We start from the raw sequence: 143,849 nt of genomic DNA on the forward strand, positions 1-143,849 counted from the left end.
TAGACCACCATTTTCATCTAGAGCATTTAGGTATATGTTTATCCAAGAAATCTTGATAGCTCTAGGATTAATATTCAAACCATAGACCTACACATATCATACTAATTAAGAACTACCAATATAAGTTAACTAACAAGAAAATTAAGAAACTAAAACCTGTGATGGTAACCACTTCTTAGCAATAGCAACTAACAAGAAAATTAAGAAACTAAAACCTGTGATGGTAACCACTTCTTAGCAATAGCAATAGATATCCATCCATTACCACAACCTAATTTAGAAACAGTTTTATCTCTAAATATAGTTTCAGGATGTCTATTCAATCCCTCGTAAATATATTGGAGAGAGGTACCTTCTTCTTCCTGTAAACCCTAGTTCTAAACCCTAGTTCGGCAGGAACTTTCAGCACAGCCGATCCAGTTCTGAATTTCAAGTATAGTGGCTGAAGATGGAGTATAGAGCTATGGATGTATCAAATATATAAGTTCATCCTACAACTTTTATTCCTACAACTTTTATAGGATGTTTAAAACAACACAAAAGTTTTTATTTTGAGAAAACTTTCATCGCAAGTTCTGTCAAAACATCTATCATTAATAAACCTGAAATTTTGACATAAATTATCATCGCTTATTTCGTCAGAAAATCTATCGAAAAACATGTCATTAATAAATATTTCTGACGAAATATAAATTTGACAAAAAATATATCGAAAATACCTCAGGAATGCTCCAATGGATTTTGTGTCTTTTGTTTATTGTCCACAAAAACGATAGAAATAGTTGGGGCTAAATTTCTTTAATTATTTTCTACGTTTTTTCTTATTTTCATTAATTTTTCTAACGTTTATTATTTTTGTCACAAATGATGTGGGTAAAATCGTCGGAATATTCTAACGACCTTTAACCATCAGTAAATTTTCGTCACAAACACTTCTTTTTTGTAGTGATATGTTACCAATAGCGACGGTAAAACTATATTGTTGCTAAATTTCGTTGCTATTGATTAATTGTTTACTAGTGTGTCTTAGAACGGACATTTTTAAGATTTGTACCATTTAAAACTTTTTCTTTAATAAATTTACTAATTATTTAACTATAAGATCATAATTTAAAAAAATCTTATAAAAAGTCTATTAAAGCCTCTTAAAAGGCCTATTAAGGCTCTTAAAAAGCCTATTACTAACCCTATTTTAGGGTTAGGGTATGTTTGGTTGGTAGTAGGGTTAGGGTATGTTTGGTTGGTGGTACAAAGAGGTACTACACTATTGGTATAATAATAATATAAACTATACAAGTAATATTTTAATATAGTGTTTTTTATATTTTTACTATTGGTATAAATTTATACCCCTATATAATTTTATCATATTTGGTATAAAATAGTAACTAGTCTCCCTAGTTATAACATTATTCTTATATCATTTAATTTTTAATTTTTTATTATACTCTTTATTAATACTACATATAACTTATTATTATATAATATATTAAATATATTTTATTTAGTTTTAATAATATTATTATTATTATATATAATTATTTTTAATATTGATATTTTTTAAATAGTTAAATATTTTGATTAAAAAATATTTATTTATTTTTATAACGATAATTTTATTAATTATTATTTTTTATATATACTTATATTATAAATAATATTTTAATTTTAATTTATTTTATTTTATTACAATTATTAAAAATATTTAAATTAAATAAATATAATTTATCATTTATAATATAATTAATTTTTTATATTTTAATTAAAATTATATTAATTATTAAATAATAGTAATACAATAATTTATAATAATAATAATAGACAATATTATTTATAATATAAATAAATATAAAAAATAATAATAATAATAATAATAATAATAATAATTTTAAATTAATATTTATACAAGTTATACTACACTCTTATACAATATATCAAACACAAAATTATAAACCATATATAATTTATACCATTTCTTATAATTCATATCAAACATCAATAGATCTTATAATATATACAACTTATAATATCCTATATTATTTATACCTTATTACAATTTATACCCCTATACAATTTATACCCTATATAATTTGTACCATGTACCAAACGTTACCCTATTAAGCCTAAAAAGCCTCTTAAAATTTTTAAAGTAGATGGTATAGACCAACATTGCATAGCATTTATCTTATTAGGATCACCCTCAACTCCTTAGGTAGAAATAATATGTCCCAAATAGTCTATCTTTTACATGTACATTTAGATTTTTTAAAAATAGATTATGATGTTTTAATGTATCAAAAAATATTCTTGAGTGACTTAAATTATCATGCTATGTTATACTATAAATTAGTATATCATCAAAGAACACTAATATAAATTTTTAAAGATAAGACTTAAATATAGTGTTCATTAAACTCTGAAATGTAAAGGAAACGTTAGTAAGACCAAATGGCATAACAAGAAATTCATATAGTTTCATGTGTTTTACAAGCTGTTTTGTGAGTGTCATTAAGATTCATTCTAATTTGGTGGAATCCTACTGTAAGATAATGCTTAAAATATATTTGACTATCATGTAATTCATATAAAATCTTCTCTATAATTGGAATATAAAATTTATTCTTAATTTACAATAGTAAACACAAAAACGTCAATTGTGATCTTTTTTCTTGACCAGAATACATGGTGCCGCAAAAGCACTATGACTATGTTTAATAATTTATTGTTCTAACATTTCAGATACTAATTTTTTTATTTATATTTTTTGTATTGCACGGTATCTGTATGGACTAAGACTAATTGGTGTTGATCCCTCTTTTAGGTGGATATAGTGATCATGTGGTCAATGTGGAGGTAATCTTTTTGGCTCTTGAAATAGTATTTGGAATTTGTTCTAGCATAGAATCAAGTTTTTCCTTAGATAAATCATATTCATTGTTTGTGACTAAGAAATATAAATGAGGTTTGAAAGGATCGTTAATAAGATCTCTTATATTTTTCAAAAATACAAGCTCCTAAAATACAATAGATTTCAGTATTGAAATTTCCTTTAAGAGTGACTCTACTATTTTTATGTAAAAATGAGAGTTTTGGTGTAAAAAATCACAATGTATGTCTAAAAGTGACACCAACTATTTAGAATTTATGAAATTATGTATACTTCCTAAATTTATTAGTATTTCAACATTTACTTTTCCTATTTTTCTAGAAAGACAAGGAGTTTTATACGATAATGGACCATTGATGGCATTCAAGGATATTTCCGAAAATTCATCAACATCTCCAGCTAGTGGATCATCTAATTCAGGTTGTGATTCATCTATAAGTTTAGTGCTTTTCAACATATAAAATTCCCCTTTACATTTATGGGTAGAATTAATTTGTTAATACAGTAATAACACTCGTTTTTTTGCTCTTTTTTCTGCCATAAACTTGAGATTCAATCTTTTATAATTTTTTTTACGATTATTATTATCCATTGAAATTTTGTTGGCTTAAGAGTATGTAATAAAAGAGGTTCATTATTATGTAGATAGGCTTATAAAGAATTATATGTTTCTTTTTGAACTCTAACCATTGCCATAACATCTTCAATGAATTTGGATTTAAAAGTCAAACATAATTAATAATTTCTTTTCTTATTCCACCTAAGTAAAAGATTAACATGTAATCATTTAGCATTCGGGGGAAGGTTATATGAAATCTCAATAAATTTATCGTTATGCTAATTAATAAACCAACTAGATTGAGATTCTTTAGTTTACACACAAAATTATCAAAAATTATTTGTCCAAATTTTTTCTTGATTTCTATTTTAAAGAAATCCCATGTAATAACAAACTTGGCATCTAAATGATTTCGAAAATTTGTACACCATAATCTTGCCTTATCATTCAAATGCAGACGAGCAATTCTTGGCTGAATATCCGGAGGAGTATTTCAACTTTAAAAAACTATTCAGTTGCATAGAAAACCATAAACATCATTGCCGTCGAATTTAGGAAAGTCGATTCTGGTAAAACTTTTGTGTATATAGTAAGGTCTATTATTTCTGTCCATTGGGTCACGCTCATAATTGTTGACATCATAGAATTCGGGTTGTTCTTAAGGATTGTGATGATGTCTTACATCTCGATTTGGATTGCTTTTAGAAACTTCATTGAGTCTTAATAATATTTGTTTCACCGTTTCATCGGTTCTTGCTTGTTGTTATGTCCATTTGAAATCAAATTTGAAAATTACTTCCTTGGTATGTTCAAGCATTTTGATTTGCTTATTTACTTTTCGTTAAGCACGTTCACATGAACATATAATTTTCTGTTTCTGTTTTTTATTCTTCGAGATCTGATATTGATCTAGTTCCACTATATTATTTGTCGAGACTGTTTTTGATGAGAAGAAAACAAAAAAATTGCTCAACTTTGAATGAGGTGAGAGGGTCTTCTAGTTCTGACACCAATGTTAAATAAAAAGAATGAATTAAGAAGATATAGTTGAGAAAATGAAAAGTGTAATTATTCATAAAATTAAACAAGATCTAAAATGGTAGATCAAAATCATTTATATAATAATCTAACCCTACTTAATTAAGAATAGAGATACGTTTTATTTTAATTAAATGAATAATAATATCTTCACGTACTTCAGCATTTTAAATTTAGATCATTGATTCAGTACTGCAGTTTTCTTTCATCCATCTCTTCTATGAGCAAAATAATATAATTCAATTTCATAAATAATATTTTATAATTTTTTTTTAATAATAATAGTTAATTTATATTTTTTTAAATTAATTAATTATAAATTTAATTCATATTATACTAATTTTATAAAATTCACTTATATTATTCTACAAGAAAAATATAAAAGAAGTTTTAACCTATAAATTTCCTATTACAAAATTTACTCTATTTTAATAATTAAAATATATATAAATAATTAAATATAAAAAATATGTGGTAATCAATAATTTCTTTTTAAAATTTTATTTCAAATATATAAAGTCTCATTCTGTTTTTTTATTATAATTAATAAATTTTCAATTATTTTAAAACTTAACATATTTTGTTAATATATTTTTTTTCTAATTTTAATATTTTTTAAAATTTACATCTAGAAATATTATAATTTTTATAAATTATTTAAAAAATGTCAAAACAAATTTATTTTAAAAAAATATTAATATTAGTTTACTTAAATATTAATATTAATCATTTATTAATTTAAATATTTTTTTAAAACATTATAAATTAAAATAATAAATATTAATAAATTATTTAAAAAATATCATAATATAATTTTTATTTTTACTTGGTTTATTATTTGAATATATATTACATATTTATTATATTTTATAGATTATATATATATATAAAATTCAAAATCTTAATTGAAAAAATAAATAAATAAAAAAGTATTATTAATCTTTTACAACCGAAGAAACTTATTCAATTTTGGTCCCAAATCTTTTACACTTTTCATTTTTTCACCTTTATCTTCTTGATTTCTTTATTTTTTCTTTCAACCTGCTCTATCTTCTCATCCCTTCTTCTTCCAACCTTCTCTATCTTCTCATCCCTTCTTCCAACCTGCTCTAATATCTTCTCATCCCTTCTTCTTCCAACATATAATATATCTCCTCATCCCTTCTTTCAACATACCCGTTCTCTTCTCATCAATTCTTCATACTTCCTACAAAAGTAAAATTCACAAAATTAGTAAAACTCAAACCTGAAATTTGATGGGTAAAATTCAAACCCGAAATACTACAAAAATACGTCTAAGTTATTCACGAAATATATATATATTAATTAGTGATGGGTACCTTCTTTAGTGATCCACCCCCTTATTCTGTGAACCACCCTGGAGAATAATTTATATAAACAATCATAGATATAGATGTCAACTGTAGCACTTGTGCTTACATTAATTTTTAATCCTCCCACTACTCTTTGGATTTCCACTACTCCTTGGATTTTCTTTCCGCACAAAAACATTTCTGTTTGAGGTTTCTGTCTGAGGTTGTTTTAACATGTAGATAGGAGGAATGGTTCTTATATATATTGAGGGATGAGGTTGTTTTAACATGTAGATAGGAGGAATGGTTCTTATATATACCCTGATGAAAATATAGGGTAAAAGGCGGCGGTAGAGAAACTAATTTGAGACTAGGGTTTCTCTTAGGCTCCTGTCTCATTTTATTAAAATATCCTTACATAATTTATAATTAGTTAAAATTGATCCCAGACTTATAATATAACATATTGGTCCTAATTGTTTTGATCCGGAGCTTCTCTTGGGTTTGGACCATTTTTATTATTATTATTTAAAATTATATTTTTTTACTTTATTGTGGTGTTGATTAATATGAAATGTTTAAAATATTTTATAATTATATATATATATATATATATATATATATTAACAAATTTAATAATATTTATTGTTAAATTATATCCTTATGTTTTCATATGGTTTAATTAATTTAAATATATAATACTTAATAAAAACAAATATCATATTTTTTAAATAAAAGCGATTTAAGATTATTAAAATAAAGTGTTTATTTTTAAAAAATATTGAGGGCGGTGATTATTAGGGAAATTTGACGAAATGACACTAAAAATGCCTTTATTTGCATCTATGATCACCCCAAAATTTGTATTGCTCTGGTGATCACTTTATTTTTTTTTTACAAAAATACCTTCAACGCGTAACGCGAAAGGCCTTCGCGTTACGCGAAGTCCAGAATACCCTTACTATTTAATATAACTTAGGCATATTTTTTTCATTTCTCTCCTTCTCCTTCTCTCTCTTCCCGCTCTTCTCCTCATTCTCTCTAACCCTAAACGGCGGCGGCGATCTTCGACGACAGACACCACAATGAGCACGACGAGCACGAGCAATGTGGCAATTAATACGTTTGTTGTTTATTGTTTATTTAAATGAATGGGACATCCGGATCTAATTCTGATTCGATTCTAAATCACCACCACCATGATGCTCTAATTTGGATCTGTTTCGCGAAGGACCTTCCTGTTACACGAAGACTTCCCGTTACGGCTGATACTTAGACATCATAGTATTAGATTAACATTTCATTGTCAAAATACTTGACAATCTTCCTCTTAATGCGACTGTTCTTCTTCTCTACGCTAAAATTACAACTTATAGTCATTTAAGGTATTTTGGTTTGGATAAGCGAGGAACAAATTTAGGTGTGCTGGGTCTTGTTCGTGCGCCTGAAAAGCCTCTTGATTTATATTCGTTCTCGTTAATCATGGGTAAGTTGGTAAGATATATTTGATTATTTGGTTTGGTTATTGTTGAATTTGGATGATTGTTATGCAGGAAGGAAGATAGTTGTTGGGAGTAATATTGGGGGGGATAAAGGAGACTTAATAGATGATTGATTTTGCTGCGAAACATGGTATAACTGCATATATTGAGGTTGTTTTGATCGATGATGTGAACATTGCGATGAAGCAATTAGTGAAGGCGGATGTGAGATACCGTTTTGTAATTGATATCACTAACACTCTGAAAAACAAGTCTTAATTGTTCTTCATTGATTTAAGGATGATGGGGAATTAGTTAATAAATATGTATGTTGATGTGTTCTTATTATGTATGATGTTTATGTAAGTTCTTATTATGTGTGTTGTTGTTAGTTGGATTTGTTCAATTTTTGGGTAGGGCAAGGAAACTTACTATGTAATAATTAATTAAAACATGTATTATAATAATATCTCAACTTATAATATCCCAAAGTTGTGCATCTTTTGATAAGGTATATTATCAATACAAACATATTTTTGTCTAACAATTGAAATTAATCAAATAGAAGAACATATATTTGTATATATAAATCTGCAACTTTTATGTGTAATGGATGGATCTATTCACAAATACATAGTTATATATATATATATATACAATCAATGAATCAATCAGCATAGACACTTTGCCCAACGGAACCATGGAGCTATTCTTCCTGCCAATCCATAATAAAGTTCAAGTTCATCTCTTCTTCTTCTTGATGATGATTTTTCTTCTTGATCATGATGATGATCATCATCATATTCATAATCAGCAGCACTACTTCTCTTTCTTCCCTAGTTCCCGGGACTGGTTACATCTGTTTATAACCAACGCAACAAGTGGCTCAGTGGCTGCCAATGCATTGCTTCCATCAGTGTCGTAAATGTCACGAACACCTTTGCTATCACAAATATATACAATAACACCTTTATCCAACCTGGATAAAATTCAACTTATTCATCAGAAACAACATGTTGTAAGAGTAAAAATTAAAATAAAAACTGCCCTTGAAGCTTGCCAAATTTTTGTAATCACGATTCCTTCTGGAAAAATACCACCACGGAAGCACAACAACTAAATGGGGAATGAACAAAAAATTAAAATACATTTTTTGACAAAAAGATGTTAAAGAGAATGGTTTTCTGTACCTGAAGCATTTTTTTCAAAACCATGAGTGATATTTATACCTTCCCAAATGAAGTTATGATTAACTATAAATAATAAAAAATCTTGACCCTTAGCGAAACGTGAAGTCCTTAGAGAAACGTGAAGCGAAAAGTGAATCTTCCCTGAAACGGAACTCATATGATCATCGACAATGAAAACCAATATGAACAATAAGATGGACAAAATATGAACCAATATGAACAATAAGAACAACCTCATGGTTTAGAGTTTGAAGATAAAGATAATTGAAATAAGAACATAAATCAATCTGTATGATGAATACATGATATTAGAACGGGGGTTTTGGTATCGATCTATATGATGTGTTCGTTTAGGGTTTCGTCGTCGTCGTCGTCGTTGTCGTCATCTAAGAGAGAAAGTAAAATAACGAAATGAAAAAATTTAAGTATTTATATAAAGAACTTTTCCACTTCGCATTACGCGATGAGGGTATTTTCGTCAAAAAAAAATAAAGTAGTCACTAGAGTAATAAAAATTATGGGATGACCACGATGTAAATAAAGGTATCTTTAGGGTCATTTCGTCAAATTTCCTGATTATTAGGATTTGAAGAATGTTTTTTTGATAAAAATAAATTTAAATGGTATTAATATTTAATTATAAAATAAATTTATTTATTTATTATTAGTATTATGATCAAATGATTGAGTAAATAATAAAGGATAGTATATGAAATTAAATAATAATGTTAGAATTTTTTTTTTAAATCCAACAACAATCATTTTACTATATTTGATTAGAGACGGATCATGAATCAAAATTTTAAAAATAATTTATTATTTAAATTTATATTTTTACAAAATAAAAATTATGAGGACTAAATCTTAAACTTTAAACACTACAAAATAAACCTCATAAAAATACATACATAATAATAATAATAATAAATAAATCTTGTACACTCAAAATCTTTTATTTATAACTTATAAGTATTACTGTATTAACACAAAATAATATATTTAAAAATCATAAATTGCATAGATATAACCTAGGAAGCATGGGTGCTTCGTTTCTGTAGCGCATTGCGCATCGGGTGCGGGGTGCGGCTAGGAGTGCGTACGGGGTGCGTCACGTGGCGTATCCCAGAATCGAAGGTGAGGGGTGCGGGGTGCAGAAATGGCATATTTAATAAATATGAGTCCAAAATATTAAAAAAAAAACCCCAAATTAAAAAACTCTCAAATATTAAATATGACTATGAGCCCCCAGCCCCCAAATTAAAAAACCTAATATCTACGGTGCTTCTCTCTCGGCTGCCTGTCTTCCACTACCATTCTTCCACTATCAGGTTAGTTATTCTTCTTCTTCTGTGTGAGAGAGAGAGATTATAGCATATGAAATCAATGGCTTCCTCTAACTCAGCTTCAAGTACGACAGCCACTCAAGCCAACAAAGTTCAGTAGATAAGGACCCGTTGTAGAAACATGTGACAAAATTAGTGAAAATGAAATAGAGATGATTAAGACTGTTGGCAATATGGAAGTCAGATTGTAACTTTGTGTACTTATAATTTATATAATTATATAATTATATTTTATATGACGTATCCCCGCACCCGAATCCTTATTTTTTAAATTTTGCCGAATCGGCGTATTCCCGCACTACGCACCCACACTCACGCACCCGTATCCGTGCTTCCTAGGATATAACCTAATTATAATATCAAAATATATATATATATATATATATATATATATATAACAAAAACAAATTACTACTATTTAACCAATAAGGTAGTTTAGTAGTTTAAGTGGCAAGAATAATTTCTAAAAGAACAAATATTCTCATTTACAACATCTTAAATAAAGTATATGTCATATTGCATTACTAGGTTAAAAAAAATTATAACTTAAACATATTGAGCTAAAAAAATTCTAGTTTTTATTTTGTCTCTTAAATACTAATTTTTGCCACTTAAGCATCTATTGAGTTTAAATAATAATAATAATGTTAATTTTCTAAATTTAAAAACAAAATTATTAAAATTATTCATGTAATTTTATTATAATAAATTATTATACTTTATTTTAATTTAACATACACTCTATTAGTATGAAAGGTTGACAATTCAGTCATGGATATAACTTATTCAAAAATTAGATCTGTATGTTATAAAAAAAAATACCTAAGAAAAATTAAGTTATGCTAATTTTCTGTACAAAAATTATTTATTATTTATTATCTTAAAATCAATAAAACTATTTTAATCATTAATTTTGTTTAAGATTATATCATTACTAATAACTTACAATAATGTAATCTATAATAATCTCGTAATCTATAAAAAAAAATGAAATAAAATAGTTTCATGTTATTTGTATAATTTTAAAATCTATTGATTTCAAAATTATATTCTAATAATTAAAATTACATTAAAAAATACTTTATATATATTTTATAATAAATAAAGAATATCCTAAAATTACTCATATATATATTTTTATATATATATATATATATATATATATATATATATATATATATATATATATATATATATATATATATATATATATATATATATATATATATATATATATCAACCTTTATTATAATCTAGGAATTAACAATTAACATAATCTAAGTTAATATATATATATATATATATATTTATTTTATATATTCATATAATCCAACTTTTATATATATAAATATATAATATATATAAGAAGTGGAATTATATATATAAATATATATATATTTTGAGTAAGATTTTTACACTAGCGGTGACTTTTAAAAAAACAATTAATAATTAATACATGTATAATATATAACTATATCATTGTTTTAGTTTTTTTTAGAGTAAATACTTTTGAAAATAAAATTTTAATAATAAAATAACTATTTATATCTTATTTTCATCAACAAATAAAATGTTTATGATATATTTATATGGGTCTTTTATATTCATTAACAATTTTAATTATTTTTTACATTTTTATAAAATAATATAATATTTTTATAACATTATAATTAATAGATAAATTAATTAAATAATATAAAAATATAAAATATTTTAAAATTACAATTAATATAAATTATTTAATTTAATTGGTTAGTATTATTTTATATATATAATAAGAGTTGAAGAGTTCAAATTTTAAAAATATATTTAGAAATTATTTTTTTTTTTTAAATACTCTACACAAGTAACAATTATGCTGTCTCTTAGCAACTGGACAGCCAAAACATTTTTTAGTAAATTATTAATATATTTTTTTTTTAAGAACAACCAAATATTTTATTTATTAATATATATATATATAAATTAAAACATAAACTATTATTTATATAACTATTTAAGTCATTATATATGACGAATGCAAATATTTGTTTATATATGACAACCAAATATTTTTTTTTATTGAGATACAATATCAGTTATCGGTACAATTTAAAATATTCTTAAAATAATAAGAAATAATAGAGGGACCCACTAAGACAACAACAACAACGCATGCCACATTAGATTAAAATAATAATAAATATTAAAGGGCGGGCAAGCTCACCAACTTCATTTTCTTTATCGTAAACTTGTAAGATCTATTTTTTCCATCGCAAGTTTGCAATTTGTTTTCATCATCGCAATCTTCGTTTTCACTGTTTGAAGCAACATTTTCACCATCTTTGTTTTCATCATCGCGAGCTCCCTCCATTAACCTTGAAGAAACGTAAAAACATAGACATATATCTCGAAGTCTAGTAATTTGTTGTTTAAGAACTTTAAGAAAAATAGACATTTGATTTAAACATTCCTAGAAACATTTTAAAACTGTTTTTGTGAGTTGTAAGGTTTATTAAACTTAAAAAGTGCATGTAATGTTCAAAATGTTTCGTTATCATGTTCTCAATGAAGCGTTGTCATGTTTTAAACTGAAATTATTTCTATTAAATTGTAATTCAATTTTTTTAAACTGAATTTTAATGTTGTATTAAACTAGAATATTATGTTTACGAAAGTGAAATAACAAACCTCACATTCTAGTTTAATACACCATTAAAATTGACAATATGTATTTTTCATTTTAGTTGGATTAAACTTGAAAAGTGCATGTTATGTTCTCAACGAAGCGTTGTAATGTTCTCAACGAATCGTGGTCATGTTTACGACAAAACGTTGTCATGCAATGTTTTAAACTAAAATTATTTCTATTAAACTGCAATTCAATTTTTTTTTAAATGAATTTTACTGTTGTATTAAACTAGAATGTTATGTTTAAGAAAGTGAAATAACAAACATGATAGTTTGGTTTAATACAAAATTAAAATTAACAATCTGTATTTTTTTTGTTGGATTAAACTTGGAAAGTGCATGTCATGTTCTCAACAAAGCGTTGTCACGCTCTCAACGCTTCAATGTCATGTTTTAAAATGAAAATTTTCTATTATTCTTTAGCTAAATGGATTAACCATCATCATCCCATCCCGATGTTCAAATCCCCATTGTTAGAATAACTTTTTGTTCTGAAAATGAGCTTCGTGAGTCACTACAACAAAACATATTTACAGCGACCCTTATATACCAACGCATATTAAGGCGTTGCTAAAAATCAAAAGAAACAAAACTTTTGCCCACCCTTATACATACAACAACCTTTATTAATTTTTTATATAAATACTTGTTGATAACTTCATCCTTTAACTATTTTAAATTTTAATATTTTTATTTTTTAACTTTATAAATATTTTATTTCACTATTTTACTTTTTAATTAAATTTAACTTATAAATTTTTTAACAATAAATTTAATTATTAATTTTATTAACATTAAAATTTAATTATTAAATTTTTATAATATAATTATCAAATTTCATTATTAGTATTTTTATTAATATCTGTACTTTAATTAATTATTATTTAAATTTAATTAATTTAAAAGTAAAAAATAATATAAATTAATATTATATTAAATTTAAGACCTATATATTTTTATAATTAGAAACCCATTATCCAATTTATTTTCTCTCTCATAACCTAATCACATTGCACACTCCATTGCTAAACGCGTTCTTGTCTACAAACGCTAGCGGGTAACCTAGAAACAAAGGTCTTCACATAGAGAGAAAGAGTGGGAGAAGAAATCATAGCGGACAGAGATAGAGATGAGCTTCCTGTTGTTTTTCTCGTCGATTGCTCCACAATTTTTTTTCTGGTTCGTTACCTTTCTCAGATCCCTAATCCTGTCTTTCTACAAATCATTGGAACTCAACAACTCATGCGGAATTGAACTTGTACTCTTTCTTTTTCTTTCTTTTCCCTATAATTATAGTATTGTTATGTTCTTGGTTGATCTTCTTATCTAATTTTAGGTTTACATTGTTCAGTTTTGTTGTTCCGCTTTGATGATCTGTTTTTATAAGCTTCTTTATTGCTAATTTTGCAATTCTGTGATATGATATATATATAACCTGATCTCTACCTCCGGATTACATTACATGTGGATTGTATTTCTCTAATTGGATATATAATATGTATTCACAAAATCAAAGACTATTATGCTCTTTTTTTTTTTTTTTGTCAATTCAGTGATTCACACACTAATAACTGTTTATAAGTTTGAACTTTTTCATACCATTTTAACTCAATAATGATTTCTTGAGACTGTTGTTTATATCTTGCTGCAATTTGAATCTATCTATACATTATAAAACATTTGATCTTCAGTTGGTAAGTGTTGATGATACTCCAGTTCTATTGATTGATTTGCATGAAGTCATATGCCTTGTTTCAATATTGATGTAACAAGGTAAGGTCATTTCAATATACATGGAAATTAAATTTGAATGAATAAAGATGAGTTGCAATGTTTTTTCTTGGCTCTTAACTTAAGGTATTATAGGGTTTGAAATTTGACCAATATTCCCATTGTCCTTGTTTTGTTTATCTTTTATAGATCACTTGTTCTCTCTTTAGTCTATCTGCTAATTCCTTCAATCTTGAGGTACGCTCTTTATTGTTTCAAGATTTGGAAAGAAGGAAAACAAAGAACAGAGGGAACGTTTATGCTGGATCTTCGGTCGTTTTTCGTTTCAGCCGCTCAACGACAATCCTATGTTTGGTCCTTCTTCTTCAACGTAATCCTTCTTTTCTCTTACCAATCTGATTTACTTACTATCCCCAATTTGATTGCTTGTCTTTCTAATGGCTTTGTGAATCTCAGTTGGTTGTCTTCATTAACCTCCAACAGTGGTGGTTGGCATGGCCCTAGGTTGAAAAGTCATCTTCAGGAATTGATGGGTGAAGAACAGGTTCTTCCCTCTATCCCTATCTCAAATGGGTATCCATTTGATTGGTTAATGTAGACGGCAAAGAAATCAAAGCTTATTTGAAGTAGAAATTGAAATTTGGGTTTGAATCTGGATCTTACTTATTATATATATATAATTATATATAGTGAAATGAAAATAATTGAAGCCATCAATTTTTAATTGTTACTTACTTATGTTTGTCTTAGTTCAGATTTTAAATTGTGAAGCCTCATAAATGATCTTAATTTGTAAATCTTCAGGTTTTGATCTTAACTCTGTGAAGCCTCATGAGTACAAACTCATTATGAATTGTGGTAAGATTCATGCCTATAAACTGTTTGCAGAAATGCCTGTACATTATAAAAACTTTGGAAATTTGCAGGTTGCAGGAGGTGATAGTGCAGTAGGTTGGGTTTTGGGACTTCTCGGTACAGGCAATGACTTTTCAAGAACTTTCGGGTTGGGTAATTCACTTTTTAAATCATCTACCTGTTTTAAGTTTTTAACATCTATACTACCATTTTCTTGAACATTCTTTCAATTTGTCTTAACCAGGCTGGTTCAATCCCTATGTACTGGAAATCCGTAGTCAAGAAGACTCTCGACAATGCCTGCACAGGCAAACTCTGTCGTTTGAACAGGCAAGTCTCTCATATGAATGATCTTAATTTGTAAATCTTCAGGTTTTGATCTTAACTCTGTGAAGCCTCATGAGTTTGTACTCATTATGAATTGTGGTAAGATTCATGCCTATAAACTGCTTGCAGAAATGCCTGTACATTATAAAAACTTTGGAAATTTGCAGGTTGCAGGAGGTAATAGTGCAGTAGGTTGGGTTTTGGGACTTCTCGGTACAGGCAATGACCTTTCAAGAACTTTCGGTTGGGTAATTCACTTTTTAAATCCTCTACCTGTTTTAAGTTTTTATACATCTATACTATCATTTTCTTGAACAATCTTTCAATTTGTCTTAACTAGGGTGGTTCAATCCTTATTTATTGGAATTTCGTAGTCAAGAAGACTCTCGACAATGCCTGCACAGGCAAACTCTGTCGTTTGAACAGGCAAGTCTCTCATATAAACATAGGAAAGAACAATAGATATGAAATTAGTTATAGAAACTTCCCAGCTAACTAATATGATTGCATGTTAAAGCATAAATAAGTATTGATCAAAATGGGGTGGTAGAAGTATGCTCTTCTGCGTTTGCATTTTTTTCGTCTTATTCTTTATACATAGAAGATATTTATTGGCCAAACATTTAGTCCTTCCTCTTATGTTCTTAATAGGTTGTTGGAACTCCCAATTACATATGCCCTTAATAAGTTGTTGGAACTCCCAATTACATATGCCCTGAACTGCTTGCTAATATTTTTTACGGTTGATGTATGAATGAGAAACCTCTTTGTATATGTTTTTTCTTGATCGAAGGTAAATTTCAGTTTTTGCTATTACCCTGAGATAGTCTTTGGGTGAACTTCACTAAATCTACTTTATTTTTGTAGTTGGAAACTTTCGATGTCAATGCCTGTTGAGAAGCTTGTGGATCCACCTTATTCTCTTAAGTAAGTTGAAAAGTAAGTTGAAGAATATTCATTGGATCATGGATCAGGTTGATATAATTAGTTTTTATTAAAAGAATGTACAAGAAGTTTGGTATTATCATTAGATTAGGGTGATATAATTTTTTTATCTACATAACTTTTTTCCTTTTCTTAGATATATGACTTAAATATTTTTGTTGCAGATTAGAACAAATTCTATTGCATCAAACCCTTTGGATACTATGAATATCACAGTTGTAAGTGCAATATTTATAAATTTATTTCTAATTTGTTAATATTTGCCGGTTATTAATGATTCATCTTTGTTTATCATATCACTCCATTAATGTTTAATGATTTTGTTGGTGAGCAGCTTTCCGACATGAATAGTGATCATCACAAACATGTTCTTTACAAACATAGCCTCTGAGTTCAAACGGGAATCTAATGTTTTTTTTATTTGAACATTAGAACATTAAAAAAAAATTGTAATATATAATTAATATTTATTTATTTGACTATGATATTATTTTATGAGAAAATATTGTTTAGAAAATTTATGTTTATTTTTTATTATTTAAATTGTCAACAATGAATAGGAAATGTTTTTTTAAATATTTTTAATGATTATTTAATTTAAAACAAAAATACAAACAAATTAAAAAGTAAAATTGTTAAAAATTAATTGGGGTTTTGGCGACGCTTAAATTAATATTACCGACGCTTAAATAAGCGTTGTTATAACTTCTGCCGACCCTGCTTATGGCGACGCAAAAATAAGGGTCGGTGATATTTTTAGCGACGCTTTTAAGGGTTGACAGAAGTCTTTTTAAGGGTCGCCAGAAGTCTTTTTTGTTGTAGTGAGTATGCCCAAATAAAGGGTTTCGAAATTTGTAAGTTAGGAGAAAGAAATGGTCAAGATGGAAAACAAAAATGGTTCTCCATTGCATGTGTCAAAAATTGTGTATTTACTTCGAATGGGAAAATATTTTATAAGTTAGACATTCCACTAAGACGAATTATAAGGATAAGATAAATGGTAATGTTAAGATTGAAGGTGTAGTTAAGATTACTAGTGTCTGCGGGGTCAGTCCTGTGGAAAGCTCGGCAAGCCCTTGGGCTAGAGCAAACCACACCCTAGGAAAACCCATGATATTCCACCCAGACGAATGTAAAGCTAAGATAAATGGTGATGCTAAATCGCTTTGTCATTATTTTATAGAATGAAAAGTAGTTGTTTAAAAAATTTTATGTTTTTGATTTGGACGAGATCTCGGATAAGAAATGTGTTTTAGCTTGATGGAAGATGCAATGCTTCTTTTTTTGAGAAAATTTTGGATTGATGGAAGATGAAGGGATTTTTTTGAGAAAACGGTTTAGTGTCATTTTATTAAAAAATTCTAAAAGAGGAAAATAAATTTCAATAAACAAAGCTAGACAGCCTCTAGCTTTATTGAAAATATCAACTGAGTTTCAAACAACTGAATTACAGAACAAATAGAACAACAAACAATTGAATTACAAATAATCCAATTAACAAGAACTATTTGAACCTTCATTTTCTTGTAATGATTTTATAGGGGACTTTCCACCTTTGATTGAGCTTCCATATGTCTTCATTAATCGGAATTTCCCTCCATGTATATATGAGAGCATTGCCATCAGAAATAATATTATCCCAAACTTTTCATTCTGTTTTCTTATTCGTGCTATGAATTCTTGTATTTTTCTCTAGAAATTGTATATTAAGGATCAAAAAAACATTTGAAAGTATTCGCGTAGAAGTTATCGTCTTTAACCTTTTTCTTTACAAACTCTATGATTTCGTTTCTTGTACCTGGAAAGTTAATGATATTCATGTTTTGAGCAAAATTGATCCAAAACTTGGATACAAATGCGCACTCCCCAAACAAGTGGTCAATATTTTCCCTTTTTTACTGCGCAAATTGAGCAATTGTTGTCTGAAGTATTCATATACTTCTTAATGTCTCTTGTCGCCAATCTTTTCCTGAATGTCAGACATAAGATGAATTGATGTCAATGTATAACCTTTTAAGACCAGACTACTTTATGCCAATCGACCTTCACCTTATTTGTTCTAATGATCTCCCATGTTTTCCCGCCACGAACTTTCCATTCATAATAGTATCTCAAGTCTTTGTATCAATGTTTCCATTGAATTACATATTATTGATCAAATTTAGAATTCTGACTCCTTTTAGAATACTCCTTAGAATATAGCTGCATTTTCCTTCTTGAATATCTCTAACTAAGTACAAGAGAAAATTTCTTCTAATTTTGATTTTGATAGATTGAAATTACTCCTAAAGAATTATGGGATTATTCTCTAGCCATGGATTATGCCAGAATAATATTCTCCTTCCATTAGCGATTCTAAATTTCATCATCTGATATGTCTCTCCTCGAGTTCTTAGGATTTTCTTCAAGGACCATGCCATTTCATTTTTGATTTGGCATGTCCATATGCTGACTTCTCCTTTCATGAATCTCGTAAGAGCTCATCTGACCCATAATTAATCTTCTTTCATCTCAAGGGCTCATACATATCTGATTGTGAGCGCTCGATTCTAGATGACACAATTTTTAATGTCAAGCCCCCATTCTTCCTTTCGGCTATATACAGTTTCTCATTTGACATTTTTACATCATCTGCCTTGAGTACCCACATGAAGTTTCTCATCATCTTAACTAGTTCAGCCATGACTTTTTAGGGAATGACTATCTAATGTGCCTAGTATCCAATGATTTCCATAGTAACTCTTTTCACAAGCCCTATTTTTCCTACTATGTCACGTTTTTTTAGCCCAACCCAAGATAAAAATTTTGATCTTTTCAATAAGTGGGAAAAAATGTGAGCTTTGAAGTTGATTTGTAGATAAGAGGACTCTAACATATTTGAATGGAAGTGTTCATTCTTGTATCCCCATGATATTAAATATATTCTACTTTAAATCTTCCATCACTCCTCCATAAAAATTTAATTTTTATCTTAGTTAACAAATTTGACATCCACTAGTAAAAAAACAGTCAATAACCACCAAATTAGCCACTGTATTTTAATTATTGTCACTATTAAACAAAATAATAAATATTCACACTTTAATAGGACACTATCTATTTATTATAGTCCACAGACATTTCATCCCGTAGCCAAATGCCCATATTTTTTATTTTAAAAACCTAAATATAAAATAAAATTTATATAAAATGAAACCTTTTAATTTAAATATATATAAGACTTTTAAATTGGTATTCTAATTATTAAATGTGGGAGTTAGAGAGGGAGGCTCATCAAGCCCTAACACTCATTCATTCGCTCGACATGCCTCGTTTGTTTGATCTATTTCCATCGACGAACCCTCGACGACAAAGAAGATAGAGATAGAAGATATATAGTTAGAGCTAGTCATGTTGTTTTCTTTGATATGGTTTCGTTTGGACCAATCTCGCTAGGTCTTTGACGTATTGCAACCTACTATACGAGGAATCGCTGCGAATCTCTTCTATTTATGTATATTACTTCGATATCCTTGATCATAATCATCATCTTATTTTTTGTTTGTTTTTATTGTTGATTTATTTCTCATTCATTTCTCATATATTTATTATAATCTCTCTTGATCAGCTTATAGACTATATAATTTGTTTTCTGGATTCTACCACAAAGCAGCAACTTGTTTTTTCTACTTAATGAACATCCATTTCTTATTAAATATTTAAGTTTGTGTATCAAGTGTTTGATGAAATTTTGTCTGAATAAAGAGATTATGTTTATAATTACCATGAAATTATGTTTATCATTATATGATATCATCTATTATACTTATGAAATTCTTTAATTTTAGCTAATGTTAAGATGATGGACAATATTACTAGTAGTATAGGTGATGACATATATATATATATATATATATATATATATATATATATATATATATATATATATATATATATATATATATATATCATTGCTTTATTGTTCTTCCGAATCAATTCAAAATTATATATATTTGATTTTAATGAACAACCCTTCACATTATAGGTATTATATTTGCATCTTTTATTATTATTTCTCAATACAAATAACTACAAATGAGATCAATTCAATAATCTGAATCGGATAGAGAAATCAAATTGTTCATGAAGTTATTTAAGGATTTGTATTCTTGTTTATTAACTTTCTTAATCCCCATGAACAATTGACATGTATCAATAATAATACTTTCCCAGTCATAGTTGGGGATGTCAATGTATATTTATATGACTTGTATGATTCTCATAAGGCCGAGATAGAAATTATGATTGTTGAACCTAAAATGTGACTTTTGCTTACCTTTTTTAAGAATCTGAATGTTTAATTAACTTTCTTAAGAATATAGACTGTGCTTGGTTTTTGGTTTTTAAAAACGTTGATGTTTATATTTGATTGGCATAGAATAGGTGTGGCAAGGGACTAGGAAAGGAAGTTGTTGTCATGATGATGGAATTTGTAATTGAGAATATGGGGATACATGTCTTTACCACTAAAATTGGGGATTTAAATTAAGCTTCTCTTCATATGTTTCAAAAATTGGTATGAAATAGTTCCAAATTATATTTCATTTCATTTAATTAGGTTAAGTTATATGACTGATTAGGTTTCTTTCAATATAGGGATTCGAAAAAGTTTTCCACAGCCATGTCTTCAAAGAGGTAAGCTCCTCTTTTTCTTTTTCTTTTATCATTTTAAGGACTAATATTACTTGAATCTAGTATTCCTATATAAATATGAATTGAATGGTGAGATAGTGTGCACCATATTTCTTAGAGGTTGTATACCAATATTAAATTTAATATTTTGTACTGTCATAGCTTCACTAACTAAAAGTAAATATTAGGTTTATTTTGTTGGTAGTATATACTTTGTTAAATTTTACACATTCTTTTGTAAAACTTTTTTCTACATTGATTCAAAAAAAATATTATTATGTTTTTTCATGACTTCAAATTTTTCAGTTCAATGATTAGCATATAAATTGTACATATACTATTAAATTATGTTGTTTGTAATACATCTTTTGATTTATTTCAAACTAAAATCAAAGTGTTACATCTACAATAAATTTGGTAATTTTACTTTCTAACAATATGTGATAACATTCAGCAATGACGCTTTCAACTGAATGTGTCTAACATTCAACAAGGAAAGTGGGTTGGACCATGTCTCAAAATATACAATATCATCAAAGAAAGTAAGTTGAATCATGTCTCAAACTATTGTTAGTTCATTATTCATAATTACATGCATATTTCCTAATTTTAAACTAATAATTTTGAATGATGTATTGGAAGCTTAAGAACTGATGTATTCATGAATGTTAAAATGGAGGTTGAAGCCTCAAGCTCACTTCAATCGGACATGGCTCAGTATAGGAGGAAGATGAGAATTCCAGATTGTAAGCTTTGTCTAAATAATACAACTTATCTATTAATCTTTCTGTAATTTGTGCAGACAACAAGATCTTTTTGGTTTTACGTATATATAATAGAAAGATATCAATTCCTGTTTCAGTATCTGTTTAAATATGTTTTGTAGGAATCTCTGCTGCCATCAAATCACATTACGTCGACAAAAGAATTGTTGGATGCCTTGGTGGTGAATATGGTGAGTTTAGTTGTTTTGTTATCCAAATTAGACTGTATAAAAAATAAACTTGGTTTAGTAATGATAGCATTTTTACTGTAAACAAAGACGAGCATGAATGTTGTTTGGTTTTGGTTAGAGAAAGAAAAAGCACACAAATGTCCTGTCTTCTCACAATATTTTTAGGTGAGTCTTTTATTATTCTCCAAATCATTATTTACTGTAGAAAGTAATGACCATAATGATGAATATGATGGGGTTATCTTTTCCCAAATCTTAGGCATTTTTTCACTATTCTAATATTAAAATTAATCTATAGTTTCATCATTTCTATAAATAAATACTAATTCATTTTTAATGCAATTATTAATTATGTATTTGTTGAATGCATCATACATAATATGGAAAAACTGTAGGATGACTAACAAAAATTTAATTCTTCACAGATGATACATAGACATATTTTGAAATGTAAGTTTCTACTTCATATTGTGGGCATTTATCTCTATGATTCATTCTTCCAAAAACAAATTTATTTTGTTTTAAATGTATGTACTCTCTTTTATTTGATTTGAGGCATTTTTTGGAAGAAATTGTGAACATTTTAGGTGCAAAATTGGAAAGAACAACTAACATTTGGGTTATAGCTTTGGATTGAATAATTTTTATTTTGTAGATTTTATAACTTGTAAGTTTACTAAATTTGATTAGCCAAACTCAATGTTAATAACCTAATTAATCATTAAAAGTTTTATATTTTTGTTTTATTTAAATATCCAAGTGAATGTTATATTTTTGATGCTATTATATTGATTAACTTTCCAGGCCTTATTCTAAACGTGACAACAAATTGGAATGTAGTTATTATGATTAGAAATGATCTTGATGAGCCATTGCTTTTAACATGGTATCATTATAACAAACAATACTAGAACTAAATAAACTTTAATATAATTGTAGGAATGGGATACACTAAAGTAGGAACAAATTATCCTATATCGTCTAGTTGGAATTGGACTTATTAGTTCCAAGTTAAAGATCATATTGAGATTTTCTTTTACTTTCCTTTATATCCCCTAATGGAACTATAACAATCTTTATTAGTGATTGGTACAAAAAGAGTCGTGAGGTTTTTTTGAATTTATATTTATTTGTCCAGTTTTAAACTTTAATTCTTCAGTACAAGTTAGTAAGCCAATTTTATTTATTTGAAACTACAATAGCTTAGGAAGTATATTGACAAGATTATCAATCTTGGATCTCCTTGTCACATTCTTTTTAACGAATTAGGTTCTTATCGCTATGATCAATCATTTGTCCCTAAATGTAATGTTTATGAGAGAATATTTATTGAACCAGGAAAAAACTATCGTTTCATAGTTCATAAGCATCTCCACTAGTTTGAATTTCAGAATCCAAAATTATAACATGTTACTTGTGGAAACAGATTTACAAGCTCGATTTCTCAAACAGATTCATGGGAAGAACTCCGAAAGTTTATACATTTGTCATAAATGAAACTTACAAGGCTTTCATGGAAATTATATTTCAGAATAATGATACAAAAAATATCCAGACCTATCACATGGAGGGTTATGCATTCTTTGTTATTGGGTGAGTGTTTTTGAAGAATTTTGAAAGTTCTAATGTTTTTGAACTCTTTTGTGCAGAATGGATTATGGGGTATGGACGGAGAATAGTAGAGGAACTTACAATAAATGTGATGTAGTTGCTCATTGTACGACCCAGGTAAAATACCATTTTAGTCAGATTTGAAAACTAAGTTAAAGTTTGGAAAATTTTAATATATATAAAATGATAGGTGTACCTAGGAGCATAGACAACCATTTTAGTTTATCTTAATAACCTTAGAATGTGAAATATTCGTTCGGAGAGGCTTGATTCGTGGTATTTGGGGGCAAGAAGATTATGTGAGCATTCTTAACCCTGAGAAAGATTATAGGGAGGTTTCAATGGTTTTACTAAAATCAAAATAATGATTTATTTCCCGTTGTTCATGTCGAGACTCGAGATAGATATATCCTAAGGTGATTATTTTGAATATGCCATTTTATTATTGTCATGAAGAATTTGAGAAACTGAATCATCTTTGGCTTATTAGTTCCAGGTTATATCAATACTAATTGCAAAATTGTGTTATATCAATACTAATTGACGGAGACATTTTCTTGGCTGACTCTCTTACAGTTCTTTGGGTTCATAATTAAATTTTTTTTGTTCATTCATTATTTTAGATAGAGATCATTTAATTGAACTGAATTCTGATCTTAGAAAAATTTTGGCAGTATTTGGAAGAGAAGTATCCAAGAAATCGGTAATTCAATTAACCTTCTTTTGTCTTTCGTCCTCTAGATTGAACAATGAATGACATCTAATCATGTTTGATCTTATTATTTTTTTGATTTTTAACAAGAATTACTTTGATGACTATATGGATTACAATAGTAAAAGGAAATTTTTAAAAAACGAATTGAATGGACTTGTTAAAGAGTTCAAATTTAGATTCAAAGTATTTTATACTCACTTTATAAGATTTGTTATTTGAGGAATATAAATATTTAATTTTAATATTAGAAAAATGTATTTTAGTTTTAACATTCTTTTTTAATTAATAATAGGTACATTAGTCAACAATTTTAAATTTATGTATTCAGTCTTTTAGCAACAGTAATTTTTTCTCGTAGCCACCCTTTAGCGACAATAATTTAATCCTGCAGACATTCTTTTAGCGACAATACTTCTTCCTGTAGCCAATTTTTAGCTACGGAACCAATAGCGTCAGTTGGCGACGGGTCCATTTACTGTGGCTATTGACCTTTAACGACAGATGAATGCGCAATAGCGACAGTATTTACCGTTGCTATTGAGCTCTTTTATACTAGTGATCTACGTGACATACATCTACGTGAGCCACTAAGAACATATTCTTCTTTGTAGTAGGGGTGAGATTTGAATTTTTGGTTCCTTAGGAGTATTTTAAAGATGTAGTCTCACCCTTAAAGAAGTCACTATGTATGTCAAACCCTCATTCTTCCTTTGGGGTACATACAGTTTCCCATTTGACTTGTTTACCTCATCTGCCTTGAGTACCCACATGAAGTCTCTCATCAGCTTATCTAGTTCAACCATGACTTTTTTAAGAATGACTATCTATTGTGCCTAGTAGCCAATGATTTCTACGTATGACACGTTTTTTGTAGGTCAACTCAAGATAAAATTTCTGACATTTTCAATAAGTGGGCAAAAATATGAGCTTTGAAGTTGATTTGCAGATACTAGAAAACATTGTAAGTGTTTCTTATAATAATACTAGAAAACATTGTAAGTGTTTCTTGATTGTACTAACAAATTCGAGATCTGCGTGAGCCACTAAAAATATATTCTTTTTTGTATTAGGGGTGAAATTTGAATTTATGGTTCCTTAGGAGTATTTTAAAGATGTAGTCTATGATTTCCTTAATAAGAACGAAGATGTAAGGTGAGAGATGATCTCCTTGCCTTACTCCCCTTTCACCCTTTAAGAAATCATTTTGTATGCCAAACCTTCATTCTTCCTTTGGGGTACATACAATTTCTCATTTGACCTTTTTACCTCATCTGCCTTCAGTAAAATCTCTCATCAGCTTATCTAGTTCAACCATGACTTTTTTTGGAATGACTATCTATTGTCCTAGTAGCCAATGATTCCTATAGTAACTCTTTTCACAAGTCCTATTCTTCCTACATATGGCACATTTTTTGTAGGCCAACTTAAGATAAAAAAGTTGACATTTTCAATAAGTGGGCAAAAATGTGAGCTTTGAAATTGATTTACAGCAAAGAGGACTCTAACATATTTGACTGGAAGTGTTCATTCTTTTATCCTCATGATATTAAATATATTCTACTTCAAATCCTCATTCACTCCTCCTCTATAGAAAGTTTGGCTTTTATCTTCATTAATGAATAAACATATAATACTAGAAAATATTGTAAGTGTCTCTTGATTGTACTAACAAATTTGACATATGCGTGAGCCACTAAGAATATATTCTTCTTTCTAATAGGGAAAAATTTGAATTTATGGTTCCTTAGGTGCAGGGACGGACGTACGCTTGAGCTGAGATGGGCTTAAGCCCACCCCAGATTTTTATTTATTTTTATATATAAAGCATCAACTATGGAAAAACATATTATTAGAATATGTATTAGAATTTGAGAAAGGGAGACTTACTTTTTATATGATTTTAGTGGAAGTTTGTTTGATTTTTGTTTTAATTGAGATTTGTATAAAAAGTTTATTTGTTTTTAAATTAGTTTTTAAAATTTTATTAATTATTTTACCTTTTAAATACATAAGATAAAAAGATAAGATTATATTTTTTTTAATATATAAAATATAAAGATAAAATAAAAGATATTAAATAAAAAGTATCTTACTATTTAATGGATAAAAAAAATAATGAGATAAATAAAGTGAAATGTGAAAAATATTAAATTTTGGATAAAAAATTCAAAAAAAATAAACTCTGATATGTTTTGATTATTATTATTAATATATATATTTTAAAGTTTCTTTTAGGTAGTTTTATATCTCTCAAATTTTGTTTATTTGTTTTATGTCCAAATAATATTTATAATAAATAATTAATTTAAAAAAATAATTAACATAATGTATATGCTTAAAAGACATATACTAATATTTTAATAATAATAATAACACTATTTTACTACGCTAATACATAATCTCATCTTTTTCTTAATTTTCTTTTGGGCTAATTCAACCAAAAAAATATTATTTAATTTTATTTTAAGCCAATCCTACCTATATTATCTTGGTCCGTACCTGTCTTCACATAGCATATATTTTTGTGTGAATCCAAAATATTTTATTTGAATCTATCAACTTACTTAAATATAATATGTTATATTCATCAAGTTAATAAAAAGATAATAACTGTATTAATTTTTATCACGTGAACTTAACTCCATATATACAGGAACGAATCTATGTAGGGGTTTTATATAGTTCTTTTTAATATAGTTATTTTTTTCAAAATTTACTCGTTATTATTTTAAATCCACCGTAAATTTTTTTCAAGCCCAACCCAGTTCAAAATCCTGGGTCCGTCCCTACTTAGGTGTATTTTAAAGATGCATTCTATGATTTCCATAATAAGAACAAAGATGTAAGGTGAGAGATGATCTCATTGCCTTACTCCCTTTTCACCCTTAAAGAAGTCACTATGTATGTCATTCACGCTGACAATGAAGTGAGGGTCGAAACACACTACACTAACCACTCGATAAAAATGTTAGGAAAATCGATAACATAAAGGAATTCAATAACAGATTATCATCTTATCGAGTCAAAAGTTTCTGAATGTCCATTTGAAAGTCACTCTTAAAGATATAGTTTTCTTCCCATAAATTTTCAATAAACTATGCATAAGAAGTATGTTATGGAAAATAGAGCGATTCAAAATAAAAGTTGATTGTCTTAAAATGATTAATTTTGAAATAACAGTTTAAATCTTTGCGAAAGGATTTTAGAGATGATTTTATATATTACGTTACAACATGAAATAGGACGAAAATCCTGAATTTTTTTCAGTAGTGAGATCTTGGGAATAAGATTCAATACTGTAAAGTGTCATTGCTTCAATATTTTCCTGTTTTGAAAGAATTACATGACTCTTTCAATTACATATTTCCCAACTATCTCCCCGTTTTCCTTTAAGAAATTCGCATCTGGTCCCAAACTTTTACCTCATTTTATCGTAAGTAGAGCTTTCCTGATCTCTTTTGTTGTTGAAAGATGTATGAATGAATGAAGAATACAAAGTCATGCTTATTGTTTTGCAGACAAAAACCCCATTTTGTTGTTGGTTGTTATTTGAGAAGTAGAACAAGCTATCATTTTAAGAAAGAGAACATAATGAGTAAAGCAAACAATGATGATCAAAGGAAACGGGAACTTGATGCCATAAGTCGAAGATCACTTGCCCTTGAAGAGGCTGAGGATTGTCAGCAACAGCAAAAGAAAATAAAGAGAGCAGATGAAGGAAACAAAATACATTCTTTTGTCGATTCTTCTACAGACAAGACCAAACCCTTTCCCAACATCTCATCCAAGAAAGGTTTTTAATTTTTAATTTTTCCTTTGTATAAATTTGTATGGATTTCTTATTGATAGTTTTTATTAACTTTTCTTATCTTGTAGGAAACATTGCCTTTTCCGGTCATTATGCAATTCAAGGTATGACAAATCTTTTCTTAATAAACATTCTTGTCTACTTTATATTCATTCATACATGCCTTGAAATGTTGTTGAACACAGATGTTGAATTGGGTGGTTCAACTTATATTCAACTCTCTCATTCAGTTCATGAGAATTTGCTAAATGCAAATGTACCAAGGTGATTATTATGTCTCAATCTTGTCATTTGTGGTAATATTTATACCTCTGAGACGTTTTGGACTAGATTTCCTCCTGAGGGTTCAAAGATTACGCCGCCGCACCAGTCAATCTAGCTGATTACATGTTAGCTGTTTGTGGAAATGACGCACTGAGAGAACTTTCTGTTACGGCATCCTCCTAAAAGATCTAAACCTAAATGACTAAAGGGTTCAACAATAGAATAGACGGTCAAGATGAAGACAAGACAATCCAACGGCTCATATTATAACATACATTTATAATTAATCTGTTTATTATTAATTAATGAAATATTCGATAATTACCTAAATACTCTTATTCTTATATATAAAGGGATTAGACTTGTAAAAACAGAATGACTTTTGATTTAATGAAAAACTTATTTCTTTCTTATTTTCTTGATTCCATCTCTTTTCTCATTCAATCTTTATCTCATCTCTCCTTATTTCAAACTCGCCATCTTAATCCCCTCCCTGTTTGACATCATCCACAAGCAGTACAAGCAGCACGCTACACTGGTATCAGAGCCAACGATCTTCCGACTGTTGGAAATCCATTTTTTCCCCCGCTTTCACTGCAAGAAAAAGAAACAAGAACTGGTTATTCGCGTCATGGTTGGAAAAAGATCGAAAATGGAGAATCAAGATTCCAAGAAAAACCCGGATCACATCAACGAATGTTTGGAGGAACACAATTCTATAATCCAAAGCTTAGAAGATTCTGTTCTACAAATCAATGAGCAATTAAGTATTCAGAAAAAGAGTTTCGAGGACCTTAATGCTCAAATAGATCTAAAATTCAACAATTTACAAAAGGGATTCGAGACGGCGATCGAAACATTGATACAACAAATTAACAACAATAATACTACCAGCAATCAGGGCAATCCAAGAGAACATCGGGGGTATCATAACAATCCAGCATTAAACGTTAATCCAAATACAAGAGGCGCTCATACAAGTAACGTTCAAACTCCTAATACAAACAACGTTCAGCCGGATAATATAAATGCAAGAAGGGATCATAACCATGAAGAAGATAATTTTATATTTCAAGAATATAATAATTATCATGATCAACACAATTTCGGACAGCCAAGACCATATCACATTCATAAAAGTCTAACAAGAATAGATTTTCCTAAATTCGACGGAAAAGATGTGGATGGCTGGATATATTCAGCAGAAGAATTTTTGCGGTTGACGACACCCCTCCAAATATTAAGGCAAGAATTGCTCGATTACACTTCATCGGCAAAGCAAGAATGTGGTATACAAACTACAGATCAAGGTTAGACCCTAATATGATAGTAACATGGGATATGCTTAAAGGAGAAGTTAAAAAGAAGTTCGGTTTAACAATCTTTGATGCCCCAATGAGCGATTTAATGAACCTTAAACAATCAGGAACTGTAGAAGCACATAATGACAAATTTACAGAAATTTCCTACAAACTTTCTAGAATGCCCAATGATTACATGATGGATTGCTACTTTGGAGGACTTAGACCAGAAATTGCCAATCCTGTTAGACTACTCAATCCTACAAATATCAATGATGCTATGGCAATGGCCCGAGTTCAAGAAGCAACATATACGTCTTATGCTAAACAAGCACATTTGTACAACAACGGTCCTCCATTGCTCCCAACTCCGGCCAAAAGACCATTCAACAATAATTCTAACAGATTCAATTTCAAAAGAATAGATCCTAAAGTCGCAGCGGAAAAAAGGGCAAGAGGAGAATGCTATCATTGTCCAGAAAAATTTGACTCTACACACAAATGCAAGGCAATTGTTTATACATTGGAAGCTTCCGAAAATATTGAACTGCCTAATGACGAAGAAATAGAAGTTACGGATACAGAAATAGAAGACTTATCTGCAGTTTCATTGAATGCTTTGATAGGAACAAATTATTATAAAACAATGACTGTACCTGGGTATATCAAGGAAGTAGCAGTCAATATTCTTATCGATTCAGGCAGTACACATAATTTCATAAATGCTAACCTAATGCCTTTAATTAATCACCCTGTTTCAGTTACTAATCCTTTGCAGGTTTCAGTAGCAGATGGGTCTACATTACAGAGTACACAATTTTATTCTCAAATACCATGTTCAATACAAGACTACCATTTTAACACGAATTTGAGAATTTTAAAAATGACTAGTTATGACTTGATTCTAGGAATAGAGTGGCTTATTAAATTGTCAGATATCTCATGGAATTTCAAACAATTAACAATGTCATTTTCTTCCCATGATAAAAGGTTTACGATCAATAGTCTTACATCTACTATGCCTAATGAGGGAAAACAAATGACAAGTTTCAAAAAAGAAATTAAGTTTGACAAAGCTACATCATTGAAAAATTGCGTTTCACTGTCTCCTCAATTTTTTTTCAATCTACACTAACACCAGTTTTGAGATGCCAATAGAACAACTAAACTTACTTTTGGATGAGTTTAACTTTTTATTCAAGGATCCAACAGAGCTGTCTCCCATTAGACAACAAGATCATCAGATTGTTCTGAAGGAGGGAGCGATCTCAATTAGCCTCAACCCCTACAGGTACCCTGCATTGTATAAAACAGAAATTGAAAAACTGATTGTAAAAATGTCTAAACAAGGTATAATTAGACCTAGTAACAGTGCATTTGTAGCACCTGTCATTTTAGTTAAGAAAAAAGATATGAGTTGGAGACTTTGTATAGATTATAGGAAACTAAATAGCATGACAGTTAAAAATAAGTTTCCTATACCTATTATAGAGAAATTACTTAATGAACTTCATGCTAGCTGTATATATACCAACCTGGATTTAAAAGCTGGATTTCGTCAAATTCGTATGAACCTAAAAGATATTCATAAAACAACATTTAAAACTCATGAAGGGTTATATGAATTTCTAGTCATGCCATTCGGTCTAACTAATGCTCCTTCTACATTTCAATATATCATGAATACAATATTCAAACAATATTTGCGAAAATTTGTCTTGGTATTTTTCGATGATATACTTGTGTATAGCAAAAATTGGAAAGATCACTTAACTCATATTCGATTAGTTTTCGATATTCTGAAACAACATACATTCTTTCTGAAAAAATCTAAGTGTTCTTTTTCTTCAAAAAAAATAGAATACTTAGGTCATATTATCTCAGTTGATGGAGTAGAAGCAGATCCTGATAAATTGTTAGCAATGAAACATTGGCCTATTCCTACAACAATTAAAATGCTAAGAGGGTTTTTAGGACTAACAGGCTATTATAGAAGATTTATATGTAATTATGGTTTAATTGCTAGACGACTAATTAATTTGTTGAAAAAATATAATTTTGTATGGTCTGAAATCACACAAGAAGTTTTTGAAAAATTAAAAACAGCAATGTGTACCCCACCAGTTTTGGCATTACCTGATTTTAATGACACATTCATTGTAGAGACAGATGCAAGCAATATTGGTATGGGGGCTGTTTTAATTCAGAAACGGCAACCCATAGCATTCATAAGCAAGTCTCTTTCTCCTAATAATAAACTTCTTCCTGCATATGAGAAAGAGCTACTTGCGTTAATTATGGCTGTGAAAAAATGGAAATCATATCTACAATTTAAGCCTTTCATAGTTAAAAACTGATCATGAACCGTTAAAATATCTATTGGAGCAAAGAATACACACAGTTAGTCAGGAAAAATGGTTATATAAGCTTATAGGGTTTGATTTTTCTGTTACCTATAAAAAAGGTAAAGAAAATATTGTTGCAGATGCTCTTTCAAGAGTGGAGGGTCATTGTTGGGCTCTTTCTACTATTCATTCATCTTTTTTAGATACTATTTCATCATTGTGGAATACTGATCCAAATCTTAAAAATATTATTATGGATATTCAGAAAGATGCAGACACTCACCCCTACTATTCTTATACCAGCAATCATCTTAGAAGGAAAGGCAAACTAGTAATAGGATTTGACACAGATCTTAGAAATAAGATAATAGAAACAGTTCATACATCATCGGTGGGAGGACATTCGGGAGTAAATGTAACCACAAAGAAAATACAACTCGCATATTTTTGGAAGGGTATGACAAAAAACATTCGGGAATATGTGCGTAATTGTCAAGTTTGTCAACAAAACAAACCTGACTCACATCTCCCAAATGGATTATTACAACCCCTTCCAATTCCTAATCATGTTTGGACTGACATTTCTATGGATTTTATTGAGGGCCTTCCAAAATCACAAGGTAAAACTGCAATTTTCGTTATAGTAGACAGATTGTCTAAGATGGCTCATTTTATAGCAATTACACACCCGTATACAGCTTATTCAATTGCTATGGTTTTTATTGATAACATATTCAAATTGCATGGTATGCCAAAAAGTATTACTAGCGACAGGGATAAAATTTTCTTAAGTGCTTTTTGGAAAGAATTGCTTAAATTACAGGGCATAGAACAAAAGCTATCTACAGCTTATCACCCTCAAACAGACGGACAAACAGAGATAGTTAATAAATGTGTGGAAACTTACTTGAGATGCATGATTAGCCAAAGACCGCACTTATGGAGTAAATGGTTACCCTTAGCCGAATGGTGGTATAACACCAATTTTCACTCCGCAAGCGGCATGTCTCCATATCAGCTAGTATATAACCAGGAACCACCAGTGCATGTCCCGTATTTGGCTGGAGATGCAATTGACCCCAATCTGGATAGAACTCTACAAGAAAGGGAACACCATCTCCAATTAGCTAAACAAAATCTCCAACGAGCACAAAACAGGATGAAACAACAGTATGATAAGAAGCATAAAGAGGTATTTTTTGAAATAGGAGATATGGTGTTCTTAAAAGCTCAACCCTACAGACAAATCACGCTCACACAAAACAAACACACAAAACTCCAACCTAAGTTCTATGGGCCTTACGAAATCACAGGCAAAGTCGGACAGGTATCGTATCGTTTAAAATTACCATCTCATACTCGTATTCACAATGTTTTTCATGTGTCACAGCTCAAAAAGTTTATTGGAAATCATGCATCAAAGACTAACATAGATGATCTAGAAAGAATCGATTTTGAACCAGAGACGATTTTAGAAGAAAGGCTTACCTTGAGAGATGGAGAAACGGTGCGCCAGTTACTCGTCCAAAGTGAGGGGAAAGACAGATCCGATGCTTGCTGGGAAGACGCTTCTATAATCACTACAGATTTCCCCAATCTCAAATGGAAATCGAAGGGGATTCGTAGGAGGCGACGCGGTCGTCTTCAATCTCAGGGAGAGAGTAGTGTTACGGCATCCTCCTAAAAGATCTAAACCTAAATGACTAAAGGGTTTCAACAATAGAATAGACGGTCAAGATGAAGACAAGACAATCCAACGGCTCATATTATAACATACATTTATAATTAATCTGTTTATTATTAATTAATGAAATATTCGATAATTACCTAAATACCCTTATTCTTATATATAAAGGGATTAGACTTGTAAAAACAGAATGACTTTTGATTTAATGAAAAACTTACTTCTTTCTTATTTTCTTGATTCCATCTCTTTTCTCATTCAATCTTTATCTCATCTCTCCTTATTTCAAACTCACCATCTTAATCCCCTCCCTGTTTGACATCATCCACAGCATGCTACACTTTCTTCCCCAGGAAAGAGTGGAAGCGTTTTTTACCTCAAACAAGATGACGACAGATTCATGATTAAGACAGTAAAGAAATCCGAATTCAAAGGTTTGTTCTTATAACAACAGTTGGTCATGTTCTAATTGAACCCATTTAGCTCAAACTCAAACTCACTTGAATTCCAATCTGTGATTGATTCAGGTTCTAATCAAAATGCTCCATAGTTATTTTAAGCATGTTTGCAACTATGAATGAGAATCCACTTGTCACCAAGTTCTTCGGTCTTCATTGCGTCAAACCAGTAGGTGGAGTGAAGGTATGCAAATCAAATATCATCTCTGTATTCAATTTTTATTAGTTGGGATTATGTTTTTGATTATGCCTTGTTAATGATACAGACTCGATTCATAGTAATGGGGAACTCGCTCTGCTCTGAATATCGGATTCATAGACGATTCGGTCTTAAAGGGTCCTCCCATGGCCGGTCAACAGATAAACCAGAAGAAGAGATTGACGAAACCACCACATTTAAGAACCTTGATCTGAACTTTGCCTTCCGACTCCAGCCAAACTGGTTTCAAGAACTCATAAGTAGAGAGCCAAGATAATTATTCTCTTAACCTATATATTATTTTGTTTTATCCTCTTTTTCGTGGCTGATTTTTTTGGTTTGTTATAAATTGGATTAGGCAAATTGAGCGGGATTGTGAATTCCTGGAGGCGGAGAAGATAATGGATTATAGTATCTTAGTTGGCCTCCATTTCCGAGATGACAATACAAGCGATAAAATGGGGTTGTCCCTTTCTTCTTGAGGAATGGTAAGTTGAAAATGAAAGTCTTTTGTCATGCAAGAGCGTGATCAACTACGGAATGGTATGACCGAGATGAGGGAGCATATGGCCTTCATATTATCCATGTATCCCGGTATGCCTTCCACGTCTCCCTGCCCCTCCCACTAGAGATGATTCCACTGAAGATGCCCTATACCACTTGAGGGTAATGATATGTGGTTTTTGAATTCTGTTAAGTTTATGGTTTATTTGGATTTGATGAATTGATGATTGTGGATTTATGATTGTAGTTTTTTTTATTAATGATTGTAGTTTTTGGATCAATGATTGTGGTTTTAGATTATATTAATGGCTTTGGAAAAATTATTTTGAATTATTATTGTTTAAATAGGTACAAATATGAAATATAATATAATATAATATAATATAATATAATATAATATAATATAATATAATATAATATGAAAGGTTAAAAATCCGGATTGAAACAATTAAATCTATATGTTATAAAAAGATGTAAATAATTTAAGTATAATGTCTTACAAATATCTTAATAAAAATAAAGATAAAGATTATAAGATTATGCTAATTTTCTGTACAAAAATTATTTATTATTTTAAAATATATAAAGTCATTTTAATCATTAATTTAGTTCCAGATTATATTATTTTTATTAACTTCTAATAATGTAATTTATAAAAATGTAAAAAGAAATAGTTTCATAGTATTTATATTATTTTAAAATTAATTGATTTGAAAATTACATTATAAAAATTAAAATTACATTTAAAACACTTTAATATTTTTATAATAAATAAAGAATATCACTCTAATATATATATATATATATATATATATATATATATATATATATATATATATATATATATATATATATATATATATATATATATATATCAAAAGTAATTATCATTTTTGTAAATAAAAAGTTACACATAATTAACAATTAACATATATAATATATTATTAACAATTAACATAATGTTAATTAACATATATAATACATTAATAATGATTGACAATTAACATAATCTAAGTTGATATTATATGAATATATATAATCACAAGAATGTATGAATATATAAAAAGATAAAGAAAAAAAAGTTGGATTATGTAAATATATATAAATAAAATAAAAATGAGACTTTATTGTGGTATTATTTTTTAAATAAAAATATAAATATTAGGAAAGATTTTTATAATCGTAAATTTTTATAAAAAATTCAATTAATAATTAATACCCTAATATATAGGGAAATTTGATCAAATAACCTCAAAATATAATAAGTTGATATTATAATGAGGTTATTTGATCTGATGGTAATATTATAATTTATTTGCGCTCGTGGTTCTATATTTTTTTTATACGATTTTGCCCTTGTCGTTTCGCGAAGTGAATTAGGGTTAGTATAAATACTCAAATATTTTCATTTTCTTAGTTTTCTTTCTCTCTCTTCTCCCGTTCTTTCCTTCACGGCGGTCAGCGGCGACGACGGACGGCGACGGATGGCGGCGGTTATCTATACAGATCTACAAGATCTTCTAACATAATCCATTTATGTTTTTATCTATACAGATTTACAAGATTTATAACCCTAAATCTATTTTGCATGCAGCTTTTCGATTCTAGGGTTTAGGGTATGCAGATCTCCGATTCTAAGGATTTAAAGGTCGTCGAGGTAGATGTTCATTTCAGATCTGATAAACAGTTATGTTCATGTTTACATTTTCTTCATTTCAAAACCTTTTCATATTTCGTTCATATTTGGTTCATATTTATTCATATTTGTGGGTTCATATTTGTTATTTGGTTCATATTTGACCATTTCGTTAAGTGTGGTTCATTAATGGGTTTTGCATATAATCTTGGATCATATGAGTTCCGTTTCAGGGAAGATTCGCTAAGGACTTACCGTTTCGCTAAGTGCTTAGCATTTCGCTAAGTGCTAAGCACTTAGCGAAACGGATCTTGTCTGTCTTCATCACCGGTGAGACTGAGCTCAGGATTCCTAAAGGCTCCAGTTAGAGCCATGAATCCTTTGATGGTTGCAAAAGCCTTAGGTGGAAAGCTTACATGGTATGTATCATGTATGTATGTAATGTAAGAAAATAAGAGTATAATTGAAATTTGTTTGTTTGATTGATTGTAGTTTCGAGAGGGATTGGCTACGGAAAGATCTGAACGTGATTGGGTTTGGTTGATCGGATGGTTAGCACCTTCCAGTATTCCGGCGATCAACGGACTCTTTCTAGCATTGGGACTGAGCAATTAAAATATATTTATGTTTCTTTCTAATATTAATATACATAAATAAGTAAACAAACAGGTTAGGCTGGTTACTTGACACTTGAGATTGTTCTTGGCATTGACTTTTGGACAAATTGGATTCAAGGGCAGGACTGAAGATTACTTCAGTAAATAAATAAATTAATTCTAATTAAGAAATAATAATAATATGTAAAAAGTGAACTACTTTCTTTGGTATTTGTTAATGAATGTTTAAGCTGCTTTTGGTATTTATTAATGAATGTTTAAGCTGATTTTGTTTCATTTCTTTCTATACCATTTCATTTATGCATCAAACTAAAACATAACCATTTCTCTACAAATGAACATTTGATTTATGCAAAAGTAAAAAAAACAAACAAACATTTTCTATACTATTTCATTTATGCATCAAATTAAAACATAACCATAACAAACATTTTCTATACCATTTCATTTATGTATAAAATTAAAACATAACCATTTCTCTACAAATGAGCATTTGATTTATGCAAAAGTAAAAAAAAAAAACTATAAAAACACCATCTATGGGAATTGAACCCACAACCACATGGTTAAAAGCCACGCACTCTACCAGCTGAGCTAAGACAATTCATGTTAAAATATTTAGCGAAACGATAAGTCCTTAGCGAAACGGGAAGTCCTTAGCGAAACGGGAAATCCTTAGCGAAACGGGAAGTAAACCCTAAACAACAGTGATTCGAAGATGCATAAACCAAACATCAATAAACTTGAAATATCATAAAATAAACGTACCAAGTGGAACAGTGCTCGTGCTCGTCGTGAAACTCATTGTCATTTCGCCGCCGCCCAGTTTAGAGAGAAGGAGGAGAAGAACGGGAAGAGAGAGAAGGAGAAGAAAAGAAATGGAAAAAAATGAGAGAAGTTATATTAAATAGTAAGGGTAATTTGGACATTTCACACATTTTCACTTCGCGAAACGCTAAGTGACTTAGCGTTTCGCGACAAGAGCAAAATCGTCCAAAAAAAATAAAATCACCACGAGCGCAATTAAATTATCAAACTACCACCAGGTCAAATAACCCAGTCTTTAAGGTCATTTCGTCAAATTTCCCAATATATAATCTATAATTATATCACTTTTTTTTTAAGTAATAAAATATCTATATATATTATCACTCATATTTTTCATCAACAAATAAAATGTTTATATATAATGATTTATTTTGGTTGTTATATTCACTAAATTTAATTATTTTAACATTTATATAAACTAATATAATAGGTTAACGTTAAAATTAATAAATAAATAAAATAATATACACAACAGATGATGTAGGATGTTTTTTTATAAATAAATAAAATTTGAAATAAACTCAAAAGAATAATAAGAAAAATTTGAATAAAACGAGAATATAAACATAAGTTTTATTACTTTTTTTTTTAATAATTAAATAAAATATTATATTATTTTTTTTTTTTAAATTAGGGAATAAAATTATATTTGTCTTTAAAAAAACTCATTATTATTATTTTTTTCTTTTTTGAGTAGATTTCATCGAGAATTTATTGCCCCTAATAGATCCGTACATGTGCTTGAACCATATAAGTCATTTACTACCATTTTAAAATATTATAAAATTACTGTACTTAATCGATTATGTCATGGGATCAGTTACATGATACAATTTTAAAATATTATAAAAATAATATAGTATTAGTTAAATATATAAATATTTAAGGATGGGATAAGAGGTCATATTCATAATATCATATACAATAGACTAAAGTTTACTTTCTCTTTTAATAACATATGCTTGTAATCAAATAAAATTAACTAATTAATGTCATCAAAATCAGTAGCCAAAAAAATCATAACATAGTCCCGGTAAAAAAGGGGTCAAAAACGAGAATAAAAACTCTCAGTTTTGACCCTATAACTTTCGGTATAGACACATTACTGAAAATTTTATTACCGAAAATTTTGGTAACTCTCGTCATCCCTCGGTATTGACTCTTTCATTAAAAACAATTGGGCGTCTACCGAGAGATATCGTAGAGTTTTCGGTTTAGATACCCTAGAGTAAAACCGAAAGTTAATTGAAAAACTTTCGGTTTTTCCATAGAGAGAAAAACCGAAAGTTTTACAAATAACTTTCGGTTTTACTCCTTAGGAAAAAACCGAAGGTTTTCCAATTAACTAATCTTACCCCTTCTCTTTTTCATTCGCCTCTCTCTCCTTTCTCTCCCTCCCGCGCCGCAGCCGCCTCCTCTTCTTCGGTTTTGACTTTTCTCAAAACCGAAGGTTTATTGAAAAACCTTTGGTAATAAGAATCACGGGATTTAATTTTTTTTGTCTTTTTTTGGATGAGTCAAAACCGAAGGTTTATAGTATAAACCTTCGCAATTAACAATTTTAGGAAAAGGTAAAACCGAAAGTTCTTTAAATAACCTTCGCAATTAATCATTCTTCAACTTAGAATATTTTTTCAATTTTTGGGATGAGTCAAATACGATGGTTTAATGGAAAACCTTCATATTTAAACATTTCAGAAAAGGTAAAACCGAAAGTTTTTGGAATAACTTTCGCAATTAACCAAACTCCCAACACTTAGAGTTTTTTTGAATTTTTGGGAATGTCAAAACCGAAAGTTCTTTGTAGAACTTTCGGTACTAATTAGTAAAACCGAAAGTTTTAGACACCTCTCGGAATCTATTTTCAATAACGAAAGATTTGTTTCTATCGGGATCAATTAGGAGAGTTTTATAAAATCATCGGTAATATCTGTCGGTAAAGGTCATTTTTTTACTAGTGAGTGATGATTTAGAAAATAAAAAAGTTGATTAATAAAAATAGTTAATAATTTTATTTCAAGTTTATATATTATAAGTATTAAAATTATACGCACCTAATTTATAAATTTAAAAATAATTATTTTTGAATAAATAAATTAAAATAATTAACCCCAAATCAAAACCTAAATAAACAATTAATTATTATAATAAGAGTAATGATAGGGAACGCGAATTTGGGGCCGCGAAAGTCCGCGAAAATTGGATATTCTGTTTAATCACAGAATATTCTCTCTCCTCTTGTTAATTTATTTCTCTCACTCTCATTTATCTCTCATCTCTTTCATTAATTATTTTTCCTCTTCTCTCCCACTAATTAATTTATTTCCTCTATTAATTAATTTATCATTTTCTTTTTCCTATTTATTAATCTAAACCCTAACCTCTAACCCCTAAACCCTAAATTCTAGATTCTAGACCTAAATTCTAAATCTTAAATCCTAAACCCTAAACTCTAATTTCTTTTTTCTTTTTTTTATTATTTTTTTAGTTTTATTACTTATAAATGTTTATCTAATATTTCTATTTTTCACTTTGATAAATTCAGATAAGATATTATTAATTATGGTTTAAGATTTAGGGTTTAAAATTTAGGGTTTAAAATTTAGGGTTTAGAATTTAGGGTTTAGAGATTAGAGATTATGGTTTAAATAAATTAATCAGAGAATGAGAGAGATAAATTAATAGATTAGTGAGAGAGAAATAAAGATAAATTAATTAATTCGTAAAGAGAAAGAAATTAATTAATAAGAAGAGAGAAATTAATTATTAAGAGGAGAGAGAAATTAATTAATAAAAAAAAAGAATATTCTGTGTTTTATAAGAATATTCCATTTTCGCGGACTTTCGCGGCCCCAGATTCGCGTTCCCTATCATTACTCTTATAATAATTAAATCTTAATTAATTAAGAGTAATGGTCAAATAAATAAATAAAATAATTTGAGATAAATGTTATACCCTTTATATCTCGAATTAATTTTAAAAAAATAAAAATATTAAAATAAATAATTTAGGATAAATATTATATCATTTTTATCCCAAATAAATTATTTATTAAACTCGAAATATTAAAAAAATAACTAACAAAATAAATGTCATATTTATTTTAAATATTTTGTGTATATTAAAATTTTAAAATAAAGATAAAAGGGTGAAAAAAATCAATTTCAAATAAACCCTTAAAGTTTAAAATAAAAATTAAATCGGTAATCATGTGTGGCCGAAATTCGAAAGAATCGTTGTAGCAGGAAACGGATGAGTGCTAGATTTTCATCCAACACCCTCCAACGCTTCCTACGTCGTCCGCTGCAACGAAAGACGCGCACCTCCGCGAAGAACACGATCAGTTAACGCACGTGGCTGAAACGCAACAGAATGCCCGAAAGATGACAAAACCCAAACGAAACGCTATGCGTTTACACCCAAAACGGCGTTGTTTTACGTCTGGTTTGTCTTCTTCCTCGCAATGAAGAACAAATAAGGATAATCTCATATTTGATTTTTCAAAGATGGAACTCCTCTTATAATCCACCATATCGGTTTATTCAAAAGCTGAAATGATCACTCTACCACGGTGATCATTTCGCCTACAATCATAGGTTTCATTATTCCCTAATCAGACAAGTTGAATCAAGAAGAGCCAAAACACCATCATGAGTGTTTGACTGATTCAAGCCCACTTTGATGATCAACCGACTTCGGGAGGCTTTAAATAGCCTCCCTTGATGTTTCTGAAGGTAAGAGATCAACTCCCAAGCCCTCAATCTGAATTTTCAGAAATCTGTCATTGAAGCTCAAGCTTTCTAGATTTTTCAAAATTCCGTATAAGACCTTAAAACTTGGATCCAGACATCCCAAAAGCTTCCGTAAGGTCTAATGAGTGTTATCCAATCCTTGAAAAGCTTTCAATCACCCTCTAATTCAATCTTCTAGTTTGATATTGAAAATTTTATATTTTAATTTTCATAAGTTTGTATATTGTTTGGTTGTTTAATTTTTTGATTGGAAAACGATCCTAGGATCATTTACAAACTTTCTGTGAAAACTAGAATCGATCTAAAACAAAAGAACCCAAATTTGAATTTGAAAAAATTAAAAATTGAGTTTATATTCTTGAGCTAATCCTCAAGAACATTAGCCCAAAAAGTTTTCCATCATATTTCTAATGATGTTGGACACCTTTTTGGATCATGTCTGATTAAAATCAAAACTTTTAAAATAAATGAAAATTTTAAGTTTTTGAATTGGTCCAAATAAACAGTCAATGTTCATGTTTTGTTACCAATAAATTATATGAAATATAATGAAACTATTGGCCAACTTCTTACACTTCATTAAACTCTAAAATCCAAAAACTCAATTTTTGGTCTTTAAACTATTTTGAACAAATTGAACATCACCTAGGTCAAATAATACATTGGGAAGATGTTTCTAATGTTCCTGAGGACTTTGTAAAGGATCAAGGGTCCATCAAATTGCAAAACTCGCAATTTTGATGATCTTGAGGACCGACATGTTCGACCACGACCGAGAGGTCCGGCCAAGGCTTTTCAGCTAGGATCGAGACTTTTCAGTTAGGACTGAGAAGTCTGACTGTGGTTTTTCAACTAGGACTGAGATGTCCAACAGATGATTTTTACATCCAAACGAGAGATCAAACTTGGGGCCGAAGAGTCTCGTACCGACTAAGAAGTCCTAAACCCAAGACTAGTGATTTCTACTTTCGCACTACAACCGAGAAGTACTCTTAATCTAGGAGGACTATTGGATTCCATACCTTGAACAAGAATCGTAACCCAGGACTGAAGGAATTTTATCTCCAACCGATAAAATCGAACTCAAGACTGGGGACACTGGTCCTAAGGCCTGTTTGGTTCCAATTATTAAATTATTTTTTGTAATTTTGGAACCCTAAATCATTTTTTTAATTAAAAAAGAATAGAAAATGATTTCAAAATATTTTTTGGAATATTTCCATAAAAAATATTTTAATAAATGCTCATTTGGGGTTTATTTTTAAACTATAATGTCTTTTAAACTAATGTTCTTCATGTATACTTTTCCCTTGTCATCATCATCTGTAACAAGACACCAGCATTTTAATATTGTTGTTACAATTTTTAAATACGCAAAAATTTATGTATGTCTAAGACCAGAAGAATGATTGATTAAATAAAATGTTATTCAACCAATTTTCAAAAGCCAGAACTTTATAAAGTAGAGACTGTTTTAAAATGTGTACGTAGGAAAAAAATACATTTGTACATGTACACCTTTATTGATTTTTAAAAATCAAATGGCAACTCCCTTTTCAAATAAATAATATTTTAAATTAATTATTTTACAACGACATGCTCGTGGCGGTATCCAACAACCAGGAAATCATCTTGGAGGTATCTAACAACAAAGAAATTGTCCATGTATCTAACCACATCAACAAAATCGTCCCTATATCCAACAACAACAACGACGATAAATCAGAGAGGTGGTTATTTAGATAAATATTGTGTTTCTAGTATTTTCATTAGTGTATTTCCAGTGTATTTCATTTCATTTGTGAATTACTACTTTTTCTTCTTTTACTAAAATTTTTGTTTTGTAGGGTTTTAGTGAAACAATATGAAAGTAAGAGGAAAATGAAGTCATTAAAAAATATTGAATCATTGTCTCTTCTCGCTTTTATAGCTACAACTACACTTGTCAATGAAGAAATATCAAATCCTCCCGAAAGAAGGAAAGTAATTTTTAAAACATGAACCTCCCCGAATAGACATGACCCCTATTATAAGTTGGTATAAAGGAAAACTCAACATATGCAGACTAGAGATCCCAAGAACTAGGTTCAATGGGACAACCTAATTGTATTGACTTAGAAAATTATTGTTAAGGATTAATCCTATAATGAAACAATATATATTTTGACGAGGATAAACAAATCGTTTTTAATAATTCTTTGTGAGCAAAGAGATCACATATGTGAGGGAGAAGTGGGGTCGCTTCGAAAGAATTGTACGCCTCAATTCTAGACCCTCTCACAAAACGAGATGTGTGTTCCATGGTCAAAACGAACACAACCATGAGAGTTTGGCATGTATCAAAAAGAATTATATGTGAAAGTTTGTAATCGTTTACACAAATGACAGAATAGTTCAAGAACATCGAGTCTATTAATCGTCTATTAAAACTATATACTTTCATAAGGGAAATTTCAAAAGGTCACACATACATATCTTATGTAGTATTAGTATTCAACTGGTAAACCTTTCATTGGGCTAATCTTTTAATTTTCATTAATGTGGGGATTGTTTAAGCTGAGTTCATTAATGAATGAAAATAAGGTTGTGAATAATAGAATCAAATAAAATTCACACTAAATCAAACATGAATTAAAAGTGAATTTAATCTAAATTGTAATTAATTATTAATTATTTAATGCATAATTTGAAAATTAAAGTATAATGTTACGATAACATTCAACTTTAATTGGCCTATCGATTGGCTAACGTATAGACTTTTCAATTAGCTAGCATTGAATATCGATTGGCTAACGTTTGAATGATTTTATTTTAAGGTTTAATTCTCCACAATATATACACATTTTCTAGAATCCAAAAGTCCTCTCCTTATTTTGTGAGTAATTTTTGAGTTTTCGTTCAACATTTTTCGTTGAAACCCGGTGATAGTTTAGATTCGTTGGTCAAGTTCGATGCATTGTGATTCTAGTGCAGAATCAGTCATCTGCAACAAATTTCAGCACAAATAGGAGACGATAAAATTGTTTTAAGAGAAATGTGTTAAGCACATGTCTCGAATCAACAAATTATTCGGTGATATCGTTCTTCTGTGTACATTACATTTATTTATAACATTATATTGTTTATATATTTATGTAATTTAAAGACAAAATATCTAACAAATTATTAGCTTGTAATTTTCGCAATTTAATAAATATATTTAAATTTAACCCCCAAAAAATATAACTTTATCTTGTAACCCAGAAGAATGTATTCAAACAATGAAGTAAAAATAACTTAATTTTCTTAAACTTATATTTAAAGCAGTCCTTGTACATTAATATTAATGTCAAATTGACACTTCAACTTACACAATATGTGAAACTTGTCAACGAGTTTGTCCATTCCTAACTATCTGGAGCTTCTGTATGCCTGTAAACATGCCCATATGAAAAGAGGGTTATAAGTTAAAATGTAGAAATGGCTAATTGCTTTCGACCAAAATTTCATTTCATTGTCAACATTAAACTGCTTCTTATGCAAACTATATCATCATAATCACAAAGAATTTGAGCTGAAATTACCTTCACAAAAGGATGATCATCAAACATGGAGTTCTTGAACACGCATCCACTTTGTAGACGACCATTTATTGCCTACAATAACTGGGCAACCACCTAAAAAAACAAAAGCAGAAAATGTCACAATCTGAGAATGTAATCACATCTTCTACATTTCTAAAAGGATCACTTATTAAAGTACCAACCATGTAAGCTAGAAGGATCAAGTGTTGCATCGGGCTTCAAGCTCCAAAAGAAAAGTGCATCGCCCATCTTTGGCTTAACAGATAATCCGGTTTTTCCACATTCTGATAGCTCATTCCACCAAGGCACGGCACTGTGATTTCCTTTTGCATTAGGAAATACAGTCTCACCTCCTTCTTCAACGTCTGAGCTGCATGACAAACAAATATACAGTATTTGAGAGGCGAAATAATCATGAAAGGCAGTTCAGGAACTGGTCATATAATCATAAAACTACTTACAGGTACATTAAAAGTGTCGCCACGCGTTGACCTCCATTCTTTGTGTTGAACTCATCAAGGAAGTAGTCAAAATGTGGCTCATATTTCTGACCCACTTCATAATGAAGGACTTGAAGGCCTTCACCAAATTCTGTAATTCATTTGCAGAGTTAGAGCTAATGTAACAGGCAATTATCAATTTATCATTCAGTTCATTCATTTGACCAATGTGCTCATTTGAATACTTCAACTAATAGATTAAACCATAATAATACCAAGTGTATCTAGTGAAGCAAAATGGAATTCTTTTCCTTAACCGCGTACCTGCAGGTATGAAGGTGTAATCTGCAATCCTTTTCTCAATCTTACTTATTACCTTATCAACTCCTCTGGGCAGAAACGTACCAGAACTTGTGCGAACCCTGCAAGCATAGTATTTGAGTCTCAAAATGAAGAAACTAAAAAAGGGCATAGGAAACTAAAACAAAGCTTCATGGAATGAACTATTGAAATCAATTAGAAAAAATCATTAGACAAAGTTTTAAGAGCTGACCTGCTATCTTTGCTCTTGCCTGTCTCATTGTCAACAACACTTGACTTTTCCATATTAGGCTTCGCAAGATTTATAAGATATTCACATTCCTTCTTGGACTGCATAACAAAAATGTAGGTGCTATTTCAGATAAACATAACCACTATGAATATGTTTCGATTTTATAGTTAGAATAAATATGGAAAGATTCATATTGCAAACTGATGGACTATTAAAACAACTCATGCATTAGGTTATACCCTAAGCATCTCTGGGAATCCAACTGAAACTAAATTCCATATACTCTGTAAACACATACAGCATTCTAGATCCATATCAAGTTAAAACTTAAGAGATACTGTGGATATTGGCATGCCTAAAGGAGGTCCGATTCAGTTAAAAGATGAGCAAAATCGCACAACTATACAAAGTAAACACCATTTCTCATATCCAGCAACATCTACTTGAACAATTATCGCATATCATAAGCAATCACATAAAGCCAGTACTAGAGGAGGAGAACAATTAACAATAATGAGATTTCATAAATCAAACCAGAAAATTATGATAAACGAAGGCCCTCGGCTCCCAAGAGATGGCTTCCGTCCACTGATCTTTTCTGTCGTCCTCTAGATCTTCAATCTCATCGTCTTTGCTGCTCAATCAAAATATATATATCAGGACAAATGAGAAAACTAATACAATTTTGATCAAACTGTGATCTATGAAGTCAACGCACCTTTGAGAAACAGTATGATGAGGAATTGTAGTGAGATCGTGAGGTTTGGGAGAGTCGGAGGAAGTGTTAGGGATGGAGAGGATTCCGAGAGCGAGGAGAATGAGAACGAGGAAGGAGAACATGATTAGCAATGAGAAGATCACCGTGGACGAAGACGTTTTCCTCAGACGTGATTGCCTTCCCTTGGCCGCCATTGTTGGCAGTTAGAGGAGAAAATGAAGTAGGATTATAATTAGCTCACACCATTTCAGGGAGATCTTGCTTGTGCAGTTATGCTTGTGACGCAGACTCTAAGAAGACTGGAATTTATTAGGAAGATGGTCAAGAAAACGCGCGCATATACGGTGGGCTCTTCTTTAGTCTTCCCCCAGTTTTATTTATACACTTGTCTATATATTTAAAATTATTTTCATGTGAATAAATTTTTGTTGGTAAAAATGTTTAGAGTCAAAAGATTCATTTAAGATCTCGTTTTTGGAACGAGCGTTATTCAGGGTAGAATTCTTACGGATGACATTGCATAAAAAAATGTTGTATTATAGTTAGTCGTATGTGTCACGAAAAGTTGAATCGACAACTCACTCACTTACTTTTGTATTGTCGAGTGTGACTAGTATATGAAGTCTATTGTGTAGTATTAATGAGATTAATTGGGTGATGTCTAAGTCTTTGAGTAGTTATTGAAATTTTGGATTGATGTGATTGTATGACTACCTATATATTTGAGTTATCGTTCAAATTATTTTTTTTTGCAATGATCGCAATCGTCAAATTCTATTATTAGTTTATTATGTTGTTTTCTGAGATTCGTTCTGGAAAGGCGGTAGAGTTGATCAGGAATTTAATTGATCTTGTCGAGAAATTACGAGCTTAATAACTTATTGAATAACATTTTTTCATGTTATGTTTTGTCGTTGCGCTTAAACAATTTTTATCATTTTTAATCTATGTGGACTATTTTTAATTGACTTTATATGATTTAACATTGATCATTTAAATGTGTTTCAATCTCACAAGTTCTTTCCATAAATTGTAACAAACTGGTTGAATTATGCATCGTGACCAAGTCTTTCAATGTATCAAGTTGGTTAGTCGATTGTCTTATAAATATTTATTTTCCTACATTAGAGGAATTGTTATTTTGTGCTCTATTACCAATATTGTGCCGCTTCAATAATGAGAATATTAATTTTTATACATTTTAAAAGAAAAACTTTGCATGCAATTTGGGTATGGATCCCAAAATAAGAAAAGAAATTGTATTTAAACTTAAATCTCAACTGAAATATATATATATATATATATATATATAATTAATGATGCTTAATTTTTAAATGGAAATAATGATAAATTTAGAATTGTGATTGGAGCGATTTTTCAAATTTAGGACTCCTAATATTTTATCATTTATAGAACTCTTATTTCTTTATTTAATTATATTTAAAACTTCCTCACTCCCTCTAACGTCCGTTATTTATGATACTCCTCTGCTCTATAGAACTTCTTTGTCGGAAGTATTTCCGTCATAATATTTCTGATCAACTCTTTCTGTCGTCGATCCCTAGATTTTATCGCTAATCTTTCTTCCTCCTCCATATAAAAGTATATTCCCGATCGGTATTGTGTCCCAACATCATTTCCCTAAATCATTCACAACTTCTCTTCTTTATAAGTCATAAAACCCTAAATAGAGTTATTTAACTCAATAAAATATATACATACCTGGCGATTCAGAGTTGTGGGATCATGTTTTTTATAGAAAGCATCAAGAAGATTCTCGTAGTTACACTCCTTGGGATCATACTAAACCCTAACAACCTCAGAGTGATTCGTCGTACCCGAACAAATACCATTGCAGGTTGGATTGTGAAGAAATCCTTGTGAATATCCGACCTCGGTCTTCGTCACACCAGGAACTCTCTTAAAAGCTAATTTAACACCCCAAAAGCAGTCGGCGTTGAATTGAGCAAACTTTTGTCCAGGATCAGAAACATCGTCGTCAGGACCCTGGGCGATCGATGCCGATGAAGAGTCGATGTCGATGAAGAAAAAAAACATTTAGGCTGAATAATAATAAAGAAATAAATAAAAACTCAAATTAATGTTAAATAAATAACGGACGTTAGAGGGAGTGGAGGAGTTTTAAATATAATTAAACAAGAAAAGAAGAGTTCTATAAATGACAAAATATTAGGAGAGTTCTAAATTTGAAAAATCGCTTCAACCACAATCCTAAATTTATCATTATTCTCATTTTTAAAGTGTGCGGATTGTCGGGTCGAGAGTTGTGGTTAATTTTGATATATATTTGAGAGTAAATGGATACTTGAGTGAGATTGTAGGTTGATCCGTCCATAAACTTAAAATGGTTAAAAATAAAAATAAAAATGTTATATGTATGTTTCGAATTTGCAACCTAACAAAACAAGTACAACCCTTTAACCAACTAAGCTAATAATACTTTATATTTTAAATTCAACACCAAATTAGATGAACGCGAGACATTTTAACAATATAAGTTCAATTTTTTAACTAACTAATATATATATATATATAATGATGCTTAATTTTTAAAGTGTCCGATTGTCGAGTCGAGAGTTGTAGTTAATTTGGATATATATGTGAGAGTAAATGGATACTTGAGTCAGATTGTGGGTTGACCCGCCCATAAACTTAAAACGGTTAAAAATAAAATTTAAAATGCTATACGTATGTTTCGAATTTGCAACATAACAAAACAAAACAAATATAATCTTGTAACGAACTACGCAAATAACACTTTATATTTTAAATTAAACACCAAATTAGATGAACACGGGACATTTTAACAATGTAAGTTCAATTTTTTTAACTAACAAATATATATATATAATGATGCTTAATTTTTGAAGTGTCCGGATTGTCGGATCGAGAGTTGTGGTTAATTTGGATATATATGTAAGAGTAAATTGATACTTGGGTCAGATTGTGGGTTGACCCGCCCATAAACTTAAAACGGTTAAAAATAAAATTAAAAATGTTATATGTATATTTCGAACTTGCAACCTAACAAAAACAAGTACAACCCTTTAACCAAGTGTGATTGTGATGTGATTTGTCGAGGGATAATAAGTCGATATCAATTAAAAGTGGTTAAAAAAATATGATTCAAATATTTGATTGACCAAAGTGTAAGATCACGATGTTAAATATTAAAAAATTTGAATCAAATATTTGATTAACCAAAATAAAAGTGTTAGGTCACGAGATGAGATGCTCATTCAGAAAAAATATGTGATGAGATATGTGAAAAATAAGTTGTTTTACCGAAATGAATAAAATGTGTAATGAGAGTGTTCTATTTTTTATTTTAATATATTATTTATAATTTATTAAGAATTTTAAACATTAAATACCTATTATTATTATTATATTAAATTTATTTTATTTATATTTTTATTCTTTTGTATCCTATAAGAACGAGAATAAATAAATAGAGCCATTTTAAAGACATACAATTTTAAAATCACATTTTTATATTAAATATAAAAATATACTTCTTTTGACAATTTAAAAAATAATTATAATTAAATAAAGCCCATTTTAATACAAGCTGGAATGCTGGACAGTTAATTGGATCTCTTATTTGAATTTTGAACATGTAAATGAGCTGTCACAGACTCACAGGCTCAGATCCAAATAAAATATTCGGACTTATTTGGTTCGGGTCATATTTGAACCATCATATAAAAACGGGTGGCTTACTAATCAAGCGGGCCGCGGGCGGGTTATCTTTTGTAAAGTCGGTCCCCTGCCTCAATTTGAAACCCATTAAACATTACAGATCTCTTCTTACAGACAAAAAAAAATAAAATAATTCTCTCTCCTCTGTTTCTTGATTTAGGGTTCATCATCATGCCGGACAAAATGGTGAGTTCGCTTCTCTTCATCTATGTAGATTTACCGATGTTTTTCGTCTTATATTAACGAATCGATGTGCTTTTATTGTTTCTTATGAATGTTCATCCTTCGCAGGTTGATTCTCCTCGAAAAAGGTAAACCCTAGATTCGGTAACACGACAAGTATTTCTTTTCACTTTTTATGTTTTAGAGTTTAGATTAGTTTCACATAACCGAACATAGAGAAGCTATTTGATTAGGAGTTGCCCTGTAGACGATCTGTAGATAATTAAAAGCCTTCGAACCTTGATTTTGACCGTTCGTTTTGATGCTGTTCTTCGTTAGATACCCATCAATGTTATTTTCACATTATTTGGACCGAGAAGTTGGTGAATATGAGTTGTTACTTGTTCAAAGAACAACTATCAATGTTTCAAGAATTCACATTTAAAAAAAACAAGAAAATTTGTGCACATTATGCTTGTTGAGTTGAGCTTTTTTTGCGAGCTCACTTTTGAAGTTGGTTATCATCATAAACATTATGGCTATGATTTTGTCAAATTGGAGATTGCCTTTATGAATAGATTATCTAATATTTATTCCCTTATACAATGCTGGATTTTGGTTTCTTTCATGATTAATGTTGGGTCTTTTCCAGCAAGATTTCTTATGCCAAATTATTGGATGAATAGGTATTCACGATCCCCTTCACCACATGCAACTAGGTCTCAATCCAGATCTAGGTCAAGGTCAAGGTCAAGATCCTTGTCAAGGTCAAGAGGGAGGTCCAGGTCTAGAAGTCGTGGAAGGTCCAGGTCCAGAAGCCGTGGAAGGTCCAGCCTTTTAAGCTAACAATGATCTCCAAATTTCTTTTTATATGACATTATTTCAGAGTTTATCCTTTGTTATTTTGAATTTAACAATCCCCTTGATCACATTGCAGGAATAATGCTAATAATCCTGGAAACACGCTTTATGTGACTGGGTTATCTACAAGAGTTACTGATAGAGACCTTGAAGATCATTTCTCTAAGGAGGGAAAGGTTAGAGTTATGATGATTGTGGTGACTGAAGTGTTGTTTTGAACCTCTTTTTAAAATATTAGATGAGTAGATCAAATGTGTTGAGATAATAATATAGGGTGTCTAATTATTATTATTTTTTTCTATCTGGCACACAGGTAGCTGATTGTTCCCTTGTTATGGAGCCACGCACTCGCATCTCTCGTGGTTTTGCCTTTATTACGATGAAAACTCTGGAGGATGCTGATCGTTGCGTCAAGTACCTCAATCAGTCGGTTCTGGATGGTCGATGTATTACAGTTGAAAGGGTGGGTGTTTTAATTATTGAACATTATTACATAATAGGCTACTGCTGCTGTTGCTGCAGCTTTGATTGGTTATATATTTTTTGGTCTTGACTTGGAGGTTTCTGGCTATATTCAGAAGATGTTGCTTCTCAGCCATGTTGGCTACAAATCAGATGAGTTCATCATCAGTGTCAACATTTAGTGAAACAGCTTGATCTCAATGGGCACAACAGCTAAAACAACATCATTTGAAATGCAAATGTGATCCCAACTTAACATTGCAACAATATTGATCAACAACTACTATTCAACTGCAGCACTTACTACTTTCAACTCTCTCAACTAATCAACGGACAATACAAACAACATTGTAATCACTTTTATATGGGTACCCTCATACCAAGCGAGCACTTACTTTCAACTCTATCAACTAATCAACGGACAATACAAACAACATTGTAATTGCTTTTGTATGGGTACCCTCATTCCAAGCGTGTTTTCCTTCTCACGTTTGAATTGGCTGATCTCCTCTAATAATAATAAATAGTCTGTCCTAGTCAAATAAATTACATCTGTTATTTGCTCATATATATGTTCATTTACTGTTTTGTTTTGTTTTGTTTTTTTACTATATATTAACGTTTAAAAGTCTATTAATGTTGATGCTAATGTTCAAAATGGTTACATTTCAGTCAAGGAGAAAGCGTCCAAGAACTCCCACCCCTGGCCATTATCTGGGGCTGAAAAACATAAGGGACCGTGGTAAGTCTCTCAGCTTTGTGAATGATGTTTATGAGATGATAATACATGCTTAATCAGGGTTTCACATTCTCTTTGAAGGTCATTATAACGATCGTGATCAGTATCGAGGTGGAGGCCGCGATGATTATGGGAATCAAAGATATTCCAGACGGTCGCCATATCGTGGCGGCGGTGGTGGTGGTCGGGATTACTCTCCTCCTCCTTCTAGGCGATCGCCCCATGGTGGAAGATCAAGAAGGGAGAGGTCGAGAACTCCTCCTCATCATAGGTAGGCAAGGAAAATTATGATGTGTGATCTGCTGGAGAGATGACTGATCTTTCCTTAATCATATATACTTTTGCATGGGATGATGATTCTGAACTTCTGATGGTGTTTTTCTTAGTTTATGGTAAATCAGCCAGTAACATCTGCATTGAATAGTTTGTTGTTTTTTTCTTCTTTAAAATGACTATTTATTATCTATGCTTGTAAGTGAGATTTAATTAAACTTATGAAGTGACTCTTAAATTATTACTTCTTTTGTTTATAGCTTTGATTACAATTTAATCTTAATCTGAATTATAAAACAAAAGATTTTTTTTTTTTTGTTAACCACATGTTTATAGTATGTTTGAAAATGAAGATTACCATGTAGACCCCTCAACAAATAAAGACAACATAAACAAACAAAATAAGCATGAAAATTCCATAAACATGGGGAGATATAAATTTATGTTTGGGATAATGTTTGAGTTGTTTATAATAAATTTATTTGAAAAACAAAAAATTGTTAAAATCAGCTATAATATTGACATTTGTCTAGTTTGAATGAAAAATTATAGAAAAAAGAAAGACATCCGTCACTTTCGCTGAGACGGTTTTGGGGAAAAACCCTTTTGATCGAGCTACTTTACATTTGAGCTGTAAGCAAGCGCGACTACGAAGAAAGGAAGGGAAAAGATACAATCGGAGCTGAAATTGCTTGAAGAATGTTAGGAGCTAAATTGTGCCTACGTACGATTTCAGGAATGGGTTTTTTGGCGGATCAATCCAATGTGGAATCGAGAATTGCTTATCCCGTTGGCTGTTTCAAATCATCTAGTTTGCGTTTAGGGAATACGCGATGGTTTAGATCAAGATCCGTCTTTATATGTTGTAAGTCTTCACGAAGCTTCGATAGCAAATCCAATGACGGTGGAGAAAGTGATGATGAAGATTATCTGGAAGCTATTATTATGGTTTCAGGTTTCAGAATTTAATCTCTCATTCCTTTTTGCTATCGGATCTTTATGATGTAAAAGGAGCGATCTTTTTAATTTTGATTTTGATTTTTGTCAATGTATTACGCAATTGGTACGAGAAATGTCACTACACTATGTTGAGGACACAACTCGAATGAAGGAGATGACTTTTTTTCCCTTTTGAGAAAATAAACAAATTTAGGTTTAGTGAAATCTTTTGTTGCAGAAAATGTTTAATTATGTGAATTACAATTCAATTCTCCATCAAAATTCTATGCATCTCTAAGTCTATGCCCCTTTCAACTAGTGCAGAGACTGCCAGACACCACGAGATGCGATCAAGAGTATCACAAAGAAAGACTAATATGCATTCGTCTTCATATTCGTCGAATTCTTCTGGACAAAGAAATGAATCTAGAGCTGATACTTCACTAGGACTAGATTTTCTTCATCGTTTTCAGGGACCATCCATCTTTCTAAAAATATCTTGTGATGGGGACTTCTTGTTACCAATAAGTGTAGGTATATATATATGTATATATATTTATAGTCACTTCCTAAGTTCCTGTTAGCTAGTTACATGTTATGGACATGCTAGCCCTTGGTTAGCATATTCTAACTTTGTTATTTGAAATCCCACAGGAGATTTGGCGGTAGAAAAGCTCATTGATTCCTCAAGAGAGGACAAAGATGATGTAATTATTACTTTCATGTGAAGTTCCTCTTTTTTTGTTTGTTTTGTTTTAAGTTGTGTAATTATGTTTAGATTGGCTTTATTGTGCAGGATTGGCCTAACTATTATCAGTTTGTGAGAAATCTCGTGGAGAAACTTGACTACAATGTAAGTACGCATTTTGGTGTCTCATGCTTATTTAAGATTTGGTCAAGGATCTAATGATTGAACTTGCAACAATCACAGTTATTCGTCCAAATCACAATGCTTCTTGGTCGAACGTTTAAGAAAAGAACAGTTTAATGATTTTTTTGAGCTTTACATAGCAAGATTATATAACTTCTAAAGTTCATCAAGTTAACTTCTGTTTTTTTATTGCAAGACATATTATGTGTTGGTTGGAGGTAGGATAATTTATCAAAGATTAGGAACTGATGTTTAAATTGTCTGTTTTCAGGTAAGCATGGTGAGGATTACCAAGAGAGTGATTAATACATACTTTGCAAGGATATATTTTTGCAAGGCAAGTAATCAACTGACTATAATTACTTTAATAATATTCTGTATATTATTACTTCCTGTTTTCGCTAATGATTTCTTTTACAGAATGGGGAGAAAAATATCCTAAGCATAGATGTAAGGCCATCAGATGCGATAAATATTGCCAAACGGTGCAATGTATGTATCTATCCATGCAAATGCATTATTGGTCGATGTGGAGATTAAAAGTGTTGTAGAATATATAATATTTATTTTCAGGCTTTTTAGTTTTCTCAATCTAGCTGTATTAGATATTGATGTCCTTCAAGTGTTCAGAATATTACAGTTAAGGTTTTCCTTAAGCTGTTATAGGAGTTGGATGAGGATGCTATGCTAGTTCATGCTAGGACTAAAATTAATAGTGAAAATGGCTGGATATCGTTATTTTTTTCGTTTATATTCAGATCAAGGTCTAAGTATGGCTGAAAATGTATGTATGCAGGCTCCTATATACGTAAATAGACATGTTGTTGCGACAGATGCTATTAAAATCGTGCATGGGATGTACAGAATGCGTGAAGCAAAAACCGTGTATGATGTTACATTAGACAGGTACAAGGACTACCACGCTCTAAATGAATGTTCAATTTTTCTTTTCATAAATCTAATTAAACAAGAGTTACATCTCTCCAGTGCTGCAGAAGGTCCAGATTTACTAACTGAGGAACTAGATCTGATCAAGAATCTTAACCTAGCCGTGAAAGAAGAAAGATATCAAGATGCAGGTATATAACTGTAATTGCCAAAAAATAAAATAAAAGAAGAACTAGTGCTTGTTTATTGATTTGGATTTCACTCTTTCCAGCACAAACACTTTTTTTTTTTTGCAGCCATGTTGAGAGCAAAACTGATGAAATATATTGTATCAAATGATTAATAAACTGTGATCAAGGTATATATTATTTATTTGGAGTGCTTGTTTGACTAAATCTTGATCCTGAATTTAAAATGCTAATTCAAAGTTTAGTAGATCGAAGGTCGTACATATGATGCTATTGACGGTGTGTTCTCTGATGGATGGCGCATTCTCTATTCCAATACTGATAGTTTGAACTTGGCTACAATTCGAAGTTTATACTAACAGCAGCCCGCCTCTTGTATATCCTTTTCTTTTTGTACCATAGACAAAATCTCCCTTCACTACTTGGGAATTAGCATGTAGATTGTCGGGGAGGGTGTTGGGAATTTATATTTATGTAACATTTATGTTGAACATGGCTATTATATCTTTTATGAGAATATAAACAAGTTGTTGATTTCTCGTGAACTTCTGTCGTTGATAAGTAAATCTGAGTTGTGGGTAAATTTGAACTTTGGATCTTTGAGCTGAGATTGAAAACTAGAGTGTCTCTAACCAATACTTGTAATAGAGCTGAACTGATCATCATTTTTAGGTTAAAAATAATAAAAAGACACAACTGGATGGGTTGTACAAAATGAAGAGTAGAGTGGGGATCTCTAGGCATGTTATGTTTATAACTTTTCAGTTTTTTGGTACTTGGATGTATCATTGGTCCTTTTCCAGTTGTTTGTGCATTTTTAGCTCTGCTATTATAAGATAAGATCATTTTATTGCAATATTATGCATTGTGTTATAATACTTAGCATTTAATATTGCCATCTATTGGTTTGGTTTGGTTTGGTTTATTTGAACCATTTATTGTGTTCTGATATGGTGGTAGATATGCAATAAAAATCTTATATTTTTGTCTATTTGGAAACTAGAATTTTCTATAATTTTTTTGAATTTTTAGTTGTACATAGATTTCAAATTATATGTGCTGTTTAAATGGATTTGAGTTTTATTTTTCAAATATATTGTCACTTTTCAATGTTTAAAACATTCAACAAGAAGAGTAACTTTTTCAACCCACCATGATGTCTCACTTTTTTAGGTTCATAAATTCTATGATTCTATTGTCTGTGCAGTGAGTTAATATATATTTGTTTATTTTGCATTTATAACAGTAGATATATCAATATATTAAAATGATTTCAAATTCAAAATGAAATAATATAGTTAGAACATTAAATTGAGAGGGGGGTATGTGGGTAGTGGGTTTTGGTAGCAGTCGCATTCACTTTCAGAAACCAACATTTCCATGAAGATTATTAATTTCCCATCTAATTTTCAAGAAAAAAGATTCTCTCTTTACCCAATCCTCTGAATCCATCTTTATTGTTTGGTCCCTAAAATGAGCTAATAATCCTGACCAATATGGTTGACCTTGACGATTCATAAACAAAGTGACAAAATTAAAAGCATTTAAAATTTATGAATGGGAGAAAAGCAAATGGGATCCTTAATGAACAATGTAGCAGCAGATAGCAGTAGTAATGAAGTCCTCAGAGACATAAATGCACAAAAAAAAGTGTTTGATTCTCTCTGCCTGGCCTGGCCTGGCCCTGCCCTGGCATGGCATGGCCTGTTTGATTCTTCTTCTTCTTCTTCCCCGGGCCAGCCATGCCAATTTATTGTTCTTCTGCCCTGGCCCTGACCCTGACCCTGACCCTGGCCCTGGCCCTGGCCCTGGCTAGCTGGTATTCATTCGCTGACTCTGCGGTTGCATGTGTAATTTCTTTTACAGCAGATCGAACCTCCATTCATATACATGTGTCTGGCTAGTGTGGTCACTCTTCAGTCCAGCCCACAGAGAGATTCCTTTCTTAATGGCATTGATACAATTAATTGCTTAGTTGGTTGGTTGATTTACACAGTTTGTATCAAATTCTTAGGGCAATCTGTTGTTTACTCTATTTCATTGTGTGTATGTACTATTTACAGACTTATTACCATTTAGAGGGAATTCCCTTAGTAATCCTGTAAAAGAAAATAAATAAGTTACTTAAAAGATAAGACTTGTATTAATTAATAATGTCACAATATCCTGCTAACAACAAGTAAACCAAATAAAGGGTTTTGTTTTGGACACTCAATTATGTGAGTTAACTAATCATATTGTATAATACATTCACCTTTTGCAATAGATATATATGTATGTATATTTTTTAAATGGTTTGTTTTGAAAAATAATGCTTGTTTTTTCCATTAAAATTAAACATGACATTATAAATATTTTAAAATGATTAAAAATGAAGAGATTTATGAGCACAAAGGTTTCCAGAATAACCCAACATATTCTACAAATTAAAAAATGTTAGTGTTGTAAATAATACACATCGGTTGAATCTATGAAAATCTGTCAATTTAGTAATAATAGGAGGGGTGACCTGACTATTCAAATCCTTCATATTTACTTTCTCAATCAAAATATCTCAACAATTATCGAGTTACCAACATCAATTCAACCTCAATAAGACACATTCAACAACGATTAACCATAATACATTTATTTTCATGCATTTTTCATCCATCAAAATCCCATAATGTATAACACTCCAATTAAATAACAATTTATTTAAAGAATTTTAAACTCTCACAACTCTCTTAACCTAAATCATACTAAGACAACTTAACAAAGAAGTTATAACAAACACCCCATAAAACCAATAATGTTTAACACTGTAATAACTTCTTACCTATACAGGTGTCACCTCTTTATGCACACCATGATAAATACTCTAACATTAGAAAAACTTTCCCTTGTTAACCACTTTCTATATACAATGCGACTAGTAAAAATCATTAGTCCAAGTATTAGAACATTTTCTTAACCGTGACATTAATGCAAATGACTATGGGACAAACTGACAAAAGCGTCACAAACAAACACTTAACCCCACACCCAACATCATACATGAATCTAAACTGTTTGCGAATTTTTTTTTGTAAAAAATATATGTACTTAAAATGTTGCACTTTTTTTATTGAACCATTGAGACTATACTTACATTCCTCGTCAAAACCCTTATATGTCTAACATTACAAAATCTATTAAACCATTTCGAAAAAGTGTTTTGTTAAGATATTTAATTTCTCGAATCTTTACATCACTTGACCCCTATCCCAATTGACCAAATTACCAAAAAGGATTAATTATACAAACTAATAAATATATATCTAGTAAACTAAACTAAACTAAGCTAATAATATAGTTAAAATTTTGTTAATGATGATATTGTCCATGGAAGGAAGGAAGGAAGGAGAAGAGATAAAGATGAGCATTTAGTTAGGTAAGAAAGAAACACTATTCACATGATCTGACCTGCAAAACATTAAACCATAAACATTGTGGGGGGAAGAAGAAAGAAAAATAGAGATAAATGCACTGCCCCTTCTTTCTGCTTTGGTAGGTAGTCGTGTATCTTAAATGCTTCTCTCCACCGGCCACCCCTTTCTCTTTTCTTTTCTTTTCTTATTATATATATATACTCCTTCATGACCCCATTCCAAACATTCATCTCTCTTTTCTCTTCATTGTCAATTACATAGCTATTATTAGAACATGAAAGACTAGCAACTGTGGTATTGGCCTGGTTCACTCAGAAAGACTTTAGACACCAACCGCGATCTTTGCGATTCGATGCGATCATCTGATCATCTATCTGATTGAGCCGTGCCAATATCTCAGTTCTCTTTCATATATATATATATATATTCATTCTTCCACAATATTTACAACAGGTTTGTTTCTCATGATCAATATCTTCCATTCATTTGCAACTTTATTACCCAGAAAAACTATGCTTAAATTATTGCAGATCTTGAGAGGAATTGCTGCGGTCACGTCTTGTTGATGTTCAAATGGTTGTCATGTTCATAGTTTTTAATTATTTGTCTTTTGATTGTTTTTTTAAATCTCAATATTTAACTCATTTGTATTTTTTTTAGATGGGCAACGTGACATTCGCTGTAATGTAATGTATGAAATAATAATTAAAATTGAACTTGAGATTTTTCAATTTTTTTCATAGATATGGAAGTTTTTATTTATTTATTTGATACACTCAGTAATTGTAAAAGGTCATATTAACTGTCATCCTCTTTATGAAGAATTTAAGCCTTCATGACCCATTATTCTGGAAATACCTTTTTTTCTTTTGTCCAGTTTCTCTTGTTTGTTTGAAAAAAAATTATTCTTTAATTAGTTTGTATTAAAATATCATTAATTTGTATTTTTATTGTTTTATTATTATTCTATTGTGTGTAGTGTACCTTGTATGTTTGAAGTACGATATCTTAGTGCCCACGTGATTGAATAAAATCTATGTAGTTTTTATTCTATATCAAATTCCAAATATTCATTTGAGGAATGTTATTTTTACATAATACATTTTGAAATTACCAAAATATGAATAGGGGACGGTTCGGGACGGAGGATGTATTTACCGTCCCGTCTCGTTTTTATTTCAAAAATTGTTTTACTACTATCTGCCTCATTTGATTTTAGATAATTCCCGCGGGACACTGTTTATATATCATATTCTAAAAACTAATTTATTTTTATATAATCACGAATTTTTTAATATAATATATATTATAATATATTAAAATTATATATTATTATAAAAAAATAAACTTAAAACTCTTATAAAATATAATGAATAAATAAATATATTGATGATTTTATAAATTTAATTGTGTTTTAGTGTTCGGGTTATAATTAGGGTGAAATCGGGCCGAGGAACACAAATATCATCCCCGCCATATCTCCGGTCAACTACCGATTTAAACGGGGAAAACTATCCCAAATGGGGTATTTCGGTTCGATTACCGCAGAGCAGTTTTAAATTGTCATCCTTAAATATGAACACGTCAAATTTTTTAATTAAGGAGAACTAACATGACATCAGTCATGACTCTCCGCTTTAACTTAAAACACTTTCAAATTAAATCGAACCCGTAATATTTTCGTCTATTAAGCTGATTGATAACTAATTAAAGTTAACCTTTCAACTTAAAATACTTTCAGATTGAATCAATATATGTATTTATATTTTGTTTGATTTTATTGATATATTAATCACTCACAAATACTAGTGAAGAAGTTATAAATAATAATTTAAAGCCTCAATCATTTGAGTTGTGGCCTAGTGACCTCATTTGCTTATTGATTGAAGGATTTGCCTTCCACCATTTTTACACCAATTGTAGTATAATATTACTATAACCTTAATTGCGTCATTCCTTACGCACATGATTATTTTTTTTTATAATTATTTTTTAATATTATTTTTATTTGAACCCTTATCACCAAAGGGTTTATAGACCGGCCTAACATAATCAATATTACATGATTTAAATAAAAACTAGAATCAAATTGCTTATTTTATTTCATCAGATGGATCAAACTCTCATCATACGGCCAGCCATTTATAATTGTAGATTTAAATTATAATGGGAAATTAATTAACAAGTCAACTCAACATTTACTTATATCCCAATATTCTTCTTTTCAAAATGGTTAATTTGGAAAGTCATGTGATTTCCTAATACCACCCAATAATTAAAGTTGGAATGGTCAAAAATTATGATTTCTTATTACATGCAAATAGATATTTCGAATCTCGTTTTTGCAAATTTCACCATTTGTGTCTCTTTTTTCAAACTTATCAATTTAAAAAAATTTATTGTTAAAGTTATACAAAATAAGATTTATCTTAATAGTTTTAAAATTTATTAACTTATTATTTGTGCAATATTTATAAATAAATAAATAAAAATATTAATGACTTTAATTTAACAGCCGAAATTAAACGAATGAAGGGTTTTGACTATAAATTTTTTAAAATTTGATAGTCAAAATCTTTATTTCGCTGAAAATTGATAACTAAATTAGTTACATTAGTTTTTATTTATTTATTTTTAAATGTTATGTAAATAATAAATTAACGACAAAATTTCATTTTTTATAATTAATAATAAGAAGCCCCAAATTATAAAATTTAAAAAAGATGTCGGAAGATCTATGATTTGGTAGCAGAGAAGGGTGTAGCTTGGAGCCCGCCATGCCTTCAAGAGCACCTCCCTGGATTTCGGGGATGGTTACTAGGAGGAGTCTCTGGCATGCATGGTTTTCTTAGTCGAGTCTGATGGTTTAACCCAACCTAGGACTTGGAAAGGGATCATCGAACATAAGACTTTAGGCACGCCTGGGAGAATAACTACCCTAATAAAATATACAAACGCAATTAATAAACGGAATTCACTGATAAAGAGACGAAAGTAAAAACTGCCGTAATGAACCTAAACTAAAGACCAGAAATAATGAAGCACAATTGTGAATAGATTCCCTCCAATTTTAAATGTTGTAAGTGAAACTTAAAATGATGGATGTTTATTTAAGAAATAAATAAAATTATTGTAATTTTAAATACTCAATAAATTAGAAACTTGATATAATATATATTTAAGATAATATAATGATAAATAAAGCTGAGAATATAAATAGATAACTTATTGGATTATCTTTAAAAAAAAAATCAATTTATCTCAAAATTGATATTTACTTTATTTTTTATATATTAAATTTAATTTGTTAGAAAGACTAACTGAATAAGGTTTTTCTGTATTAAAAAAATAAAAATCATCTAACTCCATCCTTATTAATCACGTCACAAAATTATTAACCAAAACAAATTATTAGTTTTATATTATTATTATATATTAATATTATTAAAACTTTTTTACAAACAATAAAATAAAATAAATCTCTACCTACTCAAAATTATTACAAATAACTGCTTTTAAATAACCAACATTTTCTTTTTTTTAAAATCCCTATCAAAACAAGATTTATGACTTTTTTTATTCAATCATAATCAAGCATGATTTATTATTTTATTTAATATAATTAAACTTAAACTAATTATTAAATTTAATAATCAAAATATTAAAATACTTTTTATTTTATAATTATATATATTTTAAATGTCAATGTATATTAAATATGAAAAAAAAATTGTTTAAACACAAAAACAAAACATGACATAAAAATAAAAAATAAGAAAAAACGGTACTCAATAAGTTATCGACAGAGCCGGCCACGAGTGTTGGGCTGTCCCAACCCCGGTAGAAAAAAAGACGATATATTTTTGTTTCCCTAGGTCTAGTTTAAAAAATTGAGATAAAACAATAGTTTTTTTGTGAGATTTGAATCCATAACTATATAAAAATTTTAAGTTTTTATCTAGAACCACTAAGCTACAAGATTCATGTTTAAAATTACAATAAATTACAATAAATTTAACTAAATACCTTAATATTTTAATAAATGGAATGCCCTGGGGTGAATTGCCCTAGCCCGAAAGCTTACCGAGCTTACTTTAGGGCCGACCATAGTTATCGAGCTTGTAAGTACTCAAGAAGAACGATTAACTCTCTGACAGACTCTACTGCATTTTCTAAACGAATCTCAAAAAGTATCATAATAATATTATTATAAATGATATGCATTAGACGACTACTATTGAAAATTCGACGATTTTTCTCAAACCATGTAATCCAATAAAAAATAATTAGGATGATAACTCAAATATGTAGGTCTGCTTTATCAGCCGCATCAATCCAAATTTCTCAGCAACTATCCAAATGTTCAACATTATCAGTAATACCTTACAAAAGACTTCAAATATTAGTCACCCCTCAACAATACAAAAGTAAGTAAGTTGTTGATTTTAACCTTTTTGTGACACATACGACTAGTTATAATACAACATTTTTAATGCATATATCATCTGTTAGAATTCCACCATTAATAACGCTTCATCCAAAGAACGAGATCTTGAATGAAATCTTTGACTCCCAAAGTTTTCAAAACAAAAATTATATGAAATCATCTTAAGAACAACTTGTAGCAATACCTCCACATAAAAACTATCTATATCTTGTCAACGCATAACGTCTTATTCAGATGGTGACACTTGTTTGCATCATACAAAAAGTAAACTCTATTATGTGACGAAATTTCCATAATGTTTAATCTTATTACATATCTAATTCGGCTGGCGAAACCACTAGACCATGATCAAATATGTCCTTGATTGTGACATTTCTACATATAGCAATGGAAGCAAACTCATAATACATCGTACCTAAACTTTTAACGATACACCAAATGTCGTCCCAAAATCTAATAATAAACTCATCCCCCACAATAAATCTAGACTGCCCACGAAAACTTTTTCACATAAAATAAATTTCCCTCAAAGTATTACACCCCGCTGGATAATTAGACATTTTGGTGAACCAACAAGACCAATCATTACCATACTTACATATGATTATCAATGCCCAAAGACTATTCGGTTCTATTGCAAATCTACTAACCATTTTGATAGAAGAGCCTTATTAAAAGAAATAAGATCTTGAATATATATACCTCCTTGATCTTTAAAATATTTGACCTTATCCCAACTAATTAGATGACAAAATGATGAGTTAAAAGATCTTCATAGAAATTCACACATTATTCTCTTCATTTTCATCGCCACACTCTTGGCCCTTAAGGAGAATGAATAACGACATCATATATGTGCGTATAGATGATAATATACTCTCAATGAGGATTAACCGACCTCTTTTCGAGATTATTTTATTTTTCTATCTAGACAGTTTACATTCCATTTTAATGATAATAAGGTCCGAAGAGACATTGAAATGAAATTTAGGACTTAATGACATATCAAGATATATTGATAAAAGATCACTAATTCTGAACCCCAACACATTTTTCAACCTCATTATTCTTCTAATCAAAACATAATTTGAAAAAAAGATGTTTGACTTATTAAGATTAATTCGAAGACTGTAACATGCACCGAATAACCATAAAATATCCTAAAGTGTTTAAAATTTTTATAAGTAGCTTGGACAATGTAGAGCGTGTCATCAACAAAAAACAAATGTGATATGACAAAAATATATATTTTTAACTCACAACTCACTCTATGAATGAGTTCCGAGTTTTATAAGAAAATCATTATTTTTTAGAAAGTTTCCATAACAATGACGAACAAAAAAGGAGATAGTGGATCACCCTGTCTGATCCCTCTAGAGCTCTTGAAAAATCTCTGAGAACTCTCATTAACAATGACAATAAATTTAACCGTCGATAGATAAAATCTAATCCAACAAATCCATTTCGCACCCTTTTCTATTTTGTCAATTACATCAATTAAACTCTCAATTGACATGATTATAAGTTTTTCCGATGTCTAACTTGACAAGAATATTTTTTTCACCTCTTGAATTAACTGAGTCAATATGCACTAATTTACTATTAATACGGCATCATAGATTTGACAATCTTTGATAACGTTATCTGATTACTAAATATGACTGTCTTTAACCACGTAATCTTTTGACAACCATTTTATAATTATATATTAATACCATTTAATTTTTTAATCCAAAATAAACTCACCTACTCAAACTCAACCATTTCAACCATTTTTTTTTAATAAACAATTTTTTTTATTTAAAATACTTAAAACAAGGTTTAATAAAATAGTATTATTTGACTAATGTACAAGTGATGAAACATCCTCTAGGTTTGCTTCCTACTCTGGTATACATAGTACGTCATACAAACAGAAGAGGACCCCACTCTCTAACCAGCACCAGGCCGAACGGAACACAAAAGATTCCGAATCACTCATCATCATTTTTCTTCTCCTTCTTCTTACGGTGCTCTCTCTAATCTCTCTCTATCTATCTAATTTCATATTGATCCACTCCCGTGATTATGATTCTAAGCTTTGGAACCAATTCTTCTTACTCATCAAATCTAACACAAGAAAGAAGAATTGGAGATTGACGATGATTGCTTGCTTCCTTCCTTCCTTCTCTGTATTTAGTTAGTTAGTTTTGTTTGTTTGATCATTTCGCTTTAGCTTCGAATCTAGACTTCTTCCTTTATGACGATGGACGAGACTACCGAGAGTTGTGGAAGTAGACCAGTCGAATCGCTTTCAATGCAGACTAAAGAGGACAGACAGAGACTTGAAGTCTTCACCGGTGTTCTCGCTCGTCTTCACCAGTCAAATCCCAAGGAAATCGCCGTTCCTGGCTTTGAAGATCAACTTTGGCTTCATTTCAATCGCCTTCCTGCCAGGTATCTTTTGCACTAGATAGAATTACTTAGTATAGCTTCCTGTTTGTTTATCTATTGCTTGTTTTTTCTCTATTCAATTTGAGACTTCTTTCAATTATTTTTTTGCTGTTTTCCTTGTCTTTATCGAGCTCGTTTGATCCATTGATTACTGTTTATTGTCCTTTTCGAATTCTACTTTTGGAATTTGATTGTGCATCTTATGTGTTGATGGAGAAAGTGTAGTTGTATATATGCAGATATGCATTGGATGTGAACGTTGAAAGAGCAGAAGATGTTCTCACGCATAAGAGGCTACTCCATCTTGCAGAGGATCCTGCCAAGAGACCTGCACTTGAAGTTCACCTTGTTCAGGTTGCTCACAGGCTGTGTTTTATAAATCTCTATAGATTTTCCATTCTTCAATATTTCGCAATCTTTATGCTAGTTCTTTAGTTTTTATAGAATCATTTCATATTGAGTTCTCTACTATACATACCAGTCAAATGACTCTGATATCTATAATCGGTTCATAAGGAATAGTTATTGGGCATGGGAATGATTCTGGACCTTCCATCTTGCTTGTTGAGTTTGGTAAAAAGGGCTTGCAATATATTTCAACTCTATACCTCATTGTGTTATTATTTGTTTGTTATATTCAGGTTCCTCCCACCACATCAACACAAACATTTGATTCTAATCACATTGACAATGAAGAGAAAGAAGATGCCCAATCTCATCAACCTAGTGTATCCGGGTACCCTGCTACTCATAAGTCTCGACTTCCCTTTCTTGCCACGGGTCGATATCATCTTCTGTGTTTGATTTGTTTTTTTAAAATTTTGTTTAATAGTTTTAATGAACTGTGCTCATGTTAGTTCTATCCTACCCATGTGACAGAGCTCATCCACCTCCTACATTCGGTGCACTAGCCAATCTTGATGATGATGCTGACAGTAACATACCTTCAACTCCTAACTCAAGGTAAAAGTTCATTTAGATTCTTACATGTTTGTTGACATACAATTTTTAGACCCCGAAAACAACATTTTTTATATTTATAATACCAAGGAATCCCAATGAAAACAACTTGACTCATTTTGGAACAGTAGATGAAAGCTTTGCATAGGAAATTTTCCATGATTTAGACAATGATGGCATTTCTGGTAGCAAGGCTATTTGCTACTGTTTTTATTTACAGCAGTAGCATTTCATAGTTGTTACTAATTATTTTTCTGAGTTGTTTCCAGTAGAAGGATATCTGGTTGGGTCTTTTCAGTGAGGTGCTTCCAGGAGACATTAATTATCTGGGATTCTGGAGGAGATATAATATATCTATTTTTCTAAAAATGAAGATTGTTCAGTATATTTTTAACTCTTACATGTGCAGGCCAATGCATGAGATTACTATTTCAACACTGGATAGGCCAAAACTTCTTAGCCAGGTATTTTTTTTGTTTCTCGTAACCACCTGTTCAAAATATCACTGTCTATTTGTATTATGAGAAAATGTCAATTTCGGAGAGCAATTGTGTATCTCTTCCAAGGGGAAGACACGAGTCATGACTAAAGACACCAGGCTATAAATTCAGAAACATATGTGTTTATTGTCTGTTCTTTAGGAGTTCATTCTAGAATGAAGGTTAAGTCTAATTTTAGATGTTAATAATTTCCCCTGGTTAACAATTCTTCTCCCCTAAACACTGAAAAAAAGAAAAATTAATCTGTTTCTGCACCCTTTCTTAGAATTTAACCCATATTTTATCTTAACTATCCAGTTGACATCATTACTTTCTGACGTGGGATTGAATATTCAAGAGGCTCATGTTTTTTCGACTACTGATGGCTACTCCTTAGATGTATTTGTTGTTGATGGCTGGCATCTTGAGGTATACTTCAAGTTACTTGTTCAAACTTCTTGTATCACTCAACAGTTTAACTAGCTTCTAAGAATACTAGGTTTGCATACCTTGTGAGTTATTTCTATTATACTAGTGGATTGTACATGTTTAATTCAGGATGTACTAATGTTTTTTTTTCATTTACTCTCATCATTAATATCTTTTCTTCTTAAGTTGTTGCATTCTCTCTCATCTACATTATGAAGTTGGAAGTGATGTGACTAAAGGAAATAATTCTTAGAAATGCCTAACTTGACATTTTTTTTACAAAAGCATGGCTTGATTTGTATGCAGACGTAGCTATAGTTAAAGGGGTATTTAGTAGGAGAAATCAATGGCATGGGATTGTTCCTAGGGATAGGGAAGTTGTTATGCTAACATCTAATTTGAAATACATAGAAACTTTAGTAGCATACACGAAGAATCATTTTGTTGAGAGCTAGAGAAGAGCAAGACAGTTAGTATTTCTTATAGTTTTTCGATGGGATGATCCAACTTAGGCACGGGGTGACTCTTTTGCGTTCCATCACCATCTCCAGTCTCATACCCTAGCTAGGATTAGTTAATGCCTTGAACCAGTAGGTAACGTGTTACCCAACCCATTCTAATGTGTAGAATGAGTTGAATAAATTTAGTTTGGGTTGAATATGGGTTGAGTTTACCCCTTTGATCACCCCTAGATAGTTAGTATTTCTTTTTGAGAAGACAGTTGAGACTAATACTAGAAAACAATTGATATATGCATGCAAAGTAGTTTGTGAAGTCATTGGGTGCCAATGATTCATTAACTGATATGATCACATGCCACTCAATTATGTCTAACTATCTTGGTCTGGAGATTCTGACTACTTAGAGCTTGTTTACACATATCTTCTTCATTGTGATGCTTTTCTATATTTTTTTTCTTGTAAGTTTGATTTTTTTTAACAATTCATATTGATGTATATATTATAGGAGTCTGAGAAGCTTAAAGATGAACTGACGAAACAAATCCTAAGGAACAAGGTAACTACTTATAATTCTTACAGAATGTAAACCAATCGAGGAACCTTGCCAAGCTCCAAATCAATTCCCAATTGAATAGGTATCATTGATCACCACATGTTGCCCCCTGTCAACCCAAGCCGTACTTCTATTGAGATGAGCCTTAGTAATAAGAGAAGGAAAATTCTATTTATCTCTGATACAAAATTCCATTTAGGAGAAAGAATAAGAGAAGAGAAAAAATCATGTAGAGAAGAAGCCAATCAAAATTACACATTAGAAAGAATAAGAGAAGAGAAGAAATCATGTAGAGAAGAAGCCAATCAAAATTACACATTACAATATATATTTTTTTGAGAAAAAGGTTAACCTTTTTATTAAAATATATCTCAAATCTTACATCAGTTTGGGAGATATTACAATTACTTATCTATATTCTATACTACTAAACATAACTGAAAAATCACTACTACTAATTACTTGTAACGGCTCTATAATAACATTAATAATATTACTATCTAATATACCAATATAACACGATCTTACTTAATTATTTACCTCATACTTCTTTTGTTTATTGTTCTGCAGGGACAATTCTGTGTAAATGAAAAGTCGTTTTCTATTGTCACTGAGAACAAGCAAATACCTAGTGCTCCATCTGACCATGTAAAAATACCTATTGATGGAGGTGATGTCTGGGAAATTGATGTCAGTTTGCTGAAGTTTGATTCAAAAGTTGGTTCTGGTTCATTTGGTGACCTGTGAGTTTTGTTTCTCAAATCTGTTTGCATGTAGGACGTGGTTTTGAAGTATTAGGCTTATTTTTCTTCATTCTTTTATTCAGCTACAAAGGCACATACTGTAGTCAGGAAGTTGCCATTAAAGTTCTCAAGCCTGAGCGCATCAGCAAAGATATGCTGACCGAATTTGCCCATGAGGTGTTTATAATGAGGTACACCAAAATTTCTTGTTCAGAATATTCCTTTGGAGGAAATAAATATGTAGTATTTTGTTGAAGTCACTCTTGCTGGTGGTCCACTAATTATACTCTACATTGATTTATTCAATAGTGACGCAGGGAAATATTTGTCGTCACTGTCTTGATTTCATGCCACTTTAATATAAGTCGAGTCTCCATGTTTCCATGAGGGTACTTTGTTCTAAAGTTACTTCTCTATTGTGTTATTGCAGGAAAATCCGTCACAAGAATGTATTGCAATTCATAGGCACATGTACACGACCTCCTACTCTATGTATTATCACTGGTATATGATTTTGTACTCTTTTGTGCTAAGAAAACTTAGGAAATACCTTATTATCGTGCTCTCGGTATGCAGTAAAATTCCTCTGTTTAGTTTCATTTTAATCAGATCGTGATAACAACGTGGCTTCTGAGGCTATTCTCTGCATAAAATCACTTTCCATCTTTATCTTTCCTCTTAACAGAGTTCATGTCTCGAGGAAGTATATATGACTTTCTGCATAAGCAAAAGGGTACATTTAAGCTTCCTACTATGCTCAAAGTTGCACTTGATATTTCCAAAGGAATGAACTATTTGCATCAAAACCATATTATTCATCGAGACTTGAAGTCTGCCAACCTTGTAATGGACGAAAATGAAGTAAGAGACTATTCTGCATCTTGTCGTGTATGTCTGGGTAGTTAAATTCATATGTACTAAGTTCTCTTCTTGACAGTGCAATTGCTGTATGAAGAATTGTTTCCTGATTTAGCGCAATAATTAATCTTCTTGAAAGTGCAATAAGTCTATTACCTGTCAGGTTGTAAAAGTTGCAGACTTTGGAGTTGCTAGAGTTCAGTCGGAATCAGGAGTGATGACTGCAGAAACTGGAACATACCGTTGGATGGCTCCTGAGGTAAACATAACCATACGTACATTCAATCTTGTAGTACCATTTATTACAAAAATCAGTTTTATGGCAGTAAATTATTAACAAAACTTCTTTGCTGGTAAGATAGTAACTGCGTTCTAATACCTACTGAAGGCTTTAATGTTCTGATCTAATTTATGAACTTTGAAGTTAATTTTCTTTATTTCAAGCTTGAATAATACTGTGGCTCATGGTATGGTCAAACATTTTGTTGAGATATTCAAATATACCCTTGCTCTTGGATTTTTTTTTTTCATTCTCGCTTAAACTCTTTTTTGCTCCTTACATTGAAGGTCATCCTACATAAACCATATGGTCCTAAGGCTGATGTATTCAGTTTCGGGTTAGTATTATGGGAACTTTTAACAGGAGAAGTAAGTCTTATTGTGAATATTCTCACGCATATAATCCTTTATTTTCTGCACTAGACTAATATGTCGTCACATATATATGTTTTAAATAATATGTTAGCTTCCCCATGCACTCTTGACTCCTCTACAAGCTGCTGTTGGTGTTGTACAAGAGGTTCTATCTCTGAAATAAATTTTTATTTTTTTTAAAGACAAAGATGTCATCAGATTGTCAGTAATTCTAATATGTTGATATTATCAGGGTCTACGGCCTCCAATTCCTATAAGCACTCATCCAAAACTTGCACAATTACTTGATAGATGCTGGCAGCAAAACCCTGATCTGAGACCTGATTTTAATGAAATCATAAACATCTTGCAGCAGTTAGTGAAGGAGGTAGGTTTGTTTGTTGTTATTGTTTATCTCATTCAAGATTTGTCACAAATAATATACCTGTTTCTGACAGGTGGGAAGTGGAGATAAAGCTGGATTCTCCTTGTTTAAAAAAAGGAGCCATAATTAATGACTGAAGTTTGCATTTTGGAAATCAAGCATGCTCATGATCCCAGGTATTTTTATTGTGTTGTGAAGTCTAACTGATTTGTACAGCGTTTTATTTTCTCAAGTTGATGAAATTATGTTTCTGCATATCTCTTTTAAATTCTTTTTTAATCATAAGCTCGATTATCTCATCCCAGTGTTTGTAATTTGTATATATGTGAGGGGCAACAACAACAACGTATTGTCTGTCCTTGTGATATAAAAGTGTTGCAAATTGATCTATTATTGCTTTCAGAAGTTGGAATTATTAGGTACTAAAAAAAAGAAGGGAAAATTCTAGGTGAAAATCTGTCTTGCCCGGACTGTGATGTGAAGACGGGCAAGAACATGCATGCAATGTATAGCCATTCGAGCCTGTCTCCTCACTAAAACACCTCGAACCAAAGCTTGCAGCTTAACTAGACTTCTTAATGCCCGAAATGCTCTTCTTGCCTATAAAATACATACATACATACAGAAACAGTATAAGGTTATAAAAAGGGTATAACTATGTATATGACTTAATTACCAGATGACTCCTGAAGCAAGCCTGGATCTTTATGGCTGCGGTAGTCATTAACTGATATCTCTCATTGCTCGCCGCAGCTTCTTTGATCAATTCTCCTGATATAATAATAGCAGGAGAAATATGGGCATGATCATCTTGATCTGTAATATTGTTATGATGGGTATTTGATGATGATATTTCTTGGGTGATGTTTGTGTGGAGAACGATTACGGTTTCTTGAGGATGAGGATGAATTATCAGAAACTTCTTTCTCACTATACTCATCCATTTTCTCGCCTTTCCCATTCTCTCTTGAGATCTTCAATATTCCTTCCTTTTCATGGCTTTTATGCATGTGCTTTTGTTGATCAAGTTTTGCTTACAAGGGTGGGAATGTGCTTTCCATGTTTGGTGGAAGAATGATCAAATTATTAAACGTGCCGGCCCATCTCCACTGGACATGGGACCATGTTGTACACACCTAAGTTTTACTTTTTCAAAAAAATTGATTTTACTTTGTCAAATCTCATCTATTACTTTTTTAATTAATTGATTCATTTGCTTTCTTAAAAACATAACACTTTTTTATAACTGGACAATTAAGTGTAGTATTTAATATAATAGAAATTTTTCTGTACATTTTTATATATCAAGTAAAAAAAAAACTTATGAAGGACGTAAAAGGTGGGCATAGAGAAGTTGATTCCAAACGTCGGGCACACCGGGCAAGCACCAATGTATACAATCTGCATAGGTTTTTGGGTTCTCCTCTTGCTCTTTCGTTAGAGTGTCCCAATGTTTTCTATATATCGACGAGTGGCCGTCTTTTCTGTAGACAGAAAGCTGCGTGATGTTCAAAAGTTGCATATCGACACCTTTCTTTTTCATCCCTTCCACGGCCGTTTCCACACTTGTCATGATCTCAGGATTCGTGCCTCTCCCTTTATACAGTTCAATCGAAATTGGCTCTGTTTCGTTGTAGCAATTTCCACCTGCAGAGTTGTTATCCCACTCTTCGGCCCTAAAACATGAAACAAATTAATTATCTTGTGAAGGCTATATATAGGTGCATGTAAGTTGTAACTCACATTTGGTGAGAAGGTGACATGCTAACGAAGAACAATTTGGTCTTGGATCGGTTGACATGCGTTTCAACCCAATCTGACAAAGTGTTTAGGGCCATCGCGTAGATTTTCATCGCATCCATTTCGACGTAAGTCGCGTTTGGACTCTCAAAGTCAATAGTTCCGTCCCTACACGATGATTTGAACTAATTAGTTTTGTAGACTGTTTTTATGTTGGGTAACAAATGAACATTACTTACAAGATCTTGACTTTGAGCCACACCCACCAAATGTAGGAATTAAAGACTACCACATCAGCGTCACTCCAATGCTCAGCATGTTTCTCGATGTCCCTTATCTTTACAATCCTATCGGTCATTCGATGGTGCCATGGATCGTCGCAATTCGACTCCACCAACAAAGGTGCCCAATGGAAACTAATCGTCGCGTTGTATTCCTATATATATATGTACCATCAAGACAAACATAAATCGATTTTTTTTTATTAAAATTTATGCATTGAGTATTAGCACTCACAATGGCATGGAAAGTAACTAGTGATCCATTAGGGGTGGAATTGAGTGATTTTTGGGATGGAGGAATGACTGAATCCACAAGACAAACCATTGAAACCCATTGATTCCTGTTTAGAGAATCCCCAACAAAGACTAGCCTTTTGTTCCTTAGCTTCTCCAACATTGCCTTTGCTTCAAACCTTAATAACAAGTTTGAGGTGGGTTCATATCAAAATAACTTATTAATGATTATGAATTGGATAAAGATAGATAGATACCTTGGAAGATCACAAGCATGGGGTTGCCATCTCCAATTCCGATAATTGAGGTCTTTCCTCCCATACTTCTCACAAGCCATTCCATCATCCATGAATGAACAATTCAAGTCACTATACAAAGGATTATTATTTGAGCTATTATCAAACACCCATTTCCCTGAAAACAAATCACAGTTCGCCGATGAATTCATCATGACCATTTTCCGATCATCATCGGTTTCTTCCACCAGACCCATCTCCGGCGTCGGGTTCTTTCTTGATGTGAGAAGAAAGAATAAGAATAAACACCCACTTAAGAATAATATTGTCACAAGATCCCGGAGCTTCATTCGAACTCCCCATGGCCATGCCATAACAATTCTGTGTTTTCTCTGCTTTCTTTCTTCTTCTTTCGATAAAGAAACTTTCTTTCTTCGCAATCGATTGACTTTTAATACTAGCCTAGCCTAGCCCTCCTGAACTTATTCAATTTATCGAATTTGACACCTAAAACATCCATTTAATCTTAATCAGTCAAAAAGGTAAAGCTTATTATATATTATTAATCAACTCTGTATATGGCTTCCTTGTGTTGACCCAAGATGTAGTCAAACTCTGGGTTCTGATATTCCATATGGTCTAGGGGCTTTATTGTACATTTACTTTATTAATATTATTGCAAAAATCCTATATTTATTCATAATGGTTCTAAAATTATATACCATCTAAAAATTTATTGTGTATATTAGTAGATTCACAATTTTGTAACTTAAAAGATTAATTTTAGGCTGACTAGCAAAAAGAGGAATCCTTATTCTGAATTTCTGGTTTCGGGAGGAGTCTGTGTCTCACTGGTGGAATTGCGTAATATTTATAAGGTTTTTAACTATTACTATTAGTAAATTAATTGTTACTATTTTACTCTGGTCTGTCTCTAATTGTTACTATTTTACTCTGGTCTGTCTCTGATTAGCTAGTTGGGTATCTTGATCTCTTTGATTAATCCTAAAAAAGTTTTTTCGAGATAAATACTCCGTTTTACTTGCAGCATTCGGGAATGATGAATTGCTTCCGAAAAGGAATCCATTGAATGTTTTCTTTTTGCCATTTTTTATTTGTAGTTTTTAAGGTATAAATTTAAGTATTTTTTTTTTCCTGTTCTTTTATTTAAATGAGTAGATATTTAATGTCTTAACAAAAGAAGAAGATATAATAGTGCACAACTCATAGACAATATTATTACAATTTGTACATTTTGGTTTTAAGTACTTTCACACACTTAATTTATTCAACTGGCCATATTTTACAAGCATATATCATATATAGACAATATGATTATTCATAACTTTCTTACATATTTCATAATATTCTCCACTTTTATCTTCTTCCTCTTAATTCTTTTGGTGAAGATCTTAACCTTCTATATTGAACTTAATGCTCTCCTTTTGTGACTTTTACGTAGTAACCATCTCCGAACCCTAACAATGGTTTTCGAACTATTTCTCCTCCTTTGATTTTTGTGAACCTATGTGTGTATTAAAGAGAAATTAGTTCTACACATAAAACAACTAATCCTTGATCAACTATTAATTAATAAATTTACTTGTATTTTGTGATCACCATCACATGAATGAAAATGGCCATCACCATTTTGCTAAACTCTGAACCTGAACAAGGTCTCATTCCTCCTCCAAAAGGTATAAAATTTTTCATTGTTACCTCCAGTCCCAAATCCTAGTAAATCGAACAAAAATTGAAAAGTGAAATCCTAACAAAGTCCGAATTTAACAATTTCAATTTTTGAATATATAAATTAAGATCTTATATATTTTAGCGGTATTTCTTATGTCACCTTCCATCGCCATGGATTGAAGACAAGGGGATCAACAAATATCTTTGGATTTAGTTGGACAGCAGAAGGAACAACCATGATTGACCACCCTTTTGGAATTGTGTAACCTTCAATATTATTTAAGATATTAGTAAATTAGATTTTCGTATCCTAACACATGAATTATCGAGAAACTTCAACAATAATGTTTTCGTTTTACATATGAATGACGAATTAGCTAGAAATTGTGACTATTTACCATTGATTTGAATGTCTTGTAAGACTTTTCTGAGAATACCAGGGGCAACACTTGCCATCCTTAGAGTTTCATTTACAACCTATATATATATACAACATCAACAAAAACTAAATAAATAAATAAATTGAATATTTTGGAGGAAAATAATTATCAACAATACTCACCTGCATGGTAAAGGTCATGCATTTGTATTCATTCCATGTTATTCCATTCTCTCCATTCTTCCTATTCTTCACAATCTCTTCATTTTCTTTCTGAAATATATGTATATATCATATCACACAAATTAAACAAAAGGTGTTTTAAAATATATATAGGGATTGGCAATTAAACTTACCAAGAGTTGGTCAAGAACAAGGGGAGTCTCATTGATGAACTTAATGGCTAAGGTTAAAGTGATAGATAGTGTCTCAAAGCTGGCAATCAAAAGACCGGTTATTATCTTAGGAATATTTGATTCATTTAAGAATGTATGTTTCTCCATGTCATATGTTAGTTGATCAAGAAGGTCTCCTCTTTGTTTTTGTCGATTTTCTTTCCTTTCTTTCATGGTGTCACTTATCAACTTCGAAGCCTTCTCATAGGCCTAATGATCACCATTAATCCAAACAATATCATTAATTAGTTTTATTGAGTCTATTTCCTCCATGTTTAGTAAAATTATATTAATTTGTGATACCTTGAAGCATCTATGGAAGGTAGTGCCTGGAATTTTCAAGGGAATAGACATCATTCCTTCCATGATATCACAAACAATTTCCCCAAAGTTTTCTACTGATTTTTCAGGGTCGTAACCGAATAAGATGTTGGCTGTGAAGTTAAACACCATCTGAAAACAAGTATAAAAACAATTAGATTCATGATCGGTTGGTTGGTTGTTTGGTTATTTACTTGACATGTAACATTAATTAGATCGAGAGCTAGCATGCATGCATGCACCACCTCCGATGAAGAGCGCTTTACTTCAATAGAATTGCGCTTGGACCAAGTTTGTAGAGTTTGATTGACAATTAACTCCCATCTAGAAATCAATATCTCCTTAAGTTTCTCATTCCCAAAGTGACTCGAAACAAGTCCCCTAGTGTATTTATGCATGGATCCCATTAAGAGAAACCCATTATCCGACATTTCTTTCATGTCAATCATCTTGTCGAACGAGTCCATGTAACTAATCTCGACTAGCTTCCCTTCTTGTTGAAGAATATAGTGATTGAAATCTGAGTTTGACGATATCACAATTGGTCTCCCCACCAAACTAGTCTTAAACACATTACCATACCTACACATAATTGCACTTACTTATATCATTTCAAAGTCAAAACATAATTAAAAGGTAGCAAATATGAATTAAATTAAAAAAAAAATAAGAAGCAAAAGAATTGTTGCTTACTTTTGGATCCTCTTCTTAATGAAAGAAGGAGTGTCAAGAGAGTTACTAGGAATGATGAATTGGATTGTCTCTCCAATAAATGGTAGACCCATTGAACCAGGAGGCAACCTTGATCTTCCAATTCCTGCAGGTTTACTCCAATGGATAATAATGGTTACGGTCACTAAACTCAATACCCATAAATTTCCAATATAGAAGAGGTAGTAGTACCACTGCAAATTCATAATTATTAATTAGATCAATCTTATTATAATCACCCAACAACTATATATTTATGCCAAGTTTTAAGCTATCCATGTAATGTAAAACATGATCATATATATAGGGGAATTAAGTGACCATTAATGATCATGCCCTATCATCTTATGATGATTAGTTAATTTGATTTGCACTTATTAAGTCAACTTATGATTGTTTATTTGACAACCATATTCTGTTTTTGGTTAGGTTAATATTTACTGCTAATTGGTAAGTATTTGGGATATCTACTCAAACTTATAGAACCGAAATAACAGTTACAAACAATTGAATTATTTGACATGAGACCATATCTTAAGCAACCCTACCCCACTATTAATTGTCATACCAAACCCTAATTAATCAACAAATATGTCAACTATATACATGGAATTATAAATATCAATTGGACTAGGTCTTGATCCGTTTGAGACCTTATTGAAATCGCGGATTGACTGGGAAAAAAAAGAGTCACTTTCAGGAAGTCCACACTTCCTATTTTAGGTCATTTGGAACTAGATAAACATAAGATTCTTTTCTTTTTAAATTTTTTTGCTAAAAGATAAACATAAGTTCGGCTCGTCATAACTATATATACGATGAACATGTGTGATTCTCACAACTCTAACCGAAATCAAATTAGTTACTTGTTTTGTCAACGTGAACATATATTGTTAATCTTATGGGCGAGTTAATGATGTTTCGTCACCTCTAATCCAAAAATTATTAACTAATTTGTTTCCCTTTTGATTTTGTATGTACAGGTTTGCAATATTATTGCTTGTTATTTATGAATGTTCTTGTCCCTCATTTTTGTTTTGCAAGATCATTTACTATGTATGTTTCACTTTGTTACATTAATTTTTGGTTAACATGTTTGTGTTATTTTGTCAATTTCTGACCTCCCTCATTCACATTTATATATTTATTATATATATGTTTTAAAGGTTCATTTTATTTTTAAAATGGCAAAAGAATAATATTAATTTTTTCACAAAATATGCTTTTCTTATTTAAATATAGATTTTTTAAATAAATTTTTTATCTGAAAAAATTTAAATGGGAGTTTTTAAAAATAAAATATATCATAAATATGTATTTTAAATGAAAAGAGTTAATCTAAAAATCTAAAAGTCTTATGTTCAATTTAAACGTTTTATTTTAAAGAAAAATATCTTAAATTAAAGTCCCTAGTCAGATTCTAAAATAAAAAAAAGTTAATATTTATTAATATGATAAAGAGATAATTAATAAAAAAAAATTGGTTAATTATTTAAATCAAAAGGATATGTATAAATTAAAAAAATGAATTCAATAGGATGAATGATTTTTTTAATAGAGGATGCTATCATGATCCCCATAAAATATAATATATGTATGGATTTATTTTTGTTAAATATTTGAAAATTACATTTAACCCTAAAAAATGAGGTTTTAAAATACGCGGTTTGACTTGTTGTCTGTCCGGTTAGACTGCGAAACGGGGGTGAATGACCGTTTGTTGTCTGTCCGGTTAGACTGCGAAACGGGGGTGAATGACCGTTCCGAATTATGACTTTAATACTAGTAACTTTTGATCGGCCAAAATCCGGTCCAGTTGGACGGTTCAATTGACAATTTGACCAAACTATTGTAATTTTTCGCTGTCAAAATACGTTGGTCAATCTCTTTATCAGCTTCCACATCTTCCACGCATTCCTCAATCAATCCGATACAACCTCCAGATCCGATCTTTTAATTATCATGGGAAGCGAGTTCAAATTAAGATACATACAAACACAAGACATCTTATAAAAATAGTCAAAATCTAGTTATCATTGTCAATTATGAATATCATTTTTTCCCTTTTCTCAGATATTAACTATTATAAATAAAAGAAATAACATCATAATCCGTGTTATTTACAAAGTTACATTTCAATTTTTTTTTTATATGGTAAAGAATTGAATGAATATCATCAATTTTGAAAATCAATTTTACATCCATATGCTTCATCTGATTCAGTCTGAAATATTTCAATAACTCAAATAAATAAAACATCACTTCTCTCACATTCTTATTTATCACGTCACTCAATTAATATATTAAAATATTAAAATATTTTTTATTTTTAAATAAACAAAAAATTGAATTATGACCAAAAATGGTTTTCAAAACCTAGCTTAAATAAAATATAGAAATAAAAAAGTATTATATCTACAAATAAAATTGAAGCTAGTTGTCTATTTATTTTTATTGACTTCTATTACACTTATTGTGGTTGGTGTACAACTGTCACCCGTACTTACACTAAAAGCTTTCTCGTCTTTTTATTTATTTATTTATTTATTTTATTAATTGTTAAAACTATTTTATTTAGAGGTACTTTGACTTTGATTTATTGAAAAACAAAATCAAAACATATCGGGCTAATGATTGGGAGCTACAAATTCTTGAGGGAGGGGTAGAGTTTGTTTTTCATATTAAATTTTGAATTTAATTTTATTATTAAAAAGAATTAAATATATTAATATATAATAATAAAATAAAAAATAATAATTTTAAATAAAAAATATTTTAATATTTTAAATAATAAATTAAGTGATTTAATAAGTAATAGTAATAAAATATTTGTTGAGTTAGTCCAGTATTTTGAACAACTCCTTAACCTATTATATACAATCTAATATTCAGCTTTTTTTTAATGTTTTTTTTTTTTTTTTTTTTTTTTTTTAAATTTAAGCTCGTGACAACTCATTTTATAAAATTCTGTATTTTTTTATTTGATTGTTACTCCTTTAAAAATAAATTAAATGCAGTCTTCTTCTTCATTTTCCCAACAGAAAGGTGAAATGGTATTGTCAAATTAAATATTCACAGTTATGGAAATGGAGGGTTTTCATTGACTTTGCAAATTAAATAATTTCTTCTTTTTTTTTTGTATGGTTACAAATTTCATTTTCTTGCTAACCACCACACTAGTAAAGTGCTGTAGTACATTCACAAAAAAGATATATATATATATATTTTAATTATTATTTAATTCAATTGAGAGTAATATATAAAAATTAATTAATAAATAATACAAAATAACATTTACAAAATAAAAATAAATAATTAATGATTTAAATGTCAAATTATATGAACAATTTAAAAATAAAATTATCAAATAATATTTAACGATCAAGCAATTTATTGAGGTCAGTCCATAGATGAACTCATTTGAAATTATAAGTGATGAGATGCCTCTTCAAGTAAATAATTGCCTATTTCTTAATAGGAATCTATTTACTTACTGGTTGAGGTTGAGTCAATCTCCGAATAATTATTCGGGTAAATAATTTGGTTTGAGATTGTTGGTCCTTCTCAGTTTGCTCACATGTTTGGCCATCTTAGGAGCTTTTAGGTGTCGTCCTTGTGATGATATGGAGTAAGACGAATGGACCAATAAAATTGTGTCGGACGAATGGACCATTAAAATTGTGTCGGATGAACTCAACATTTAAAATTATTTTTAACCGAGGGTTAGTAAACAACGTTGAAAAAAATTATACAATTGATAATGAAACATATACGTACGTATATAGTCAAAATATTGAAATATGAAAATTAGTTTTCAATAACTCTTTATCGGAAAACTGGAAAAATAACACTAAATTATATAATTTTGTCTCTTTTGCAGTTAAGAAAGAACACAAACTAAAAACAACCATAAACACAATTAGAGGATATAAGTAATAAATGATCCATCAACAATTGAGAATATTATCTTGATTATAAAAATTCGAGTAAAAAATCTGATCCGACTAAATCGGATGTCGAACTGAACAAAGCACAACTGCAATTCAAATCAAAGTACTAAAAAGAGTAACGAGACACTCTTCAAACCAATGAACAAGCCCAACAAAACCTTTGTATAACTTCTTCAATTTCTCGAAAAATATGACCAGTTACAACTTAAAAAATTGAATGTAAACTTACAAATTCATTTACATTTAATGAACTAAATTCAGATGTTTTTGTTTTGAATTTTTACCTTGGAAAATCATATAATTACTTCAATTTCCGATTTCTAAATATTTAAATATATAATTATAAAATGCAAACAAAATTAATTACATAAGAAAAAATAAAAAATAAGTAACAAAAATGGCTGGACGGAAAAAGAAGATCAAATTGTTACAAAGAGATAGACTGATTCGGAAATTTCAATAAAATTAAGATTAAGGATTCAAAATATTATTTGATAAAATAGAAGTGAATTATTAGAATAATTAAATTCAAATAACCCAAATATGGTTCTAAGAAAAGACAACAAAGTTGATTAAAAAAAAAAAACACAACAAAGTGGACATGCATAATGGTACAAATAAGTGCAAATCTATACTCTATTCTAAAAAGAAAATTTTCAATAGAAATAAAAATTTAACACAAAGGAAATCAAATATGACTCTAATCTACCAACTCATTTATTAACCAACCTTATCAAATTAAAGTGGTTATATGAAATAATCCTATTTTTAGAACCTTTTCTTTTCTATTTATTTTTAAACATGTAAATATTCACATAATGTTAAAAATTATAAAAGTAAAAAACCAAAAAAATAAATAGATAATTTATATTCAATGAGAAAATTGCTTGTGAACCAATTTAATTGACATGCCATATTTATTATTGAATATATTTACAACGAATAACGAATAAGGATAGAGAGCGGGAATTCGATGTTATAAATGGTGTCGGGAATGATGTGACAACACGTTTAATTTTTTATATTTATGATGTGGATGAGGAAAACCGAATAAGAAATGTATTTTGGGTTGATGGAAGATGCATACGTACTTATAAGTACTTTTCGGATGTCATCATCATTGACACAATATATTTTATAAACCGCTATGATATTGTTTTTTTCTCTTTTTGTCAGGTTAATCATCATGGACAATCATTTTTTCTAGGATGTGTCTTACTATCCAGTGAGGATTCAGAGTCATTTATTTGGCTTAATCTTCACTTGACAATAAGCCATATCCAAGTGAAATGGATTGACCATGATGATTAACCCCAATAAACGGATCGAACGTCATGTCATAGCGATTTGTCAAATAGGTTGTATCGAAAGAGATAACATCGTGAAAATCTTCAAAGACAGTCTTGCACCTACCATCTGCCCAAAAAACGTTTTTAATTCGGGATTTCTCGTCCAAATCAATAAGGTAGAAGAAGTTTGAGTTCCTAGTTTGTATTCTTAAAAAATAATTAATGAGTGCTTCAGCATCCCCACTCCCTAATATCAACTTTCGTGCTTCTGTAACGTAATTTTTACATGTTCTCTCAGCGAAAAACATGTTTTCATACCCTCCAGCTTCCACTACAATGGATTGAAATGTTTTCATACCAATGCTGAAGTATTTCCTCTTACCACTTACATTTTTGCTCCCTAACCTTGTAATGTCGAATCTAGTTAAGTGAGCATATGATGTGTAGAATTCAAAAAGTTGTTCTTCGGAGGAAAATGTCATTCCAACACTGGGAATGTCATTACAAAATATAAGTGTAACCGTAAGAAATACGTCCATAAACTACGATTTCGGGTCCCGAAACCACGATTTCTTGTCTTGAAACAACAATTTTTTGTCCCCAAACTATCCTTTCGGGACTCGAAACCACCCTTTCGGGTCCTGAAACCACCCATTTAGAGTCTTGAAATGACCCTCTTGGGTCCTGAAACTAGCATTTTTTGGTTCAGAAACAACACTTTTAAGTCCCGAAACCATCATTTCTTGTTCCGAAACCATCCTTTCATTTAGAGTCTTGAAATGATAGTTTTGGGACTTGATAGGGTGGTTTCAGGACATTTTAAGACATTGAAATGTACATTTTTTATACCAACAATCGGGTACCTTTCGGGTTCAACATGGGTGAATTTGTTCAGGTTTAGTGCTCCATCTACTGTGTTGTCAAGTTCGGTGCTTCAATAGTGCTGGTTTCCTCAAAGTTCAAACAGTTCATCATCATACAAAAATGAAGCACTAATGCAGCTGAATAACGAACTGAAATAAATCCCTAAACCCGAAATAAATAGATTTGTAAAAACTAAAATCTGTAAAAACTAAAAACTAAATATCTAGATCGGTAAAAAACGATACCATGAAATTTCGCCGGAGAGGTTTTAGGGAGAGAAATAAATGACGCCGGAGAAATTTCAGGGAGATAAATAAATGACGTCGGAGAAATTTCAGAGAGAGAAATAAATGGAGTAGGAGAAGTTTTAGAGAGAAATAAATGAAGTCGGAAATAAATGAAGCCGGATCATTGAATATATTTTTTAATTTTTTCTCTCTCTCCTACCCACGTGGCAATGCCACGTAAGATTCGTGGTCTTATTTTCGCTAACAATTCGTTGAGTTTTTTGACCCTTGGTTAAAAAAATCTGAAAAATTTCTAAGTATGGGTAAGGGTAAAAACCGAAGGTTTATTTGAAAACCTTCAGTTTTGACCCTTGGTTAAAAAAATCTGAAAAATTTCTAAGTATGGGTAAGGGTAAAAACCAAAGGTTTTCAAATAAACCTTCGGTTTTGACCCTTATTTAAAAAAATCTGAAAATTTTCTAAGTATGGGTAAGGGTAAAAACCGAAGGTTTATTTGAAAACCTTCGGTTTTGACCCTTGGTTAAAAAAATCCGAAAAATTTCTAAGTATGGGTAAGGGTAAAAACCGAAGGTTTATTTGAAAACCTTCGGTTTTGACCCTTGGTCAAAAAAATCTTAAAAATTTCTAAGTATGGGTAAGGGTAAAAACCGAAGGTTTTCAAATAAACCTTCGGTTTTGACCCTTCCAAAAAAAACATTCTGTTTAAGGTCAGGACCGAGAGGTTTATTCAAAACTTTCGCAAATACACATCAAAATCGAAAGTTAATGGTATAACTTTCGGTTTTATCACTTCCTAATTTGTTAAATTATTTTGTTTTTAACCAACTAATCTTAACTCCTAACTAATATAATCAATTGTGTGTTGTATTTTAAAAATTAATATTGTGTTTAATGTTAAAATGTTTATGATTGTGTTTGATTATTATAGAGAAGTGTATTTGAATGTTTATGTTTGATTATCTTATGAATGTGTGTAATGTTTGATCATATGGATTGTGCAATATTTTAAGGATATCAAATGTGTTAAATTAATGTTGTTAAAAGTCATTAGAATGTGAGAAACCAAAGAATTTAACAATTTGTCAAGTGATAATTCCGAAAGTTATATAATAAACTTTCAGAAATAGCTATCAAAACCGAAAGTTTTATATAAAACTTTCGGGTTTTACACTTCTCAAGACCGATAGTTTTATATAAAACTTTCAGTTTTGATAGCTATTTCCGAAAGTTAATTATATAACTTTCGGTTTTTACACTTCTCAATTTTTTAAATTAAAGTATTTTTTCTTTCCAATATAGACTCCTAACTAATATAATCAAGTGTGGGTTATATTTTAAAAATTAATATTGTGTTTTATGTTAAAATGTTTATAATTGTGTTTGATTATATAGAAAAGTGTATATGAATGTTTATGTTTGATTATCTTATGAATGTGTTTAATGTTTGATCATATGGTTTGTGCAATATTTTAAGGATATGAAATGTGTTAAATTCATGTGGTTCAAGGTCATCAAGGTGAGAAACCAATTATTTTCACAATTTGTGAAGTGATAATTACGAAAGTTATATAATTAACTTTCAGAAATAACTATCAAAACCGAAAGTTTTATATAAAACTTTCGGAAATGATCTAATAAAATTAAAAACGCGCCTCTTTCTCTTCTTCTTTCCCGATTTTCTTTCCCTCTTCTCCTCTTCTCTCCGCCGCCCCGTTTCTCTCTCCCCGAAGACCAAGACGCCGCGACGCCGGATTGAAGACGACCGAAGACCACCGAAGACGCGTTTGAAGAATCGCCCTGCCGCCGCCCCCACTTGAAGAATCGCCTCTACCGCCGCCGCCGCCCTGCATTTTAGTTTTTAGTTTTTTTTGCAATTAGGTTAGATTATTGTTAGATTTTTGCAATTAAGTTAGATTATTGTTAGATTCTTGTTAGATTTTTGCAATTAGGTTGATTATTGTTAGATTATTGTTATATTTTTGCAATTATGTTAGATTATTGTTAGATTATGTATATATTATTGTTAGATTAGGTTATAAGTTTAGGATTAAGCTATTGGATTAAATTTTGGAATTGATTTTAGATTTGGTTTTGAATTTGGATTTGGTTTTTGAAATTGGTTGTTGGATTTTGTTTTTGCTTAGATTATGTTGGATTATTGTTAGATTACGTTTATATTTTTGTTTAAAAAGTTTAGAAATTGTATTGGATTGTGTTATTGGATTTGATTTTGGTTTAATTGAGGTTTGATTTAGGTTAGATTTTGTTTAATTTAGGTTTTGGTTTGATTTTGGTTTGATTGTGGTTGGTTTGATTTTAGTTTAATTTATGTTAGATTTTGTTTAATTTAGGTTTTGGTTTGATTGTGGTTGGTTTGATTTTGGTTTAATTGAGGTTTTATTTATGTTATATTTTGTTTAATTTAGGTTTTGGTTTGATTGTGGTTGGTTTGATTTTGGTTTGATTTATGTTAAATTTTGTTTAATTAAGAGTTTTGGTTTGATTTTTGTTTGATTGTGGTTTGATTTATTGTTATTAGGTTTGGATTAGGAATTTCAGCCGCCCGCTGCCCGCCCGTCGATCTACATCCGCTGCTCTTCTTCGTCGCTCTTTTTGTGCAAGGTTGGTTCTTGTTGGTTTATTATATGGTTAGGTTTACTTTAATGTTAGATTTATGTTAGATTTTTATGTTAGATTTAAGTTTGATTTATGTTTGATTTGATTTATGTTAGATTAGGTATTATGTTTGATTTATGTTAGATTATGTTAGATTTTCATGTTAGATTTAAGTTTGATTTATGTTTGATTTATGTTTGATTTGATTTATGTTAGATTAGGTATTATGTTTGATTTATGTTAGATTATGTTAGATTAAGTTTGAAATGTGTATGAATGAAATAATGTTGAATTAGATTGGGTTTGAATTAGATTTGATTTTAGGTTAGAATTGTTATATGGAATGAATTGTGTATGAATAAAATTATGTTGGATTATAATTGATTGTTTTGAAATGTGTATGAATGAAATAATGTTAGATTATATGTATGTTGAATTTTGGTTGGATAATGATAGATTAGGTAGAAATTATGTTAGCATTATGTAAGCCTAATTAATTTAGACAAATTTAAGTAAATAATAATGCGAGTTGTTTTCCATTTTATTAGAAATATGGAAGTACCCGATAAAAGTTGGATGACCTTACGTCGAGATCATCCAGATTACGAGGAAGGTGTTGACAAATTCCTCGAGTATGTTGTTAGGAATACATCCCGACAAACCGTGAAATGTCCCTGTGTGAAATGCTTGAACACGCCGTTTATGGAAATAGACGAAGTGAAGACTCACCTCATCATTTATGGAATAAATGTTCATTATGAGTATTGGTATTTTCATAGAGAAAAGAGACGTACTACTCAAGTGGTTAATGACGATGTCGATGAAGATGTCGATGACTTCGATGATGATGATGATGATGACGATGATCAGTCAGAGGATGCCGTGCCGGAATTCAACGATGCGAGACCGAAGATGAATAATACAGTTAATGAAGAGGTCAATGAAGAACGTTATATGCACGAATTTATAAACGATATGTTCCCCAACGTTAATGATGTCCCGAACAACGATGAACCAGTCGAAGATGCGCATAGATTTTATAAATTGCTTGATGATTGCAAACGGCCATTGTATGAAGGTGCTCGAATAACGAAATCATCAGCACAAATGAAACTACTTCACATAAAAAATGTATGTCAATGGACAAATTCTTCGTTCGACATGTTGCTGCGTCTTCTTAAAGACTACATATTACCGATTGACGCTCCATTGCCAAACTCATACTACGAAAGTAAAAAATTCATTACTGATATCAGGCTTAAATATGACAAGAAAGAACAACTGTATGCTATTTTGGAAGGACGACAAGAATGAAGATTCTTGCAGAGTTTGCGGTCTTTCAAGATGGAAAGTCGACCAAACAAGTGGGACAGTTTGAGAGAAGCAAAATGGGAAATTCATTCCAAAAAAGGTGTTGAGATATTTCCCTTTAATACCAAGACTGCAAAGACTATACATGTCCTCAAAAACGGCTCCAATGATGAGATAACATAAAGAAGGAAGAGTTGATAGTGATACGTTGAGACATCCCGCTGGTTCCTTAACTTGGAAAACGTTTGATGAAAATTATAAAGATTTTGCGTCGGAATCTCGAAACGTAAGACCGGGTTTATCAAGCGATGGGTTTCAACCATTTGCAAATGGGAAAAAATCATATATTGTTTGGCCAGTTATTCTCGTTCCTTATAATGTGTCACCCACTACTTGCATGGATTCTAGCAAATTTATTTTATCTATGTTAATTCCGGGTCCAAAGAGTTCGGGAGATGCAATTGATGCACACACCTCGCAATACTTTAACATGCGAGCGGCGTTGTTATGGACCATTAACGACTTTCCTGCCTACGCTAATTTATCAGGCTGGAGTACGAAAGGTAAATTCGCCTGTCCTTGTTGTAACAACGACACAATATCTCTTCGATTGGTTCATGGTTCCAAACAATGTTACTTGGGTCATAGACGCTTCCTTCCACCAAAGCACAAATACAGAAGGGATAAAGAGTCGTTTGATGGTCGAACTGATTATAGAGAGCCCCCTAGATTGTTAACGGGGCAAGAAAGTTACGAGCAAGCACGAGACCTAGAAGACATAATTCTTAGTACGAATCTGAGCAAGAAAACCAAGATATATCATGAAACGCGGGGAGACAATTGGAACAAACTTAGCATTTTCTTCCATTTGCCTTATTGTAAATCACTATTATTGAGACATAATTTGGATGTGATGCATATTGAGAAAAATATTTGTGATAGCGTGTTGGGAACAATAATGAATGTGAAAGAGAAGACTAAGGATGGTCCTAAAGCCCGTAAAGACTTACAACTCTAAGGCATAAAATCATGGTTACATCCTATAAATGATGAAGGAATTGTTCATTATCCAGAAGTGCCTTTCACTTTAACATCCGAAAATAAAAAACGTCTTTGTAACTTCTTGAAAGATCTCAAGTTGCCTGATGGTTTTTGCTCAAATATCGACAGTTGTGTAAATTTGGAAGAGAAAAAGATTTCGGGATTAAAGAGTCATGATTGTCATATTTTATTGGAATATCTTATTCCTTTAGCAACTCGTGGATTACTTCCAGATAATGTGTATGATGCGTTAGTAAATTTGTCTCGTTTCTTTCGGTTGTTGTGCTTTAAAGAGTTGATTCAAGAGGACCTCGAACAATTGTACATGGATATTACATTGACACTTTTGCAAATTTGAAATAATTTTTCCGCCGTCAATCTTCGACATCATGATGCATCTCCTGGTTCACTTGTCATTTGAGGCTTTGCTTGGAGGACCTGTTCAGTATCGATGGATGTATCCGTTTGAACATTACATGGGTACAATGAAAAGATATTTGCGGAATAATAACCACTCCGAAGCCTCTATAAGCGAGAGCTATCTTGTTAATGATAGTATTAGTTTATGTGCCAGGTATATGGAGGAAGAAGAGCAAGAAAATGCACAACCTGAAATCTCGGGCATTTCAATATTTGCATCGTTGGAAGACCTATCTAACGGAAAAATATACAACTTGGATTATATCGATCGAGTGACAGCTCATTCTTACATTTTGAAAAATTGTCCCGAAGCAGAACCTTTTTACATGTAAGATTATATGAAGCTGTTATTAATTAGCATTAAAGAGTGTGCTATTTAATATTCGATCTATTTGCAGAGATTATATGTAGTATTGCAATAACAACGAGTCCAGTGGAGAAACGTTTACCGCCTATTTCAAGCATCGAGTGAGTAAATTATAAACCATATATCCTAACTGTTTTTATTCATTTTAACAACTTCATTTCGGATACATATATAGGTCGCCCATTTAGCAGAATTTAACGACATATCAAGAGACCTTAAGATCTTAGGAGAAGGTCCAAGTATGTACTCGTCTATGTATGTTTGGTGTAAAGTAAACGAATACAAATTATGTACAGAAAAACACGACGAAGGTTTGACCACTCAAAATAGTGAGGTGGTTGTTGAGGGGTACAACGGGTCTGAAACTATGTCATACTACGGAGTTTTAACGGATATAATCGAAGTACAATACTTTTCTCACGAACGAGTTGTTTTATTCAAGTGTAAGTGGTTTGATACACACTCGGGGGAACTAGGAGTGAAAGTGGATAAATATGGCTTCGTAAGTGTAAATGTAAACCGAATTTTGAAAACCCAAAGTCAAGACCCGTATATATTGGCGAGTCAAGCGAAACAAGTATTCTACGTCCCTGATATGTCAGCCCGACCCGGTTAGAAGATTGTGACAAAAATAAAACCGCGGTTTACAGACATATTGTTCAGATTAATTAATTAGGTAGATTTATGTTTTTTACTTTATATTCGTTCTTATTACTACTTCATTTCAATTATTCGCTCATTTATTAATGATATGCATTAAGAATGTCTGAAGGTCGTAAAGAAACTTGGAAGAGTATGAGGAAAACACCCAGCAAATTGTTAAAGTCATACCAGAACTTACTAGCCCAATTAGAGAATTTAAGGCTTTGAGGATCGTCTTCTAGAGACGAACCACCTATTGTTGTGGTCTCGATAGTTATTGCTCCCCCAACAGACGAGGATGTTGAAGCTACGGAGGCCAAAGAGTTTATAGAGAGCACGTTTGTTGATATGGTGGATGACGATGAGGCTGAAGACGAGGGTCTCGAAGAGCCTAACGAGGAGGATGACAAGGAGGAGCACGGTTCCACTCCCGACCCATCATCGACAAGTAACTCGTTTACAAATTAGTTATTATTTCAATTGATTCAAATATCTAATTATGATTTTGATAATTTTGAAGAATCTTCTGCCCGCAGGAGACGGGAGAAGAACAAGAATATTGCGCTGTCTAAGAGGGTAGCGGAGACAAGGATTCCTCTTACTTTTAGAGAGAGAGATGGGAAGTCAGGCGGTGCAGACGTGGGAAGAACGCGGTGGTCTAGACATGTGGGGTCGATTATCCGGGACCCTGCAGCCGTCTCACACTGTCTTCTAAAGTGGAAGGCATTAAGTGCAGACCAATTGGATTCACTTTGGACTGCTATCAAGGTAATACTTATTAATTGATTATACATTACTCATTAAATAATTATTTTTAACATTTGAATGTTACTTTTTTCAGGATCCGTTCGAAGCTACTAATGGTTCCATTGATTCATTTCGAAAGACCGGATTGGAACACGCCAAGCAAATATGGGATAGATGGCGGTCAGATTTGAACAAGTCATATATCCACGTCCACAAAGGAGACGAGGCGGCGGTACTGGCTAATCCTCCACCAGACTACGATCGAGATGATTGGGAGTTTGTGTGTCGCAACCATTTCCTCACGGAAAAATTTAAGGTACGGTTTCATAATTCAAATAAAAGTTGATATTAATTAATCTAACTTCATTTTTATTTCAAATACAGCAAAACAGTCGTACAAATATGATTAACAGGAAGAAGCTGAAATTCCCACATCATACGGGAAGTAGACCGTTTGCATAAATTGAAGAAGAGTTGGTAAGTACATTATTTGTAATAACTTAATCTAAAGATTGTTATTAATTATATAAATCATTTATTTCAACAGGCGATTGAAATAGGACGAGCATCGTCTGTCATTGAAGTATTCAAGAGGACCCGTACCCTAAAACCGACAAAAGAAAACCCAACACCCGTCCTGGACGAACACGTGCAAGAGAAAATTGTAAGTGAATTGAATATGCCTAGTTTTTTATTATAGAAATGATACTTTATTTCAATTGTGCAGGTTGAGATGGAGGAGGTTCTTAGTAACGAACCTGGAATATCTGATTTTGAATTGACGGAGAGGGTGTTCGGACAACAAAAACACGGGGTAGTGTTCAGAATGGGATCAGGCGTCCAGCCCACACACTTTCGTGAGGATCGTCGAAGTGGAAATAGTTCACAACGAAACAATGAGCGATTGTTTGAAGAGAATCAAAGAATGGCGCTCAAGCTGGAGAAACTAGAGAATATGGATGAAGAAAGAATGCGCACAATTCAAGAAATGCAAGCGGAAAAGGAAGAAATTGTGACAAGAATGGAGAGGGAGAATAGAGATGAATGCAAGAATGGAGAGAATCGAATTGTTTATGAGGAAACAACCACCTCCTCCCCCCACAAGCTAATTCTTGTACGTTTTCATTGGTTGTTTCGATTCAAAACATGTTTTCATTAGTAGTTGTGTCAATTTGAATTTATAACAGATTGTTCGGATTATTAGTTTGGTTGCGAATTTTGTAATGATAATGATCATTTAATGTGATCGTTTAATGTATGTGTCATTTCTTTTATTATTGATATATTGGTTTGGCTAAACAGGTTTTGGTTGTGAGCAAAATAATCAGCATATTTTTAAAATTTTACAGGAAAAAACCGAAAGTAATATTGAAATCTTTCGGTTTTCTTCAAATGGAAAAACCGAGAGTTATGTAAAACTTTCGGTTTTTCCATTTGAAGAAAACCGAGTGTTAATTAGAAAACTCTCGGTTTTCACCGTAGGAGTATAACCGAAAGTTTTCATATAACTCTCGGTTTTTCCATTTGAAGAAAAACCGAGAGTTAATTAGAAAACTTTCGGTTTTTCCACAAAGAGGAAAACCGAAAGTTTTCTAATTAACTCTCGATTTTCTTCTAATGGAAAAACCGAGAGTTATATGAAAACTTTCGTTTTTCCTCTTTGTGGAAAAACCGAAAGTTTTCTAATTAACTCTCGGTTTTCTTCAAATGGAAAAACCGAAAGTTAATAGAAAACTTTCGGTTCTTCCCTAAGGTGTAAAACCGAGAGTTATTTGTAAAACTCTCGGTTTTCCTCTTTGTGGAAAAAATGAAAGTTTTTCAATTAACTTTCGGTTTTACTCTAGGGTATCTAAACCGAAAACTCTACGATATCTCTAGGTAAATGCCCAATTGTTTTTAACGAAAGAGTTAATACCGAGGGATGGCGAGAGTTACCAAAACTTTCGGTAATGTGTCTATACCGAAAGTTATAGGGTCAAAATCGAGAGTTTTTACTCTCGTTTTGACCCCTTTTTCACCAGTACGTCATGCGTTCGATTTTTCGCCCGAAACGACGTCGTTTCGCCTAGTTTGTCTTCGTCCTCGCACCGACGAACCAGATAAGAACAAGCTTCCATCTTTGATTTTTCAAAGATGAAACTTTGTCGTTTCTTCACATTTTGATTTCGTTCAAAAGGTGAAATGATCACCCTACTCCGGTGATCATTCCCCCTACACATTTAGGTTACATCATTACCTATACATGCAACTGGTCGAAAATCAAACAAAAGATCATCAATGCCTTTTTGACTTAATCTGATTCATTTGGTCAATGAACCGACTTTAGGGCTATAAATAGCCCCCTCTAGGAAAATCAAAGGCAAGAGATCTATTATCCCCCTCTCAATCAAGCCCGAACATAAATCTGTCATTAAGCTCTTCAAGCTTTTCTGAAATTTTGTAAATTTCATATAAGGTTGTAAGGTTCTAATTCAGGCATTTAGGAACCTCCATAAGAGTTAAGGAGTATTCTCCAACTCTAAGTAAACTTTCAATCACACTGTAATTCGAATTACCAGTTTGAATCGATTTTTTTATATTTCAGTTTTGTGAGTTTCATATATTGTCCGATTATTTGATTTCTTGATTGGAAAACGATCTTATGATCATTTATAAGATTTCTGTTGAAACAAAACCGAATCAATTAACTTAAATCAGAAACACCTAAATTTGATTTTAAAATTTTTCAAAATTGAGTTTCTATTTTTGAGTAATTACTCAAGAGAATCAACCCAGAAAGTTGTCCAACATGTTTCTAAATATGTTGGAAACATATTTGAACCATTTTCAAGTCATCTCGATCATGTTTGATCAAAAACTAATTTTTTATAATAATAAAAATTTTAGTTATTGAATTGGTTAAAACGAATAGTCGTGTTCATGTTTTGGCTTCATTCAACCATACGAAGCATAAGAAAACTATTGAAAAGCTCATTATGCTTCATTAAAACTTAGAAACCAATAACTTGTTTTTTATCTCAAAACTATTTGAGTTGAATGGAACATCATCCTGATCGAATGACACATTAGGATAATGTTATAAATGATCTCTAAGACCATATGAAGCTTCTTGTGCCCATGGATCAAAAGATTGTGGTCTCAATCGAAATCATCAAACATGTAGTTTAATGTTCTTTAAGACCAAGAAACCTAACCCAAGTCTAACGCAGGACAAAAAACACTTCGCACCCTAAACCAAGGGATGTTATTCCCTAACCCAGGACAGAGGAATATTAGCCCAAGACTAACTTAGGACCGAACAATTCTTTAAGCCCCACCAGGGAATTTTATGCCCGACCTAGAATTTCCGTAGGCGCTACGATCTTTTTTTTCACCCTCAGTTATTTGGAAAATCACTCTATATCATTATTCTTTTTCTATATACTATCATTAATTTAAAAAAATAAAAAAAATTGAAGGAAATAAAGAATATATATAAAAGAGCGGTTGCGCATAAATATAAATATAATATGATGGGTTTAAAATAAAAATAAAAATAAAAGCGAAGAGAGGCGTTCCTAGTCTTCTTTGCGTCCACGTACGTAATCATGATTCATAATTACTCATTAAGAGAATAAAATCACAATCGACAAACCTCCCTGCCTACCCTTCACGTGGCCCTCATTTTATTTAAGTCTAGCTTATTTGGGATTTTTACTTTCTTTTTCTAATATATTTAAATTTTAAATTTAACAAAATAAAATATATAAAATATTTTATATTTAAGCTTGTTTTCTTTTAAGTTAACTATTAAAATATTTTTTTTAATATTTAATAAAAATAAGATTATTTTAATTTTTAATAACTTTGGATCATTTTTATCAAAATTTGAATAATCTCATATTGAATTTGAACTATCAAAGTTTTAGTCGGTTCGATGTTTTTTTCTTAAATGGACAAAATGTACATCAATGTATTTTAACTTATCGTTTTTGTTTTCTTAATTAATTTGTCACGTTTTAAAATAAAATAATATTTAAAGACATCTTATACGTATTATTTTTTTAATTAAATATTGTTTTCGAGATTTATACCTTCGATCTAATCTGTTAAAATTGGTTTGAGTGACTAAAACAATATGTAATTCAACAAATATTTGAGAAATTTTGAATAGAGACAAATTTTGTATTTATTTTTAAAAAACTTCATAATAAATAATTTTTTATATAGTTTATCAATTTGAATATATTTGTGTTTTAAATTGAGTATTTTTCAAAATATACAAGTTTAAAAGTTTGAATAGGGTTGGAATGTCTTAAAAAAAAAATGTAATGTATACGAAATCATATTCAAATTTATGTTGATTAGGAGTTTTTAAAAAAATAAATACAAAATTTTTCATTTTTTTTAATAGAACAGTACCCGACCCGACAAAAGTAGTAGGCAATTGTTTAGTGACTATTAGTGTAGTGACTATTATTTTCCCTAAAATAAAAGAGTTATATAATTATGAAAGGGCAGGATTGTCCATGCACATATTTAGCGGCACTGAACTATAATTTTATGTTGTGCATGACCTTTGTCCTTTTTCTAAATCCCCAATCTGTCCTTGTCATGCCCACGAATAGATCAGGAACAATCACAGCTATAAATTTTACAGACCACTCGCGACGGCGATAACGACGGCGACCGCGATATAAACAACAAAATCATATCTTGATACTGGAAACCCTAGCCTGAACCCTGTCTGAGAAGAACCCATGATCTACTTGCTAATTCTAATTGAAGGAGATGTAGAGGTATAGATAGTCAGTCTATCTTTAGCGTTTTGGATTCCATATAAATGGAATTCATGTTGGAAAAGGTCTTCCCCGTATACGCCATAGGGCTGCAGAAACACGACCCAGCTCCACCGTTTCAAATTGTCGATTCGGGTCATCACGTCTATGATCCTATATGGGATGCAATCATGGAAGAGGCTAGGCTCGAGGTATCTTTCTGATTACATACAGTCACTTTTAGATAGATTAGATCATTGGGTTTTGACAGTAAGACCTCATAATAATAATGTTTCAGGCAGAGAAGGAGCCAATTTTGAGTAGTTTCTTGTATGCAAGTATTTTGTGTCATGATTCTCTAGAAAGGGCATTGGGTTTTGTACTTGCCAATCGGCTTCAGAGTCCTACACTCTTGGCTACACAACTTATGGACATATTCAATGATGTAATGTTGAAAGATGAAGGTATTCGGAGATCAATTCGCCTTGATGTCCAGGTAAGAAAAGATAAAATTAAAACTTTTCTATGCCCATGAATTGATATGAGTGTTTGATCATATGCCTGTGTTTCCTTGAAATACAGGCATTTAAAGACAGGGATCCTTCCTGTTTGTCATATTGCTCAGCACTCTTATATCTAAAGGTATATATTTCATTCATTATAATACCAATACCATTACCCTCCAATCATTCAGTATCCACTAAAGGAAAACTAGTACTAAGACCTTGAAAATGATTTAGGGTTACCATTCCTTGCAAGTGTATCGAGTAGCACACGCATTGTGGAGGATGGGTCGCAAGGTGTTAGCATTGGCATTACAAAGCCGAATTAGTGAGGTGATTTTGATTCCATGAATACATGCCTATTGCTCAAGTTTAGTCATTTCCCCTTTACATATGTATTTTCTTTCTTTCTCAGGTTTTTGGAGTTGACATACATCCAGGTATTGCTTGCTTTTTACCCGAGTCTTACAAAAAAAAATCAATTCAATGTATAATATGTGCTGTGCTTTTGTGTCTGGATTGAGCGGACTACCTGCAGCTGCAATAATTGGAGAAGGAATTTTGTTGGATCATGGTACGGGTGTTGTTATTGGTGAAACAGCAGTTATAGGAAATCGAGTTTCATTGATGCAAGTGAGTATTTTTTATGCTTATCTGGATCTGAGTCGGACTAAATTCAGATATTTCCAAAATGAAAATGAAGTCAAATTCATGTCCTTGATATGATTTCTATCATTTGACATGAAAACAGGGAGTGACCCTAGGTGGAACTGGAAAGGAACTGGGTGATCGTCACCCAAAAGTAGGGCAAGGTGCGCTAATTGGAGCAAGTGCTATAATTCTAGGGAATATAAAAATAGGCGAAGGCGCTTTGGTAGCTGCTGGTTCGCTAGTCTTGAAGGATGTCCCTCCTCACAGGTAGAGCAAAATACAAACAAGAATTAAGATTATTGATTTCTTGATGAGGATGATGTATCTTTTGTTTTGTTTGATGCTTTTTGATTAAAAGCATGGTGGCAGGAATACCAGCAACTATTATAGGCTATGTGGATGAGAAAGATCCATCCCTAACAATGAGGCATGGTAAGTGAATAATCTATGATAAAACAAAAAATGAACCTTTACATTGAAACAATCGAATTAGTTGAAAGAACAAAAAAAAAAAACATGTTTTTGTGGTAGTAGGGTTCTTGAGTTTATTATTGGCTATGTTGCAGATGCAAGCAAAGAGTTCTTTGAGCATGCAGCTGATGCTGATAATCAAGCTGAGAGGGACTCTGTTGGTAAGTCCCATCCTTTTGTCCAGAAAAGGAACTAAAACAGTTTCTTGATGCTAATGTTGTCCAAAACTGTATAGGATCATCCAAGCTTCAAAGAAACAATGGCGGCATCATAAGAGAAGAGCCCTGAGTTTATATATGTATGAATCACACTATTTAAATCAGCAGATTTGGTACCAAATCAACCAATGTTTGATTTTCAGACAGCATTAAATTAGTGTTTAGCTAATTCATATGCAACAACTCTTGCTCTGTTATGTCTACAAATGCAAGATACAACAATTATGTTATGTAATGATTTTCAAGCTGAAAATGTTATTAGTTTTATGAAAGACAGCATTCTTTTTCCTTTCCTAAGCACTTGATTTCTTGCATGATTATGAATTTAATGCGAATAAAAACTTGTTACAAAAAAACATAATGTAGCAATAAAAAGAAAAATGTTGCACTAAAAACCGAATGATTGGATATCAAAGTCAACTAGTAACATGTGTAGAACATCCTTGTTACAGAATGCACAAGACAACAAAATCCATCATTCAAGTTTTGTTACAAACAAAAATAAAAGCTTTTCTAACACTAAAATGTGAAAAGAAAAGAATATATATCTGTAGAACAAACCAACACTAAAGATAAACTCAGCTGCGTCTGGATCTTGAGCCCGAACCAGCTCTCTTAGCTTCATCAGGCACAGAAGGAAACAATTCGACGTACCTCGATCCAATCAACATCTTATCCTTCCGCATCGCACTCTTAGCCTCATCAACAGAAGAAAACTCCACATAAGCATCTCCAGTTGCTCTCCCATCAGGGCGACAACCAATATATATCTTATCTTCTCCCAGATTGAAGTCTTCAAAGAACTCAATTATATCAGTTTTCGTTACAGAGAATGGAAGACCTCGCAGCCTTAAAACTTCTGTATAAGGTAGAATTTCCTTGTCTTGGGTCAGCTTTGGTCTGGCCTGTGGTGGTGGCGGTGGTGGGTTTGAACCGCGGCGACGGTTATGGGGGTGGTTATCATCGTCATAACTTCCATCTTGCCCGACCTCATTAGCAACAGCATTGTAATAATCGGATTTCTTGCATCCAAAAACTTCAATGTATCTTTTCCCCAAGTTTTGACGATTTCTTTGAAGTGCCATTTCAGATTGCATGGGTCCTGCAAAGACAACGAAAGCCTCTCCTGTGAAGGAATCGTCTTTAGTGACTAGCAATACATCGACGATATCGAGTCCAGCGAAGAACTTGTAGACGTCAATTTCACTGCAGTTGAAAGGAAGACCTCTCAAACGAACAGCAGGGAACATAACTGGCCTGAATCCAATTCCAACTCCATAAGGCTGGAACATGCTTGAACTGCTGCTCACTGCGAAGTAGGGATTTGATTCGATCATTCTTTGTCTCTTTGATCCAACCTCGTACCCTTCAGAAACCCCCCCGCTTCCCAACATCGCCCTTCAATAATTCATACCCAAAAAAAAAAAACAAAAATCCCCCACTCAACCTTGTTAATAAAAACCAAAACCCGGGTCAACCCACTTGTGTCATTGCCTAATCACTATGAAAAGATTGAGAAAAACGATCGAACGCCTAACATTACAGTCCCTCTTATAAACTCATGCCCTAAACTTGATAATAGAGAAATTAAACACTAATTCAGGAAACTCGGTCAAGTATTCCCGCATCCCATCAAAACAATAGAAGAAAAGGTCAAGAAACCCGAATCACTCCATGAAGACAAATAATTAAGATCAACGGCAAAAAGTAGAACAAATCGAATATAAATCAAAGGGTCGAAGCTAGAAGGCATGATTAAGAAATAGAAAGAAATCAAAGACAAAATAGAGCTTACCCTCTGGCACCGTACATGCCTCCTCCAAAACGATCCATTTTAGGGGAAAGAAAATCCTCCACAAATCTTGATGATGTGCGCAGAGAGAGTGTAAGAGAAAGAGAGACAGAGACAAATAATAAGCTAGGGTTTGGTAAACTAGCATGTAAAGAGGCATATGCACATTTAAGCTTATTTTATTATATTTTTATGATCTTTTAAAATAATAATTTATTTATTTTGTCAAAAAATAAATAAATTATTGAACTGTTGTACAAAATAACGTGAAAATATTATAACAGAAAAAAAAAATATATATATATATATATATTATTTAGAATATGATATTATTAAACAACCATTAACCTATGTATTTATATGAACCAATCTCACCAAAAAGTTAAAAATTATTTTTTTAAATTATATATTTTTCTCAATATTTTTAAATCATTCACCTTTAATCATTAAATTTATAAATAAAATTATTTTTATTAATTTTAATATATATATATATATATATGGTAAGTAAGGCAGACAAAATTGAGAGTTTAAGTAAAATTGGTAGGCAGTTTTAATTCATAAAGTCTAGAGTTTATTTAAAATCGTAAGAATTTAATTTTAAAAATATTAGATATATATTATTATTATTATTATTATTATTATTTATATATATAATTAATTATTTTATACCTAGTTAATTTTAGAAATTTATATATTTAAATATAAAATTAATAAAACATAATAATAAGTAAATAACACTCTAAAAAAATATATTTATAAAATTAATTATAATAATCAATTTATTTGAATAAATAATAATTTTTTTAATTTATAAATATAAATTTATTTTTTAACGTAAAATAGTATAGAATTGTAAAATCAATTGAAATTATTTATAAACTCGTAATTGTTTACATATTTAAGAGTTTACTTAAAATCAACAGACTTGTTAACCTTTTTTGAAAAATCGTTAAATTGTAAGAGTTTACATATTTATTTATTAAAAAGAATTTGTGATTTAGTTTCATTGTTATTTTGTGTTAATCTAATTTTAATTTAAAATAAATAAATATGATATTAATTACATTTTGTTGGATTCGAGTTGATAAGAATATGTAATAAATATAACATTATAAAAGTGAAAACTACATCGTTAGCACTAGAAGCAAAGTCAAAATTAGGGTTAATAGACAGATCATTAGTAGCTCCAAAAGATGCTGAACAATTTGATCAGTGGAAAAAGGTAGATTGCTTAGTACGATCTTGGATCTTGAACACTGTTTCTGAAGAAATAAAGGGTAACTATTCATCAACTACCACTGTTTTGGATTTGTGGATTGATATCAAAGAGCGATATCAAGAAAATAATGGCCCACAATCTTTTCAGATTTAGAAGGCAATAAACAATCTACGACAAGGTACTTTTTCAATTAAAAAATATGATTCTAAGATTAAGAAACTGTGAGATGAGCTCATGGTCTTGGAGCCATTACCATGTTGTGATTGTGATCCAAGAACGCCTTGTTGTTGTAGAATGACAAAACTTGTAGTTCAACAGGATACATCTAATAAACTCACACAGTTTCTTATGGGTCTAAATGACTATTTTGATCATGCAAGACAACAAGTACTTCTTATGGACCCAAAACCGAGTATTAATCGAGTGTATGCGATGTTGCTGAGTATAGAAAGACAAAGGGAAGTTCAGTCATTAATGATAGAATAAACTGAAAATTTTTCTATGCTGATGAAAGATAATTCAGAGCAACAAAGGGGACAATATATGGGGAGAAATAATAGAGGCAGAGGAAGAAGACAGTCTGCAAATAAAAATAATATCAAAGGAGCATCATCTTCATACTGCACTTATTGTAGAACTGAGGAACATAATCAAGAAGAGTACTTCAAATTAATTGGTTACCCTGAGTGGTGGAAGAGGAATAGAGATCAAAAGGCAAGAAATTCTTCAAATGCAGTTAATACTCCTTTTTCATTCGGTGAAGAACAACCAAAATATTATTCCAAACCCTCTGTCAAGATTAACAGTGTTGAGTTTGCTGTTGTCGTCAAGGAAGTCATGAAAGGACTACTTGCTGAAGGAAAAGTCAAAGACAATTATTATGAAGGTAAATTTTTTAATAACAATTTTACTAGTGTATGTAGCTTAAATATGCATAATAAAAAGAAGAATAAGCCTATTTGGATCATTGATAATGGAGCTAGTTGTCATATATGTTCAAATTTAAGTTTCATGACTGAAGTGAGAAATATTGCTAATGTGTGCCATTATTTTTACCTGATGGATCAACTAAACATGTAAAACAAATTGGAACTGTTAAACTGAATGATAAAGTGAAACTGTTTGATGTCATGCATGTGCCAGATTTTTCATATAACCTAATTTCAATTTCTAAACTTCCAAGAAAAACAATATTAGATGCTAATTCTCTATTACTGGATGTTTATTGCAGGATCTTAGAGACAACAACATCATCGTCAAAGGAGAATTATCTCAAAATCTTTACTTATTAGATAATGAAGAAATTGAAACTGTTACAAAAGAACATGTTTCTAATTCATGTACTGATTTCATGTTATTTCATAGAAAACTTGGACATTTATCTGATGTTGCACTCAAACATGTTTTTCAGTTTAATAAAGATGAAAATATTCATTGTGATGTTTGTCCAATCTCTAAAATGAAAAGATTATTCTTCAATTCTAGTACATCTATGACTATTAAATATTTTGAATTGATTCATATGGATGTATGAGGGGCATATAAAGAAACATCACTTATTAATTGTCCTTATATGCTTACAATTATAGATGATTATAGTAGGTTTACTTGGACATACATGATTAAAACCAAACATTGTGTTACACAAACATTTATTAAGTTTTATGCCATGATTAAAATACAATTTGAATCATCAATTAAAACGGTTAGAACTGACAATGGTAGTGCATTTTTAAATAATGAATGTCAAACTTTTTCAAAAGAAATGGTATTTTACATCAAAAGTCTTGTCCTTACACCCCACAAAAAAAAGGGGTGGTTGAGCGCAAGCACCAACATCTTCTCCAAATTGTAAGATCCTTAATGATTCAAGCACAAACACCTTCACATTTTTGGTCTTTTTCAATCTTTATGGCAACATACATCATAAATAGAACTCCTTCACAAATTTTAAAATGGGACAGTCCATATTATAAACTTTATAAACAAAAACCAAAATTTTCTAACCTAAAAGTTTTTGGATGTTTATGTTATATCAAAAACAACATTTCTCATTAAACAAAATTTGAACCAAGAGGAAAAAATGCATGTTTATTGGTTACTCTCTAGAACATAAGGGTTATAGAGTTTTTGACATTTCAAATGAAACCATACTTGTGTCTAGAGACATAATTTTTCATGAAAATATTTTTCCATATAAAAACACAAAATTTGTACCAGAAAATACACAAAATCCTTCAAATGTAGAAACTATCTTCAAATGTAGAAACTGTTTTTGATGACTCTGATAAAGAATTAGAGTCATCTCACATAGACGATGCATTTTCTCTAGTGTTCTAAATGGCGGCCGCCTATGCGGTAGGCGGTCTAACACCTCTCCGCCTATACATGAAGCGGTCAGATTATTTAATTATTTATTATTTTTAATTAATTAATTACTAATATTAGTATATATATAAATTTAATAAAAAATTATTTATCTCCCACTATCTATTTAAATTTTGAAACGACTCTTTACATTCCAATTTATTTCTCTTCTTCTTCTCCGTTTTTTATCTCATTGACCTTACCTCTTTGATCATCTACCTCTTATTCAGCTCATCTACTTACTTATTTAAATATAATTTGAATTTTTGGTAAAATGATAATTATAAAACATCTTTATTATATTTATATTTATATTCAACTGTCTAGGCACCGCCTAGGCACCCGAGGCAGTAGGCAGTCACTTACCGCTCCACCACCGCCTACCGCCATTTAGAACACTGATTTTCTCCAAAATACAGTGTTGATCCTGTACTTCAACATCACTCAACTGATTTTTCATTTGAAAATAACACAAATGCATATTTTCAACCAACTATTTTTTCATCCTTAAACAACACTGAATCATCTAATGATTTTCAAAATGAACAAAGGAAAAGCAATAGAGAAAGAAAACATTCAACTTGGTTAAATGATAACATTGTTAACTCAAATACAAACAGGGTCGGCCCTGAGGTAAGGCAATCAATGCACTTGCATAGGGCCCCCCACTTTTATAGGGCCCCAATTTTTTTATATTTAATAATATTATATTATTAATATTATTTTTTCCTCTTTTATATATTCTAAAAATAACTTTTTTATCTCCTTTTTAGTCTCATATTATAATATAGTAATTATTTATATTTTTTTTTATTAATTAAAATTAATTTATTTTTTTTACTATTTTAGGGACCCAAAAATTTAAATTTGCATAGGACTCCCAAAATCTTAGGGCTTCTCAGGGCCGGCCCTGAATACAAACATTAACAATGGAAAATCATACACACCAAACACTTTTCCTTATTCATCCAAATGTATGAACACCGATTACCTAGAATTTTTAGGAAATATTTCAACACTTAAAGATCCACATACTTATAAAGAAGCTGCAAAAATTAAACATTGGGAAACTGCAATGAAAGAAGAATTGACAGCTTTGAAAAATAACAACACTTGGGATTTAGTTCCACTTCCAAATGGGAAGAAATCAATAAGGTGCAGGTGGATTTACAAAACAAAACTCAATCCAAAGGGAACAGTGGCAAAATGATACAACCAAAAAGATGGGGTCGATTTCCACGATAGCTTCTCGCCAGTCGCCAAAACAGTGACGGTAAGACTTTTTTTATTTGTTTTAACATCTGCTAATAATTGGTATTTGCAACAGTTTGATGTGAACAATGCGTTTCTCCATGCTGAACTCGAGGAATATATATATATATATATGCATATATATATATATATATATATATATATATATATATATATATATATATATATATATATATATATATATATATATATATATATATATATATATATATATATATATGCATCCTCCTGAAGGTTATACTGAATCAATTGATCGTCTTAATAAAAGTTTGTATGGATTAAAACAAGCTTCACGACAGTGGAATTTGGAATTTTCAAAACAGCTTATCAAGTATGATTTTATTCAATCTATTCATGATAATTGTCTTTTTATACTTAAAACTGAAAAATCAATTACTATTTTAATTGTTTATGTTGACGACATACTTATTGCTGGAGATAACATAAAAGAAATCAATTATGTCAAAAAAATATCTTGATACAAAATTTTCAATCAAAGATTTTGGAAAAACTAGTTATTTTTTAGGTTTAGAAATACATAGAACTAATGTTGGTTTATATGTAAATCAACGCAAATATGTTCTTGATATATTAGCTGATACGGGAATGACCAGATGTAAACCAAGTAGTATTCCGATGACAAAGGAAATTAAACTTAATGATATTGATAGTCATGTGTTTATTGAACCAGAAAAGTTCAGAAGATTAGTTGAACGATTAATATATTTGAATTCTCGGTCCGACATTTGTTTTAGCGTCCAACAACTAAGTCAGTTTATGCACAACCCCCTTCAAATACATTGGGAAGTTGCCTTACAGATTGTTCGATATCTAAAGGGTACACCTTCATTGGGGTTGTTTTATCCTTGTGTTTCTAATCCTTTACTTGAGAGTTTTTCAGATGCGGATTGGGCGACTTGCACCGATAGTCGCAGATCTGTTACAGGTTATTGCATAAAACTTGGAAATGCCCTAGTATCATGGAAAACAAAAAAACAGAACATCTTTTCACGGTCTTCCGCTGAAGCATATATCGCAGCATGGCCACAACTGTTTGCGAACTAAAATGGATTACATATCTTCTTAACGATCTTCATACACCAGTCAAATTGTCGATCCCCTTGAGATGTGATAACCAGGCAGCAATTCACATTGCCGAAAATCCAGTTTGTTTTCCACGAACGGACAAAGCACCTCGATATAGACTGTCATGTGGTTCGAGATCACTTCAAACAAGGGTTCATTTTACCCGAACATGTATATTCAAAGGTTCAACAAGCCGATGTCTCTACCAAGCCTTTAGATCATGGAGCTTTTTACAATCTTAGAGACAAGATGAATTTGAAAGATATTCATCTTGAGGGAGGGATGTAAGAATATGTAATAAATAAAACATTATAAAAATGAAAAACTTATTTGTAAAGACTTAAGTTTGTTAAAGACTTAATTGTATATTATGTTAATATAAAATGAACAGACTCTCTAAGAGAGGGTTACATTCTTTTGTCTAATCTCTTTCTTTAAAGCCCTAAATCTCTCAATCTCATAACTTTCACAGAGTTGAGTTGAGTTCGGTTAATCGGATCAATTATAAATAAACAGTTCATATTCCCGTTATAGATTTTGACTCGAATTATTAATAATGTTTATTAATGATGTTAAGTTCAGTTTAATATCGGTCAACAACACACTGACCTGTCAATCCAATATCAATTATCAATTCTACTTAAAAGCAAGCGATAATCTTTTGTTGATCTCTTGATTATATAAATTAAACAAACAATTATTTGATCAAAAGATGGATTAAAATTTTCCCTTTGCAATAGTTCCAGAAAGCATAATTATGCTTATATTTTGTGTTTAGAATATTGAACAAATCAGTTGATTTGAATTTATTTATACTAATACTCTTTGTATCAAAATCATTTTAATACGAGTTCAAACATATCAATGATTATAAATGAATTTAATATTTAAAAAAAACAAACTCATCTCCTCAAAAATATATAATAGTTATTCAGAATTTATTTATTTAAAATAATGTTGATACATGATAAGAAATTTATTAAAAATATATATATGTGGTGGATATATATGATCAAGAACAAAAACAACATAAACTGTATTTTGCAGTTTCTTACAAAGAATAAGATAACTCTGAAATCTAAAAAGAAATAAACTACTTGTGAGGATCAAATCATTCAGCTGTAGGAGCTTGAATTGTGTATAAAAAGGCTACAAAATAAACAAGAAGAAATCAAATTGTTTCTAATTGATGACTCTGCGAGTAAGAATTTTGCCAACTCTTGTAGAAACAATCAACCAAGGTACAATTCCCACCTGCATTAAAGTCAAACGCATGACCATCAGAATCGTCAAAGTTGTGTTCACACGCAATAGAGGATCGGTAAATTTAGTACTGTTGGATTCGATTGTGTGGGTAATAACTAGAAAAACTAGGTTCATCTTCAGGCTTTCAATTCATTGTAATGAAACTTAAAAAACTTGAAAAGAATTGACTAATGATTGTACCATGAGATTGTCATTCAAAGGTGGACCAGCTCTCCAAGATAGCAGCTTCCCTGAAAAAAAAATGTAACAATGCGGTTGCGTATCGCATTAAATGCCTTATTAATATGCAAACCCAAATCATACTAATAAGATAACCAATGTACCAAAGGGTTCCACCAACTGTCTTGGAACTGCAGCAATAGGTACTCGCCAAAACCAGAAAACCATGACAAAATATATAAATACCTGTTGTTTCACAAACAAACAAGTTAAGAATGTTCAAAATTCGAAAAAAAAATGAAATTGCTCCACGTCACCTTTAGAATTGTCAGAGCTTGCGAATAGGAGTAGTATGACGATTTAAGTTCCTTGCTCCGTGATTCCTGAACTGCAAGACACTTAAAAATGTTAGCTATGGATGTAAAATTGTCACATACAAGTGTCTAAACAATGCAAACTGCAATACTAACATTATAATTTGGTAACTTCTAAAGTCGACAACAACAACAACAACAACAACTTTTGAAGCTGCTTCCAAAGAATCTAAATTGAAAAGACTTATTATTCCTCATATTAAATACAATTAGTAACTATCTTGTTTACATTCTTCAGCTTCATAGACTTATCCTACAATGATTTATGTAAATCAAGTGGAAGCACAAAGACTGATGTCAAAGGAAAATGAAAAAATTATTGTATCTAAGAAATTGCATACTTTTTGCAAGGTCCCTCTCCCTGGCTGCAGCTGTTCTCCGAAGCTTAGCAGCTTGTGCAAATGTAGAAGGCCTGGCGTCAAGCAAAAGGAAATAATTTTACATCCCATCCCGAGTTGAATAAATGAGACAAGAATGGAGGTGAAGGACAACCACATGACTCTTTATTCTAAAGTTCTGTCAAATATTTAAGGTATTATTATTTTGGAGAATTGAAGAGACAAATTTAAAATCAAAACAGTTAAAAGCTTGTTCGTCTAGTCAAATTACACGAATGATGACTTTGACCTGCTGCTCCATAATGAGTAAGTAACATACCAACAGAAACATACGTATTCTGAACAGAAAAGATTGATTATAGCAAGCCTCGTTTCAACTATAAATAAGGTATCTATCTAACTATTCATAATCGAAATTTGAGAAAGCGCATACATTATACCAAAAAATGTGCTACTTTGAAACCAGTAATGACTTTGAAACCAGGTTAATGTGGCTGCATACGCATACCAAAAAAATGAGCTACTTTGAAACCAGTAATGACTTTTGGCCCCTACATTGCATCTTGAAATTTAAATTCAAGCAAGAATCACAACATAGAACATATCTAAAAATAGTAGACTCCTCAATAAAATTCCAGTTTCTTTACTAGGCTTGGGGAAAGAATCCACCTCTTAACAACAGTATAATAAGTTCCAAATCACAGGGTTCCCCACTGCATCAATATCTTATCAATAAACTTTGAAACCATTAAAAAGAAAAATCAGGTAACAAACACAGCTATTGAGGAGATAAATCAAATCATAGGAACAACTTACTGCGAATATGAACTCGCTTCCTTATGGAGTTGCTTGATTTCTGCTCTCAATTGGGTCTCTGAAGCGGTTTCCATTCCTCTCTGTATACAGGAAGAAAAATGCGATTAGAACATATGACATTTGTTGAGACAGGGAATCGGGGATAGAATTGGAGAATAAAAATTGAACCTTTTTGTTTCGTTCGATGTATTTGGCGAATATCTGGAAGGATACAACAGTGAAGAAGATGATCGGTGCTGCCAGAGATCTCCCATGCGCTTCCATGTTTTCGCCCATTTCTTATTCCTTCTCTTCCCTTGCCCCCTTTTAATTTTTTTTTAAGTTAAAATCTATTTTAGCAAAAACAAATATATAATACAACTTTATTTATTTATTTTTATTTTGGATAACTATTATGATATTTCAAGTTTTATTTTAATTTTAAATGTTTTAAATGAGAATTAAATACGTGATATTTTGATTATTTAGTTTTTACCAATATATTATAATAATATATTATGATGTTGTTGGGAACTCATATACACTAATAATATATGAATATACAACTTTAATATTTATTTTATAAAACAGTTCATTAAAATATTTTTGTAAATAAAAAATATTGTTTGTATGAAAGTAGTATAAAATGAAGATGAGGTGATGTAAATTATAATAATGTTAATGATTCTTTGTTGACACTTGAGGTTTATAAGGGATAAATGATAGGAGAGCGAAAGATTTGTAGCGAATGTGCAGCGAACTAAGGTGGAAGACTGACAAAGCATGATGACTCAACATTTCAAATTTTATTTACCTCTCCGATCATTAATAATTTCTCTCTCTTCTCTTTATTAATCATTTATTTTTTATCTCTTCTTCAATCTTTATTAATAATTTATTTATATTATTAATTTGTAAATATATGTTTATATATTTTATTATTTAATTTATTTATAAAATTTAAAATAATAATAGAGACAATAATAAATTAAATAACAAAATAACAAAATATATATTTAAGAAAATAAAAAATTAAATATAAAAATTCTTATTTTTTTAATTAATTATTCCTCTCATCTATATATATATATATATATATATATATATATATATATATATATATATATATATATATATATATATTAATAATAATTTATTTATTAGTTTTTAAAATTAGTTATAATGAAAAATAAAAATTTATCAAGATGAACTAACTCAAATTAAATATACTAATATTTAAAATAAATAAAACTCAAAATGTGATATATTAATATTCAATCGTAAATAATTTTTTTTATAAGAGTTAACCCAATATCCAATATGATAATATAAGAAGAGAGTAAATATAACATTTTGAGTTAATTAATTAAATTTATAATATAATTTACAAAAAAATAAAATATAAAAAAAATTAAAGAAAGAAAAAAAAAAGATAAACAACCACTAAGAGCATCTCTAATGGAGCTTCAAAATGAAACCCAAAATGAGATCAGTAGCTCCAATACTCCAAACGGAAACCAAAAATGGGATATCCCATACTCCCTCTCCAAATACATATATGCGTTGCTACTGTAGCAGATCGCATATATATATATATATTTTTTACTTTTTAGCCCTTGAACTTTTATTTCATCAATTTTTTATATTAAACTTATTTATATAATTAATTTATATATTTTATTTATATTTTAATTTATTTATATTTTAATTTGTTTATATGTTTTATTTATTTATATTTTATTTTTATCTTATATTTTATATTAAGTTTATTTATATAATTATTAATTTAATTTATATAATATTTTTTATATAACATAAATTTATAATATAATTTAAAAAAGTTATAATAATATTAAAAAAAATTACTTTAATATATATAATAAAATTTTATAATTAATTTATATTTAAGTTTAAAATATTTTGATGATATTATAATATTGTGGTGTAATTTATAAGTTTGTAAAAGATATGGGTGATATTAAAAAGTTATAAAAGTTGATGTAAGAAAGAATATTATAAGAATATTTTTTGGATTTTAGAATGAATTTTTCGGTTGGAGTAGAATTACTGTTTGATGTGATATTTATACCAAAATGAGTTTGAAAATGGGTTTTTCGGTTGGAGATGGTCTAAAGAGTTTAAGTAAAAAATATATATATAATTTTAAAAGTTATATATTTAATTTATTTATTTTCCCGATTATAATTCGTTTTTAAAAACAAATAAATATATAAATTATATATAGGTAGAGGAAAGAAATAATTAATTTAAAAAATTTAAGAATTTTTATATTTAATTTTTTATTATCTTAATTTATCAAATATAATATATATTTTTTTATTTAATTTATTATTGTCCCTATTATTATTATTCTAAATTTCTTATAAATAAATAAGTTAAATAATAAAATATATAAATATATATTTACAAATTAACTATAAAAATAAATTATTAATAAAGATTGAAGAAGAGATAAAAAATAAATGATTAATAAAGAGAAGACAGAGAAGTTATTAATGATCCAGGAAGAGAGGTAAATAAAATTTAAAATGTGGAGTCATCATGCCTAGTCAGCATTCCACATCAGTTCGCTGCACATTCGCTGCAAATCTTTCGCTCCCCTATCATTACTCTTGATAAAGATATAAGGTGGAAGTTGCTTGTATTTGAAGAGGTGAAGTTAATAATGATTGATTGTATTTGAAGAGGTGAAGTTAATAATGAACGAGAAGATAGAAGGGATGATAATGAAATGAAAATAAAATAAAATAAATTCAAATTTAAATTTAAATTTCAAAATTATGAATCAATTTTAAAATGTTTTTTATTTGAATTCTAATCTAAAGTATAAATTTTAAAAAACATTTAATTTTTATTAACAAAAGAAAGATTTACCAATAAATTTGTATTTGTTCAAATTTAAATATTTTGAAAGGAACAAATTTATAATATAAGATTGTGTTTAAAAATAATGTTATTAATAATTCATATTTAACTATATATTATTTTCAGATGAATTTTTATTTAGTTATAACAAAATAATTAGTAATCATAAAATATATTTTAAATATAATAATGTAACGTTTAAATACTTACATCGAAAACGCGTTTGAAATGATAATTCATTGTCCTCTCGAATAATGTAAAATAAGATGATTAGACATGTAAAAAGCACAATTAAGTAAAAATTAACAAAATTATTTTAACTATGAAAATGAGCTATTCAATTTTTTTCTTTTGAGGGATCGGAAAAGAAAACAATTTGTGTGTAAAGCACATTTAAGAGATTTTTGGTTGGTCATATGCTTGATTATATTCGGAAAATGATATTCACGATTTTGTTACTAGTGCAGGTTCAAGGAATGATATCTACTATAAATTTTTGGCTATTTTTAAAATTATAATTTTTATACTTTATTTATTAAATTATTTTAAACCCTGAAACTAAACATTCTACAAATTATTTCAACCCTATAAAACACCTAAGCTCTTATCATTCTATTTTTAGTCATAAACAAAAACTTAATTAAAAAAGTATCAATAAATTAGATAATTTTCATTAACACTCAACAACAATTCTAGACTAGCAAGATTTAAGATTTAAATGAGTGATTAAAATTATTTAAAAAAACCCTTAAAATTTGAAGTGTTGAGTTGTCTTGAATTGATTTTTTATTTATTTATAATCTTAATTTAAAGAAATAAAATTAACAAAAAAAAATATATATATATAATTTTTGTTATGGTAATATAACTAGAAAAATATTGTAAATTTTTTTTGGAAACTCTTCACCAAGATTTGGGTGTTGACCTTTGATGTTTATTTAAATGTGCAAACGAACATTTTAGAAACTTGAAGTATTTGCCTTGAGAGTATTACTTTTAGTCTTAATTTAGTATTTGTTAAGGTTTCGGGGGAAACCGAATATTATATAAACTCGTGTCATAACTCTAGTATGTCATAATGTACTATATGTTCTTTGATGGACGTAACAAGTTTAAGCTTGGTGAACCACGTTAAAATTTGTGTCATTCTTTATTGCGTACGTCATCTTTCGCATTTACAACAAACTAACATCAGATCCAAGTTAATTCGATTGTTTGTTATTTCAATTGAGATGGTAGCAATAAGTTTTAAAAACCAACAAGTTCACGAGGAGAAAGTAATAGATGTGATAGATCAAGATGTGGACTCTACTAAAACAACATTGTTTATGGGGTCGTTGAAATTGTTGACAGGAGAAAACCGTTGAGATGGTCATTTTGGAGGAACATAATAACAGATCAAGATACGAGTTCTGTAAAAACAACATGGTTTATGGGGTCGTTGAAGTTGTTGGTAGGAGCAAAACCGTTGAGATGGTCATTTTGGAGGAACATAATAACAGATCAAGATACGGGCTCTACTTAAACAATATGGCTTTTTAGGGGCAGTTAAAATTGTCGTTAAGAGCAAATATTGTTGAGAAAATATATAATCTAAACACACGATAAAAGAAGATATAGACATATAGTGGTAAAAAATAATAAAGAACACAAGATATAACGAGATTCGGTCAATAATGCCTACATCATCAAGGAGTCGTTCATTCTATTGATTTTTCATAGAATAATGGTCCAAGTAACCCTATGTTACAATGTCTCTATTTTATAAGAGTACATAAAAAGCCAAAAAGACTAAACTACTCTCTTAAGCCCAATAAATGCTTAAAACCCATTACAATACATAAACTCTAATAAAATATTAGCCCAAAACCCAACAAACTCCACCTTGGGCGAATACCGCATTTATTGAGATGTGATGAATAAATTATAAATTCAACAATCTCCACCTTGACGAATTTCACGTCCCTTAGGAAATACACAAGTCATACCCATCAATCTTCACCCTGACAAAAGTCAAGCCATCAAAAAATAAGTGGGATTCAACACTTCAATCTTCACATTTTTTCGAGCCATTCATGAGATAACTTTTCGTACCTCCACTTCCACTCAAGAGCCCTTAAAAGAAGAATAATATATACCATAACGTATATCGTGCTATCAAAAAGTTATGAGCCACACATCAATCTTCACTGCTTGAGCCATTCACGAGATAAATCATTATACTTCCACTTCCGCTCAAAAGCCCTTAGAATATAAAATCATAGAGTTTATAACACCAAATAAATTTAGGTAACCACGTTATTTCAACGACGAAAGACATTCAACAACTCTTTTCAATCTTTGTTCATACCTGTTGACATATGCGGGAACTAGAATTAACAATTATTTATTATGTCAAAATAATTTTACCTTTGTTTGCCACAAATTGAGTGTCTTATTTTTCAAGTCCAACAATCGATTGAAACCAAAATACTAATTAGACCCAAAACGAACCTTCATCGTCTAGTTTTTTAAAATTCGATATCTATCGAAAACTGAGGACACCCAAAACGAATTTTCAGCGTCAACTTCCTCAAAATAAAATATCGATCGAATTCGAGAAGACCCAAGACGAACTTTTAATTGTCTACTTCATAACAAATAAATTAAGTTATCATGACATCTCTTTTTTCAAACTCAAGATCTAACAAAGCATTTGTCATCCATCTTTCCTTGAACGTTGTTTACTCAACTAGCTTGAACCTCATACTTCTCCTTGAACAAATTAACTTACAATCTACTAATTTCTTGAATCAAAAAACGACTAGTAATTCTAGAATATCCTTTCAATATTCACTATATCTCTTCAAATGTCTTCATCAATGCTTCAAATGTTCATCTATAGTTTCTCCTAAAGAAATTGTGAATATCCTTCTATTTGAATTGATCAGACCTCTCATCTAACCCCTTTTTCATGTCTAAGAATCACATTCTAGGTCTTAATCATCTCATTCATCTAATATATGATACACAATGTATAGACAATTAAGATAGAACAAAAGAAGTAACAAAATCATCACCTTCAAATTAACCGAGTCTCACATCTAGCCCATATTTCATGACTAGGAATCTCACTCAAGGTTTTAACTATTTAATTAATATTTAAGGCCTAATTAGAAAATTAAAGTATAATATTATGATAAACATTTAACTTTAATTGGCATATCAATTGACTAACGTATGGACATTTCAATTAGCTAACATTGAATGTCTAACATTGTATTTTAACAAACCAACGTATAGGCAACGATGTTAATTAGTTATGAACTAATTCTAAGAGATTTTTCTCTATACACTTCCTTTTGAATCCGGTAATAGTTCAGGTAAATGGTCAAGTTCGATGCGTAGTGATTCTAGTGCAAAATCACTACTAGATTCGTTGTACCATGAGATACAACATCTGTGATAAGCTATAACACAAACGGGGATGATAAAACTGTTATAAGATAAATGTGTTAAGCACATGCCTCGAATCAACTTCTCAAATCGGTGATTTCGTTTCTTCGTATTTTCTATGTTCTTTGATTTATTTGTAATATCGTTCTCTTATATATTTTTGTAACTTAAAGACAAGATATCTAACAAATTTGGCATTTGGGGAAGCCTATATGAAATCTCAATAAATTTATCGTTATGCTCATTAATCAAAACGACTTGTTTGATATTCCTAAGTTCAACCATAGGATCATCAAAAATTGTTTGTCCAATTTTTTCTTGATTTCTATTTTAAGGAAATTGCATGTAATAACAAAATTTGTATCTAAATAATCTTGTATACCATAATCTTTCTTTATCTTTGAAATGTAGACGAGCAACTCTTTGCTGAATATCAAGAGGAGTATTGTCGACTTCAAAAAATTCTTCAGCTACATAGATCCAACCATCAACATCATTGTCGTCGAATTTAGGAAAGTCGATTCTGATAAAACTTTTGTGTATGTGGTAAGATCTATTATTTATGTCAATTGGGTTACACTCATAATTGTTGACATCATACAATTATGGTTGTTCTTGAGGATTGTGATGATGTTTTGCATCTTGATTTGAATTGTCTTTAGAAAGTTCATCGAGTTTTAATAATATTTGTTTCATCGATTCTTGCTTGTGTTCTATCCATTTGGAATCAACTTTGTAAACTACTTCCTCGTTATGTTCAAGCATTTTGATTTATTTATTTATTTTTTGTTGAGGACGTTGACACAAACATATAATTCTTCTGGTTTTAATTATTTATGATATGATCTTGATTTAGTTCCCACCATATTATTTGTCGAGGCTGATTTTTAATGAGTAGAAAAAAATTGCTTAGTTTTGAATGAGGTCGAAGGGTCTTTAACTCTAATATATATGGAGAAGATATAACAGTTTATAAGAAGAAAAAACTTAAGAAAGGAAATAATAATAATAATAATAATAATAATAATAAATTAAAAAAAAAAATGAAAGAAAAAAAAGTCATTGGTTTATGCCGCCGTCTTCTCTCCTCCATCTCTTTTATGGATCAGGCTTGATTTTTCAGTATTTTCATTCATCTCTCTTATGGATCAGGTTTGATTTTTCAGTTTTCTCATCCATCTCTTTTATGGATCATGCTTGATTTTTCAGTTTTCTCTCTTCTGTCTATTGCAGAGAGCAAATATATTCATCACATAAACCTACAAAAGTAAAATTCAAGAAATACATTATCAAATTATTAAAATTTGATAGGTAAAATTCAAACCTGAAATACATCAAAAATACGTTCAAGTTCTTCACAGAAAATATATATACTAATTAGTAATGGGTACCTTCCTAAGTGAACCACCCTCTTCCTTAGTAAACCACCCCTTGAAAAGAATTTATATAAGCAATCATAGACATATCAACTGCAGCACACGTGCTTACATTGATTTTTAATCCTCCCACTACTCCTAGGATTTCCTTTCCGCACAAAAACATTTTTGTCTGAGGTTTTAACATGTACATATGAAGAATGGTTCTTATAGATTTTGAGAGATGAAAAAATAGGGTAAAAGGCGGCGGGTAGGGAAACTAATTTGAGATAGGGTTTCCCTTAGACTCTTGTCCCATTTTATTAAAATACCCTTAAGCCCTTACCTAACTTATAAATAGTTAAAATTGATCCCAAACTTTTATTATAACATCTTGTTTAATTCAATTTTTAGTTTTTATAATGCATAAGACAACTATACAATATTTTTAATAGAAATTGACATCTAATCGTGGGCGCATAGTTTGAATACTTTATGAGAAAAATTGAAACTATTAATAAACTTTAAATTATTATTTTTAAATATATATAATTATATAATACTTAAAATACCTATTCGGTTTGGGATTATTAAAATAAACTTGGTTTATTTAAAAACAATGTTCAGGTTGTTGATTATAAGGATTTGAAGATTTTGTTTTATAAAAATCTTAAATAGTATTAATATATAATTATAAAATAAATTTATTTATTTAAAAATAAAAGTATTTTAGTATTTTAATTAAATAATTGAGTGATTAATAAATTAAATTGGATGAAATAATGTTTAATTAGTGTTAGAAGTTATTTAAAAATCACATTTGATTACAGACCAATTATGTATTAAAATTCTAAAAATAATTTATTATCTAAATTTATATTTTTACAAACTAAAAATTATGAGTAATAAATATTAGAGTTGGACCAATAAAAAATAGACCCCATAAAAATACATAATAATAATAATAATAATAATAATAATAAAAAATCTTCTTGTACACTCAAAATTTTTATTTATATACATAAACGTAAAAATACTAACACAAAATATATATTTAAAAAAATATAAATTACAAAGGCATAAATATATATATATCGCAAAATTATCACTAGTTTAATCCATAAAAATAATTTAGGGACCAAACCTTACGGGTTCAAATCTCATTTAAAATATTTTTATTACCACTAACTTAAATATTAAGCTAAAAAAAATATTAACATTAATTTTTGTGAAATATTAGTTTTTACTGCTTTAAGCATCTAGTGAGTTAAAATAATAATAATAAAAATAATAATGTTAATTTTTTTAATTTAAAAATAAAAATATTCTAATAATTTTATTCTAATAAATTTTGATTATTAAATTATTATATTTTATTTTAATTTAAAATACACTATTTTAGTATGAAGGGCTTACAATTCAGTCATATGAATAAATTATTAGAACATTAGATTATAGTTATAAAAAGACCTAAACAATTTAAGTTAGGTTAATTTTCTTTACAAAAATTGTTTTAATCATTAATTTTGTTTCAGATTATATTATTAATTATTATTAACTTATAATAATGTAATCTATATAAATATAAAAACAAATAGTTTCATATTATTTATATTATTTTAAAATTTATTGATTTCAAAATTACATTCTAATGATTACATTAAAAAAATTACTCTATATATATTTTTTATAATAAATAAAGAATATCACAAAATTACAATATATATATATATATATATATATATATATATATATATATCAAAAGTAATTATCATTTGTAAATAAAGAGTTACACATGGTTAACAATTAATCTAATCTAAGTTGAGATTAATGATTAACATAATTAAGTTGGGATTATATGAATATATAAAACCTGATTATGTGAATATATATATAAAAAAGAAGAGTGAGACATTACTGTCATATTATTTTTAAATATATATTTGAGTATGATTTTTTATAATAATGGTGACTTTTTTACTCTATCATGTTTTAGTTTTTTTTCAAAAAGTAAATACTTTTGAAAATAAAATTTTAATAGTAAAATATATACATGTAGTATCAATCATATTTTCATCAACACATAAAATGTTTATTATATATTGATTTATTTTGGTCTTTTATATTTATTAATAATTTTAATTAATTTTATATTTTTATAAAATAATATAATATTTTAACATTAAAATTCATAGATAAATTAAATAAATAATATAAAATATAAAATATTTTAAAATTATAATTAATAAAAATAACTTAATTTAACTCGTTAATATTATTTTTTATAAATATAATAAGATAGTTGAAGAATTCAAATTTTAAAAAATATATTTGGAATTTTGTTTTTGAAATATTTGTTTAAAAGTTTGTTTTATTGAGAACAATATAAGGTTATTGGATCAGTTACCTGAACAATTTTAAAGTATTCTAATAATAATATAGTATTTAGTGAATTATTGAATTATAAATATTTGATTTTGGATATCCATTATTTCAAAAAAAAATTAGTATACTATAGACTAAAGTTCACTAGTAAAAAAATGACTTTTATCGATAGAAATTACCGAAAATTTTATAAAACCCTCCTAATTGATCCTGAGAGAAACAAATCTTTCGTTATTAAAAATAGATTCCGAGAGGTGTGTAAAACTTTCGATTTTACTAATTAGTACCGAAAGTTATGCAAATAACTCTTAGTTTTGACATTCCCAAAAAATGAAAAAAATTCTAAGTGTTGGGAGTTGGTTAATTGCGAAGGTTATTCCAAAAACTTTCGGTTATACCTTTCCTGAAATGTTTAAATACGAAGGTTTTCCATTAAACCGTCGGAATTGACTCATCCCAAAAAATTGAAAAAATATTCTAAGTTGGAGAATGATTAATTGCGAAGGTTATTTAAAGAACTTTCGTTTTTACCTTTTCCTGAAATTGTTAATTGCGAAGGTTTATCCTATAAACCTTCGGTTTTGACTCATCCAAAAGAAGACAAAAAAAATTAAATCCCGTGATTCTTATTACCGAAGGTTTATTAGAAAACCTTCGGTTTAAGGTGGGACAAAACCGAAAGTAATATTAAAACCTTCGGTAAATACCTTTATAAATACATACACTAACCTTTCTCTTTTTCATTCACCTCTCTCCTTTCTCTCTCTCCCGCGCAGCCGCCTCCGACGCTCCTATTCTTCTTCTCCGTTCCAGGTTAGTTTTTTTTGTTCTTTTTTACCGTGATTTATTTGTTTTTTGTTTTGTTTTTGTTAATTATTAGATTTAGATGTGTTATCATTTAGTTTATATTATCTAGATTTATGCTAGTTTAGATTATTTGTTTGGTAGTTTGATTTAGATTTGTTATTGTTTAGATTAGATTTCGGTTCGTTTGTTAAATATATATGATTTTGTTAGATTTCGTTAAATGAATGATATATTTTTATTGTGTTTGATTATTGTGTTTGATATATATATATATATATATATATATATATATATATATATATATATATATATATATATATATATATACGAAATGCATTTAGGATGGGTGAGTCATGGATGAGTATTCGGCGTACACCAGAGAAATTGTCCCGGTCATACCAGAATTTGCTAGCATCATCAAAAACTGCGGCACGTGAGGAAGAGGTGAGAAAAATGACGCTAGAAATGGAGCAAACTCGATTGAAGGATGCAGAAAGAGGCCAATTGCTTACTAAAATTAAAGCGGACAAGACTGAAATGACGCAAAAATTGGAGAATCTCGAACAACAAATTGAATTGTTGAAGAGGCAGAATCAACCACCCCATCATCCCCCCACATCTACTAATTTCTAGATTATATTGTTTGATTAATTATGTATTATCTTTTCCGTACGAATGATGATATTTTGGTGTGTTTAATTTCATAATTATGAATTATTATTATTATCCATTGGTTTTGGTTTATTAATGTTGTTTAAGAATTCTTTTCTTTTATTTATTAGATTGCCTTTATTTGAGAAAATTATAGAACATGGTATATTTTTAACAAAAAAAAAATTAGGGGTAATTTTGAAGGTTTTCAAATAAACCTTTGGTTTTGACCTTTGTTTTAAAAAATCTGAAGAGTCAAAACCGAAAGTTTATTTAAAAACCTTCGGTTTTGACCATTGTTTTTAAAAAAACAGAAAAAATTCTATGTGTTGGTAAGGGCCAAAACCGAAGGGTTTCACATAAACCTTTGGTTTTGACCTTTGTTTTTAAAAAAACAGAAAAAATTCTAAGTGTTGGTAAGGGTCAAAACCGAAGGTTTATTTAAAAACCTTCGGTTTTGACCCTTGTTTAAGAAAACATAAAAAATTCTAAGTGTTGGTAAGGGCCAAAACTGAAGATTTTCAAATAAACCTTCGGTTTTGACCTTTATTTTAAAAAAACAGAAAAAATTCTAAGTGTTGGTAAGGGTCAAAACCGAAGGTTTATCTGAAAACCTTCGGTTTTGACCCTTGTTTAAAAAAACAGAAAAAATTCTAAGTGTTGTTAAGGGCCAAAACCGAAGGTTTTCAAATAAACCTTCAGTTTTGACCTTTGTTTTAAAAAAAACATAAAAAATTCTAAGTGTTGGTGAGTGTCAAAACCGAAGGTTTATTTGAAAACCTTCGGTTTTGACCCTTGTTTAAAAAAACAGAAACAATTCTAAGTGTTGGTAAGGGCCAAAACCGAAAGTTTTCAAATAAATCTTCGGTTTTGACCTTTGTTTTAAAAAAAACAGAAAAAATTCTAAGTGTTGGTAAGTGTCAAAACCGAAGGTTTATTTGAAAACCTTCGGTTTTGACCCTTGTTTAAAAAACAGAAAAAATTCTAAGTGTTGGTAAGGCCAAAACCGAAGATTTTCAAATAAACCTTCGGTTTTGACCTTTGTTTTAAAAAAAAACATAAAAAATTCTAAGTGTTGGTAAGGGCCAAAACCGAAGGTTTATTTGAAAACCTTCGGTTTTGACCCTTGTTTAAAAAAACAGAAAAAATTCTAAGTATTGGTAAGGGTCAAAGCCGAAAGTTTCAAATAAACCTTCGGTTTTGACCTTTGTTTTAAAAACATTATGTTTAAGGTCAGGACCGAGAGGTTTATTCAAAACTTTCAAAAATAACCATCAAAACCGAAAGTTATATATAAAACTTTCGATTTTACCACTTCATAATTTATTAAATTAATTGGTTTTTCACCTACAAATCTAAACTCCTAAATATTCTAATCAAGTGTGTGTTGTTTTTAAAAAATTAAGATTGTGTTTAATGTTAAAAATTTTATGATTGTGTTTGATTATATAAAGAAGTGTATATGTATGTTTGTGATGATCACATAAATATGTATAAAGTTTGATCATATGGATTGTGTAATGTTTTAAAGTTGTCAAATGTGTTAAATTAATGTTGTTCAAGGTCATTAGAAGATTAAAAATCAATTAATTTAACAATTTGTGAAATGTCAATTCCGAAAATTAATGGTATAACTTTCGGAAATAGCTATCAAAACCGAAAGTTATACCATTAACTTTCGGAATTGCCATTTCGCAAATTGTTAAATTAATTGGTTTTCTATTTTCCAATCTAGACTCCTAACTAATATAATAAAGTGTGTGTGTTATATTTTAAAAATTAAGATTGTGTTTAATGTTAAAATGTTCATGAATGTGTTTGATTATATAGAGAAGTGTATATGAATGTTTATGTTGATTATCCTATGTATTTGTGTAATGTTTGATCATATGGATTGGGAAATGTTTTAAGGATATCAAATTTGTTAAATTAATTTTGTTCAAAGTTATTAGAAAGTGAAAAACCCAATAATTTAACAATTTGTCAAGTTGTAAAACCGAAAGTTAAATATATAACTTTCGGAATTAACCATCAAAACCGACAGATATACCAAAACATCTCGGTTTTATCTATTTAAATTTAATTATATATATGTCAAAACCGAGAGATTCAGACACATCTCTTGGAATTTAAATGATCAAAACCGAGAGATGTATCTAAATCTCTCGTAATTAATTAAATGATCAAAACAGAGAGTTTTCATATAACTCTCGGAATTGAGTTATTTTAATAAAAACCGAGAGTTATATGAAAACTCTCGGAATTAAGTAAGAAAAAACCGAGAGTTGTCATATAACTCTCGGAATTGACCTTTTTAATTTAAAAAGAGACCTTCTTTCTTCCCCGTTTCTTTTCACTCCTCTCTCTCTTTCCCTGCTTGTTTTCGCCCACGCCGCCAAAGCCATCCGACGACGTCTCTCTCCCTCCCTCTAAAGAAGACGACGCCGACGTCGCCCGTAGAAGACAACGCCGCCAAGACGCCGCCCTCTTGCAGCCGCCTCCGCTTGAAGAAGACGTCGCACATCTGGTTGAAGATCTGCCGCCGTGCCTCCACCGCTCCTCTGTCGCCCATCTGATTGAAGGTCAGTTTCCAGATTTTAGGTTTATTTAGATTGATTAATGTTATATATTTAGGTTGATTCATGTTAGAATTGGTTTGATTGAAGGTTAGTTTCCAGATTTTAGGTTTATTTAGATTGATTAATGTTATATATTTAGGTTGATTCATGTTAGAATTGGTTAGGCTGAACATGTTTTGGTTGCGAGCAAAATAATCGGCCTATTTTGTACATTTGACAGGGAAAAACCGAAAGTGAATGTAAATCTTTCGGTTTTTCTTCATAGGAAAAACCGAGAGTTATATGAAAAGCTTTCGGGTTTTAAATTGAAGAAAAACCGAAAGTTCTTTCATAAACCTCTCGGTTTTTGTATCAAAGGGAAAAACCGAAAGTTAATTCTAAAACTCTTGGTTTTTCCCTTTGGAGTAAAACCGAAAGTTAATTAAAAACTTTCGGTTTTTCCATTTCAAGAAAAATTAAGAGTTAATTATAAAACTTTTGGTTTTTCCCTTTGGAGTAAAACCGAAAGTTAATTGTAAAACTTTCGGTTTTTCCCTCTGATGAAAAATCGAGAGTTAATTGTAAAACTTTCGGGTTTTCCCTTTGGAGTAAACCGAAAGTTTTACAATTAATTTTCGGTTTTACTCTCACGTGTCTAAACCGAAAACTCTACGATATCTCTCGGTAAACGCTCAATTGTTTTTAACGAAAGAGTCAATACCGAGGGATGGCGAGAGTTACTTAAACTGTCGGTATTAGGTCTATACCGAAGGTTATAGGGTCAAAACTGAGAGTTTTTACTCTCGTTTTTACCCTTTTTCACCAGTGGTTCACTTTCTCCTTTAATAATATATGCCTCAAAACAAATAAAAGCCTAGTTAAATAATGTCTTGAAAATCAGTAGTCAAGAAAAAATACAAACACTATTGGTGATGATTTGGAAATAGATAAAGTTATACTTTATATTGCTGATAAAAAATAGTTGATAATTCTAATTCAAGTATATAAATGTTTTTTTTTGGAAAATCATATATTAATTAATTTTTTTATTTTTACCCTTTACACAATTTAAAGGAGTATGTATTACATCAATAATTTTTTTTTTGTAAGAGACTAGAATACCATCCTACTATCTATACACTTCAATTAAAATTGTTTTCAATGAAAATGAGTAGGTTCCTTTAATTAGATTACCATTCAGTTTTAGCACCTTGTTTCAGCTAACTGTATTTGTATAAGGATAAGAAAAAATATAAAGAAAATGAGTTTACAAATGTTATGGTAACATAATGGGTGGTTTTAAATTTAATTTCTATTTTAATTTTACTTATGTTAAAAAGTTATATAAATATATATATATATATATATATATATATATATTTCATATAATAAAATAAATAATAGTTCTTAATTGGTAAACATTACCATCAAAATGTATCAGAATTTTAAAACAAACAATCCTACAAAGAACAGGTCTTGTAGGTGAAAACAAAAATCAATAAGACTCCTAAATACTTTAGTTTCATAGATGTCGTAACTAAAAAATTTCTTTTGCCCTCCACTTTGTAGGTTCGTAGATTTCTTTTTCATTCAATTTAATTGCTGATGTAATAAGAATTATCTAATTTCGCTTGATGGTCCGAAAATGTTCTCGGATTGGTTCTCGTGTCTAATTAAGACCTTGCTCATATTCATCAATGAACCCAATGTTTTCTTTCATTTTTAGGTATCCATATATTAATATCAGAAAAATCTTTCCTCTAAAAAAAATCTCTAACATAATGATATGACCAATCTTATTTTCTAAGATTTGAATCGCCTTTGGGTTATTTGTCTCCCTTTATTCCCCTGGTTTACAGCAAAAACAACAAACCAAAGAAAGAGCCTCATTACTAACAAACCATTTTTATTTTTCCCTTAAACCTTGAATCGATCACCTTAAACCTCAAACCTACTCAAACCTAGACAATTCTAAATCAAAGCCAACACCAGCCCAACTAGCCATCAACAGAATTTTAAATTTAAATTTAACATCTAGTCCCATGATTTCTATGCATAAATTGATAAAAATCGAAACTACTTGGTTCGTAGAAGGAAACATGTTTACGCGTGAGTCATGTCAGATTAGATTGACCTATTAAGATAAGTATCATTATTAAGTTTTATAACTTAATAATACTAATTATACTTATCTATTTATTTTGCAGATAGTTATATTTTATTTTAAAATTAGTTATTTTATTTTTATAAGTTAGTTGATAATTTTAAATATTATAAAATAGTTTGAGGGCTAAAGTGATATTTGTATATCAAACTTTGCCTAGGTATATCACCTCTTGTGACTTCTTTTATTTAGCCAATAAGTATTAATAATACAAATATCAGTTTTCTTGGTGTTCTTGTTGTCTTGACGAGTTCATTCACATTTCTAAGAGAACTTTCATATGTGAGTACCAAATCTCTATATGGTATCAAAGCACTTCGACTTTGAAGGAGACAATTTACTTGAAGACACATAAGAGGAAAACAGAGGCACATATCAAGGTAATCTTACAGAATTTGGGAAAAACTTCTTTGAATCATTCTTCTCCAGATTCATGAAGAATGATAACCAAGAAGAGACACTATACATATCCACTCTACATACATAGTGGAGAGATTCCAGATGCAACCCTAACTTCTACAGTACTAACTAGGGAGGACTATTTTGAATGGAATACAAGTGTTGAACCGTCATTGACGGCAAAGATGAAGATGTGCTTCCTTGATGATTCTTGCACTAAATTTAAAGATCTAGAAGATGCGATACTTTAGAAAATGATTGATGTCATTGTCAGGTCTTGAATCATGCATACAATTGAAAAGAAAGCAAAAATTCATTTCCCAAGTGCAACCACATCAAAGGAGTTATGGGATGAAATCAAGTCTAAGTATGAGACAAATAACTAACCAACTTAATAGAAGTTAAAGAGAGACATTTGTACAGCTATACAAGATAATCTTGATCTTGAAGATTATCATTCTAAAGTTAGATTGCTCTAGAATTAGCAGTTACATTTACAGCCACACTGAAATTGTACATGTGATAGGAGTCAACAAGATTGTGTAGGTTGTAAACTAGAAAAATAAGTTATAATGGTTTATGAGAAGATCAATCTTCCTTTTCCTTATGGGTTTAAATGATTTTTATTAGAATTTGATAGATTCAATATTGGTCATGTAATCAAAACCAATTGTGTATAAGGCATTTACAATGTTTCTTAATATTGAGAAGAAGAGAAACATCAATATGGAACATGACACATATACTTGATCCATATTTGTGAAAGAAAATTCCTACAATAATTCTAGAAAAAAAATAAATTGAAGATGTGATGTAGAGAAATAAAACGCAGATGTGTACACATTGTAACATGAATGGTCATCTTAAGAAAGGATGCTACAAGATCGTGGGCTACCCTGAATGGTGGAGCAAACAAGAGAATGAAGACGACAAGTTCATATATAGCTAGTGCAACACATTTTGATAAAGAAAATGAATTAGTGCAGATTTTAAAGTTTCAATACAAGGAAATTCAGAATTTTATGAAGGCTGTCAAGGAAGGAAATAACAAAATAGCAAGTACATCTAAGGGAAAAGGAAGTTGCATTGATCTTGACTTCGCTGCAGGTGTACAGTCTTCGAACCCAAAGTTTTTCATATCAACTATTTACGAATTAAGTATGAGAATAAATGATCTGAATAATAAACAAAAAACATGTTTTGCTAATTGATTCAAGGACAAGTAGTCATATATGTAACAATAAGAACCTTCTAACTAAAATTAGACAAACTGAAAAAGAAAAAAAATCTTTATCTAGCAGATGGTTCAAATAAGATTATAAATGAAATTGGTAATTTGATATTAAGTGACAAAATTACTTTAAAGGATGTACTATATTCACTTAATTCTAAATACAAATTATTATCTCTTGCTAAACTCATTAGAAATGAGAAAATGAATTGTATTATTTCTAAAAATAATTGTGTGATGTAGGACCTTAATTAGAACATCTCGTTTGAACTTGGAAATAAGATTGAGAATCTATTTTTTGTTCTTCTGCAAATGAATTTGATGTAAAAGAAATAGTTTATAGCACTCTTAATTCCTTTTCGGTTAATGATTGTTACAAGATGCACCTAAGATGTGTGCATCCTTCAAATAAAGTACTCAATTTATTTTTTCAAATTCTGCAAATAAAGTTCCTCATTGTAAGTCATATTTGTTTTCAAAATCTCTTCGCTTACCTTTCCCTACTAGCACAACTATGATCAAATATGTTTTTGATTTAATTCATATAGATATTTGGGGTCGCCACATAAATGAATCTTTCACAAAAACACCTTATATGTTAACAATTGTTGATGATTATTCAAGCACTGGAATTTTTCTTCTAATTGATAAAACTTTTATTTTCAACAAAATTCAAAATTTATTTTTTCTAGTAAAAATCAGTACAACAAAACTATTAAGAAAGTTAAAAGTGATAATGGAACTGAGTTTGTAAATTTGAAATAATGTGTCTATACACCAAAGCAATATAGTTTTTGTAGAGCGAAAACATAAACATCTTTTTGAAGTAGCTTAGTCATTAATGAGTTATTCCAATTTGCCTATAAAATTTTGACCATTTTCACTTTAAACATCTACTTATTTGTAAATAGAATGCCCACATCAACATTGAATTGAAAAACACGTGTTTATGTGTTACATGAAAATGAAAATGATTACACTATTTTGAATTTTTTTATATATATTTATGTTATATGACTAATAAATGTCCACACAAATTAAAGTTTGAAAACAGAGGGATTAAGTGTTTTTCATCGGATATCCTTCAAACAAAAAAGTTATCTTTTATATAACTTTGATTTAGATGAAATAATTATATCTAGAGATGTTGTTTTCTATGAAGAGATATTTCATTTTTAAAAAGTCACAACCATCTCAAATCAATATACAAATTATGATCATATTAGTTTGTCTTCTAATCACAATAATATTTCTAATGAAGAAACATCACAAACAATTGATAAATCTACTTGTGATGTGTTCAATTTAGAAAACTCTAGATTCATAGACATTGAGAATAACAAAGTCAAACATAACTCTATTAGAACAAATATATTTCCAAATGAGAATAGTACAGATGATATTGATTTAGAAAATATTTGTAGAAGATATTATAGGATTAGACTGCTCTAACTTGGATGCAAAATTATGTTCAAACCAAGTTGAAACAGAAAACAAAAAACAAAGGAAATATACTCCTAAAACTTTTCCTTTGCACATCTCTAACATAGATGAAGAATACATAATTTTTTTATCAATTATTGATCTTCACAAAACTCCTTCAAACTATAACTACACATCTAAAGATCCAAAGTGGATCAAAGCAATGAATGATGAATTAGATGCTTTGAATTTAAATCAAACTTGGGAAATAACTAATTTATTAAATGATAAAAAGGAATTTGGTTGAATGGGTATACAAAATAAAATTAAATGTTAGATGGTACTTTAAACAAATGTAAGACGCGACTAGTTATAAAATAATACAATCATTTCTGATTGAATAAATTTCCATCATTATTTTGTATCCTAGCCAAAAGTGTTACTATCAGATTCATAGACATTGAGAAAAATAACTTTTTGTTTTCAAAATTAAGTGAAAAATGAAAAAATAATTTTATTTTTTTAAATAAAAAATTTAATGTATACTTTATAAGTGAGAATCGTGATTTTAAAAAAATTTAAAACCAAAAAGTAATATATAAATAAAAATAAAATTAATTATTTATTACATTTAATTTACAGTCAATGACTCAAGATTGACTCAAGTGCCAACTAACTATAGCCTAACTCAATTATTTCATTTCTTATTTTTTATGATAAACTTAATTATTTAAGTTTTCATTAAATTTAGGTTTATTCATAAAATTAATTTTTAAATATTTAATAATACAATTAATTTTAAATTAGTTTATAATTTTTATTAATATATATATATATAATATTCTTAATTTGAATTTGCTTGATTTGCCGGGTCGAGAGCTATGATTAATTTGAATATATATGTGAGAATAAATGGATACTTGGGATGAGATCGTAGATCGACCTGTACATAAATGGATATAATCCAATGTCAACATTTTATTAAAAAGAACGCAACACATGTCATATATATGTAAGTGTTAAATATAATTATTGGAAAATAGTGTGTTGTGTTGTTTCTACAAACATACTGAAGGAATTTATAGTACAATTCCTCTATATGGAAAGATATATATATTTTTCCATTGTACACTCATGCGACTTGTGGATCTAATAATCGTTGAAGATTACATTTGTTTCTTGTATACATAAAATGTTGAATATAACTAACGAAAAATAGTGTGGTGTGATAGTTTTACAAATTTGCAAAAGAAATGTGTAGTCCAATCCCTCTATATGGAAAGATCACCATCAATACTCATTCATTGAACCGGGTTCTTTGACAATTAACTTATCATCACCACTTTATATGAAAATTTTGAAATGCAAGACCACTCAACTAATATTAATAAACTTAATTTATTATTATTATTATTATTATTATTATATATATATATATATATATATATATATATATATATATATATATATATATATATATATATATATATATATATATATATATATATATATATGACAATAAAGTGAATTTTATAAAATTAGATAATGTATAATTAATTAATTTTAAAAAATGTAAATTAATTATTATTATTATTAAAAAATTAAAAAATATTATTTATGAAATTGAATTATATTAGTTTGATTTTATTATTTTAAAGTTGATTTATTGATTATTATAAAGTCGCATAAACTGAATCATATATATATTTAGAGTAATGATAGAGAATGGTAAAAAACTTAACGGAATGTATAGGGAATGAGGTGTCACTTTTTAATTGGACTGAAAAAAAATTCTCTCTCCTATTAAATTTTCAATCTATTTAAAAAATGACACATCATTCCCTATATATTCATAAGTTTTTTACCGCTCTATCATTACTCATATATTTATAGGAATGATAGGCAATTTTATGTGACCTCCTAGGAGAGAGAATTATATATATATATATATATATATATATATATATATATATAAATATATATATTAATATATATATTAATCGTTATTGTTTAATTAATTAGTAAAACTCGAGAGCTCCTCTTCTAAAACTCGAGAGCTCCTCTTCTTTTCCCATTTTTGAAGGCTTCGTTCACCTACTACTGCGACGACCACTATTATTGCAACGACCGTCGTCTGTGCTGCTACGACGAAAGTTTCGTTTACTCTGGTGACCTTTTATATATATATATATATATATATATATTTTAATATTATTTTTGATATGGATTATGTTTAGGTTTTAATATGATATGAATTAGGTTTAGGTTTACTGATGGTATTATAAAGTAAGCACTCAAAATCTACACACCTGATTTATAAAATTAAAATAATTATTTTAATTTATTTTTGAATAAATAAAATTAAAATAATTAATTTTAAGGTCAAAACCTAATTAAAATAATTAATTAGATTAATTATTGTGATAATTAAAACCTAATTAACTAAGGAAAATAGCCAAAAACAAATAAATAAAATTATTTGGAATATATATTGTACTCATTTTATCTTAAAATAATTTCAAAAAACCAAGGGATAAAAATAAATAATTTAGGATAAAATAAGGTACCCATTTCATCCTCAATTCTTTTTTATTTAACCCAAAAATAATATATATATATATATATATATATATATATATATATATATATATATATATATCGACAAATTATTTGTCATATTTATTTTAATATTTTTGTATTTAAAAATATCAAAATTAAACCAAAATGGTGGGGAAAGAAATAATTTCAAACAAACCCTTAAGGTTTTAAAAATTAAATTAAATTTGTAATATTGTGTGGCCGAAATTATAGAAATTGACTACAACAATGACCAAACCATCGGATGAACGTTGGATTGTCATACAACGCTTACAAACTATCAGCGTAGCCCGCTACAACAAAGGAAATGCGCGCGCGCGTCGCACCCGATTAGTTAATGCCTAGCTGAGAAGTTAACGGAACGTACAAATCGCGACGGAAGGCTGACAGAATGCGGACCGAATGCTTCGTGTCCGCGTTTATACCCAAAACAACGTCATTTTGTCCTACGATCGTCATGTTCATCGCGATGCCGGATGGATCGCAACCATCTTTGATTTTTCAAAGATGGAATTTCGTCATTTTTTGACGGATCAACTCCGTTCAAAATGTGAAATGATCACCCTACCACGGTGATCATTTCCCCTACATATAGGATCATAATCATGACCTATATAAGCAAGTTGGATGAAGAACAACTAAAACGCCATTAATGGATTTTGGTTGATTCGATCCACTTCAGCACCTTAACCGACTTCGGGAGGCTATAAATATTCAACACCTATATTGTTTTTTTTCAAACTTGCAAAATAAATCCATCATTATTAATCTTAGATTCCACTCTATCTATTTTATTTATTTATCTTATTTCATCTCATATATAAATATTTTCTAAAATAATTTGTTAGTTAAAAATTATTTAAAATTATAAATTGATAGTAAAATTGAGTGTTTACAAATAATAATACTTTATTTTTCTACATAATAATAATTAAAAAAATATTATAAATTCTCCCAATAATTTGAATATTAATTGGAGTGTAATTGAGTAAGGCCCATCTGATTTTAATATACCAGTAATTAAACTCGTGCATCAATTTTGATTATATTAATACAAAAAAAAATATAAATATCTATTGTTTTAATTGTTAAAGGTTCATACCCATAAAACCAAGTCATCCACCTCAACTTAATAAATGATATTCGAATAAGTGATATTTGATCTCTTAAAAACATTATTGTCACTTGAATTACCTATACCGTCTCGATTTATCAACTTTGTTTTTATTTTTTATTTTAATGTATGTCTTTTAATTGTCGACTTGATTTTAGAATTTATTTTTAAAAAATTCGGGAGCTTTGACTTTAGACGGTAGAGTCGCCACCTAATTTTCCAAAAAATAGAAAAAACATTTTGCGTATTTAAACACATTTTATATATTTTATTTTGTGGTTTGTGACTTGGTTATACTCGAGAAAGAAATTTTGCGTTTATTCTTCCGTGCCTGATATAATAACGGTCTCTACTTTAATTTTTTGAACAATTATTAAAATTTATTATTTCACACTTTGAATTTTACAGATTAGTCTAAAACATAGTTATTAAAGTTATTGAAATTTAAGAATTTAAATCATATATGTAGATAAAATTTGATCGAATTTTTGTAGAGTTGATTGAAGATGGTTTGTACGAAGTTATTACATCTTTGGGTGGGTTAAAACTTTAATCACCTTATTTATTTGAGGTTTTCAAAAAAAATAACGTAGAAACTCGAAAGTTTAAAGCTTTAATGGCAGGTTTTAATTTAGGAGTTCTTCTTTCCCCATTTTTTCTTGGCCTTCGGAATGCCCGGAATGTCTTATTTATAGTCGGTTTTAGTCAAGCAAGTGGCTAAGGCGGTTCAATTTGGGACAAAAGCATTTATTGCTCGTATTGCTCGTATTTTTTCGGCTAAATTTTATCTTCTCCGGTTTCGAGAGAGGCTTCTAACAAGTGGACAATATGATCGTTTTGTCTTGTCTTGTCTTGTCGTGGTGACCATTTTAACTATTGATTTGCTCGGGTATAGATGAAGTTTGAATTTGTTTGATTATATTTTTATTTATATTTTATATAATAAATATAAATTAAATTAGTGTCAAATATATTATATATATTTCATTTGTTTAAATTTATATTTGTTTGATTTTTATTTTATTTTTATTTATTTAATTTAATTGAGTATATAGTTAGACATGTATATATCATTTATATTATTAAAATGAATAAATTAACACTGGGTGATGCGTTCACATGGATTTCAATCACTCTTAAATCAAAAAGGATAAATATATATAAAGTCATGTTTTAATATTAAATAACAAAATTATATATATATATATATATATATATATATATATATATTTATAAAAATTGATGTGTTTGATAAAAGTAATTAATAAAATAACATAAGATTACCCTAATCCTTTATATTATATTTTAAAATATTGTCAGAATTATCGATAATAATTTGATGACATAAACACACTCAAGTATATAAAAGAAAATTATCGTGCAAGATAAATATCTAAGAATCCATTATTATTTAAAATGATTTAAATTTAAGTGAACTCTACAAGTTCTATAAGTTCGTACCATCTTTATATAATAAAAAGTAAAATAAAAAGTTTAATAATAATAAATTGATCAAACAAATAAAAGTGAAATTATATTTAAATAACATGTTTATAAGAGATAGAAGAATAAAAAAAATGTATATAAGAATTGTTGACCTTTTGTATTATTTATTAGTTTATATTATGATTATTTTTTTCATTTTAAACATTTTATACAATTATTAACCATATGTTTGATGTCTTATCGCAATCAATTTTATGTCATGACTCCATATGGTTATGTTTATTGTACTATATTTATATAAATAAAGTTAATTATTAGATGAGTTGTCGCAATATTTATGAATCTGATCCATAAAAATATTTTTAGGTTAATTTGGTCAATCTCAATACATGAACAAGCAAGGAAGCGGTGCACGTGCAGGTGAATATTAATAATATTAAAAAGCATCCGAATAAATCCACCTTTCAACACTATTTATCCAGCACTGAAAAAAACACAAGCACAAAGAGAAAACACAAAGCTAGAGACAAAACAACGTAAATCAGGACAAAACATCACAAGGATCGTCAACGTGGCCATAAATAAAATAAATAACCTTTGAAATCCCGCGCAAAATGATTTTCTATTATTTTATTAATTATTATGTTTAGCTTATTGAACAAAACCGGACTTCATTCCACTCTATGATATAGTTTTACTTTCCCCCTTCTTATCTCTTCACTCTTTCCCTCTTCCCCACATACAACCGCTTTCTCTCTCTTCTTCAAGGTACATACAGACGAACAAGAACGAGTCGTACCGAGTTTCGACGAATTCTAACCGTTTTCTACTTATTTTTACACAGGTTTCGCCATGAAAGGAGGTAAATCGAAGACGGAAGCAAAGAAACCTGATAGCAGGTTAATATCTAATATCGATTTTGTAATTGTCATCACTATCTTCTGGTGTTTTTGATTTGCGATCTCTTATTTGTGTTTTCGATGGATGAAGATCAATTATGCTTCATAATTTATTGATAGGCTTTCGGTGAAGAAAGGAAAAGGAGGCGGTGGAACTGCAAAGGCTGCTCCTAAGCGACCTGTTAAGGGAGCGGCGAAGGATCCTAACAAGCCTAAACGGCCTCCTAGCGCTTTCTTTGTCTTCATGTAAGTTTATTCTCTCATGTTTACATGTTTATGGTTTCATGATTCCATTTTTGTGATATAAGTTGGAATGATTAATTGGATCAGGGAGGATTTCAGGAAACAGTATAAGGAGAAGCATCCTAACAATAAATCCGTAGCAGCTGTATGTATATAATCTTAAATGATCAGATCTTGAGTCTTTTGGTCAACGTTTTGTGTAATTAAACTTGTTAATTCATGATGATCAGGTTGGAAAAGCTGCTGGTGACAAGTGGAAATCACTGTCAGATGCTGTAAGTTCTTCAATTTTACTCATACAACTCCAATTTTTCTCTTAAGTTTCTCTGATTTGATCGAATTAAAGTAACTGATTTGATCTAATTACTGTAATTAGGAGAAAGCACCGTACATAAGCAAGGCAGAGAAAAGGAAAGTAGATTACAATAAGAGCATGGATGCTTACAACAAAAAGCTGGTAATTATTTGGTCTTACTATCAGTTTTATTTGAAAGTCTTTAAATTTGAATATGTTATTGTTGTTCTCATAATAGGCTGGAGGTACAGGGGAGGAGGATGAATCAGATAAGTCAAAATCTGAGGTTAATGATGAAGATGAAGACCAAAGTGGAGAGGTTTGATAGAAACCCTTATTATAGCTGCTTTTACATATATTGACATTAAAGAATCAATACCCAATATCAAAAACACAATAATCAAGTAAAATCTCACATCAGGTATTATAACTTTGTAGGATGATGAAGATGATGAGGAGGAGGATGATTAGATGTAATATAGGGTTTTACTTGATGACAATGAAGATGGTGATGAGCAGTCCATCCTGATAAATATTTCTACTTTTTTTTTTGGTTATCTGTGTGGACTATGAGATGTTAGAGAGCTTCGAAGTGACTGCCGAAGCTCTCAAATGTGTACTTAGTTGTTTGATCAAAGGTTTAATTAAGTAATCTTTTCATCTACTTTTGTCTTTGAATTTCTTATATAATATCTATTTGCATTATCTATCATGTTTTATAAAATTTTCATAAGACTGACAAGTTTAATCTTTGCTTATGTAATAAACAAGCTATTCAGTTCACATAAAATGGTTGAAATCTGTACGAGCTGTTGTTATATTGGTCTGGATTGGATGATAGATCATGAATATAGATGAGAAACCTAAATTTGTGAACTCATAGAATGAGACTTGATTAATTTAACAAATCAATAAAATAAGACCAGACTTCAAGATTATTAAAAAATAAAATTTATATAAAGGAAATATATAATTGTTTGAATTATTTTTAATAATACAATTTAAGTTTACATTTCTTCTTTAAGATTTTAACATGGTATCAGAACTCCAAGGTTAAGAATCTTGAGTTTTTCGCAGTTGAAGAAAAAAAAAGTTGGAGAAAGATTTTAACATGGAATTGGCTATGATTCAATCCACATAACAATGGTGGTCGAACAATACGATGGTCTTGTAGCCGACAAAATCTATGAAGCAGATGTCGTTTACCTCGGTTCCAAAGCATCCTCCGTCAATCGTCGATTCAAGATCAAGAAACCACATAAGGAGAAGTCTATTTTCTTCGTTGTTGATCGGAATGACCAATTAGATGACGAATTTGAAGGTGTTAAAATCAAATGGGTTTCCTTCGGTAAGGAACACGACAACAGTGACTTCCCAAACCGATGGTCTGAGATAAGGCTCAGATTGCTAAGAACTTGAACGGTAAGGAACACGACAACAGTGACTTCCCAAACCGATGGTCTGAGATAAGGCTCAGATTGCTAAGAACTTGACTAAATCAATCAAAATCTTCACCGTCGATCCGTATTAGTTGAGGTATGGAGATATGTCAGATGTGTGGATACCGGTTCATCTTGATCATCCATCGAATTTTGATACATTGACTATGGATTTGGAAATGAAGAAGATGGTCGTGAATGATCTGGATCAGTTCGTCAGCAGGCGAGAGTATTACAAGAAAGTTGGCAAGGCTTGGAAGAGAGGTTAAAACTATTTTTAATAATACAATTTCAGTTTACACTTCTTCTTCGACATTTTAACACAAATTAATAATTTAAAATCTATATATTTATTAATTAAATATTTATTTATTTTTATTTTTTTCTTCTTTTTATTAATTAATTAATTAATTTTTTATAATATTTTTGTAAAATTTTATTTATTTATTTTTCTTTAATATAAACAAAAATAAAATTAATAATTTTTTTATTCAGGTTTATAATAATAATAAATAAAATCATTGTGTTACTATTTTTTATTTTGTATAAATTCTTTTTAGAATTAAAGGAGAATTAGCATGACCTCCTCACAACTATGGTTACTCGCTTAAATTCAAAGTGCTTATAAATAGAATCGAACTCATGACATTTTGGTCTCTTAAGCCGACTCTTCTTGCCACTGGGTTACCTTGGTGAGGTTAAAATGTGGTCATAAGGGGTTAAACACATAGTCCGCAAACACACTTAACCATTTAACCAAACGCAGAACTTGTCGCCTAACGGGCTCGAATCTAGGACTTTAGGGTTAATATTCACCTCTTGTTGTCGTTAGGCTAGAAGAGGGGATCCAAAATGGGACAACGAATTAAGTATGTAGCCCGCAAACACTTAACCATTTAACTAGGAGGACTCGAACCTAGGAGCTTAGGGTGAGTATCTACTAAGGATGGCAATTTGAAATCGTCCTGCGAAAACCGAATCGAATTGCCCCGTTTGAGACGGTTTTTCCCCAAAATTGAACAGGGATGGTATTTGTGTCTCCCGTCCCGCCCCGATTATGCTCCGAACACTATAAAACATAATTAAATATATCAAATCATCAATATATTTATTTATTTACTATATTTTATAAGAGTGACAAGTTTATTTTTTTATAATAATATAAAGAGTAATGATGCGGAAGGTTGATTAGGCATGACTAACATTTCAAATGTTTGTTTATTTCTCTTCTGTTAATTAATTAATAATTTCTCTCTCTTCTCTTTATTAATTATTTATTTTTTATTCCCTTAAATATATATATATATATATATATATATATCAAATATAATATATATTTTGTTATTTTTTTATTTGATTTATTATTGTCCCTAATAATCCTTAAAATAAATTATTAATATAAATTGAAAGATAAAAAAATAAATTATTAATAAATAGGAGAAAGATAAATTATTAATGAATAGGAGAGAGATAAATAATCATTTGTTATTTGTTTAGTCATCAGCTTAGTCACCTTTCCACCTCACTTCACTACACATTTAAAAAAATTCTCAAAATAAAAATGACCGCTCTGAAAGCCCATTGCCATCCCTAGTATCCACCTCTTATGGTGTTTGATGAATTAATATATATTATTATCCAAATTCAATGGTTGGTTGAAGGAATAAGTCATACCAAACGAATTTTAAAATAATCAAAGCTATATAGAAAAAACGCATAAATAGTAAAATAAATATAATTAAAATAATTAAATATTAAATACTAACATATAAATATGAATAGACGAACCAATCATATAAATAGAGAGAAATTAATTAATTAATAAAAAAAAATTAAGAGAAAATTTGATTAATTAATTAATAAAAAAAGAGAGAAAAAAATAAATATTTAATTAATAAATAATATTTAAAAGAAATTAATTTTGTTTCTTAATCTAGCCTAATGAACTTTTATATAAAATAACTTAAATTTCCATTCAAACTAGACATGTTTCCCATTCATTTCTGTAAAGTGTGTTATATTTTCTTTCTATAATAAAAGATTGAGTTTGACAAAGATTTCAAACCCTACCCAATAAAATTGTTAAAATGGGTTGATGGTTTTAAAATTTTAGGTTGTTTCAATTTTGAACCATTTATTAATTAGGTTAAATGAGTTCGATCTAATTTCCATATGAAACTGAAGATAATTATCAAATTTAGATTTTTTTTTATTTGGGCCAGCCCTATCAATGGTCATTTAAAATTAGAGTAATGATAGGGATAGCGAATTTGGGGCCGCGAAAGTCCGCGAATATTGGATATTCTGTTTAATCACATAATATTCTCTCCCTCTTGTTAATTTATTTCTCTCACTCTCATTTATCTCTCATCTCTTTCATTAATTATTTTCCCTCTTCTCTCCCACTAATTAATTTATTTCCTCTATTAATTAATTTATCATTTTCTTTTTCCGATTTATTAATCTAAACCCTAACTTCTAACCCCTAAACCCTAAATTCTAAATTCTAGACCTAAATTCTAAATCTTAAATCCTAAACCCTAAACTCTAATTTCTTTTTTCTTTTTCTTATTATTTTTTTCATATATTTTTAGTTTTATTACTTATAAATGTTTATCTAATATTTCAATTTTTCACTTTGATAAATTCAGATAAGATATTATTAATTATGGTTTAAGATTTAGGGTTTAAAATTCAGGTTTAAAATTTAGGATTTAAAATTTAGGGTTTAGAGATTAGAGATTATGGTTTAAATAAATTAATCAGAGAATGAGAGAGATAAATTAATTGATTAGTGAGAGAGAAATAAAGATAAATTAATTATTTCGTAAAGAGAAAGAAATTAATTAATAAGAAGAGAGAAATTAATTATTAAGAGGAGAGAGAAATTAATTAATAAAAAAAGAAAGAATATTCGGTGTTTTATAAGAATATTCCATTTTCGCGGACTTTCGCGGCCCAGATTCGCGTTCCCTATCATTACTCTTAAAATTAATTTTCAAATTTGATTGATTAGATAAATATTAACTAAACTAAATTAAAATAATACTTTATCAAAAAAAGATGTTATACTAATAGAATATATAGAGAGATGTATAATTATTTATAGTAATAAAATTATCACCACACATTTTTTTTAATATAGTGTTTGATAATATTGTTCTTTAAATATAAATGTATACCCTTTATTAGAAGTGGATAAAAAAATGCTTTAAAGTGATATCAATTATTTTAGTATTGATCATCTTTATCTTTATGCTTTCCTCCATCTTTACTCTTTACATAATACATATATGTTTGTTCCTCAAGAGATATATACTTTAATAGTTTAATTATTTTCTATTTGCTTGACATGTATTTTATTGAGACTAAGTGATTTGTCATTTCAAGCTTTTATTAAGTGAATTAATGGTTGAATTCATGATAATAATAATAAAATAAATTAAATTAAAATTTGAATTTATGATGATAATATTAATAAAATAAAAACAAATACTAATACCTCTAAAATAATTTTTTTTTTAAATTCTCAAGTTTTTATAATTTTTTAAACACATTTTAATAATTAAATTATATAGTTTATCAATTAAAATAATCTTATTTATGTTTTTATAAAATTTAAATATAAAAACCATTTTAATAATTTAATTCAAATAATTTTAAAAACTTCTTTATTTTTTTTTTACTTACTTATAATATTGTTTCCAAATAACAAACAAACTCAAAGTCCAAAGTATTTATATAATATTTTATCTTCAAAGTCCAACTCCAAAGTATTAATGTAATATATCTTGCAAATTTTAGCCTAGTCATTGTTTCTAATTTAATTAAATTAACATAACTGGTATAATAATAAAAGGAAAAATATTTGATAATTTATTAGAATCATTTGATCTATATAAAATTATTAATATATAAAATACTTTTTAAAAAAAAAAATAATTAAGTATTATATAAGGAAAATTTGATAGGATAATCCTAGTAATTGCCTTAATTGCGCAAATGACCTGCCTAATAAAAATTGCGCAAATAATCACTTTCTATTTTCGGACAAAAAATATTCAGTCACGTGCAACGTCGCGTTACGTGACGAAACCCTATTTCGTCGAGTGTGTCGTTGCGTGACAAGCGTGCCATCGCGTTACGAGACGGGAATATTTTTGTTCCGAAAATAGAAAATGATATTTGTGCAATTTTTGTTAGGGGTTTCATGATCGAGCAATTAAGAGAATTATTAGGTCATTGCATCAAATTTCCCTTGTATAATCCTACATGGCCATTTTGAGATTTAAGCCAATGAAATCCTTCCAAGTGGTTATAAGCATAGCCAGGCAGGCAGTCTTTCTCTCTCTTCTTTCTACATTTTAACAGGCTCTGCAATTTCGGTGGTAAATAAAAACTTGGGGGCGTTAATTCCAAATCAACCCAAATTTCTTAATAATCTTCCTATTCCCATTCTACCCTTCCGTTTAGCTCAATGGCGCCGTCAGCATCGCCTGTCCCACGGCCGGCAGCTAACAAGCCGCTCGGCGTTCGCCGCCGTTCATCCCCGCCGCCGATGAAGTTCAGGTCGATGAAAGACATAATGAAGGTCGCTTCCTATGCCGTAATCGAACGCGAAGATTACACCCACGCCTTATGCGAACAATGCGGCTCCGGTGACCGTCCTGATGAGATGCTTTTATGCGATAAATGCGATAAAGGCTATCACATGCTATGCTTGCGTCCGATCGTAGCTCGTGTTCCTATAGGATCGTGGTATTGTCTTCGGTGCTCCGATCATCCTGCCGTGAAGCGTACGAATTTCTTCATATTTATGTTCTCCATCACCGGATGTGTTGAGAGGGAAATCATACAAGTTGTTTATAATTACTACTTGGGTTTCATTTGGAATGATGATTGGATGTGTTTTGTTTTGTTGAGTTTTTCAGGGTTTTCGCAGACGAAGATAATTGATTTCTTCCGGTTACAAAAGTGTTTTATCTCACCGGAGAAATGCTCGTCAAATCAAGGTAATGTTTGTAATGTCTGCCCTAGCTGATCATTTTATTGATTAGAAAAGAATTCTCACTCAAACGTTTATTGCAATTTTCATTTGATTTTCTACCTGCATTTCCTAAATGATGTAGTCTAATTCATTTCTCTATTGTGTCATTATCTGATGAACTCTCTATCTTCTAGATTTGAAACCCTATCATGCTTAAAAGAAAGTGTATTACTATTTGATTTAACTAATTAAGACATTCTTCCCCAAAACTATTCTTTGGGCAATGATCAAAGCAAAGGAATTTGGGTCTTTGAATCAGATTGTGAGAATGTTTGAGACTATAATGGGAGCTTAGTTAGATTTAACTAAGACATTCTTCCAATAGATGAACTCATTATTTTGCGAGGCAAAAGCTATTCTATGGGCAATGATCGAAGTGAAGAAATTTGGATGATATGACATGAAGTTGTCTTTAAATCTGATTGTGAGAATGTTTGTGACTATAATGTGAGCTTAATCAAATTAAACTCAGACATTCTTCCTATTGATGAACCGATTCTTTGCAAGGCCAAATCTATTCTATGGGCAATGATCGAAGCAAAGTAATTTCGATGGCATGAAGCTGAATTCGAATCAGATTGCGAAAAAGTGGTTGCATGTTATCTACAAACGACAAAAATGATTTGTCAAGATGTGAGAACTATACACCTATAGAAACAAGACTTTTGAATTAAATATGTTTATAGGGAAACTAATCAGGTAACGCATTATATTGCGACACAAGCATGTATAGGTTTAGTCATCAGACTTCATTCCTAACAGTCTTTCAATTTTTGAGTTTGTTTGAATTTTAGTGAAACACATAAGCAAGATCCATTGAAAGACTCAAACAGATTATTAAGTAGATATTTTTATGATTGTGTTTTAGTTTTCTAACTATTCTTAGTTATGCTTTGAAGATAATTCATTTGTCATTTTGATTGATCCCTTCCTGTGAGATCTAGTTAATATTTTTCCGTTTTTTAATAATTGGCTTCAGATGCTAGAAAACGAAGAAGACGTTCTTCCATACTAGTTGTTCAAAAGAAGAAAAGAAGGCTATTACCATTTATTCCATCTGAAGATCCTGCCCAAAGGCTAGAACAAATGGGAACTCTTGCTTCAGCTTTAACTGCGCTGCGCTTGAAATTCAGCAATGATCTCACTTACAAACATGGCATGGCTCCAAGATCGGCCAATCAATCCGAACTTGAATATGGTGGCATGCAGGTTCTAAAATAAACCGGACTTAAGTATTATTATTATTATTATTATTTCTTTCCTTCTCATTGTGATAATGTGGAGTTCCCAGGTTCTTTCAAGGGAGGATATTGAAACCTTGGAGCAATGCAAAACCATGTCTAATCGAGGCGAATGTCCTCCCCTTCGCGTTGTTTTTGATTCTTGTGAGGGGTAGGTTTTGTTTCTCCTCTTTTGTTTTTACTAAATATATTTAATTAAGAAGTTGTTTTTGCTTTATTTTTGGTAATTCAGTTACACTGTTGAAGCTGGTGGTCCTATAAAAGACATGACATTGATCACAGAATACATAGGCGATGTAGATTACATTAAGAATAGGGAAAGAGATGACTGCGATAGCATGATGGCACTTCTTCTATCCCAGGATCCATACAAGAGCCTTGTTATCTGTCCTGACAAACACGCAAATATTGCTCGGTTTATCAATGGAATCAACAATCACACTCTGTAAGCCAATATTTGATGATATGAACACAAGAGATATTTAATGCAACCATTGTTGAATTGATAAATTGTTGTTTGTAGGGATGGGAAAAAGAAGAAGAACATAAAATGCGTAAGATATAGCGTGAATGGGGAATGCCGGGTGCTTCTGGTGGCAATGCGTGATATCGCGAAAGGGGAACGGTTATACTATGACTATAACGGATATGAGCAGGAATATCCTACCCATCTCTTTGTCTAAGAACTATTTACGGTCTTGTTTTATTTTCCTTTTTTCTCTTTTTATTGTTATTACTCTACTGATTTTTCACAGCCTAAGCAATTTTGTTAGGAATTTACCATTTATTTCGGGTGAGGCTGTTAAGTTAGTTATCATGTGGCCTTTAGAAGAAGAAAAGATGAATTGCTTTTTGTATAGCACTTGAAAGGGGGCTACTAAACATATTATTGAAATAATCAACTGATCATCATTTGACTCTTCAATTTGGTTATCTTTCCCATTTTTTGGGGGTAAGTTCATTCTTGTTTGTTTTGTCTTTCTTAATTGATTCAAAAAAACAAAATAATCAGTGTTTGATGAAATTGTTGTCATAATTTGGATTCATTATGTCAGAAAGTACAAATCTGGCTTATTTCCCAATTTTAATTCAGACCAAATAAACCTCTTCAAGTACAATTGGTATAGGTTACACATTGGTCTAATAAAGCTCAATAATTGGCTAAGTTAGACATTCGTCTAATAATGCTGAATAATTGTGGCCATGTTTACACATGAAAGAATGATTTAATTAAATACACTGAATCCCAATTAACTTAATTAGACCACTTTGATGGGATGAAAAGAGTTTTTTATGTCATGAGGTTGGATCCTCTCTCCATACGAACACACATGACAGTTGTCTTCTATCATCAAGAATAAAGTGGAAGGAAGAGAAAAAGTGAGAGAAACACTATTCTCTCGCTTGATCGAAGACTATTTATTTAGCAACTCTATTTATGGATTAATGTATGTTCTCTGTTGTTTAATTTATGCTCGCGAAAACACATTGTTCAAAGATCTTGGCTAATAATGATATATATAACATTAGAGTTTTCGGATTGCATAATTACGAGTTTATTACGATTAAAAGTTTACATGAATGATTTAGAGCTCTGATATCATATATAAGCTTTTAATC

At 30.0% G+C, this 143,849-nt stretch overlaps 12 protein-coding genes, 6 long non-coding RNA genes, 1 other non-coding gene and 1 pseudogene across 24 annotated transcripts; 11 read left to right on the forward strand and 9 right to left on the reverse strand.

Moving 5' to 3' along the window:
• Positions 1-5,403: 5,403 nt before the first annotated feature.
• Positions 5,404-6,069, reverse strand: LOC124922144. The gene is made up of 2 exons (XR_007097764.1): positions 5,825-6,069; positions 5,404-5,691 (listed from the first exon to the last, which is right to left on the reverse strand). It is a non-coding gene; the product is annotated as an uncharacterized LOC124922144 (long non-coding RNA).
• Positions 6,070-14,519: 8,450 nt separating this feature from the next.
• On the forward strand, positions 14,520-15,192 carry LOC124918892. Its single transcript, XR_007097536.1, has 4 exons — positions 14,520-14,582; positions 14,696-14,756; positions 15,017-15,070; positions 15,139-15,192. It is a non-coding gene; the product is annotated as an uncharacterized LOC124918892 (long non-coding RNA).
• Positions 15,193-15,316: 124 nt separating this feature from the next.
• On the forward strand, positions 15,317-15,820 carry LOC124944759. The gene is made up of 3 exons (XR_007099961.1): positions 15,317-15,493; positions 15,562-15,642; positions 15,735-15,820. It is a non-coding gene; the product is annotated as an uncharacterized LOC124944759 (long non-coding RNA).
• Positions 15,821-16,259: 439 nt separating this feature from the next.
• LOC124944752 lies at positions 16,260-16,773 on the forward strand. Its single transcript, XR_007099960.1, has 3 exons — positions 16,260-16,321; positions 16,504-16,557; positions 16,674-16,773. It is a non-coding gene; the product is annotated as an uncharacterized LOC124944752 (long non-coding RNA).
• Positions 16,774-21,466: 4,693 nt separating this feature from the next.
• LOC124915429 lies at positions 21,467-22,002 on the forward strand. Its single transcript, XR_007096855.1, has 3 exons — positions 21,467-21,552; positions 21,690-21,756; positions 21,897-22,002. It is a non-coding gene; the product is annotated as an uncharacterized LOC124915429 (long non-coding RNA).
• Positions 22,003-28,486: 6,484 nt separating this feature from the next.
• On the forward strand, positions 28,487-34,879 carry LOC124921516 (annotated as a pseudogene).
• Positions 31,866-33,594, reverse strand: LOC124922313. The gene is made up of 3 exons (XR_007097794.1): positions 33,498-33,594; positions 32,917-33,105; positions 31,866-31,929 (listed from the first exon to the last, which is right to left on the reverse strand). It is a non-coding gene; the product is annotated as an uncharacterized LOC124922313 (long non-coding RNA).
• A 2,759-nt stretch (positions 34,880-37,638) lies between the features above and the next one.
• Positions 37,639-37,711, reverse strand: TRNAK-UUU. Its single transcript has one exon. It is a non-coding gene; the product is annotated as a tRNA-Lys (tRNA).
• A 7,272-nt stretch (positions 37,712-44,983) lies between these two features.
• On the reverse strand, positions 44,984-47,277 carry LOC124921037 (probable prolyl 4-hydroxylase 10). Its single transcript, XM_047461638.1, has 8 exons — positions 46,963-47,277; positions 46,779-46,878; positions 46,245-46,342; positions 46,016-46,113; positions 45,713-45,842; positions 45,434-45,621; positions 45,252-45,344; positions 44,984-45,107 (listed from the first exon to the last, which is right to left on the reverse strand). Exons 1-7 carry the CDS (start codon positions 47,154-47,156, stop codon positions 45,271-45,273), a joined length of 882 nt encoding a protein of 293 aa, XP_047317594.1. The 5' UTR covers positions 47,157-47,277; the 3' UTR covers positions 44,984-45,107; positions 45,252-45,270.
• Positions 47,278-50,773: 3,496 nt separating this feature from the next.
• Positions 50,774-53,426, forward strand: LOC124921686 (serine/arginine-rich splicing factor SR45a-like). 2 transcript variants are annotated; one of them, XM_047462376.1, is made up of 7 exons: positions 50,774-50,871; positions 50,977-50,996; positions 51,534-51,674; positions 51,785-51,884; positions 52,022-52,171; positions 52,843-52,912; positions 52,991-53,426. In XM_047462376.1, exons 1-7 carry the CDS (start codon positions 50,857-50,859, stop codon positions 53,182-53,184), a joined length of 690 nt encoding a protein of 229 aa, XP_047318332.1. In that variant the 5' UTR covers positions 50,774-50,856; the 3' UTR covers positions 53,185-53,426. The 2 variants fall into 2 exon arrangements, with proteins under 2 accessions (XP_047318332.1, XP_047318333.1); XM_047462377.1 differs by having other exon boundaries at positions 50,842-50,871; positions 51,534-51,650.
• Positions 53,427-53,819: 393 nt separating this feature from the next.
• On the forward strand, positions 53,820-56,607 carry LOC124920685 (bifunctional nuclease 2). Of its 2 annotated transcripts, XM_047461232.1 has the most exons (10): positions 53,820-54,137; positions 54,446-54,655; positions 54,776-54,828; positions 54,918-54,974; positions 55,264-55,329; positions 55,413-55,484; positions 55,789-55,898; positions 55,980-56,071; positions 56,177-56,238; positions 56,314-56,607. In XM_047461232.1, exons 1-9 carry the CDS (start codon positions 53,882-53,884, stop codon positions 56,221-56,223), a joined length of 963 nt encoding a protein of 320 aa, XP_047317188.1. In that variant the 5' UTR covers positions 53,820-53,881; the 3' UTR covers positions 56,224-56,238; positions 56,314-56,607. The 2 variants fall into 2 exon arrangements, with proteins under 2 accessions (XP_047317188.1, XP_047317187.1); XM_047461231.1 differs by having other exon boundaries at positions 56,177-56,607.
• A 9,283-nt stretch (positions 56,608-65,890) lies between these two features.
• LOC124919712 (serine/threonine-protein kinase STY8-like) lies at positions 65,891-72,249 on the forward strand. The gene is made up of 16 exons (XM_047460033.1): positions 65,891-66,361; positions 66,598-66,712; positions 67,000-67,094; positions 67,238-67,321; positions 67,728-67,782; positions 68,116-68,226; positions 69,193-69,243; positions 69,811-69,983; positions 70,067-70,174; positions 70,414-70,487; positions 70,669-70,844; positions 71,005-71,100; positions 71,409-71,489; positions 71,587-71,640; positions 71,728-71,862; positions 71,933-72,249. The coding sequence occupies exons 1-16, from the start codon at positions 66,165-66,167 to the stop codon at positions 71,987-71,989; spliced, it is 1,662 nt and encodes a 553-aa protein (XP_047315989.1). The 5' UTR covers positions 65,891-66,164; the 3' UTR covers positions 71,990-72,249.
• LOC124919715 (protein IQ-DOMAIN 20-like) lies at positions 72,194-72,968 on the reverse strand. The gene is made up of 2 exons (XM_047460035.1): positions 72,536-72,968; positions 72,194-72,459 (listed from the first exon to the last, which is right to left on the reverse strand). The coding sequence occupies exons 1-2, from the start codon at positions 72,818-72,820 to the stop codon at positions 72,304-72,306; spliced, it is 441 nt and encodes a 146-aa protein (XP_047315991.1). The 5' UTR covers positions 72,821-72,968; the 3' UTR covers positions 72,194-72,303.
• Positions 72,969-73,084: 116 nt separating this feature from the next.
• Positions 73,085-74,815, reverse strand: LOC124919713 (protein trichome birefringence-like 34). The gene is made up of 5 exons (XM_047460034.1): positions 74,372-74,815; positions 74,116-74,293; positions 73,839-74,035; positions 73,603-73,767; positions 73,085-73,535 (listed from the first exon to the last, which is right to left on the reverse strand). Exons 1-5 carry the CDS (start codon positions 74,722-74,724, stop codon positions 73,181-73,183), a joined length of 1,248 nt encoding a protein of 415 aa, XP_047315990.1. The 5' UTR covers positions 74,725-74,815; the 3' UTR covers positions 73,085-73,180.
• A 966-nt stretch (positions 74,816-75,781) lies between these two features.
• On the reverse strand, positions 75,782-86,049 carry LOC124921522 (cucurbitadienol 11-hydroxylase-like). The gene is made up of 10 exons (XM_047462192.1): positions 85,852-86,049; positions 77,831-78,042; positions 77,383-77,719; positions 77,120-77,269; positions 76,778-77,026; positions 76,605-76,694; positions 76,441-76,519; positions 76,203-76,309; positions 75,954-76,084; positions 75,782-75,875 (listed from the first exon to the last, which is right to left on the reverse strand). The coding sequence occupies exons 1-10, from the start codon at positions 86,047-86,049 to the stop codon at positions 75,782-75,784; spliced, it is 1,647 nt and encodes a 548-aa protein (XP_047318148.1).
• Positions 86,050-95,971: 9,922 nt separating this feature from the next.
• Positions 95,972-98,215, forward strand: LOC124920231 (serine acetyltransferase 4-like). The gene is made up of 10 exons (XM_047460674.1): positions 95,972-96,312; positions 96,399-96,596; positions 96,683-96,742; positions 96,841-96,936; positions 97,019-97,043; positions 97,142-97,236; positions 97,355-97,521; positions 97,613-97,686; positions 97,821-97,886; positions 97,961-98,215. The coding sequence occupies exons 1-10, from the start codon at positions 96,166-96,168 to the stop codon at positions 98,011-98,013; spliced, it is 981 nt and encodes a 326-aa protein (XP_047316630.1). The 5' UTR covers positions 95,972-96,165; the 3' UTR covers positions 98,014-98,215.
• A 101-nt stretch (positions 98,216-98,316) lies between these two features.
• Positions 98,317-99,866, reverse strand: LOC124920233 (heterogeneous nuclear ribonucleoprotein H3). 2 transcript variants are annotated; one of them, XM_047460675.1, is made up of 2 exons: positions 99,739-99,866; positions 98,317-99,341 (listed from the first exon to the last, which is right to left on the reverse strand). In XM_047460675.1, the coding sequence occupies exons 1-2, from the start codon at positions 99,774-99,776 to the stop codon at positions 98,522-98,524; spliced, it is 858 nt and encodes a 285-aa protein (XP_047316631.1). In that variant the 5' UTR covers positions 99,777-99,866; the 3' UTR covers positions 98,317-98,521. The 2 variants fall into 2 exon arrangements, with proteins under 2 accessions (XP_047316631.1, XP_047316632.1); XM_047460676.1 differs by having other exon boundaries at positions 98,317-99,252; positions 99,739-99,854.
• A 6,797-nt stretch (positions 99,867-106,663) lies between these two features.
• LOC124922516 (protein GET1-like) lies at positions 106,664-108,941 on the reverse strand. The gene is made up of 7 exons (XM_047463248.1): positions 108,804-108,941; positions 108,636-108,715; positions 107,823-107,893; positions 107,425-107,495; positions 107,272-107,353; positions 107,129-107,178; positions 106,664-106,936 (listed from the first exon to the last, which is right to left on the reverse strand). The coding sequence occupies exons 1-7, from the start codon at positions 108,909-108,911 to the stop codon at positions 106,865-106,867; spliced, it is 534 nt and encodes a 177-aa protein (XP_047319204.1). The 5' UTR covers positions 108,912-108,941; the 3' UTR covers positions 106,664-106,864.
• A 24,802-nt stretch (positions 108,942-133,743) lies between these two features.
• Positions 133,744-135,165, forward strand: LOC124921078 (HMG1/2-like protein). Of its 3 annotated transcripts, XM_047461684.1 has the most exons (8): positions 133,744-133,833; positions 133,910-133,964; positions 134,085-134,210; positions 134,295-134,352; positions 134,438-134,482; positions 134,584-134,664; positions 134,741-134,821; positions 134,941-135,165. In XM_047461684.1, exons 2-8 carry the CDS (start codon positions 133,918-133,920, stop codon positions 134,971-134,973), a joined length of 471 nt encoding a protein of 156 aa, XP_047317640.1. In that variant the 5' UTR covers positions 133,744-133,833; positions 133,910-133,917; the 3' UTR covers positions 134,974-135,165. The 3 variants fall into 3 exon arrangements, with proteins under 3 accessions (XP_047317640.1, XP_047317641.1, XP_047317642.1); XM_047461685.1 differs by lacking the exon at positions 133,744-133,833 and having other exon boundaries at positions 134,056-134,210; XM_047461686.1 differs by lacking the exons at positions 133,744-133,833; positions 133,910-133,964; positions 134,085-134,210; positions 134,941-135,165 and having other exon boundaries at positions 134,278-134,352; positions 134,741-134,827.
• Positions 135,166-140,310: 5,145 nt separating this feature from the next.
• LOC124920770 (probable Histone-lysine N-methyltransferase ATXR5) lies at positions 140,311-143,094 on the forward strand. The gene is made up of 6 exons (XM_047461323.1): positions 140,311-140,737; positions 140,873-140,953; positions 141,968-142,197; positions 142,280-142,380; positions 142,462-142,674; positions 142,753-143,094. The coding sequence occupies exons 1-6, from the start codon at positions 140,419-140,421 to the stop codon at positions 142,910-142,912; spliced, it is 1,104 nt and encodes a 367-aa protein (XP_047317279.1). The 5' UTR covers positions 140,311-140,418; the 3' UTR covers positions 142,913-143,094.
• The last annotated feature ends 755 nt before the right edge of the window (positions 143,095-143,849 follow it).

Source organism: Impatiens glandulifera, chromosome 1, assembly GCF_907164915.1.
Source record: "Impatiens glandulifera chromosome 1, dImpGla2.1, whole genome shotgun sequence".
Taxonomy (NCBI): Eukaryota; Viridiplantae; Streptophyta; class Magnoliopsida; order Ericales; family Balsaminaceae; genus Impatiens; species Impatiens glandulifera.

Excerpts from the sequence above, each read along its gene's own strand:
- LOC124919715 (XM_047460035.1), bottom strand. The coding sequence starts at position 72,820 with ATGGGAAAGGCGAGAAAATGGATGAGTATAGTGAGAAAGAAGTTTCTG. Across the intron at positions 72,460-72,535 it reads CTTGCTTCAGGAGTCATCTG|GCAAGAAGAGCATTTCGGGC; the intron begins GTAATTAAGTCA and ends TGTATTTTATAG.
- LOC124921686 (XM_047462376.1), top strand. Across the intron at positions 51,675-51,784 it reads AGGTCCAGAAGCCGTGGAAG|GAATAATGCTAATAATCCTG; the intron begins GTCCAGCCTTTT and ends ATCACATTGCAG. Across the intron at positions 52,172-52,842 it reads GATGTATTACAGTTGAAAGG|TCAAGGAGAAAGCGTCCAAG; the intron begins GTGGGTGTTTTA and ends GTTACATTTCAG.
- LOC124922516 (XM_047463248.1), bottom strand. The coding sequence starts at position 108,911 with ATGGGCGAAAACATGGAAGCGCATGGGAGATCTCTGGCAGCACCGATC. Across the intron at positions 107,894-108,635 it reads GAAGCGAGTTCATATTCGCA|GCCTTCTACATTTGCACAAG; the intron begins GTAAGTTGTTCC and ends GCTTGACGCCAG. Across the intron at positions 106,937-107,128 it reads CTTTGAATGACAATCTCATG|GTGGGAATTGTACCTTGGTT; the intron begins GTACAATCATTA and ends ACTTTAATGCAG.
- LOC124921037 (XM_047461638.1), bottom strand. The coding sequence starts at position 47,156 with ATGGCGGCCAAGGGAAGGCAATCACGTCTGAGGAAAACGTCTTCGTCC. Across the intron at positions 46,343-46,778 it reads TCGTTTATCATAATTTTCTG|TCCAAGAAGGAATGTGAATA; the intron begins GTTTGATTTATG and ends TTTGTTATGCAG. Across the intron at positions 45,345-45,433 it reads TGATCCTTCTAGCTTACATG|GTGGTTGCCCAGTTATTGTA; the intron begins GTTGGTACTTTA and ends TTGTTTTTTTAG.
- LOC124920231 (XM_047460674.1), top strand. The coding sequence starts at position 96,166 with ATGGAATTCATGTTGGAAAAGGTCTTCCCCGTATACGCCATAGGGCTG. Across the intron at positions 96,597-96,682 it reads CAATTCGCCTTGATGTCCAG|GCATTTAAAGACAGGGATCC; the intron begins GTAAGAAAAGAT and ends CTTGAAATACAG. Across the intron at positions 97,044-97,141 it reads TGGAGTTGACATACATCCAG|CTGCAATAATTGGAGAAGGA; the intron begins GTATTGCTTGCT and ends GACTACCTGCAG.
- LOC124919712 (XM_047460033.1), top strand. The coding sequence starts at position 66,165 with ATGACGATGGACGAGACTACCGAGAGTTGTGGAAGTAGACCAGTCGAA. Across the intron at positions 66,713-66,999 it reads TTGAAGTTCACCTTGTTCAG|GTTCCTCCCACCACATCAAC; the intron begins GTTGCTCACAGG and ends TGTTATATTCAG. Across the intron at positions 71,490-71,586 it reads GGGAACTTTTAACAGGAGAA|CTTCCCCATGCACTCTTGAC; the intron begins GTAAGTCTTATT and ends ATAATATGTTAG.
- LOC124919713 (XM_047460034.1), bottom strand. The coding sequence starts at position 74,724 with ATGGCATGGCCATGGGGAGTTCGAATGAAGCTCCGGGATCTTGTGACA. Across the intron at positions 73,768-73,838 it reads TGGCTCAAAGTCAAGATCTT|GGACGGAACTATTGACTTTG; the intron begins GTAAGTAATGTT and ends ATCATCGTGTAG. Across the intron at positions 73,536-73,602 it reads ATGTCACCTTCTCACCAAAT|GGCCGAAGAGTGGGATAACA; the intron begins GTGAGTTACAAC and ends TTCATGTTTTAG.
- LOC124920233 (XM_047460675.1), bottom strand. The coding sequence starts at position 99,776 with ATGGATCGTTTTGGAGGAGGCATGTACGGTGCCAGAGG. Across the intron at positions 99,342-99,738 it reads GGCATGTACGGTGCCAGAGG|GGCGATGTTGGGAAGCGGGG; the intron begins GTAAGCTCTATT and ends GAATTATTGAAG.
- LOC124921078 (XM_047461684.1), top strand. The coding sequence starts at position 133,918 with ATGAAAGGAGGTAAATCGAAGACGGAAGCAAAGAAACCTGATAGCAG. Across the intron at positions 134,211-134,294 it reads AGCGCTTTCTTTGTCTTCAT|GGAGGATTTCAGGAAACAGT; the intron begins GTAAGTTTATTC and ends TAATTGGATCAG. Across the intron at positions 134,822-134,940 it reads ATGAAGACCAAAGTGGAGAG|GATGATGAAGATGATGAGGA; the intron begins GTTTGATAGAAA and ends ATAACTTTGTAG.
- LOC124921522 (XM_047462192.1), bottom strand. The coding sequence starts at position 86,049 with ATGCAGGGCGGCGGCGGCGGTAGAGGCGATTCTTCAAGTGGGGGCGGC. Across the intron at positions 77,027-77,119 it reads CCTTCCATAGATGCTTCAAG|GCCTATGAGAAGGCTTCGAA; the intron begins GTATCACAAATT and ends GGTGATCATTAG. Across the intron at positions 75,876-75,953 it reads ATGGTGATCACAAAATACAA|GTTCACAAAAATCAAAGGAG; the intron begins GTAAATTTATTA and ends ATACACACATAG.
- LOC124920770 (XM_047461323.1), top strand. The coding sequence starts at position 140,419 with ATGGCGCCGTCAGCATCGCCTGTCCCACGGCCGGCAGCTAACAAGCCG. Across the intron at positions 140,954-141,967 it reads GAAATGCTCGTCAAATCAAG|ATGCTAGAAAACGAAGAAGA; the intron begins GTAATGTTTGTA and ends AATTGGCTTCAG. Across the intron at positions 142,198-142,279 it reads TTGAATATGGTGGCATGCAG|GTTCTTTCAAGGGAGGATAT; the intron begins GTTCTAAAATAA and ends TGGAGTTCCCAG.
- LOC124920685 (XM_047461231.1), top strand. The coding sequence starts at position 53,882 with ATGTTAGGAGCTAAATTGTGCCTACGTACGATTTCAGGAATGGGTTTT. Across the intron at positions 55,330-55,412 it reads CAAGGATATATTTTTGCAAG|AATGGGGAGAAAAATATCCT; the intron begins GCAAGTAATCAA and ends TTTCTTTTACAG. Across the intron at positions 55,899-55,979 it reads TATGATGTTACATTAGACAG|TGCTGCAGAAGGTCCAGATT; the intron begins GTACAAGGACTA and ends ACATCTCTCCAG.